This window comes from Centropristis striata, chromosome 7 (genome assembly GCF_030273125.1).
Source record: "Centropristis striata isolate RG_2023a ecotype Rhode Island chromosome 7, C.striata_1.0, whole genome shotgun sequence".
NCBI lineage: Eukaryota > Metazoa > Chordata > Actinopteri > Perciformes > Serranidae > Centropristis > Centropristis striata.
The window spans coordinates 12,045,180-12,167,075 of NC_081523.1; the positions used below are offsets into that span (position 1 = coordinate 12,045,180).

Genomic DNA, 121,896 nt, shown 5'->3' on the forward strand with positions numbered 1-121,896 from the left:
AGTTAGAGACAGTTTGTGTTCATTATTATCAAACAGGATTATAACAGCTGAATGCGCCTGTTTTAGTGTTGATGGGCAAATCGGTCAACAAATGCAAAGCAATAGCTAGAGTCACGATTTTGTGAGTACTCCAACCATGAGAAGTGCTTGAACCATGAGCTGTTGAAGGCTCCCTTTCTATCCCCTGTACAGTTTGTAGATAGACCCTCAGGAAAGGCTGAGTTGGTCCATCTGCTGGACACCGGGATATGTCTTGGGAAGAAGGGGAACAAGAAATACATTTTAGACTATGCATAAAACATGAATTTTATAATAAACAATGTAGAATTCAGTGTTACTTAATTCAAAAACAATCATGTGAACAAAAGCTGGCTCTCCTGTTTGACTAATGCACTAGACTTGATCATCATTGATAAATTATTTGTAGAGGCTTTGTGAAATCTTAAAGCAAAAGGGAACAAATACCCAGTTGATGGAAAGGTGTGGGGCATGAAGCATGGGGGGTCTCTTCAGTGTCACTGCAGCTTCCACTATGAGACTCCTGTTGGCATGTGTTGTCGTGATCCAACTTTTTATTTTATTTTATTTTATTTTTTTGTCGTCATCCAACTGATCACTAGGGGAAGTGTCTGATCAAAGAATTATTCAATTATTGCATCAAGAAGATATGTAAACACATGTTTTTATTTAATTGCTTAGGGTTATCCATTATGACTTTGATATGATATTTAGCCCACCTGCAGAATGCTGAAATGCAGATGGGCCCGCAACCTCAGCAATATGCAAAGTTCCTGGGAAAAGTTTTAACAGTTACTCAAAATGTCAATACAAGAATAACATAAACTGAACATATTCAAATGTGATCAATTGTAAAGTAATCCTGCTGCTTTTCCTGACATTGTGGGCATATCCTGTTCATTTAATTTAAACTTCTATAAATACATATAGCTATAGACTACTAGCCTATTCCTTTCTTTTTGATGGCTAGATATTCAACTGTCCATAAGCTTTATAGTCCATTAGTCTAGCTTGGGGTTGCTGTAACGTTTGTTTTTTTCCTCCTTCACCGGCACAGGCTAATGTTTCCATAGACTTCAATTGATTATGCTAAGCTAGCGCACTGTGCTAACTCTAGATACGACTTAATTATCAACTTGTTTGAAACATTTGCAAATCATTTAACACTATACATTGTGAGTGACTGTTTACTTACCCTCTTTTTCTTCTTTTAAGGTGATCAAGTTCAAGCTAAGTGCAAATCTGAATGAGAGTTTTAGTGCGACCGGAGCAGAGTACTTCTTCTTCTTTGGTGCATCCTGCATATTGTTGAAAATCGACTGGGACAAACTGATTGGCAGCTCTGGTGGGGGTAGCCGGTGCCACTCCCAGCCACCCCGGTGGCAACGTCTCTGATTGAGGAAAATCAGGTTGTAGCTTGCAGTCACAAAAAGTTTTATTTATTCTCGACATTTCGACTCTATTCTCGAAGTGCATAATTCATTTTTTAATTGAAGCCTTCTCAGCAATCTTCAACATGAATGGTAGGTTTCTGACGATTTAACAACTTTGAATTATGTGCAATGGCAACCATTAGACAATGTTCAGTTTCCTTTTTGTTTTTGTCTTGACAGGGCTGACCCTCTCTCTACTGCTGTATGCAGCTGGAGTTACCCTATGCTCTCCACTCACAGAAAGTCAACGTACGTCTTCTCTTGTTCACACCGCTCACATGATTAGAAAAACAGTTTGTGTGTGATAAATCATAGATACACTGTACGTGTGATGTTACAGGTGGAAACAGATCTACAAGGCAGTATTTCTGCAGCATTCCAGGGTGTGCAGCGAATGTGACTACTGCATATTGCAATGACAAGCTGATCTTGAGTAACCGCCACATCGAAGACTGTAAAGGCCCTCCACAACCCAATAACGTTTGTCAGCATGCTGCTCGGGCCTTTGTTGCAACCGATGACAACGCTCCATGTGAATTTGAAGGGATAAACGGATATATTACGACTGAATTATGCACAGGTATTTACATTAACTTTATAAAGTCCTTAGTAGACATTAGGATTTCACAGATATAGCGTGTGTTTACATGCACATTAGTATCCCTGCTTTTGGAGTGGTGTTAATTTTGTTTATTATTTAGTCTTAGTCCTGTGTCATCCTGATCCTGTTTGTTTTAAGTGTTGGCTAGTCCTGGCATTTTAGTCCTATATAAGTCAAAGAAAAATCATATCTATTTTTCATGTAGTTTCAATGACAACTGTTGACATTTTGGTGTTTTTTAGTCTTCAGATTATATCGAACATTACAGATGATTTGATCTAGTCATTATGTGCAATAAAACACAGGTTGAACTTAACGCACCCATGGCACATGGGTTCCAACTTGCATTGTTATTTTAAACCGGTTTAGTTATTGATAAAACAAACACAAAACTGTGTGAGGTGTGTGACTGTATTGTTCCACAGTAGACATTAAGTCATAACAGAAGCTCAAGATACAGACAGGGGGGATTCCAATGATATAAATAACTAGGAATGCGCAGAGTACTGAACGGGCCCTCGCAGTACATGCGTGTTTGCAGCGAGCCTCAGGGGCTCATGGGGAAGTAGTAACCTGAGTTTAATGTCATTCAGACACACCAATGTGGAGATATGCAACACTTTGTGTTTTGTGTTGATAATAGCGCCACCTGCAGGAAGTTGTTATTTAATAACTGGAGTATTCTTTGGGTAATCAAAATTCTTTTAATAACTTTTTGTCATGAGGGTCCATAGATACTGTGTGCAAAGTTTGGTGCAAAATGATGAAATTGGCTGGGAGGAGTTCGAAAAAGTAGGTTTGCGACATTTCGCGAATTTGTGGAAAAAAAAAAACGGTAGGCGAAAAAGGGCGTGGCTTATATCACGAGATTCAGCACAACTCAGTGAACGCGTGGCTATAAGTTTTTTGAATGTGCGATAAAGTATGTGGGAGCTATTAGCCAAAATGCACTTTCCTTTATTATAGCGCCACCTAGTGGTGAAAATTCAGGATGACAATAGATTAGAACATTTTTCACCATGTGTGACTTATATTTAAATATATGTTCAGGCAGTGAAAAATGCGATCATTTGGGAAGAAGAAAAAAAATAAAAATAAAATAAAAATAAATAATCATTCGAAATCCAATAGGGACCTCACAGGTCGTTGCCTGCTCGGGCCCTAATAAAAAACATAAGACATATATACATACATAATATGCATAAATTATATACACCTTATATACACAAATACTTACATGGCTGGTATTTGGCATTTATCATATTGCACATTGTTGTTGTTTTTCTTTTTCCCTAAGAGTATTTTGTATTTGAAAGATATTGTAGAAAATAGATTATCACTGAATCCATAATGAATATGTATATGCAGAGGATATACTCAGTATAGTATAAGGGGTATAAAAACAGATATATAATATAGAAAAATATACAGAAGATATTTATATATAAGGTATGATGTACAGCAAATATATAAAAGTATAACGTGTGCTATTAAGTATGATCAGTACAATAATATACATATGATAGTATTACAATATAAATATAAGTATAATAATTACACAGTATAAAGAAATACTGTATAATATATAATAGTATAATATACTTTCTATGGTTGGATGTAAACAGAGATATAACCTGGTTAAAGCAAATTTTTCTCCTGTTGTACTACTCTCACCAGTGGTCGACTCAGGCTGTCTGAGAGGCACGGCCCCATTTCCAGCATGTAAGCCAGCCTATATGGCACTACATCATGTAGATGCACCACTAGAGGGCACATGTTTTATCTACCATCAGCTAGCCGTGTTTCCATTAGGGTGAAGAGTGGCGGCTGGGAAAGTCTCAGGCCACGCCCATTCAAATGTCCACTCACTCAGTGTGTCTCCATTACCAAAAAAAGGCCCCAGAGGGATTAACGAGACTTCGGAGGTGATGTATGTTTTTCAATCGTCGTGTAACCACTTAGCGACAGTTTAGACTGTGACGTCACATATGCGATGGATTTAACACGGGAGACCATAGACATATATACATATATATATGTCTATGTGAGAGACATGCCAAACGTAAACAATAAGGAAGGAGACGCTGAGATGGAAGGAGCAGAGTTTGCTTTAACAGCATGCACAACAACTGCGGCCGCCGTCGCTAACTGTACACAGCGTCCGCCACTTATTGTAAAAAAAACTGGCATGCTAACTGTACATAAAGTGTCCGCCGCTGATCATAAATGAACAAGCTTGTTGTAAACAGAGGTTGCTAAGCAAACACATACTTCTGCAGCATATACACTTACTGCTACAGAGCTAACTGTGTAGCCTATTAGCACTGTGCTAGTTGCACCTTGTTCCGCAACGCCGGACTGCACTATGAAAGGGCAGAATATCACTTTGCCTTCGCAGGATCACTATGAATGCCCTAAGGCGAAAAGCCGGCACAGATCTTTCTTATAGCGGGACATTTGCTGTACTGCACTATGAAAGGGGCTTATGTTTCTTGTTGCTTGTGACTACCTGCTATTTCAGCGGCTTTTAGAAATGGTGTGTGCTTTTGTGGCGTCAAGTACTATGTCACATCCCGCTTAGCATTCTGTCCAATCAGCAACCAGGCTTTTTTCAGGGGAGAAAAATGGCCCTGCGCCGACCGGTCAAACGGCCACTCCGGACAGCTCATATTCAAATTAGGGGCGTTACAGTAAGTGAGACCCGCCTCATTCCGGGTATTCGACTATAGTGGAAACACGGCTATAGAAGTCACTTTTGTTGTGTTTTTCTTTTCTTTTCTTTTCTTAATTCTTTTCACCTGGGTCCACCAATGATTGTGACTGAGATGGGGATACTTTATCATGTAATCTCTTTATCCAGTTTTTTCACAAATGTCTGTTATGTGAAGTTGATAAAAAATGTAATGATGATCAATGTGCTCCTGGTAAAATGGAGAATAATTAAATGCTTTAAATGCAGCAGAGTCCAGAAACAATTTCCCTGTTTCACTGGAAGTGATGCAAAATTGTCATGATGCTCAAATTTTGATTTACTTTTATTGTTATTTAAATGTGATCATTAAATAAGTGGATTTATTGAACGTATTCTATAAATCTCACTGCTCGTTTATGCTGCTTGACCTTCTGCTCGTCAGCATACTCCAGCAGAGGGCGCTGTTTATTACTGATTTTGTGTTGGAGGAATCACTGCATACTGCTAAATTTCCACATCCATATTTTAGCTGATTAATCTCTCCACTGCCCCTTTTGCCGATTTCTAATCTCTGCACTCCCCACAACAATCAGCACAGAAACACACATTCTGGATTTGCTTTTATTATCACTGAAATGTTTTTGTTCAATATGTACTGTTGACTGACTGTTCATACTGATCATTTTGAATTTAAAACCCACAATCCTAATTAAAACATGGATAGTAGTCACATTGTAAATGTAAAATATATTTTCTGATCTGTCGAATAACAATTAATAACACACTCTTATCTTCTTAACTAGACGGCAGCAGCATATGTTCTTCTCTCAATGGTAAGTTTTTCCTGCAGATCGCTTTGTACCATGTTGCTCACTGTTTCAACTGACCATTGAGTGGAGTTTTTCTTCTTTTCATATCATCTCAAGACATTCCAGAGGATACGTGGAGGGACAATGCAATACGTGGATACATTCTGTGTGGAGTTTGTAAGTCCTGAACCCAAGTAAACCTTTCACTTTTTCTGCTCGCTGTGTCTCCTTTTATTCTCCTGCTTCTCGAAAAGCAGCGGTTGAAAGCAGCCAGAAGTAGATTTGTTTTCATGTGAAGTTATTTACTGAAATAGCGCTTTTTGCTAGTAACCAACTTGCTTTTACTCTCCCATCCTCTGTCTTCTTGCTTTCGCTGAAGGCTGAAATGTCTGTCTTTCAAATGCGGAAAACCAGGTGGGATCAAAATGTTATAATGTGTTTATTTATTATTTATACAATTATCTTAACTATCCATCTTTTGATTCCACAGGTTCAGTGCTACTAGTCGTCTGTTTATGTCTGATTGCACATTTCTGTAGAAAAAGACGAAACAGACAACAGCCAAATCCACAGGCAGAAAGTAATTCAAATATTCTATTGTTTACCAAGTTCCTTTATTCACATGTTTCTATATTGTGATATCCTGTTACAAAAATGTACTCATGTTTGAAATTAATTTGCCTCAGTGACTCTGGTGAGACTGAACTCCTAAGTGACATACAAAGCCATGGAGAAACCAGTGAGAGGTGAGTGAACATCGTTTGAATTTATTGAAGTGGGGTGGTAGTACAGGCCTGAGTGGTAGAACAGGAGTGTCAGGATCTGTGCCTGGCAGCTCCCCCTTCCCCTTTTGTTTGTTGTTGTCTTACCCTGGCTGTATCCCAATGTCAAGGAAGGATCCTCAGACGGCCGAATTTGAAGGATACTACGTCATCGACATCCGCCGAAGGACTGCCCCAATGTCCAGGATCCACAGCAGGACAGAGTCCTTCTTTTGAAATTAAAAACGGCGAGCGAAGAAATGTGATGGCGGTTTCACTATATAAGTAATTTAGTTTACAGTGAATATTTGTGATCACATAACTTACAAAACTTGTGTTCAAAGTCAAGCAAAAACATATGCACAAACAAATGCTAGTATATTTAGCTAAAAGATAATAAAATCGTCTATCATCTTGATACATTCCCAATTAAGTTAATTGATGCTGTCTTTGGTTATTAATTGTTAAGTCATACATACACGTCTGTCTGTTGTGCTATGTGTAAAGTATAGGCAGCTATGCTATTCAGAAGGTTTTACATTTGTTTATTGTGTTAACAGGGACATATAGTCCTCTGATATCTGTTATTAGGGCCTCGGGGCAATCGCACCGAGCACTACTGTTATACTGTGGATTTCTTCTTATTCCTCTTCCGGACGCAATTTCGTTCCGCTACTAGTCCTGCAACTCAAAGAGTTGCAGGACTAGTAGCGGAACGATCAAACCGCACGTTTTGATATATAATTTGTCCTGCAACTCAAAGAGTTGCAGGACAAATTATATATCAAAACGTGCGGTTTGATCGGGATCGGTGTGCTATTACTTTTCTCTACGGAATATGAATTTTTCGCGACGTCAGTCGCAAAAAACAGCCCAAAATTTTGCATTGAAATGAATGGGACGGCCGAAAGAAAATGAGCAAAAAAGAACATTAATTGAAGATTTTCAGACGTCTACTTCTCCGGCATAATTTCACCTAGAGACTCCATTTAAACTTTAAACAGACACAAGTCTTGTGTATTGGTGTATTACTTTACGTTTCGATAGGTCATATAGTTTTTTATCAATCCCTGTTCAATGACCATGATCATTTTTGGAGAAATTCTGAGATTATAATGGGTGTGTATTGCACGGAATGTTCGTGTCAGAGTGTGTGATGTCATCGCTCAGAGTGTAGAGGGAGAGGTAAAACTGGCAAAAAATAAATTTGAAAACTGCACTCCAGGCCGCAAATTCCACTCTACAGAAATAATTTATACATAGAAATGTAGGAAAATTTGTCTTCTCACTCACAATCCTCTGGTAAAGCTGTCAGAGTTATAATTTGGGCGTACGACGCAAAGATGCGCCACCAAAAACACCAACAGCCTCATTGGGTCCCATATTAAAAACGCAGGAAGATTTCGGAAAAAGTGAGATTTAACAGTTTTTTTAGATCGCTCTAACAAAGCTATTTTTTTCATTTTTTGATGTGATTACAGTTACAGATACACGCACGCACACACACACACACACACACACTGGTCATTTAATGTAATAACAGTTAAAGATACACGCATGCACACACACACTGGTCATTTAATGTAATATCAGTTAAAGATACACGCACGCACACACACACACTGGTCATTTAATGTAATAACAGTTAAAGATACACGCACGCACACACACACTGGTCATTTAATGTAATAACAGTTAAAGATACACGCACGCACACACACACTGGTCATTTAATGTAATATCAGTTAAAGATACACGCACACACACACACTGGTCATTTAATGTAATAACAGTTAAAGATACACGCACGCACACACACACTGGTCATTTAATGTAATAACAGCTAAAGATACACGCACGCACACACACAATGGTCATTTAATGTAATAACAGTTAAAGATACACGCACGCACACACACACACTGGTCATTTAATGTAATAACAGTTAAAGATACACGCACGCACACACACACACACACACACACTGGTCATTTAATGTAATAACAGTTAAAGATACACGCACGCACACACACACACTGGTCATTTAATGTAATAACAGTTAAAAATACATGCACGCACACACACACTGGTCATTTAATGTAATAACAGTTAAAGATACACGCACACACACACACTGGTCATTTAATGTAATAACAGTTAAAGATACACACACACACACACACATGCGCGCGTAAGCGCGCACACTCCTCCAGATACAAATGTTTCACACACACACATTTTGAGGTTAAAGGGCATAGGTTGCTGTATAAATAAATACTTGAAGAGGAATAGTATCATAACATTACTAGTATTAATTGTTTGAAATCTCTGAAGAATCTCATCATAGTGTACACACACCGGCAGTAGCCCCCGTGGCCCTTTCAAAATTTCCCCCAGAGGACATTTTCTAGTTGTTACTGTTATTGTTATAAATACTTGTTATTGTACTGTACTGTAATTTTTTAAAAAGCATCACAGAACACATCTCCATGGTGAGTTATGCCATAGTCATTACTCCAGCTAACCTCAATAAAGGATTGTGTTTGCACTATTTGTACAATGTACTGCTGTAGGGGTACACCAAAGAGGCCCACCAAAAATAACAATATTTAAGTGTAGGATTTATCTAAAGTTTTTCTACTGCCATCAGACAGCCCTTTTTTATTTTGTGTGACTCTGAATCTGAACAAACCCTTTCAACACAAAAGTCACATAACATTAGCACACTAATGGATCGAGGCAGTGGTAGACCAGCAATCCTGTTCCTCTGCAAGACATTTTTTTGTTTTTGATTCGGTTTTTTGGTTGGCCTCTTTTAGGTGGCTAAAATACGTTTTGTGTCCTTGTCGGCATTCCTTGCTACTTCTCCAAACTGTCATGTAGACATTTCAATGTAAACATTTGTCACACCTTCAGTGATACTCGTGTTGATACTGATTTGGATAATGGCAGCTGTCCTCAACATGACCGTGGATCCTTTATTTTTTGCTTTCATTGTTTGTAAATGCATGTAAAGGCTTTTGTACATTTAGTGACAAAACACAATAAAAAAGTAAAGAATTTTTTTTTACCGATGGCGTTTTCTTAAATGTTCTAAGCTATTTATTGACATAATATTGTTATCGTGAAAATTATAATCATCTAATGTAAATCTGATATCCTGACAGCCGTATTGTGTGTTATGTCCCACTCAATATTACATGACTGAAACTCTCATTTCAAGCAAAATGTAAAGGTTTTTTTAACCTACAAATACATCATGGAGAGATAATCGGTATATTTGTGCCATACTAAGTGTATGGAAAGCTGTTTGAGCATTTATTCCATATGCTTGATATCAGACATCAGTTTACCCCACTAGTGAACTAGTGTAAGCCAAAATGCTCACTAGGTACTAGTCAGAGTGGCTTTACTATTTACATATTGTCTTTAACTAGTGAAGGAAAAAGAGTCATTAGTTAACTCAAACTCAAATGTCATGAGACAATTTGACTTAACTATTCAACTAGTGAGGGAAGGTGTGTTTAACTCATTAACAAGTAATGTCAAGAAGGCTTTAACTAGTTGAGTAGTAAACAATTTGCCTTCAGTAGTTGACTAGTTGAAAAAAGTAGTTAACTAGCAAATTCAAAATACACTGACTAGTTAACTAGTAAGGTCAAAAAGTCTAACTAGTTGACTAGTGAAAATTTTCCTTCAATAGTTAAAGAAACGTGTTTAAGTAGTTAACTAGTAAAGTCAAGAGACACTGACTAGTTAACATGTCATCTCAAAAAGGCTTTAACTAGTTGACTAGTAAACATTTTTGCCTTCACTGGGTAACTAGTTACGCACATTTTCGTAAACTAGTTACCGAGCTAAGTCAAAAGACACTGACTAGTTAACTAGTAAGTTCAAAAGGCTTTAACTAGTTGACTAGTGAACATTTTCCTTCACTAGTTAAGTAGTTGAAAAAAGTGTGTAACTAGTTAACCAGTAAAGTCAAGAGACACTGGTGAGTTAACTGGTAATGTCAAAAAGGCTTAACTAGTTGACTAGTGAACATTTTGCCTTCACTGGTTATCTAGTTGAAAAAACGTGTAACTAGTAAAGCCAAAAAACACTCACGAGTTAACTAGCAAGGTTAAAAAAAAATAATTTGTGAACATTTAGGCAGTGGAGGAAACTGATATTAACTTTCTGGAGTCTCAAAAAGCGCCAAAGCATGACTTCTTCATTACATCCAGACATAAAAACAAAGCAGCGTGGAGCCCTACTGTAAATTTACCTCTAAAGTTCTGGCTGTAAACTCCATGAGGCCAGTTTCAGTTTGATGATGATATACCAAGTAAAACTGGAGACAAGGTCAAATATATTTTGTATAAAAATTATATAACTGGATGTAACCCTCTTATATGTTATATTTGAAACCTTTGCAACATTTCAAATTCTTTATTGAGCATGATAGTGTTTTGAAAGTAAAAAAGATTCAAAATCGCATTTTATGTTGGACTAAAGTACTAAAAAAGACACAAAATGACCAAAAAAAGACACAAAATGACTAAAAAAGACACATAAAGATACAAAATGACTAATAACAGACACAAAATGACCAAAAAAATACACTTATAAAGAGACAAAATGACTTACAAAGACACAAGATGACCAAAATAGACACAAAAATAAAATAGAGTCACTCTAGAATAAAAACCAGAGTTGAATGACAGGATCACACACTCTTTGTTTCTTTTTGGTTCAAAATGTTGATCCAGTAAGTCAGAATAAAAAAAAATCAATTATTATTATGTCATATAGGTGAGGTTGTGCTGGAAAAAAAAACCCAGCATGGCATTTAAACATTTTTTAAGTGGTGTATACAGGCAGGATGAAAAGGACTCAAAAATGGACAAAATAGCCCAAGAGTCCATAGAGTTAAGGATATGGAATAAGGGCTCAAGGGGCTTTCCATAGTGTAGGTCAGTGATTCCCAACAGGGGGGGCGCCACCCCCCCCCCCCCCCCCCCCCCCCCCAGGGGGCACGCCAAAGATCCAAGAGGGGTCGCGAAGCCCTCTTGATTTTAAGGGGTGTAATAAATCTAATGTGGTAAATATAGATGAGTCAGCATTTAATTCATTAGTGGGACAACAACAACTAAATAAGGGCTACATTAAACATTAATTCATTTATTTAAATAGAAAAATCACTATAGACAAGTTTAAAAATAAAAGCTATATCGCGAGAATAAGGACATGTGTAACATCCCTCCTGTTATATACACAGGTAACCTCACCTAGCGGCAACCTCACCTAGCGGTAACCTCACCTAGCGGTAACCTCACCTAACAACAGAAACAGAGCTAATGGAAAAATGGCAAAGCGTCAGGCAGTGGCGGTTCTAGACCAATTTTACTGTAGGGGCCAAGGAGGGGCCAGTGTTTAATCAGAGGGGCACATTAGCACATGAAAAAATAGCAAAGATGATATTTAAGCATTCAAAATCGTTATTTTAGCTTATTTAAACATTTCATTTAAGTATATTTGGAAGATACAAATACATTGATTTAAATAATGAGACTCACCAACAATAACAGTTTTTTTTGTATGACAATGACATTTCTCATTTTTGTGCAAAATCACTTTTTTTATTTTGAAAGTGTCTATCTATCTATCTATAGATAGATAGATCTATCTATCTATCTATCTATCTATCTATCTATCTATCTATCTATCTATAGATAGATAGATAGATAGATAGATAGATAGATAGATAGATAGATAGATTTTATTGCACAATTAAACTATTATACAATGTACACTATACAATATTATTGTATTATTACATTGTATTATTATACAATGTGTTCCTTTTGTGTACAATGAGATATTGTTTGAACAAAAAAAGGTTAGAATTGCTCCATTGTTCATTGTTATAAATTGATCATTTTATTATTAATTTGACACAGGGGCCACAGCAGGGGCCAAAGGCTTCTACACAGGGGCAGTGGCCCCCGTAGGCCCCTGCCCCTGTGTAGGGGTCCCTGGGGGGGTCGCCAAAGTTTCAAAGGTAAAAATGTGGGTCCCTCAAGAAGAAGGTTGGGAACCGCTGGTGTAGGTAATGGGATGAAATAAATGAGGCCTGCAGAGGGCGCTCGTGTCGCTGCTCATGTTAGTATCCAGTGGTGCACTGAATGGCCGGTTGTATGTAAAGAGGCAGGGCAGGGACATAGAGACACGCAGGGCTTCTTGCTGCTCTCAGTGGAGGAGTGACTTCTCAGTTGTGCACTCTCAGCTTGTGGTGGAAACACATCACACAACTAGCGTATATATTTTCTCAGTCGCATTTATTTATCTGCTGGGGCTCGACTGCTTGAGGACAGGGCTTTTTTGTGAGGACTGCAGCAGCCGCTCGGAGGAAAATAATATTTCTACACCACTACGCAGAAGAAGACGATTGGCTGGTAAGGTCTCTGAGTTTGATATCGAGTGCGAAACACGGAGTACCTTGTTAAGATCTGAGGTTAACTACACTGACACAAGGCATTATCTTACTTACAGTGTGTATTCTGTTACAAAGTGTCAGTCAGCAGCTGTTGCGACAGGTGAAAAACTGCAGGTGCGTTTAAACTGATTCTGGTCGGAAATAAAGATGTTATTCTCTCAAAAAACACTTGACATGTAGGCTGAACATCTCACAACATGTGAGTCAAATTCTTTGTATGTCTACACATACAAGGAATGTGAAATCAGATTTTTCTTACACGGAATATGTTGTGTATTATTGTCTGGAGGTCAGGAGGTGAGAGTGGTTATAAGGTTATGTTTTCTTTTTTAACCATCATTTAATCAACAAAATGTAAGCAAAGGCGTGGAGTTAAATGTGGTGGTGGTGGATGAGGTTTATTTTTTATTTAATTCTTACATAAATGAAATTCTCCTTGTTATTGTTGTGGTAAAGCCTGTAGCCCACAGGCAGTGAATCCACTGACAGTCACTGGTGTTTGCTGTATCATCATTTACCTTTTGCTGCCTTTTCTTCAAATAATGAGGAAGTTTTTTCTCTGTCTTGCACTTTTTTGTGAGAAACTGGAAGTCTGGCCAGTTTCATGGGAAATGAGGCAAGCATGTGGAAGGTTGTGCAACACAGCAGAGGGAAAGCCATGAGCTCAAAATACCACAAACATAAAAAAAAAAATAGATATAAGATCAGTTTGTGACTGATAAACTACTGCGGGCCCACAGCTGCTATATTTTCCGTGTAGGTTATTAGATGTTGTACTGGACGAGCCTCTCATTTACTGGCCTGAACCTCAGTACCCATCACATTATCACTGCTCTTTACAGTGACATGCTACATTTCTTCCCCTGGTAGTTGGCAGCCAGGCTGTAACTGTGAAATAGCTTCACCAGTCCAAAGAGAGCAGGAGATAACTGGTTATCTTGTATATATGCTATACTTGGAGATTCAGAGCTGCCCAGTGAGCAGGGAAGCTGCCTTGGTCAGCAGTGTCAAGTGAATGATCTGGAATTACTGGTAATCATTCAACTGTGTTATATATAGAATTATATGATCCGACAAAATACTGACTTTTAATAGACAAAACTATGGCTGCGTGTCTGAACGAGGGTTGTGCTTTGTCTTAATGGAGGATGAAATGCTATGTAGGTTTCTCTGTTGTGAGAAGCAGACAGTGGCAATTTAATTTTTTGTTTCCTTCTTCCCACAACAACAGTAATGAGAAGTGTTTCCCTTTGGAAATGACTCAGGATTTTCATTACTATTCATGCAGTAGAATGTTTTTTTGATGGAGCTTTTTCTTTGCTTAAACCTCAAGACCATCACAGCTTTAAACATATGGTCTCGGGGCATTCTGGTGGTTCAGTGGGTTCAAAAGTGAAGTGTGGCTGCTATGTCCTGGGTCTGATTTTGACCTTTGGCCCTTTTCATGTTATAGCACATATAGCATAGCACACTTTGGAAAATGGCAAAAAAAAAGCAATCTTTTAGTGCTTTTGTGATCATTTTTTGATCTTTTTGTGTGCTTTTTTGGTCCTTTTGTTTGTTTGTTTGTCATTTTAGTCATTTTATGTGTCTTTGTAGTCAGCTGTGTCTTCCTGAAGTAATTTTGTGCCTTTTCTTGATAGTTTTTTGTATTTTTTGTAGTTTCTAACTTTCTTAAAGTCACCTGCTGCTACGACAACACAATTTCCCCTCGGGGATTAGTAAAGCACTCCTTCTGTCTGTCTGTCTGTCTGTCTGTCTGTCTTTTTTTGGTCATTTTGTGACGTTTCTAGTTGTTTTTTGGTCCTTTTAGTTGTCTTTGTAGTCATTTATGTCTCTTTGTTGTTGTTTTATAACTTTGTAGTCATCTGTACTTTTTTTCATAGTTTTTATGGATGTCTTATGTCTCCTTGTAGACATCTGTATCATTTTGTTATAATTTTGTGACTTTTTTTTTGGTCTTTTTGTGACTCTTAATAGTTATCGGTGTCTCTTTGTAGCAATTTTCTCTCAGTTTGGTCATTTTGCATTTCTTTGTTGTTGGTACGTGCGTTTTCAAGTGTCATTTTGCAGGTGAAGGCCAGGGGACACTTTGGGCCCCTCGGCCTGTGCGGCATCTGACTAGTTTGGAGTGAAACTGGGCTGGGTAGGCCTGTTCTGTAATCCATCCATGGTTACACAGAATTATGGTGTGTGTGTAAGAGTGTGTGGTTTCCATCATGAACTTCCTGTTTCTTCCTAATTTGACTGGGAGGCAGTGGAATCGGTCAAACGCTGGGCAGGTTGGTCAGCTGGCTGCAGAGGATGTTTGAAAGGGAAAACAGCTCATGCAAATCGCCTGCTCTCTCCTTGGGACTCACACCTGAGCTCCTGTGCTGCCTGCTGCCTGCTGCCCTGGCACTGATATGTCGCTTGTCAGACTGAACAGCATCTGTGCATTATGTAATATTTTCCGTCTGAGTAGCAGCAGAAGTGCCACAGCCATGTAGAGCCAAAACCTTGTCAACACAAATCATATTTATTCTGTGACTCTCAGCTTTTCTTGGGCTTTTACTGCAATGGATCAGATTCTCTCTTAAATTGGTGATTAAACTGTGACAGTGGCTGTAACTGAAAGCATTAATCGATCACACTGGTTAAAAAATTACACCTTTTTAAGCAAACGGTGTGTCTTTTTCCTGCTGTAGGAGCTTGCTGTGAAGCGGTAGCATGGCAATTAACAGCTGTAAAGTTGAGTCTTGTGATTTTGGGTCAAAGAGTACTCAGTATAGGACCATAATATCAGGCGTATGAGGCTCATTAAGACAGTTACATAAGTCAGTGCCCTGAACAGTAGTTCTCAGCCCTCTCTCCCATAACTGACCGATGTGCCTTGTGTCCGCACACACGGGTGTGGCTCCACGCCGGGTCTTGTTACGTTCATAATGTTCTGATAAAAAATGCCTCACTGTGTTGTGATAATGAAATCCGGCACCTCATAATGTTTGTGTGTGTTTGGTGTGACCTCTCCTCCTCCTACACCCACTCTAATTCTTCCCTCAGAGGATCCTCTCTCGCTCCTCGTCTCCAGTGTTGATTTCTGGGTCGAAGTGCTAATGTGCTACGTTCCAGTTACAATGCAATGAAAGCGTGACAAGAGTGTTTGTTTTCTTTCCAGAGCTCGTCATGTCAGGTTGTTCATCAGCACCGTGTCATTCTTTTGTTGTTGCTTTCCTCAGCCCACTTGCGCAGCAACCTTTAATCTCTTTAGAGTGACATTGTAAAATTAGATTTGAGATTGTTTGCATGTGGTTTCCGTACATATTGAAGATAATATAGAAAAACAAAGTGTGACATTCGTCTTGGTGAGTCTGAGCAGTTTGAGGGCTTTGTTTTTGCAGTTTCTGAAGGGTTAATGTGTGTTATGCCGCTTTACTATTTCACCAGGCCAGGCCTTCAGGAGTTAATCTGCTACTGTTTTGATTTATCAATAACTAGTCATTACGCCTTTAAAATATCAGAATTTAAATGATACTAATGAAACGAGGAAGTAAGCAACTTTTTATGAGGAATCTACTGGTTTCATTTGAGAATCCAAAGAAATTGTATCTTTCTATTTTTTTTAAACGTATAGGTATCACAATGAAACTTCCCAAGCTTGTTAGCTTTGTTTTTTTGCATTACAAAGTTTCAAAGTTTTTATTTTATTTTGTTGATGTATTAGATTCAAAGTTTTTTGCTTTTTGCCTGAGGTGTCTCGCCTTCACAGGAATATTTTTGATTAAAGAATTGAGTTCAAGATATGTACCGAGACATTTTATAAGTCAAAAATAAACTTGCCTACAGTGGTAAAACTAATGGGGACACTGTTTCTTACTTACAGTAAATTATATTTTTCTAATTAATCATATCTCTGTAATGCAATTCTGTTACTTTATTGCCGACACATACAGTTATACTGATTAATCTGCTAATGTGGCTCGATTAATATTGGCCATCTCAAATTGCGGACCAGGATCGACATTTGTGAAGCATCAATTAGCATTTTTGTTGTTTTTATACCTTTTTTTAAATAAACATCATTCAAAGTAAAAAATCAACAATCAAATAATCTTAAATAAGGTTATCACAAATCATAATGTCCCCCCTATTACAATTGTCAGAAAAAATATTTACGAAATTCACCCTGATAAACTCATTGTATATCATAAATCATCCCAACCATAACTGTAACTGCAAATGATAATGTTCTAATGTTTCAAACACTTTTCTGACCGCTGTTCAGGAACGGTAGGGGACATTGAGACCATATTTCAAATTTGGTTGGATACTGAAATGATGAGCGCTTTCCTTGAAACTGTGGTGATTGTACGGATCTTCTGTACTGCTGGGTTGAAGATGTGCGCGAAGCATCCACGTTTTAGAATTTGATGTTTCCACATTCGAAGTTTACTGTCATGGCTACATATGAGTCTGGACAGACATTGATGTAAACTGCAACTTGACTGGTTGGCAGAGGCATACAATTCAAATTACTAGATAAATCAAATGATTCATTGCTCACCGGAATTGTAATTTATTGTCAAGCAGTGCTGAGTAAGTAAGTTCATTAGGCACTTTGACACAGATACTCTATTGATCTGATGAGGTTTAGCCTCCACACCTCTTTTTAGTTGTGTTGCAGCTCTAACTTAGCACAGCGTGGGCTGCTCTCTCTCTGTTATCTGTTTTATTGTCCTCTTTCATCGTCCAGGCTGCACTCATGTCAGCACATACCGCTATACTGATAGCCACCAGGACTCAGTCAGGATTTTATAATCAACTGTCGTTTATCACAGCACTGTGATCGATGTTCATCCCAGACAACCGCAAATCTAGTAACTGAAAGTTACCACACGTCATTTTTCCCACAGCAATGGAAAAAAACATAGAAAAATAACTTCCTTAAAGGGACAGTTCAACCTAAAAACAAAAATACATATTTTTCTTGCTATTTTATAAATCTAGATTGTTTCAGTGTGCCAAACATTAGAAATGTTACTGTGCTTTGGGGTGAACTGTCCCTTTAACTCAAAGTCACCTCTTTGTGGTCTGTTTAAATGATTCAGAAGTTTAAGTAGTATGTAAGGCAGTTATAGTCAAGTCAAGTTCATGTTACTCTTCTTGAAAATTGGTAATTCCTGTAAAAGCTTTAAAAATGCATGTATAACAATAAATAGGAATACAAAAGGTTTGAAGCAAATAAAAAATAACCACTTACTGTCATTTCTTTTTTTTTTCAGTGCAAGAACAGCAGACCAACATTAATTGCAAGAAGTAATTTTGTGCATTTTTACACTGCACTTTTAAGATTTCATGCTCAAATGCATGTAGTTTCACTGGGGGCCACTTCAAGTGAGGGTTAGGGCCGTATGCGGCCCCCGGGCCTCCAGTTGCCCATCCCTGGTGTAGATCAAACAAAGTTTTAGTGTTTTTTTAATGTGTAATCCTTGAAACAGGAAGACTTAATATAAGCTCAGCTTATCTAGAGTCAGTGGTCCTTCCTGCAAATAGGCATTACATTGCCATTATAATTGTCAGTGTTTTCGTTTTTACTCCTGCTGAAAGTAAAAACAGTCAACTGAATAATTAAAGGGGCACTCCACTGATTTTACTCATGAAGATCAGTCATGAATAGTCATGAATTGTAACTGAAAACATTCTTCCATGGCTCTGGAGGATCTTAACGACAAAATCTTAGCCTGAGCTCTGAGAATTTATAAATCTATAACTATACCCGCGTTACAAATTAACCCACCGGTGGTAAGTTTAAAAGACATTTACCTGGCAGATGTATCTATAAGGATTGGATGTTAAACCCATTCTGGGGACTAAAAGCAAGGATATATCTCACAGTTTTTGACTATTCTGTTTGAAATCAGTCCCTCAAAAGTCCCCAAATTGTACAAAATCACTGGCAGAGTGAAGATACTAACTGTCACGACAATCTTTACTCACAGCACTTTATGAAAGTCTCGAGGATGTGACCTGAAGTATTCAGTCAAAGCCGTGTTTCTGCTACACTGGCCTCCCCTTGTACAGAGATATGTCACCAAATGGCAGCATAGATTCTGTTAAAATGCACTTTATTTATTTTGCAGCAGGTGAATCTGGATGTAAAGTTTCCCAGCATTATCACTTTGATCTTAATGACACTCCAAAGGGGAGTTGCCCCCTTCCTGGCCCCGACAGCTCATTGGCACCAGCTTTTGAAAGGAGGAAAGAAATCTCCCAAAGGAGGCCTTCAGCAGTCATTGGCTGATAATTGTGCTCCTCTGTGTAACAGTTGGTTGGCTGGAGGGTTGCAGGCAGAGCGAGAGGTTGGCAGCCCTGCAGGAATTCAGATTATTCAGAGGTTGTGGTGTTTGTTGTTGTTGTTGTTTTGGCCCTGCTTAGCCCCCCGTGCTTCTTCTCCTACTCTACTGCCCTTGTAATGACGAAGCTTACAGAGGCCCACTCAGGGGACCTATAGGGTGCTGGAGTGAGAGAGAGTGGGGAGGAGAATAGACCAAATGAAAGGTTCAGACAACAAGAGGCAGAGGGCTGGGTGAAAGGAGAATTTTTCTTTTTCCTTGGCAGCCTTGGACCTCGAATCAATCCGAGCCGAGAGATCTTATCCCCTCGTACTTCCTTGATTGATCACTTGTGAGAATAATAAACACAGTCAGTTGCTCCCACAGCGATACGCACAGGTAATAAACCTGTCTGTCACCCTTGTGGCTTAAAGAAGAGTAAGAGGACCTTTGGACTCTAGGGCAGGGCTGAGTAAAAGTAAGCTGGGCTCGGCTACCATAGGCACTCGTCTTCTCTTCGTGTGATCATGTGATCAGGTTTTCCATGGGCCGTGACGTTCGGAGCCAGCTTGCGTAGATATCACTGCTGGTTGAATATAATAAGCCTGCTGTAATAAGTCCTTGTCTCAGGGAGTGTGGAGCTGCAGTGTATCGCTCCATCAGGGCTGCCTCTCTCTGCCTCTGCAGCTTTAAAGAACATCGTCTGTGTTTTCCCTCCATATACTCATCTCTATGTTTCCCTCACCCCCCTGTTCATTCCCTCAGTCGAATCATGTGACTCTCTGGACACAGTGGGTGACCTCCTCACTGCTTTTCATGCAGAGTGGAACGAGAGTGAGACGCTCTCTGAATTACAAATACACAGGCCGAGTCCTCTCCCTGGGTTTCTTGTATTCATGTTGCCTCAGGATACAAAATATAATAATTCTCTTGCTCTATATCATTCATATGTGCTTGCATTTACATTGTGTAGTGTGCTTTTTTTTTTCATTTTTGTCCTGCCCGCTGGGAAAAATTGCTTCAAATAAAACTTGACGCGGTCTTGTTGCACATTGTTGTTACATCAGCACCCAAATAAATATTTAAAATGATCCCACCTTTTGTTCTCTATCTCTGTTTCTTTCTCCTATTGTCTTCCTCCTCTGTCTTTTTCATTCCCTCCCTCTGTTGGGCTCATTTTTTTCTTTTCATGTCACATCTGAAAGGTCATAGTGCCCTGCAGGTGCAGTCCCTCCCTCCCTCCCTACCTCCATCCTTCTCCCCCTCCCACCTTTTGTTTCTCTGTATTTGCAGTAGCCAAAAGGTCAAATACTGTCAATAGTTAAAACGTACATTTTGCTGGTAGTTGCCTGGCAGGTGCTATATCTCACACATGCACACCGTTGAGCGCACTTAAACAGGTATTCAGATTTATGTTGTGCTCAGCACACACTGTACACTCTGCACTGTGAGATGATGCGTCAGGGGCAGCAGCTGTCGTCATTGTAAAGAGCTCCCGTTCTTATGTTATGCTTCTCCTTGCAGCATCATGTTGTTATAGATCAGTGTATTTTTAGCCACTTCAGCTCTGTTTGTACAACACTGTGCAACTACTGCATGGATGTTACATTCATGACAAGATGCAGCCCAAACTTATGACCAAAGTGCCAAATTCTGCAGCACACTAACAGGAGAACGACACACTGGATGTTACATGCTAATTATTAGGATAAACCCTGTTGATTTAGGCAACAACAGAGTCTTTTCATTTGTTGCTGCCTTTTGGCCAAACTTTCATTTTTGCCCATCTAGTTGTAGGAATAGAAGTTGTCTCCACAATGTTAACCATTTCAAACCAGATGACCTAAGGCATCTATTGGTACTAGAATTGTCATGATAATAGAATTTCAAACTTGATACAGATACCAAGGAAGATGCTCGTCAATACTCGATACCATTTTCAACACCATGGGGGGAAAAAATGACCAAAAAAATGAAAGAAGCATAATAAAAAAAAGAACAGAAAAACATTTGTTTTCTAATTGTAAAAACAGCTTACGTTAACGTGTGCCACCGGGTAGGTTAACGTTTATGATAACTGTCTAATACTTCTATGTTGTTGAAACAGGAATGACCTTTAATGACCTCAAATCATTCCCTCATTCCCCATAAAGACGAGGGTGTCGACCACACAAGGTTGTTGTGCTACTTGACTTGGCTGCCACCGCTTTGTAGCATTCCTTACAAATAGACTTATCACCATCTTTCATCTTCCCCTGGTCGTCTGCCTCATAAGTGAGATAATTCCACATGGCGCTTCTACTTTTTAAAAATTTTCCACCAAAAGTGGTCGGGAAGGCTCTCCTTCAGCAGCAACACCTGCCTTGTTGTTTGTTTTGAACGTCAACGAGTGTTCACGTGTTCAGCTGCTGGTGAGGGGAGGGGCTGCGCGTGTCTCCCGCTGCGGTGCTGTTGTGTGTGTGAAGTTGTCTGTCAACTGGAGGAGACGGCACCGTTGGTATCGACACTGTTACAAAAAAAATAGATTTTTTTTGACAACCCTAATTGGTACCAACCATGCCGTGATATCTTATCAGGAAGGGAGCTAAATAACCCTCTCCAAATTTAGGGTAAATTTTAGCAAGGAAAAAACGGACACTGCTGTTTTCAAAGGGGTCCCCTGACCTCTGACCTCAAGATAACTGAATGAAAATGGGTCCTATGTAATTTTGAAATTGACCTCACAGTATAAAATAAATTGTGACTTCTAGGATTATCAGAGCCTCATGAATCTTTGCAACCACAAACCAGAGAGCTATTAGTCAGAGGATGGATGGCTTTCCTAGGTATATTGAGTTTCCGAAACAGAAGTGCTTGCCATCCAATCACCGGATAATACAATTCTTGAAGAAATCTCCACAATGTCAAAAGGTTTTTCTCAAGATCTCAAGCAGTATATATACCGCTTCTATGACCTTCGTTGACCTGCTATCTCCCCCCTAAAAAGACAAAACTGGTTCTATGATGGGCCTCTTAGGGTAAATCTAGCCAATCAAACATCCCCATGGGCTGCTAGTGTGGCTACAAATTGTTTGTCTTGTTTGTGTATGTATAGATATCATCTCCACACAGCGCTGCAGTGCTGCATCAAGCCTGGTGAATGCAGACAGACAGTACTCTGCAGCACAGCTTGTCCCTCAGAAGGATGATGAAAACAAACACTCCTCCAGAGGATGCAGTGAAATATGAAACAGAACGCACCAAAAAAACAATCCAAAATAATACCTGCGTGCTGTTTTAGTGCTCCGTCTGTTGTGGGGACTCACCGGGGAGAGAAAACAGAGAGGGTGTGTGTATTGTAAAAGATATGTGGCCACAAAACCTGTTTGTTTGCACATATATTTTATGTTCTGTTTGCTTTGTGTGTGTTTGTGTTTTTGTTTGGGCGGTCTGTTTGATTTGGGTGGAACCAGAGGCGAGCTCCTGTGTTAGGTGTGTTTCTGTCTCTTTTGACATTGATGAGCACCTTTTCTGTCGGACTGAACATTTCACAAAGACGTTGTTCGTCTCTTCTCTTCTCCCCTCACTGTCTGTCCCCAACAAGCATTTTCTACTCCTCCTCTCTCTATTTCTCTGCGAGCAAAACACAGTAATTGTTGAAACGTCCAGGGGATAAATCAGAATGTTTTTGAGGTGGTGGAAGACTACATACTGTTTGTTTATTGTTGTCATTTAAACGACTGATCATTTCTGCCTGGCCAGTGAAGGGGAACCCGCACACTGGTTATTTGTTTCCTAGCCGCATGATCCGTAAGAGAACATGACACATTTCACAGAAGCGACTATTTTACATGGTTGGGGTAACTAAGCCAATTATGTAATCACACTGTCACACTAAATAGAGAAGTGTTTACACAAGACGTCAGAAAGATAATGACTACTGCCCCACAACATTTAGCTCCATGATATGCTGTACTTTGGGGAAATCTTGTATTTATTTGTAAACATTTTACTTCAAATCGTTCAAAATATTTAGTATTAGATATATATGCATGTATTTGATATACTTTTCTGAGGTAAATGCTGCTTGTGGGGAGTTTCTGTGAGCCGTATTCAAGGATCAGAGCAGCTAAGTTGATGAAGCCGATCCCCTGCAGGCCGAGCTAAGCTGACTCCGCATGCATCTTCTTGATTGTATCCAACCAAATCCAGATATCTGTGCTTATCTAACGTCTCACAGTCGGGGATTGTGAAGGTCATGAAAGCCCAGCAGTCCAGTCCTCAGCGCTCTGCACTGCTGGTCTGCTATCGATTCTCCATTATGTCTCCAATCTGCTGCAGTAATCCAATAGTATCTGGGGACTGAAGCAAAGCAGAGCAAAAAGGAACCTATATGTAGTATCTGTGTCCTGGTGATGGAAACTGTGGGAGCCTCGCAGCTCTGATGTCATGATCACATGGTTTGAAAACTGTTGTGCTCCACTGTGGAAATTGCTCTTCTAATTTTGTGCTTTATTGCAAAGAACCAGGCCTCCTTATAAGCAAATATAAATTAGGTTGAGGAGACTGGTTTGTTGTCTTTGCCTACAGAGGCCAGCGAGGGGATATTACCACAGCTACTTGGACATTTTGACAGTTCAGATGCATTGGATCTGCATTTTCTTCATACCAGACGGACCCATGTCTGCTCTCACTAACGTGTTTTCCTTGCCAGCACTGCTTGGCTACAGAGCGGCTATTTGACTTCCACAGGGGCTGACTGGCAACCTTGGCAATATCCCTGAAACCACGGAGGAGATATGGCATGAGAGCCAGTGTTTGATCTGCACTCAAGTGTGTTTGTTTGAAGGGTGGTAGAATTTCTGACAAGGGCGTGCGGACGAGCGGGAAGAGAGTTGTTCAGGAACAGAGAGACGGACAGAGAGAAGAGCCAAGTTTATTTATATAGCACATTTTAAAGGTATAATATGCAACTTTTCTGCATTGAAATGTCTGAAAATGACTAGATTTCTGTCATAAATTGACTTTTTTTTTCTTTTCTTATCCTGTTTTAAGCTAGATATTGGTCTTTTTCTAACATATTTTTTAACTGAATGAAGGATTTTATCAGACGTCTGGGTCTTAAGTAGAGCCAGAAAGATTTTCTGACCGGCCGATGTTATAGACCGATATTGGTCTATTCCAAAAATTATTGGTATCTGTTGGTATTGGCGCATATGTTGGCGGATATGAAGCTGACTGCAGGTGCTACAGGCTGCAGCTGAACCATATTAAAACTTTAAATCTTTTGTTATTGTTTTTATTGAGAGACCCTGAGCAGCAGCACATTCAATATTGTGTGTTTAAGAGCAGAATTCACAAAGAACTTTACAAGTAGGGGGAAAACATAAATGAAAAGTACATTGTTGGCATAGTCTGGGTTTTGACAAAGACGCAGTGACAGGAAGAGCTGTGGTGAGTCTGCCCAGAAACTTTGAATTTACAACATCCTTCTTTTACATTTGTGTTCTGTGTACAGTCTACAGTATGCGTGTTTGTGCAGTAATTCCAAGCTTGACAACAATGTGAAATGGAAATTGACCCAGGCTGTATTTATCCTCATTCCACTGAAATGTTTCTGGTCAACATTGCAGAGTGCAGACACAGTTTTACCATGACGTATGAAGCCTTTATGATCTTGCTTGACTTGCACAAAGGCACATAAACAACCCACAACTCACCCCCCTCTACACAGGCCAGTTCTAAGAGGTTTCTATTCAGATTTAGACTTTCAAGAGTTTCCTTTTTATTGATCAGTTGTATAATTTTACCCATTTGGTCCTCATCCAGACCACAGAGTGCCCACAATCTCCCAGAGGCATTGATTTAACAAAGATGCATTTTTGTATTTGTAGCTCACATAATGTAATTGTGACTCACAGCGAGGTTTCGTTTTACACATGTGTTTTTACAGTGCACATGTGCCCTTTTTTCCCCTGCTCTATGCTGGTGGTGTTTGCAATGTAAGTGTATGACAGATACAGCTGATTAGCATGATCCATCCATCCATTTTCATCCACACGTCCAACCATCTGTCTGACTCCCTTTTGTTGAGAGGTGAACAACAGACCTGCTGTTGTTCGCTGCAGCTGCAGGCCTCTCATGGATTGTTCTAGAAACAGTCTGTTGGAGCACCGGCTGGGTTGTGGGGTCAGGTGAGGGAGAGGGAGAGAGGTCCAAACAATCCCTTTTAACACTGACACTCAGGCCAGGACTGAGCAGAGAGCCAGACAGGCCGACGGGCTCATTAACATTCCTCAGGTTCAGAGCATGCAGCTGGTCATACGGTGTGAAGGCTCAGGTCGATCAACACCTTATTACACGGAGATGTGGTGAAGAGAAGTGGTCGGAATGATTTCTAATCACACAGCTCGTGGTTGATAACTGGATTTTTGTAAAGAGCACACTTTGGCCTCCACTTCCAGTCACACAAGGTCATCAGACGAACATGATCTTTTTAATCAGAATGAGTTAGCAAGTTTTCTGGGACCAAAACTGTGTTTCCATTCACTGAAGAATAGCCTAAACTTAAAATTTGATAAGCTTTCAGTTGTGCAAAATAGGGTTTTTTGTTCGCTTGAAGTGGTTTTTGTCTTGAGTTGTTGTGCTAAATCTAATATAGAAATGCCGAATAAGTTCTGACGTAGCAAATATTTTACTTGCAAGACTCATCATTGTTTTCTGCTGTTGGTGTCTTCTCAGATTATAAAAATATAATTCGTCTTTGTCTCCAGTCATGAAACATGGCTGAAACTAGCTGACATGGAAAAAAAAGTAAATCTTGTCCAATTTAACCAAGGAAATCTCTCTATTTTTCTATCTTAGATGGGTTAGGGATCTTTTATGCTCATCATTACACACATACGGACGAAGCTTCTGTCCATACTCTTTGCTCATTCCATCTGCATTTGTGCAAGTTTTCTAAAAGGAACAAAGACATGGAAGAAACAGACAGGTATCACCGGAAATTGTAGGGACAGTGTAGCAAATACCAAGCAAGGTGTGGCATTTTAAAAATGGCCCTTTTTTCAGTTTGTAACCTTTACTTTTTCCACACTTTTTACTGTCAGATTACAGCCATGTGTAGCCTTTACTGCCAACTTCTGAGGGAAACAACACTGTAGCCTAGTTTATTCACTCCAAACCAGAAATTCCCATTTCTTCTTTGTGACGTGTCAAACAATCGAATGGAAACAGGGCTCACCTTTGCTTGTGTTCTTCTGATAAGGGAAACATAAAACACTGAATATTATTCTAAGGGTGTAGAGAAGATATGAATGATGCATAGACCCAAACAAAAACAAATATCTGGAGTTGGGAGGTGTGCTTGCAGCAAGAATGCATCACCACTGATGTTGTGTCTATGTTTATAGCAACAGAAGAGCTGGTGCACAGATAAGGACCCAGTCTGGAGATAAGAGTTATGTGTCTGCTACATTCTTTTAATATCCGAGTGTGCGTGCCAACATGTATTTATTTAAAGTCACAATTCTCCTTTTGAATAATGCCTACAGCATATTTGGGGCTTTATTGATAAGTATGACACCTTGCAGCATTGTAGTGCTGTAGTTTTGAAACAAACAGTTTTCCATAGAGTGATTATCAGTGTGATAGCTTCTGGTTTGATGGGGATCTGATTGCTGGTCCCGCAGCAGGTGACTGGAGGACGTGGCACCGCAAGCGCTGATGAAGCAGAAAGACATTGTACTCCGGCTCTGAGACCTGCAGGTGCATTTATATGCAGGTGGGGCGGTGACTGCAGGCTTGCCAGACCTTAACAGACAAAGTCCAAATGTTGCTGGTGTTTTTATTAAGCCTCTCCTCCTCGTCTGTGTCTCTGTTTTTCCCCAGAAGACACGCACTGAGTTGTGTCACGGTTGCATTGATTTGTGTCACTCTGCCTTATTTTCTCTGGAGGGTTAATCAGGAGGAAGGCGTACTAGAAAAACAGTCAGCAGGGAAGGAAAGAGGAGTGGTTCAGTAATATTTATGGAGAGTCTATGAGGATGTAAGACAGACTAGAGTTTTTGTGGCTCAGTGGGGACTACAGGGCTACAGCTCCTTCATACACACTCTGCAGCTTTATGAGGTGTTATTTATCCAAAACACACACACACACGGCCGGGACTATGGAAGGAATAACCAAAATAAGGTAGATGGAGATAAAAAAGGAGGAGGAAAGTACCAGTAAATGTTTAAGTATAGTGTTCTTTCACATCTTTTTTTATCTGCACAATAACATTTGTTAAACTACGAGTGAACTGACCATCAGGATTGCGTTGCCCTTCAAAATAAAACTCTAATAAGAACAGTTTGGATGGTTACCACACACACATGGAGTGGTGGAATGTAACTAAGTACATTTACTCAAGTACTGTACTGAATTATGAAGTACTTTATTTGATTATTTCTATTTTATGTAACTTTATACTTCTACTCCACTACATTTTGAGGCAAATATTGTACTTTTTACTCCACTACATTTAGCTGACAGCTTTAGTTACTTTTCAGGTCGAGATTTAGCAAAAAAAACATGATCAATTTTAAGTAATTTGACTTTTTTAAATTATTATTAAACGTCATAACAGTATATTAAGTAATTAAAATGAGCCCTATCTCAACATTAATGCTGCTAACATAAATGAATCAAAACACATAATCTAATAATTTATTTAGAATATGTATATAACAATCTGAGTCCATTCTGCATAGAAAGTTTTGCATTTGATATTTTAAGCACATTTTGATGGTGGTACTTTTGCACGTTAAGTAAGTTTTGAATGCAGGACTTTTCCTTGCAGTGAAGTAATTTTGCAGTGTGGTATTAATACTTTAACTAAAGTAAGGGATCTGAATACTTTTTCCACCACTGCACACATGCATATGGCTCTTGCTGCTTCTGTTATCAGACAGAGATTACCAGGAGAGTAACAGCATTAAAGCGGCCTCACAATTTATCACAGTTAATGAAAGACTTTCGCTGGTGGACATGTTCTGTCCCATCCTCTGTCGCATTTTAACTTGCAGCGTCTTTGCTTAATACTGAGGCTGTAAGCGCTTCTTTGCCCTGTTTTTTTTTTTTATTGTGCACTAATAAGTTACTGTGCGTCTGTTCTCTTGCAGAGGGTCCCCTGACAGATTGGAACCTCCTGATGTTTGCTCAAGCTGACAATCAAGAGATGTCGCCCTGAGTGCTGTTTTGTCGGGCACAGCTTTTCTTAAGGCAAGGTATGTTTATTCTATTGACTTTTTCAGTCAAATAGCAAATTTAACTTGACATTCGTACAAGTCCTTTTACAATTGTAGTTTTATTTCAGTTATTTTTTTGTGTCTTTCAGATGTCAACCACAACAGAAAATGGGATGGGAGGGCCTCGGAGCACAGGCAGAGAGAAAACATACAAAAAGGTAAAGACTATTCAAACAAGACATTCACTGTAGTTGGTTTTATTTGCCTCTTAAGGCGAGTACAACCTGTCTCCACTACATTTAATTTGGAATGCTGCTGTTTAGAGCCAACAAGTCCAAAAGGCCTTTACTTCTGAGCCTGTGAGTCACATGAGTCCTTATAAATGTCCTTCTGCAGCACATAATGTCCTGACCCCTGCCAGGGCCGGCTGCCAGAGATCAGTCAAGTGCTGGTCACACTTGTTTTCTTTACTTTTTTTTCTCTCCCCTTCAGACGTCATTGCTTATGGCAGCAACTCTTAAGATGTCACAATTACAACTCTTTCCACTTTCCATTTGAGACTAAAAAGGTCTAAAGGAGTGTATTTATGTCTTGGGCTTTTAATGTGTTAGTGTTGAATCTATATTTAAAAATTGTGCCATACAGACGTAATGCATTTTAATGTCCATGTGTATGGTCTGCTTTCTTCATTTTGATGCCACCTGCTTTGCCATAGTTTGGATTGTGGTTTTGAGTCTTTAAGCAGGAATTTGGCTTGATTTCCTTAAACTTGTTGAATGGGTGTAACATGGGCCAAGAAAGAACCAAATTAATGTCTTATGTATATCAGGGGGAGGATAATTTAAGGTAATTTTCACTTTTGTTAGCGTTGTAAGATTTTTGCTGCATTCATGTGGTGTCGAATAATCAGAAAAAACAGTTTCCGGATCATATTTAATGGCTCACCTGATCTGTTTTCATTCCTCTCGTTGTCACGCAAATACAGGAAATGCTATCAAAGTTTTTAAAACAATCTGAGTTAAAACATAATGATGTATGCATGTGTTCTTCGGATGGTCCTATTTCCCAAATTGGATAGTCGTTCTTCCGAATTTGATGTGTTCATTAGCTTTAGATTTGTAAGGCACTGACATGATGTCTGTGGCTGAAAACTGAGCTTCACAGTGGGTCTTCAGAAAGCTGTTGGTGACATCACAGAAACTATATGTCCATATTTTTGACAGTTTAGACAGTTTGACAGTTTAGTGTTTTTAAACGATAAATACAACATGTCTTCTTTGTCACATCTGTGTTGTTTCCACATTATGGCTTAAACCTCATGAACACACCAAAGTCAGGAGAACGACTTCCCAACTTGCCTTAGTTTGAATAAAAAGTCTTATAATTCATTTTTTAATTGCTCACATTTATATCCAGTAGTGTATGTAATGTGGGTAGCAGTGACAGTGTGATATAACAGCCTGACTAATGGGATGTTTTCTCTTCTATGTTCCCATCTAGACCACATCATCAGCCTTGAAGGGGGCCATTCAGCTCGGTATTGGCTATACAGTGGGCAACCTCACGTCCAAGCCTGACAGAGACGTGCTTATGCAAGACTTCTATGTGGTGGAGAGCGTCTTTCTGCCCAGGTCAGTGCTACGTTTTGTCAACCCACACAGACATACGTTCATACAGCTTGTATACAAAGGAAGACATATTCTATAATGTGTACATTTTCTGACACAATCCTTCAACTTATGAGTTTCAAGGTCTGCCCATTGTCATCAGAATAACAGCCAGACTCCTGCATAAGCTCGAGGTTATTGGTTCTGCAAGAGCCAGTGAATAAGAGGGCTGCCTCATGAAAACAGATTATGTGTAGGTGGTAACAGGCTGCACTTTGGCTACAACAGTTTCCTGACTCTGCACAGGGAATGAATGGAAAGGCTAAGCTTTGCCTGTCTGCCCACATAATATTATACGTCTGGGTCTTTTATTAAAGGCATTTAAAACTATTATTAATCATGCTCGGGAGAAACTGCCAGTGCTGGACGTCCAATCCAGAGGAATCACGCTGATACCACAAACTGCTACCACAAACTGCTACCATCATCATTTATCAACAAAGTGAATTTTGGTAGTCTAAGTCATGATGCAGGGATAAAACTATTCTACTGGATTATCCTTCCAAGAACTGTGAAATCAGCTTACTGTGTGCCTCTTACTGCCACAGTGCAAAACATATGTCAGTGTGTGGCGGCTCGGTCATCTACGGCTGTCTCTTCACAATCACATCATCAGCTTAAAGAGACATCTGACATAATCCAAAACAGACCCGGGAATTCTTTGAAAGTGTGACTCATGTATTCAAACATGCATTAATGCACAGTTGGTGCACCGACACATACTTGGCGAGGTCAGCCCTGTAAACGGGGGAGTCTGTCACTGAGTGAGTCACTATATGTGTGAGTGAGTGGAGAAGTTAGAGCATTGGTCAAAATGAGTTATGACGACAGAATTGATGCGTCATCCTCTGTGTCCAAGATCACCAATCAATCAGCTGATCCACCTCATCAATACGTAGCTGTTGTTGCTGCCACCATCGTTTTAATACACAATCCACGACGTGAGATGGCCCACAAGGCTTGGGGGGGGGGGAATGAAAAATAGAAATGCTTGACTTTGTGTGGTACTTACAACCCTTGTGCGTTTATTTAGTTAAAAGTCATACAAGATAAGCTACTCAAATAAGAGAAAGGAATATTCATTATACACTAGAGCTGGGGGAAAAAATATATACAGCATAGTATCGCAATATTTTGCGTGTCAATATTATATTGATTTATGTCTACCAAGTATCGATATTTCACGATCCAACCGTCTGTATCGAGCTCACTTTTAGGAATGTACTGGAGATACGGGTTCATATGAAACTAGAAGATCTAAGGACTAGGTTGTTGAAATAACGCTGCAAAGTTGGGCTTTTTTATGTTTCATTCAAAGAAATTCAGAGCAGTGAAGCTTAAAGTTTTTGAAAGTTTGAGAAAATGCTGCAATTGTTGTCGTCCATACATGTTTGATATCAGTTCAGTTCAGTTTGACTGAATACTTTGTTGGTCAGTCTGTGGGTTTGACTCTCATTGTGGAGAAATAAAAAGACTGAACTGAGATGAACAGACTGATTTTTTTTTCTTATTGACCAAACAATTCTGTTAATTTAATTTTGTGGACACAAAATGCAGTTAAACAGGTAAATCGCAATAATAATAATTATAATGATATTGTATTGTGACTCAAGTATCGGGCTAAAATTGTATCATGCTGATTCACATCTCTATTAAACACACTCTGTTTGTGTCTCCTCCAAGCACAAACTGCTAAATTACAACAAATTGTTGAATTAACAAGCATGAATTTCTAATAGCTGACCAACAGACAAAGTGAGCTATAGAGCTGCTAGTCAAGGCTAATAAAAATGAAAGATTGATTCCAACATTCTTTTATGATAAAAATATGCTTTGTACGTCCTATCCTGAAAAAAATGCAAAGATTTCTGCAATAGGAAACAGGTGAGAATCAAACAAACTCTGTCTACAAGTCGTTTTTCTGTCTGTGGCCAAACACAATGATCATCAAAGAGTCTACATCCAAACTAGCTTCAGGAAGAGAATTGGAGTCCTACTAGGAAAACAACTTTGTGGTTTACCTTTGAGATGCTGCACCAGGATATGCAAACTCATTGTGGTTCATGCAAACCGGGGTTGGCACGCACATCAACCTATTTACTGCTCAGCAACACCCAGACGTTACTCTTAGTATCAGCCCTGAGGCGATGGCTTGTTTAAAAAAACCTGCTGTTGCCTTGCTGAGTATAAAATATCAATAGTTTTAAAGCAAGCTTCTTATATCATCTGCAGTTTGCACCCTGTGTCAGGCCTTTTCACATAATGGTGAAATGAAATGTCTTCGGGGCCGGCTTTTAAAAGAGAAAGTCGTCTGAAATAAAAAAGATCAAGGATTCATGCTTAGTAAGAAAAATTACTGAAGACGCAGCAAACAAAATGTAATCAGTGGGGGGAGAAAATGGTCTTACATCTGGCATGTGACACAACCGTTTCCATCTTTATTCTCCTTACTTTCTCCAAGCGTTTGTGTTTCTGTGCTATTACAGAACAGAACACAAACACTTTTCTTTCTCTTCCCTGACAGAGTATCCTGAGAGAGCGGCTGAGAGCATACAGACGGCTCTCAGATGCTTTTATTGCTTCTCTCCCTCTCACCACTTCTCTCCCTCTCTTCTTCCTCTTGTTGTTGCTCCTCTCTGGAGATTTTCCCCACTGTTGTTTGTCCTGTCAGTCTAGTTTTGGATGGCTGGAGATGTCGCAGATCACTTTGACTACAACACACAAACACACACACTTTTTTGTTTCTCCGTGCATGTGTCTCAGCCAACCAGCACACATCTTCTCACAAAGCATGCAAACACACACGTGCACATACATACACACACACACACACACACACACACACACACACACAGATCTCCCTGATTAGACTGAATGAAACATTTCCAGGTGCTGCGTGTTGTTAAATGGTTTCCATGCCAGGCGTATGTAACCATCATGGACTGTCAGTCACTGATGAGAGATAATTGTTGTTGCCCTCGCACACAAAACAGAGCAGTCAGATTTCATTGTGGAGTAATCACAGGTCTTGTGTTACACAGCAGGGACCGACTGTTGCCTGTATCATTACAACAACAACACAGTAGCCTTTTTACCCAGAAAACCATCCAACACCTCAGAATATTAATCTGATTTGGAGGCGCCCTGGAAAATAAACCCCTTTATTAACCTACTTATTGTAGAATTTGGGTCAGTGTGATTGATTTCAATGAGTTTGTGTGATGAAAGAGTCGACGGCTGACTCATGCTTACCTTATCTAACGTGTTTACTCTTACTTTACTGTTTTGGTGTTCTCCTGAGACACAGGTTACAAAACAGGTCAGTCTTTGTAAAAGCCCGTCTGAGAATGTCAGGTTTCACAGTCCAGTGAAGAAAAAAAAAAGTAGGTTATTTTGTGAGCTGAGGCTCATGTGTTGAGTAGTATTGTTTAGATTCAGTAATCAGAGACACCTTCGGTCTCCAGGCGAAGAATTCAATACGGGTCAGTTTATCGCCACAATGCTGGTGAATCTGGGTTCCCAGAGATGACTTTTCTAAAGCCTGTTCATGCATGGGTGGAGGACAGTGATACACTTACTGGGAGTCAATAGCCCAGGCACAAAGATGAGGTGTTAGGGTTCACTTTCCCTCTGGTGCTTCCTGTATGAGATCCTTGGATTGAGAATGACTGTGTTAACGCTCTGACCCCCAAGCAAGCAATTTGTTGCTCCTGTCACATATTACTCAATGTGGCCTCTTTTTTTTACTGCAATAAATAAGTCCTGCAGCTCTAAGGAAGCAGCACAATCATTACTAGAAGTGGGGAGAACTTTAAAATGTCTTTTGTGCAGTATACCACAGTTGGAAAGCCATAATCATAAAAAAAGGAAAATATGCAAGTTGACTCACCAATATTGGCAAAAAAGTTGGGGCTCAACATGCTTAATGTATTAAACTATTTACATTTTTACAACCTCTACATACAACTTGTCCCTCTACTCTCCACTCTGTGTAAACAGCCTGCAGTTCTGCCATGCAAATTCAAAGTTTTTTAAATATTGGTCTTAGCTGAGTCATTGAGGACTTTACATTTGCACCAAACTGCAGAATTTAATTCTTTTTGCAGGATCTGGCGCAAACTGTTTATTTCTTTGCTATAAATGAAACTTATATAACAAAGTGAATAAATTGATTTTGATGACATGTCACTATTTTTAAGTTTACATTTGGGTTTCTTCTGGTTATATTAAATGTTGCACTTTTAGCATATACTTTAATAAAACATGCCTTTCAAACCTTCTGACCAGTTGTGGGGCTCAGAGGCTTAATGGCACTGACATGTTATACTTACATCCTGTTAAAGGATTTCTTTGTCCCTCTGTACTTGAGTAAGTGTTGGAATAATGTATCTAATCTACCTTGATATGTTTTTGTTTCTTGGCATGTTTGACTGTTCATCGCACATCCCAGTGAGGGAAGCAACTTGACCCCAGCACATCACTATCCAGACTTTCGATTCAAGACCTACGCCCCGCTTGCCTTCCGCTACTTCAGGGATCTGTTCGGCATCAAACCAGATGACTACCTGGTAAGAATAAAAACCTGTCTGAGACGTAACTGCTTTTTATTTATAATAAAATAATAATCCATCTTCTACCACACTGCAAAAAAGGCAACTTGTATTTTTTGGCTTAAAACAGTGATTTAAGGTAGTAAAACTTGGAAATATAAATTACTGACATTTAGGGCAATAATGTAAGTTAGCACAACAAAGGAAGCCAGTTGTATGCTCAAAAACAAGTTAGTGAGTTGTTGTTACTTATATCTTTAAGTTGGGGTTCAAAACAAGGGACTTCTGCTAACTCTTATTTCTTTGTTGTGAAATGCGGGAAAGCGCGGTGAAATTCGGTCATTAGCGAAAGCTAGCGGCTAACTGATGCTAGTGGCTAACTGATGCTAGCGGCGCTGCTTGTTACAGCTACAAGAGTAGCCATTAGCGTATCAATGCTAACTCAAAATTGTGGTCGCAACATTAGCTGACATTTCATAGCAGCGTTACAATCGTGCCAATTCAGCACATTGCAGAAGTTAGCAGAAGTAACCTTACTTCTGCTAACTTCTGCAATTCAGAGTTGAGCAAACTCAAAAACAAAACTTAAAATATTTAGTTTAATTGTCCAACTTAAAATTTTATCGAAGTTTGTTGCCTTGAAATTTTGAGTTCACCCAGCTTTTCTTTTTTTGCAGTGCAGTGTGTCTCAAACAACTCATTTAAGATGGCTGAAAACCCTTATTGTTAAGCATATTAAGTTAAATCTGATTTTGTTCCATAGCTTCTATGTATGCGAGTCAAGAATACAAATAAAAAAATTACCCTTGCTCCCATGAATGAGAGACAATAACCTGCAGGTTGTCTTTCTCCCGAATTATTTCCCATTGACTGAACGCTAATCTTCCACCTCAGTGTGCACTTAATTTTTACCCTATTCATACAGTATTTTATTGAGCAGTGGGCGGGTAACACCACGCACCATCTGTGCAGTGGAGAGACAGGATGGGAGGATGAAGCAAAACATTGGGGCGGTGGAGATATTGGAGGTAATAACTGAGCTAACGGAGCGTTTCCCTCATTACAACAGCTTTAACCAGCTCCCAGTGCTGAATGAAATCAGCAGATGATTCTGTGATTTCCCAGCTCAATCAAAGATGCAAACACAGACTGAGAAACAGAGAGAGAGAACGACGGAGTAATGCTGATGGAGTTCTTCAACAGAAGCATTTTGCTTATTCATATTTCCTGCTTGTTTTTGCCTATTATTGCCTAAAATTCTCTGACTGAAGATGTCTAATATCACTCAGGATGCATGTTCAAACACCCCTGCAACGCCTTGATTTCTGTGCTCTACATGCCATTCTGTATGTTAATTTAATTTGCAGCTCATCAAAGGCTATACCTTGTTGCCAACTTACCATATTCATCCCGAAATATGATTCTTTCTCAGAAGAAAATTACATTTTGTGTAATCTTATTTGGGTTTCATCACGTTATGTACCCATTTTCCCTTTTTTCTGTCTCCAAACCTTTCGAAACCCCCCCCCCGGCGGCATTCTTGTTTTGAATGCCAAATTTGTTTCTGCATAAGTGAAAGACAAAGAGCTGTTGGAAGAGTGACAGAGACTAAATGTGACTTCAAGGCAGTAAAGGGAGGATGGCATAAGGCTCTGCAGCTTAAAGAATGTACTCATAATTGATGTCCTTGAGGTGATGATGAATTCATTCAGACAGAGGCCACACAGCACAGTCTAATTAAAAGAGAGAACACACACACACACACACACACAGTATCCTGAATGCAAATGCAATAAACTGCGGATGTGTTTGTGCTCGTAACTCAACGTGACTGCGGACGGTCATCACTGGAAGAGTCTCTGGAGAGGCAGAGCGGATGGCTCCAGTGTTGCTCCTCTCCTCTGAACATGTTGCTCTCATAACGCACTGATTAACATCTAACATTGCTCTTCACTTGGCTGCTCTCACAGTCTCAACCTCACACGTTGAGTACCACGTTGGGATGAAGGCTCTCGATCTCATCTGTTGTTGTTTTTTTTATGGGATGCAGCACAAGCAGTAATTGGTCCTTATTACACTCGGCTGAAGAGCTTGTGTTTCTGTCCATGTAAGTGGACAGTTTGTCAGCAGGAAGCGTCTGTAGATTTGGGCTCATGTGATCCAGATCTGGTACATCTGCAGTCAAGTTATTAGTGTGTTTAAACAATGAAAATGATGATGAAGTATTTGAATAGAAACGTGGTGCTCCTGTATCACAAGACTTCCTGTAAATACCCCACGGCGAGTACTAGACTTTATTCTAGCACTAAATAAACAAAAGATACCTGTGGTGTAGCATCTTTATTTAATGTATTTCCCAAATAAACTTTAAGGTAATTTTCACTTTTGTTAGCGTTGTAAGATTTTTGTTGCATTCACGTGGTGTCGAATAATCAGAAAAAACAGTTTCCGGATCATATTTAATGGCTCACCTGTGCAGTAGTTTGTGTTTAACGCCTTCTGGATATGTTCCAACTGGAGCTATTTTCTAGAAATTCGAAGTCTGTTTCATATAAAATGTTGTTAAACTGGTTTGTTTATGTTTTTTCCATCCTCAGTATTCCCTCGTAAATGAGCCTCTGATCGAGCTGACCAACCCGGGGGCCAGCGGCTCTCTCTTCTACCTAACCAGCGATGACGAGTTCATCATTAAAACCGTCCAGCACAAAGAGGCCAAGTTTCTCCAGAGATTACTACCTGGATACTATATGGTGAGACACTTGCTCTTGCTTCATGAGGTCTCCATCACCTGGGCAGGTCTGAAAACCCTCTTAGTGTGGTGAATTTGAACAGATCACTCATCAGATGCTTAAGTGGCAGAAATGAGGTGCAGTGAATGTCCTCATTAGCTCCAGCTGCAGGGCACCATCAGACTGAAAAGCATCTCAGTGAAGGTGGGAGGACACATTGGATGCATACACAGAAGTCAAACATTTGATCATTTTTCTCACTTATACCCAAATTAATTTTAAGGAACCTCCTGCAGCTATAATTCTGTGACCTACATAAGCAAAGGAGAAGATCGACTATTTCTATAAAGTTATACCTAATGCCTGTCCCTGGCTCTGATTACCATGCTCCAAATATGTTTCTTTTAACTTATTTATTGACTCAATTTATTGGCTGTCTGTTGAATAAAGAATAAAAAGTGATAAAGCATGGACAAAAAGTTGACATTGGTCGGCCATTCAACAGATAGATAGAATTGTGGGATTCAGTAGGCCTATATGAAATACATCAAGACGTGATTTTACATCAAAACATGACTTTACATTGTTGAGAGATTCGACTATCGCTATAAATCCTGCAGCTATGTTTAAAAAAGGAAAATAATATTGAAAGTAAGTTGCATTTTTCCTTCACTCTTTCAAAACAAATGCATGTCCACAGTGGCCGCCAAAAAGGAACACAGAATGAAAGTTCCTTTCGCTGCTTTAACTTTACAATTCTTCAGACTGTAGAAGAGAAACAAGCCAACAAATGGCAGTAAAACATGATCTAAATAAAAACTGAATGTGACTCTTGACGCTGTATTTCTCTTCACAGAACCTGAACCAGAATCCACGCACGCTGCTGCCCAAGTTCTACGGACTGTACTGCATCCAGTCCGGAGGAATCAACATCCGACTGGTGGTGATGAACAATGTGCTGCCTCGCTCCGTCAAAATGCACTACAAATACGACCTGAAGGGATCCACGTACAAGAGACGAGCGTCCAGGAAAGAGAGAGAGAAGTCCTGCCCGACATACAAGGACCTGGACTTCCAGGACATGCATGAAGAAGGACTTCACTTTGACGCAGAGACGTACAACAACCTAATGAAGACCCTGCAGAGAGACTGTCGGGTAGGTGGTCATTCATGTCTCTCTCTCTATCTTCATTGGACTGGCTTTGGAATTGCCAAGTCATGCCACATCAGGAAAGTCCCTATTATTCCATAAAAGGAAGCAGTGCAACAAACAAGGAAGTCAAGGATCAGATCTTTTTTGTTTTATTATCAGAATACTTTGCCTTCAAAGGGCCATTTCTGTCGAATTCTCATGCTTTCATTCCTTCACTCAACATTTTGACCTGTGTGCCGCAAAGCCCCAAATGGACATTTTGTCTTGTGCCATATCAGAGCTCAGAGAGCAGATTGCTTTTAACCTGGGAATTCACTGGAGAGAAGCAACATAGCTGTTGAAGGGAAGTCATTGACCTCTCATGCTTGTAACCGATTGTGGAAGCTGAAAGACATGCAGTAAAATGACATTGCGTTCTAGTCCAGGACAGTGTGTCTGCATCTTTGATGGGACAAAATGTTTTGAAAATTTGAATTTTCCATGTGTTTGTCAGTCAGCCTGCAGTGTGTTTCCACTGTGTGTTCAGTCTAAGCTCTCAGTTTGCCCTGGGCTCTGTTCTCCCGTCTCTGCGCTGCAATGTTTCAGTACATGACAGCTCTCCAAACACTGTATGTGATTAAGACATGATCCTGGTAGCGTGAGAGACTCGGAGCTCTATCCAAAGATAGTCCTCCAATCTAAAGGCTCACATTCTTCTCTATTTTAACGCAGAGGCCAGGAGACTGTCTGCTGGAGGAGGATAGATGGAGTTCAATAGGAAACATGATTTACCAGCCTGTATTTAAAGGTGTGAAAATAGACTTCAGAATTTCATATCCTTTTTGTCTATCTCGTTGCATCAGTGTCAGAGACATTTTTATAAACGCAGCCTAGCGGTGGAGAAGGAGGACCATGAAAACTAAATTTATTAGATTTTGCTGACGTGTTTGTGCACCAAAATTGTAGGCAAGGAACACGCTTGCAGGTTTTAAACAGCCATAGAATCACAACAGATACTGGGTAGTATGTGTAAAACATGGTGATTAATCGATTTAATTGATTGATCATTAACGTTATAGATAATCGAGTGGGCAGGTTTCTTCCAAACACCCATCCCTAGGTGTTATAATTATTTTGGGTTGATTTGTCAGCAAACTATATATATATCTTCTGTACCAAACGGAAACCTCCGAGGTTGGAAAAAAGAAGCCAATGCAGAAAACTGCAGTTTCTCAAATGACCACTTGAGGCTGGCTAAAAGTCCCAATAGACCCCCATGTTAAATTGCTCAACTTTATAGCAGAAATAAACACATATACGGTCTAATTTTCTCATTCTTGACAGCTGTAAGGGGATGCATTTTGATATAACTAACCCATGTAGATTATATGAAGGCTTATATTAAGGTGTGGCTGATGTTTGAGCAGCCCGTCTCACTTCATCTAACCTGCTCCACCTCTTTCTCGATTGGCTGGGAGATAGGAGGACTCGGGCACTGCCAAGATGGCGATGGCTGGAGCCGAGCGTCTTTTTGGCTCCTCAAAAACCTAAGGCGTGACGTCATGAAAACCACTTCCGTATTTTATACAGTTTATAGTTTGTGCAGTGACATTCCATTCTGTTGTTTCTCATGTGGAAAAGGTGGATGACCTCTTGGTATGGCTTTATGGGTGATGACAATGTGACTTCCAGGCACTGATTTAATGTGTTTTACCCTCATAGCGGCTGGTTAATGATGGGGTTTAAAGCCCCCTGTGTTGTAATCCTATTTGTTCTGCTTGACATACAGTGATTGCACACACACACACACACACACACACACACACACACACACAGCTTCTCTACGGAGTCCATGCTCTGCTATTTAACCTGGAGTCTTACCAAGCTCTTACTGTAAGTGTGGATCAGTGTATCAGAAGAGGCCCAGAGACTTCCCGCCGTGCCCGGCCAACCTGACAGACCTGGCAACCCTGCGTGGCACCATTCAGCTAACAACTTAATTACTTCCATTACACGAGCCTCGGCTTGAATGTTTCAAGTTTTAGTGTGTGGGAATAAAAGATCCTTGATGGTTTTATCGCTAAACAGTGATTGATGGCACACAGAACGGAGTTAGCCGTAATGAGCAGCGTGATGCTGTGGGTATACTTAGTTTAGCCTGTCCAACAACAGTGCACTCTCCTCTCCTCTCCTCTCCTCTCCTCTCCTCTCCTCTCCTCTCCTCTCCTCTGCTCTCCTCTCCTCTCCTCTCCTCTCCTCTCCTCTCCTCTCCTCTCCTCTCCTCTCCTCTCCTCTCCTCTCCTCTCCTCTCCTCTCCTCTCCTCTCCTCTCCTCTTCTCTCCTCTTCTCTCCTTGAATCTTCATACATATCTATCTTGATATTTCAAGCTTTGAGAAGTGCTTGAAATTTAAGTTATATAGGATCCCAAGTCGACTTACAAATAGGTCAACATGAAACTTTGCTGTGTTGCCCCCCTTCTGAGGAATGCTGCCATAAAAACATAATTTGGGTTGTTTATAGCACAATAACATATAATTTCTGTGATGAAGAAGTAAAATAATTGGTACGATGTATATAAATAATTCACCACAGCTGTAAGGTGCTGAAAAAGCTTGAAAAAGTGCCTTGAAAATGCTTAAAAAGAGCTTGAATTGGATTTTTGAAAAGTTGTAGGAACCTTGACTTTCACCTGTCAGTAAATGTTCTGATCCTGCTGCACTTGTTTGTGTTTCTGGTTTTGGTAAGGGAAGAATCCTTCCAGGAAACATGAGCAAACAGGTGTGACAGCTGTGGCTTTCCCAGCCTTAAACTCAAACAGTATGTTGATTATAAGCTTTGCACAAACCTGACTCGTGTCATATGGGGTAAGAGAAAGATTACCAGAAATGCAGAGGAATTTTAAGTAATCTCGTCAGGTTATGGCCCTTCTAGTCATCATCAATAACCAGTGTGCTGACTTGGCGATGTCCTTTCGTTTTAATGTTTTCGAAAGCAGATTGCAGCTAGAATCACATCCTCCTCTCTTGCTAAGTCAGTGCTTCCTTAACCTAGCAGCACACTCACATTTACAACCTTGCCCGGGACAGGCACTGCTCGCTATCTGTGTATGTGCAGCCCTCTGTGTGCCACATATCGCATGGTTTAAAGTAAATGATGGCTGCAGGGCTGCAAGTAATGATTATTGTCATTAAAGATTAATCTGCTGATAATTTTCTCGATTAATTGTGTGGTCACAGAGTGAAAAATGTCCATCCCAGTTTCCCAAAGTCCAGGGTGATGTCTTTAAATGTCTCGTTTTGTCGGTCTCCATATTTGAGAGGCTGAAAACAGTTTTTTCTGCCATTTTGTGTGAAAAAAACATGTTTTTTTTCCTGTCGATCGACTAATCGATTTGTTGACTAATTGCTGCAGCTCTCGTGGTGTGTATTTCTGTATGCATGTAAGTGAGACTGTTGAGCAGCAGCTGTTATAGACTCTGTGCCGTTCAGTTTGTTATTGTCATGGCTTCCTGCGCTCGCCTCCTGAGCGGGAAGCAAAGTGCCCTCTAAGCAGAATCGCTGTCCATTTCCATGAGTAAGCAGCTAACCCCGTCACCCCAGGAGAGGCTGCGGACCAAAACACAGAGGAGGGGGTCGGCAGGAGTGGACAACAGGGGGTGAGGGGCATGGGGGTGGGGGGTGGGGGGGTGAGGAAGTGAAACGGGATTGTTGTCCGATGTGGTGAGGCCTCTGAAAAATATATTTTTGCTATCTTTCCAGCGCTTGAGAGTGTTGGGATTTCAGTTTCATGAGCAATGTGGGAGGTCAGAGTTGAGCTGACGCAGAAAGCAGTGAGACAAGGACGAGGATGAGCAATGTGTTTGAGGGAATCACATATTTCTGCTATACTGCTAGGGAAACACAGCGTACGCTTTTTTCCTTTTAAGTCCACTTTCTCCATTACTCTGCAGCTCCCCTGATACTCTCCGAATGCCAAAACAACACAAGGCATTAATTATTCATGTTGGATTCTACTGTACAGAGAGAGTGAGACAGAGAGGGTTTATTGTAGAATGAGTGTGTGTTTGCACCGCTCTGGTGTTGGCTGTGATTTGACGAGACAGACATAAGGAGGATAGTGATGCTGTTGAGACAGTGTTGTTCACATTTGACAGTTGAGACATTGTCATGTCGGGGACCACGTAGGACAAATACCATCTATGTACCGTCTTAATTCTGTTTGAGAATTTGTGAAACCAGAGTCCTTTAATTACATACACGCAAACAAGTGCAGGAATAATGATTCAGACAATGAAGGCATGCATTCTTGGGCAATAATAGGTTGCATAGCAGCCATTGTATCCAATCATAAACAACCATTTACTGTATGGCTCTCGCTCTCCTCAGCCATGGCATCCTGTGACAACAATGGCTTCTCTCAGCCTCAGCAGCAGCAAACTAAAGCCCTGACTCTGCAGCCAGACGACAGTAAGGCTTCAAAAAGATCCTTAAGCACATTCATACTCGCAGCTTAAACCTATGGAGGCTCTTTTCCACCAATGTGATGCAAAACTGTGAGTCATTGTAATAAAAAACGTTAATGAAGTTTTGAGTTTCTCAAAATAATGACTTATTATTTCAAAACAATGACTTAGCATTGCAACATAACGACTCAGTGTCTAAAAAGTGTCATTAAAATAATGAAAATACTGAGAAACTTTCTCAAGATTGTATCTTAGTATCTCAAAATAAAAAGAAAACTTTCTCAGAATAAGGACTTATCTCGAAATAATGACTTGGTAGATAGTATTTCAAAATAAAATAACAACAAAGCTATGATAGCATTCGGAGATGCCAGACGTCTGCTCCTTGGATTGTCCCATTTCTCAAGTCGGGGAGTCTTTCTTCTGACTTTGATGTGTTCATGAGCTTTAATTTTCATGATGTTGAATCAACATGGACGCTACAACAGATAAGATGTGTTGTGTTTAATTTAAACAACATGTCGACTGTGGTTTCCAGTATTTGTATGACAACGGAGATTAAAAGGAAATGGATCAAGTGAGCCATGAAATACGATCGGTAAACACATTTTTCCCTGGCCCATGTCCCCCTTCCAAATGACTTGAATGATAAAATAAAACATATTAAATATCAAATATTTGATTAAGTATTGAAGCTCAACATGGATCTTCATAGTAATGATGTCTTTTGTCAGAGATCCAAATAGGAGATTGGTGTTTTGTAATCAGGCTTCAAGTTTATTAGGTACTTATGTAATCCAATCTAATCTAATACAATACAATAGTTACTACAATAAACTTAATTCATAATCTAATTTTATGTTCACAGTGTCAGAGAAGATGAACAGAGACAGAAATAAGTGGTTAAAATTCCATTATTGTATCAAGATGAGAGGTTTTATTTTTGGAGAAAGTTTTATCAGGAACAGAAGGTGAAATTTAAGGTAAAGACAGTTATTAATTAAGTCTATAAAAAAACTAAATTAGAAGCCACGTGTCCCTGATCTAACATGTGTCATGGGTAACAGGTTGTGCTCATTAATTATAGATGCACACATTAGCCTGTACATTCCTGTGACTGTAACTGGACTCAGATTCGGAGTACAGCCATGGTGAGCGATACAAAACGCTCTGTATTCTGCCTTTTTTTAGCAGACACACTCAGATTTAAGAAAGCTTACTGTGTATTAGTGTCACTGTAAAGTGGGACACGCCAGCGAACACTATGGGGAGCTCCACAGCCCTACTGGCACAGAGATGGATGGGTGGAGGCGTGCTTCAGGGTGGAATATACTGAGAAACATCAGAGATTTGTTGAAGATCCGAGGATGCTGTGACAAAGCTCGCTCCCTACAGGAGTGTAAGGATTAGCCTTTTCCATTCTCTGAGAGAAAACTGAGCTGTGTTTGAAATGAGAGCAGAGGGCAGGTTGCTCAGGGGAGAGACTCAAACACGCTGCTGAGCCTCAGTCAGATTCCACTTCACTCTTATTATTATTGACTATTTGTCTGTGCATGAAGGTTGTCACAATAACAGACATTTAAACTTTAGTACAATGCTAGTTTAAATAACAACACTTGGTTCCTTTTTCAACAGCACGGCAAAAAGACAAATAGTCCTCGGCACACAAAATAGGATCATTTTTTCTTTCCTTCTGCATCCACTTCAAGGACAAAATTTTGCCAACATCACACCTACTATTTTCTAATTAACTCCGTCTACTAATTAGGGCTGGCCGATATGGACCAAAAGTCATATCCTGATGTATTTAGGCTGAATATCGATATATATTATATATATCCCAATATTTTTATTGCCAAGTGAGAGCAAATGTTCAAAGTCAAATATGACATTGACAAATAGTTATATTGAAACTTTTTATTTAAGTGAACATAAATACCGTATAACAGGAGTACCTTTTTTTTTCAAATCAAAGTGCACATTTAAATAAAAAAAATCTTAAATGAAAATAGCCTATGAAATAAAATAGGCCAATCTTTTTCCGAAATAAATATATTTATATGAGAAAAGAATAACAAACATTACAAAAGAACTACATATGACAAACCCTAGTAAGGGCAGGAAGAAAGAACATTTTTTTAACTATATCAATACATGCATGTATACATGGTCTAATTCCATATCACATTTAAAAATATATCAATATATCTTTTATATCGCCCAGCCCAACATAACTTCTGCGCTTCGTTTTAAGATGAAGTGCATTTTGAATAGCCTGCATTTATTAATTAATTAATATTACAGTTTTTGATTTTATATTTTACAAAGGAAATGTTTATTTACACATCTTTATTGTGTGTGTGTGGGGGAAAAAAAAATGTAGTTGTGTAATTATCAGACCGCCATTACATTTTTCATCTCGCGCACCCCCTAACGGCAGCCCGTGCACCCCTGGGGGTCCACACACCACACTTTGGGAACCCCTGCTCTAGTTATTAGTGTTGGTTTCGTTGCTGGAGAGAATGCCGTCCTTTGAACCATACAACCACATTGATCATTATCCTCCCGTCAAATATAACCCACAGGAGCGTTTTCAAAATAAGCGCTCCTAGCGATAGCTACTCATACCTGAACTAAACATTCACTGTTTTGAACATGTAGTTAACATTGTGAAACTGGTAGAGAGCACACCATTAAAGCTTAGTCCTTGTGAGCAGGTGGCCCAGGTTTGAATCTGGCTTTGAGCCCTTAACTGCATGTTTGACTCAGTTACTCAGAAGTAAACTGTTTCATCCATGGGTGTATTATGAAACCAATGGGCCCCTGGGCACAGACATGCAAAAGGCCCCGACATCTGACCTACATAGGACAAAGACTTTGTAGTTAATGGCTTTTTTGTTGTTGTTGTTATTGTTTTGTGTGCCTTTGTAGTCATATCTCTCTGTGGTTTTGTGTCTTTGTGGTCATTTTATGTCTCTTTGTAGTTGCTTTCCTCCTTTTGTTTGTGGTTGTGAGTCTCTTTGCATCTCTTTGTAGTTTCTTTTGGTCTGTTTGTGTGTCTTTGTAGCCATTTTAAGTTTTTGTAGTGTTTTTTTTGTTGTTCCTTTTTCATAGTTAACCTTTGTTTTCACACAGGACACTGGTCTCTGGAGTCACAGTCCTGTTTGACCCATCCACCAACCCAAAGTGGATCATGCCATTCTTTATACTAAGTTTTTTACTTTTGATTTTAAGTTTTTTAGAACTGTTTCCACTTCTGCCGTGTTCTTCATAAAAACTACAGCAATTTTGAGGACCAGTTGATTTGCTTCCCAGTGTTTCACCTGTTCAGCTTTATCTGATTGTGGATATGTTTTCATATGTGGCTTCTGTACTTTTGATGCCATCAAATGTATAATTAATGAAGATTGTCTTGTTTTAAACCAATTTGTATAAAAAAAAAAAGTATGAAGTATCGATACTTATGACAACCTTACAGTGCATGCACATATAAACAGTATTTTTCAGAATCCAAAGAAAATCTTTTGCACAAACAACCACAAAAATGCAGCTGTTTTCTTTCTGCTGTGATGGTTTGATTGTTTGCTGGGAAAGCTGGGGCCAGGGCGCACAGTAATGGCCTTCTGTAGGCAGCCTGGTTTGCGTGGCTCTATTCAAAATGTCTGCAGTTTGAATAGGCTGGGGGAGTTTGTGTGAAGGGATGCAAATCATTGATATGGAAAAGGCAAAGCTCAGACAAAAGCCCCAGTGTTTGCTCGAGTCGGTCATTAAGTCTATTTTGTGTTTGGGTATGAATGTGTGACTATGACTTGATACATCAGCAGATTCTGCTATAGAGGCAAACTGGTTTTATGACTATTAATATCTTCATTGCCAATGCATTGGATCTGGTTTATCTAGGGAGAGATAGGAGGAAGTTGTAGGTCAACTTCAAAACACTATTGGTCTCACATTCTTCACAAAAATAGGCCAGATTTCTGTGAATTCTGGGTCACAACTCTCTTTGATTATATCAGACGTTTTTTTTTTATTCTACCAATCCTATTAGACTTAGGAACGTGTTATTTGTGGAGTGTAAGTGAGAATGCCCAAATCATTAATGATGAACCTTTAATGAGGCTTGTTTCTGACGGTTTCTTTTCAACTCTATCTCTTTCTTTGCCACTTCAGGGTGCACACGTAATTATTGTGTCAGGAATCATAAATCGTTAAGATACAGTAACTTTTTTTTTCTTCCCAGTCTGAGTCATAAGATAAGCTTGACCACCTGGCAGCGACCCTGATCCCATTCCCAGATCAAGCTCTTGCCTCTGTCTCTACCCTCGTCTTGCCATGACTGCTTTAGTTGAGCAGAAAGAGACATGAAGTCTCAGAGTCTCTGGGAAAACCGGGTGAAAGGCTCCTGAAGGTCAATGTGTAACACTTGGCTCACTGTGCAGAAACACCTTGTTTATTTAGCTCAAAACTGGTTTAAACAGGAGATTTCCTCCTGCTAACTCCGGGCCTTTGAGGTGTTGAAGCGTGATGGGAAGAAAACATTTCATATTGACACTATTAGGTTTATAACAGCATAAGCTTTTTATGCAGATAACATCTCGCAGATATGTCAGTATTATATGTTGTCATGTACGAGCCAATATGAAAAGTTTTTTAGTGAACATATAATGCAGAAAACAACACTTGGGTGATGGTGAAATGGTATCATGACTATTTGTTTTAGTTTTATTTATTCTTTATTTGATCAGTTTCCCTTCTCGAATGGCTGAGACTGCAATTTATTGTATGCATAATGTATAATAGATAATTTGTTTAAGAAAGCAGCTTTCTGAGTACATTTGCATGGCCATACATGTGTAAAATTGTTATATAGAATCCACATAGAAAAGGTCTATAATCATTGTAGTTCAAATCGGTAATCTCCGAAATTTCAAAATCGGTTGCAAAACATTACAATGACTCGTAAAGGCATGGAAACAGAAATTGTGGGTTTTTTGGGGGATTTGTTGAACAAATGCTTTATTATAGAAATGAAATGTTAAACCATTTTTAAATGGAAGTTTGTGTAAAAAGTCTCCTTTTTTATAAATAAAGAAAATGTATTTTTTAATATTGTGGATGAGCAAAAATACATGGTATGATCAATTTTCATACCATAGTATACTGTGAAACCTGTGTACAGCTGCAGCCTTCGTTGCTATATTTACTGTCTTTGAGCTGAAATTGCAGCCTCCAGTCCAGGAGAGTGATTAGTCCAGCTAGTACCACTCATTACCAAAGGACTGCTCTTGTGACAGCTGCATGTCTTGTAACTCACTATAGGTGCTGGAGAGTTTTAAGATCATGGACTACAGCCTGCTGCTGGGTGTGCACGTCCTGGACCAGAGCCAGAGAGAGGGGGGTGAGCCGGGCCAGGCAGGGGGCGACGCGAGGAGACCTGTGGGTCAGAGGGTGCTTTACTCCACCGCGTTGGAGTCCATCCAGGGCGACGGCAAGGCTGCAGAAGCCCTCACCACAGACGACACGTGAGTCGGCTCAGCTGGAGGAAAACGCACACATTATGCACACATATTTGGGCATACACACACTGCCTCTGTCCATCTCTTAATCTCAACCTTTTCTCTCACAGACACAGTTATACAACCGTGCTCATACCTCGCACAGGACACTCAGACAGTGCACACACAGGCAGGCTCTCATATAACCATAGCTACCCAAATACAAACACAGCCACTGTTCCGCGTATTTACAACAATACACATGAATATAAATACTGTAAGTGGCTCTTCTGCAAACATTTGTGCAGTGTTTTTATTGCAGAAGAAGAACAGTAGCTATTCCCTCACTGCTTGTGTGTTTTACTCTGTTTTAGGATGGGTGGTATCCCTGCCAAAACACACAAAGAAGAAAAGCTGCTCATCTTCCTGGGTATCATTGATATTCTGCAGTCATACAGGTACTGATCTTTATGAGATTATATAAACCTGCTGGCATTTTCCCCCCAATATTGTTGCTTTCTTATTATTCCTGATTGCATCTGTTGACTTCTGGGGCCATGAAACCCATTTAAATGTGAATGTGAGAGCTGCAGAAATGTTTGACTCAGTTGCTCAGAAGTAAACTGTTTCATCTATGGTTGTATTATGAAACCAATGGGCCCCTGGGCACAGACATGCAAAAGGCCCCGACATCTGACCTACATAGGACAAAGACACACAGACTTTGTAGTTGATGGCTTTTTTTGTTGTTGTTGTTGTTTTGTTTGTCTTTGTAGTCGTATCTGTCTGTGGTTTTGTGTCATTTTGAGGTTGTTTTATGTCTCTTTGTTGTCATTTTAAGTCTCTTTGTAGTTGTTTTGTGTCTTTGTGGTCATTTTTTTTTATCTTTGTAGTTTCTTTTCCCCTTTTGTTTGTGGTTGTGAGTCTCTTTAGAGCTGCTTTGCATCTCTTTGTAGTTCTTTTGGGCTGTTTGTGTGTCTTTGTAGCCATTTTAAGTTTTTGTAGTTTTTTCCTTTTTCGTAGTCATTGTGAATCTCTTTGTAGTTGTTTTATGTCTTTTTGTGGTCATTGTAAGTCTCTTTGTAGTTGTTTTGTGTCTTTGTGGTCATTTTGTGTCTCTTTGTAGTTGCTTTTCCCCTTTTTTAGTGTGAGTTGCTTTGTAACTGCTTTGTATCTTCTTTTGGGCTGTTTGCGTGTCTTTTGTTTTCATAGTCACAGTGATTGTCTTTGTAGTCATTTTATGTTTCTTTGTTTCCTGGTTGGTATGTGTCCCTTTGAGTGACATTTTGCTGGTGATAATCCCAGAGTTCCCTGACACTTTGAGCCCCTGAGCTTGCGCCCGGTAGACCTGTTCAATAATCTATCCATGGCCTCATCAATAGCCAATAAAGATGTGACAGTTAAGAGGCAATGTGCATGAATAGTTAAAGGTCTAAGGAGTATGACAGCACAGTCTGACTCTCAGAGTAACCGCTTCCATTAATGCTTGCCCTTCAACAAGACCTCTTAATGTTGAATTATCACCCTGCATTGATGGAAAGCCACTTTACCTCACTCCTAAAAGGACTTTTTCTCCATCCAACATGATTTAAATGGACACAGAGGTCTATAAGTCTTCTTTATTTACACATTGATTTTTTTTTCCCTCCCTGAGAGCAAACGGGTCAGGTGACAGAGTAGGAAGCCTTTTGGCTTATGGGCTTTTCAAACTAGTGGAAATTTAAAAGCATGACATAAGTCTTTGTCAGCCTGTTTGGTCAAGGCAATGAATGCAGACAGAGTGGGCGAGGTGAGATCAGGTCAGGGAGGAAGAATGAATAGGCCCAATTTGTCTCCACTTATCCTGCCTTATCTTTCTGCTAGCTTGCTTCCCTCAAAGACAACGTTACCTAACCTTAAACTTTGATATATTTTCTGCTTAAATGCTAAAAAATGACCTGAGCTTGTGATGCGCCATGGGGGGAAGTGTCTCCAGTTTGATCAAGCATAAAGGGGAAGTTGTTGGGTAAGCGGATACATTCGTTACAAAGCTTCTTCTTGTTTTTTCACCACAGGTTCATTAAAAAGTTGGAACACTCGTGGAAGGCCCTGGTGTACGATGGCGTAAGTTGATAGCTCCAATCTGACTCTCCTGCTTTCATGAATGAGCCTTTTATTTGGGCACATACTTTTACGTCTACTAGTGGCTGTCTGATGAAAGCTTTCTCCCTGTCCTCAGGACTCTGTCTCGGTGCACCGTCCCGGGTTCTATGCCAGCCGCTTCCTCAAGTTCATGAGCACACGGGTCTTCAGGAAGACTCAGCGTAAGTCTGCAGTTTGATCGTCTTCACACATGGGAGGGAAAGCAGCTAAAAAAAAACCCAATGGGAAGTAGGAAATCCTGGAGTCAATCTGTAGGCAGCTTTTATTGTGTAATGCTGGCCATGTGTGTGTCACTGGAACATAATTAGTTTTGTGGTAATTCACTTAAATTAACTGATACGTTTCCTATTGTCCTCCCGATCACCCAGAACATTTTCTGTCTGTGCGTGTTATTTTTTTGCTACAGTTAGCTGTTATATAAAAGCATTTGTGGCACATGATCCATGACGTGCAGAAATGTGAGCTGTGATTCAATTTTAAGACAAATTATTTCAAATTAAAGATCATGTTTGTTATTTTTGCGCAGTCATGTGACTCAAGTCATCCGAAAATCATTGTTGTTTGGCAACCCAGAAACAAAATTTAACACTTACAAAACTACTGAGGTGGATAAAAAAGGCGGATAAACTCTTGTAGTCCAGAAAGTAAAGAAAAGGTTGATTCCCCGGCTGCCTAACCACGTTGAAATCCGGCATGCAGAGCTGATCAATTTATGACAGATTGATTGATCTTCTGTCATATTTACCAAGAAACATTTGTACTGATTCATCCACAGTCTGTTAACAGTCCTACCAACATATTTAACATACAAGGACCCCAAGAATAAACTACTGTAACAAAACAGCAAGACTTGTTTTCTCTTGTGAGAGCAGAAACGTAAAGAAGGGTCAAATCAGCTAGACTCTCCTCTACTGCACTTTTCTTTAATACAGATTGCATTTTTTCCCAAGCACAATCCACATCAGCACTGAAAGACATATTTACCATCCTTTAATTCTGGTATAATTCATTTTTCAGTAATTTCAAGCAAACATGATTATTTCTGTTTGTTAAAACTGCATCAGGGGAAGTGGATGCTCTTGACTAGGGGCTCCCAGGACTCCAAACATTGTTATTTTTAAAAAAGCAGCTTAAAAAGAGTTAATAATAAAAGGTAATTAGAAACATATTGATTGACAAAATCATGACAAATTGGAATGAAAGTATAAAGGGGTGCCAGTTGGCGGTATGAGGGTTAAATGTAAAGCCAGGAAGTAGTTTTTGAACTTTACATTAACATCAAATATAGTAACAATGTTATGCAACCATGCGGGACCCCCTGTGGAAATGAACATGGCTGAGGCAAAGATTTGGGGATTTAGTCGTGCTATTAACCATCGCCAAGTCCCGTCAGAGGGAGATGACGGGGACGGATTTAATTTCATGCCCTGCTTGGGAGGCAGAGAAAGGATAGCTTAGGGAACACTTGTGTAATCGTCATTGTGCATTTTAACAGTTTAAAGACTTTACGGCTAATTTCGGAGGCAGAGCATTGGCGTTTCATTGTGTGTGAACATTACTTCAATCAGGGAAATCTCTTTCTACTATCTCCTCCAATTATATTCTCCTCTTCCTCTTTCTCTTTCTGCCTTCCTTTCTTTTTTCTTCCTCTCACTCGCTCCTTTTTTTGCTCTGCAGCACTTCGATTCTCGCCTTCAAAGCGGACTCGCACGTCCATCCCGGCTCTGAAGTCGTCCTCACAGGAGATCCTTTCATCGCAGGCAGATGAGAGGAACGAGGAGGACAGGAGGGACAGGCTGGGAGGAGCTTGCAGCCTGGCCAGCCTGGACGGACAAGGTACACAAAACAAAAGCTTTTCCAACCCCTGACTGTGACAGCTTATGGTTCATATCTTGGATGTCATATCAGGGATGTTCATAGAAGTGCCTGAATTATTAACCCTTTATCAGGCAAAGAACTATATTTGGTAACTTCAGGTAATATTTTGAGAAAAAAGTTGCAAATTTACTAGATTAAAGTGGCAAATCTACAAGAAAAAAAGTCGCAGATTTAAGAGATTTAAAGTGGCAAATCTGCACAAAAAAAGTCACAGATTTACGAGAAAAAAGTGGGAAAAAAAACAACTTTTTTCTGCCAGATTCACCACTTTAAACCTTAATAAGGCACTCATTGAAATACTTGCAAATTCCAAATTTTAACCCTAGAGAATATTGGAGGATAATACATACAGCCAGAATCTGTAAAAAAAAACATACGAAAATAATATTTTGAGAAAAAAGTTTACGAGATTAAAGTGGCAAATCTACAAGAAAAAAATGTGCAGATTTAAGAGATTTAAAATAGTGAATCTGGGAGAAAAAAAGTTGCTTTTTTCCCACTTTTTTCTCATAAATCTGCGACTTTTTTCGTGCAGATTTGCCACTTTAAATCTCTTAAATCTGCGACTTTTTTTCTTGTGGGTTTGCCACTTTAATCTAGTAAATATGCAACTTTTTTCTCTAAATATTACCTGACTCTAACTACCAAATATAGTTCTTTGCCTGATAAAGGGTTCAGGAGATTGTTTGAAACTCAAAACCTGAACGATTGAATCATAAAAGCACTTGCCATTTAGCATTATCCTCATGTCTCTCTCTCTCTAAACTGCTTCCTGATCTGCTGTTTCAACCTTTGTCTTTTTCTAGTTTTTATAGCTAATTGGAGCTTCTTATAAACACTTGAGGCTCATAAACAGCTACTTGAATTTGGCTATAAAAATGTTGTCCTCTCAGCACTCTCCCGGGGAGCAGCTGTCACCGGTTGATACAGTATTTGGCCTTAATGGAAAGAAAACCGAGGTTATTATTGTTATTAGCAGCACATCAGATACAGAATTTGGGCACGTGTTTCCATAAGGCACATGTAAACAGAATAATTGAGTAGTTTTAGCTGTTTTATCCTCACCTCCCCTCCCCTCTCGCTCCATCTCTCTCATGATCTTAATGTGAATCAGCTGTTTGAGACAGGGTGAAAGTGTTTGCGGTGATGCACACGTTCAGCAGCAGCGTCTGACCTTTGTGTTTGATATGACGGAGTGCTCGCCAACGCCACACCGGAAGAAACAAGGGCGTAGAGGGGAAAGAGAAGTCACAGGGTCATGTGTCCTCTTTCTCTTTACAACCGAGCACTCTCCCACCAGCTGTGACGCAACATACTATAAAGCAATTTGGATCGTCACACTTCCTGACTCTCTCTTTACGGTTACTAAATCAGTCCCAAACAGTACAGGGAAAATCAGTTTTACTCCGAAGCGTGAGGTTGATTCTCGGAAATATGTCTGTTTTTATTGGAACCATTCAATCAGTTAACTTAAATCAAATTCTCAAGGCCTGTCTTGAACAAAAATAACTTTCTCTTTTCCTCCGGTGGACGAGCCACAGCTATATAAAGACGTATTGATCGTATTGATCTACTAATGGGGTGTTTTTGGTCTTCCAAGAAATCATGGCTGTTAATGTCAGTGTCACTGTCGATACGTGTCTTCTCAATTAAGGTAGAAACACACCGATTTAACAAAAAAAACTAAAAACAGTTTACTCAAAAGGTTTTATGTGGATCTAGAGGAACTCATCTTATTATTATTTCAACTACATGAAGAACCTTTTACTACTCAAACACTACTGATAACGTTGTTGTAAAGCTTTGTTTTTGTATCATTTTGTGAAGAAAAAAGTTTAAGGAATGTAATCATAAGATCTCTTGGGCTTGGAGGCTACAAATTAGGAAGAAAACCCTGTGATTAGGAATGTCCCCGGCTAAGAATTTACAAAGTCTAATCTGATTGGTCGAGCCTTGTCTGTAGTCGAATTAAGCACATTTTCCGCCACTTCGACGATTCGACTGTGTATCAGGCTCCTTAGATTAAATAGTCGACTACCCATGTTACAAAATAGAGGCTTTAGGGGTCAAAAGAAAAGAAAGGAAATGATAAATGTAGAAAAAATGTCACATGCATGTGTATGTTTTCTCCTCAGCTGTGTTCGGCTCGTACCTGCGCCCCGATCTGGTCCCTGCCAACCCGTCCTTCTACGAGGGCTCCTCCATGGGAACCATCTCCACCTCTTCCATCTTTGTCAATGTGGACAACCAAACAGAGGAGAGGTAAAAAAAAAATTTCTGCTATCTACTTCCATCATATCCTCACACTCTGTGCTTATTAAGTGTTGGAACATGTAGTGGTAACGCTTTATATTAAGGTCCTTGTAATAACCATTAATTAACAAGTAATAAGGCCCTTGTAAGTCCTTACAAGATGCTTATTAAAATTATTGTGTGTTTGTAAGCTTATATAAGTGTTAATAATGGCATTACAAACACCCATGACCCACCCATTATGTCTTTGCCATGCCTTTATTAATCTTATTTTGTTTGCTTATTGATATTAAAATATACTTTATTGTCCATTTATTATAAGTAAACAATAAGTTAACTATGCTTTTTGCAACTACCGGATCTAAAGCGAGAACAATGCCTTATTACTTGTTAATTAATAGTTATTAAGGACCTTATTATAAAGCGTTACTCATGTAGTTTATTACCATATGATGCAAGGTTACCGTGCACAACGCGGCCTCTGGGATGAGAGGGGAGTTATGCGAATTCGCCACGCCCAACACACACTCACACACTCCCACGTTATTGTCACCTGTGCTCTTACATCACATGGGCCCATTGGTGACATGCGTCATGGAGCAGGTGACTCAGCTGGCTTGTCAATATGCATCCAGTACACATACACGCACATCCTACACAACACACGGACACGGCAGTCAGAGGATGAGTGCTGTGATGTGATGGTGGTACTGTTATTTCTGGATATCTGATTTTCTTTGGAGCCTTGGCTGCCTGCTTCCGAATTTTTAATTTGTTTTAATGGTACAGTGTTGCCTTATAATGGAAAACTTTTATAAGATGTTTATTGCGTCATATTGTGAAACACAATCTGATTAAACTGTTGCTGTGCGTTATTGACTAATCAACAAACTACATAGACAGCTTTTATGACACCTCCACTAGACTACTTTTACGACACCGTGTATGGCTTTGGAGGACAGCTTCCCTGTCTCAAGAGTGTTTCCAACACTTTGTCCTCTGTGCTTTACATGTCTTCCATCTTTCACCTGTCCCTGTGTCCGGCAGTGTCAGGTTCATCTCGCTCTCTGAGCCTCCATTGTGTGACTTGCCTGGTCCTGTCCCTTCATCACTCACCTGCTGCTGCGCTGACATTGTTCTGTCAACTGTTTTTATAAATATTTAAACTGCGGCTTTGACGCGGCCTTACTCCGTGCCATTATGCTGCAGAAAGACTTTGACAAAAGAGGACAAGCGGTGCAGCGGCGACTGTATACGCACCAACAATAATCCCTGTCTGACAGCTGGTTACAGTGCAAACACCTTGTGTTGTGATGTGTCAGCGTAGGATTGTTTTAAAAATTAAGCTACAAGTATCTCTCTATCCATCCTTCTTTTTACCTCTATAACTTCACTCCTCTGCTACGCTTTCAACCTGACTTTCATTTTGACTTTGAACACAGAATGTAGTCAATCACATGTCATAATCGGGTAAAAACACATTCCTGAATTTATCAGGGAGTCACCTGATGTATATACTGTACAAGGAAAACAGTGCTTGCGTTGCCCCCTGGTGGATGAAATGTAAAAGAAATGGAGGATAAACAACAGTCACTCTCCTGATGGTCGAGCTTCATTTAAAGATATACATGTGATTCATGTATTAATGCGGTCTCACAGCACACTCTTTCATTAGTAGAACTTGTATTTGTATGTTGCAAGTTAAATGTCTTTTATTCAGTCTAATTGACGTTCTTTTCCATTCACCAACACCAGTGTTTTGATGGCTTGCAACTTCACTTGACAGAAAATAAATAACTTAAAACACGACTTGGACTAGAAAGTCGAGAGACTTAACTTCAGACATGATGACTCGAATGACAAGTATTCATTTTATAGTTTCAGTTTAAACATAAGATATAAAAAATGTTTAACGTCATCCATGTTAACAAGTGTCTCGTTTACAAGCTGTGTCAAGACTTCAATTTTAAATCGCAATTTAATCCAGTGATCATTAGGAATTAGGATTTAATAGTCTAATAAGGTTCACTCCCGTTTTGAAATGAGCTTTGTTAGCTAGACTTTTCGACTTGCTATATTTGCTTTTTTTGGGGAAATTTGTCCACTGTTTGTGTAGCTTTTGTAGCTGTAAAGAGAAATGTCACAAATACAGCAAAATAAAAAATAAAACAAGCAGATGTCAGGGTCTCAGGAAATATAGACAAATACCAAAAAAATCTACTTTTGTACGAGTCTATATGTTACATTTTTTTCAGGAAAATCCTGCATAGCATACCTTTAAGTATCTCTTCTGCTATGTGTCCACTTGTGGCACATAATCCCTCAGCGAGGGTCTCATTTTGACTGAGTCATTGTGGTCAGATCTCGATGAGATTTTGTTCATTTCCTGTGAGATCTCTGAGACTGAGCCTCTCAGCTGAGGCCTCCACTGGCTCAGCACCAGACAGGTTTCCCATCCTGCTCGCAGTCGGTTCACCTCGTGTCCCTTTGATGTCACAGTCTCTGCAATAGTGTGTGATTAGTTTCTGGAGAGTGTGTTTTTCATCAGTTTCCAAGCACTGTTTAGACAGCTGCTTTACTTCAGCTGCGTTTCACCCAGACAATAAACTCACAGGACTTTCTTCTACGCAGGTCAATAAAAAAAAATGTTTTTCTGTTTCAGGGCTGACGTTGCATCCAGCTCCACATTTACCCTGGAGGACAGCGCTATCTGCCTCACCTCAGAGCAGAGCACCATGGACGTGGACATAGACCGCGATGACGGATCTGTTCTCGATGTCTACTTGGTGAGTCCAGTTGGTATTCAGTTCAGGTCCATGTCACATGAGGTTCATTCGGTAACGCTTTATATTAAGGTCCTTGTAGTAACCATTAATTAACAAGTAATAAGGCCCTTGTAAGTCCTTACAAGATGCTAATTAACATTATTGTGTGTTTATAAGCTTATATAAGTGTTAATAATGGCATTACAAACACCCATGACCCACCCATTATGTCTTTGCCATGCCTTTATTAATCTTATTTTGTTTGCTTCTTGATATTAAAATATACTTTATTGCTCATCTATTATAAGTTAACTATAAGTTAACTATGCTTTTTGCAACTACCGGATCTAAAGCGAGAACAATGCCTTATTACTTGTTAATTAATGGTTATTAAGGACCTTATTATAAAGCGTTACCGTTCATTCTTGTTCTGACCTCGTTTGTGTTCACATGTTTAGCTTGTTCACATTTAAGCCTAAACCACACTGACAATCGATCTTTCCCTTCCATTGCAGTGAAAAGAGCAGCTTTACAACCTTCATTTCCTCCTGCCAATCATAAGACAATCGCCGCACTCCATTGGACCGGCCAGGCTGGCCTTTGACTCCACTTCCAGTGCTGCTAGATCCATGTTGCCACTCGTATTGCCAACACATAAAAAGACTGAGATTCTCCACCGGTTGATGGACTAAAAGAAGACACAAACAGAGACACAGCGATGGACACCTGCAGGAAACGTGTGACATATCATGTAATGTGATGAGGCTGAACTGAGTGTCGCTTTTTTAGAGCATGCGTCAACGCAGTGCCATTAAGTTTTTTTATATGTATACTGTTTTCATGGCCCATACAAAGATCTAAATATTTACTATATACACATATGGAGAGGGTAGATACATTTCTTTTTTTTCTGATGAAGAAATTAAAGAGCCTTTCAAGGTTTGCAGCTGCATAAGTTGCTGATCAGAAGAGAAATGTTTACAGTGAATTTATGGCAGCATCTTCGTTGCAGATGAACTGGGATGTGGTGGACACAAGCCAGCTTGTAGCCACAGCCGACACGGATTAGAAAAGACACATGAACAGACATGATGGATTCTGAAGCTCCAGAGGCTAAACACAGACTGTGACGTGGTTAAAGAGGCCACTTTATCCTCACGGGGCTGTTATTACCTGAAGTCCTGACAAGGGCTGCTGTACAGTGAAGCGAGACAGTTACTGGATCTTGGATGAAGCACAGAGCGGAGGGACGATGCGCTCGCTCTTGATCAAAAGGCACTTTTGACATTGGTTATGATTACTGTAAGAAACATTTTTCTCTGAAGATGTTGCTTAGGTGGGTGGGCTGCCTGACATAAGCACAGATTTGGATATGTGAATATGCACTTTTTATTTTTTTCCTTTTTCTTTTTACTCTACAAATGCACACCTCTGTAAGTCCTCGATACTCCGTGTACAGAGACAGTGAAGGAACATTGTAGATCATTTCTGATGTGGAGCTAATAGTTTTGTGACTGAAGATGCTTTTACTCAGGATATCCTTTGATACTGAATAAGTGTGTCCTCTTCGAGAAGTTATGAGACATGCATCCTTCACTTAGAAGCTGTCCGATACCTCTTCATCAAGACCATATCCAACTATAAATGTTGAATTTCACCATCACGCGTTGGTTGAGACCATAATTTATTATGTAAATCTCAATATTTTACCATTTGCTGAAAAATACTTTAATCGCTGAATGTAAAGACAATGCATATTTATATTTAGAGAGACTATAAATAAACTGCTAAAATTTCACTGTCTACTTTTAAACTGTTTTCAAGAGTTTCATCTTTCTGCATATTACAGCTGTGCACATACAGCCATGGAAAAAAATTATTAGACCACTCGTTTTCTTCAATTTCTTGTTCATTTTAATGTCTGGGACTACTAAAGGTAGGTTTGTTTGGACAGAGTTTAATTTAAGAGCTGATATCTAGCCATTTTCCATGGTTTTCTTGATGATGATTTTGGTTATTATCGAGAACCATGTAAATTTGTAGTTTCTTTTTTTAAATATAATACAGGGTTTGTACAGTACTCAAGCACTTTCAAGGCACCTAAACAAAAATTTCCAGACTCTCGAAGCTTTCATGATCACATCTTAATTTTTTCTGTAAATGCAGTCACAAAAAAATCCTTTATACCCACAGCAACTAATGTACATTGAGACTGAATTTGTTTTTATATGAACTTTGACTGTTTTGATCATAATTGTTTAATGGTGGCTCATTTCAAGAGTAAATGGATGAGGGATCTGGTGTGAGATACCAGGAGGCAACAAGCTAAATATTTAACTTCAAATACAAAAAAAAAAATTCCATTCCAGTTTTCCATGAGTGATTCTGTTTTTGAAGGATCACATTTGAATTCCTAACCTGAAAACATACAAAAAAAGCATTTTCCAAATTTTTAAGACTTTACGTACCCTACATAATAACACTTTTTTTATTAGCAGCTATGATCCTCACCTTTACAACAATCTCACGAAAAAAAAAAAAATCACACTGCACTTGCTTCTGTTGTGTAACAATTTTAATTTACAGAACATTGTCAAATTGCATTACATTTAGTGCAAATAATAACACTTCTGATGTACAACTTAGAAATATACAAAGTGTGTAGATTACTGACAAAATATCAAAATTAAAAACACTAAATGCATTCTTCAGCTGACATTGCTCGAAGATCTAGCTCTTGTAATAATCAGCGAAACAATTATCCAGACAGATCCTTCCTAACCTCTGACCCCTTAGACCCCAGAATCTGATGGTGAATTGTCAACCATGCAGATCAACCGATTGCAAAACTCCCAACTTTAGATGGCATCAAACACAATCTAGAGTAAATTTAATTCTTGAGGTAAGATGATGTGAAATGCTGACCCTTCCCCCCCACCCACCCCCCCGGCTTCATTTCAGTGTTGATAAATGCACATCTGGTGGCTGTACAGTAAAGATAACCAGGATTATTTTAGGGTTCATCCTGGTGTCTAAGGCATTCTGGGGGTAGTTTATCAGTCAAAGGGCAGGAGGCCACTGCACTGTAGTGTGGCGAGTGAAATGTAATATTAGAGTTTGACTTAAGAGTCTAGGGTGTAGATGATTTCCTACTCAAGGTTTTACAACTTTCCTGCATAATAGCAGCGGGACTAATTTACAAACCTGACACTCATGAATGCACAGACAGTTTTTCTTTCTGCCTCATCAGGGGCTGAAAATGGTGAAAAAACAACTTTGGGTGTACAAAATATTTCCACTCGTCTCTCAATGAAAGAGAGGAATCTGTACATCAGACACTATGGCTGGCCGTTTGCAAATATCTGTCAGAAACAGTGTGTTACATGAAGGTTAAAGACAGATACACACCGACAACAGGCCGCAGCTTAGCATCTATAAACCACAGTCAACTACATCATTAATATCCAATTATTGACTATAACTTCAACCGTGTCAAAAATATTATCCAACGTGACTTTAGACTTAGCAAATGCTCTTTATCTCCCACTTCAGGTTTCCTTGGCCCATCAAATTCAAGCATTTAACAGTCAATTCACATTTCTCACATTGGTAAACTGTTTTTTTTTCTCTGTACAATACATTGTGTCCCTGGAGCTCTCTGAAAGCTACTTTATAACAATCTAGAAATATAAAGATTTCAAAGCTTTAGGCTCTGGCCCCCCCATCAAACTGCAAAGAGAGTCATCACCAGAGGGACAGGAGAAGGCAAGAAAGAGGAGATACTGTACCACACCTCATCAATGCATTTCCTGTCAAAATCTACTTTCCTCTCTCGTGGTAGTTACTTTAGCAGCAGCAAAACAAGTAGCTGTAATACTAGTGATTGAAGCGAACCCCCCCCCTCCCCAAAAAAAAAAAAAAAATTCAAGAAGAAGATTGTAATCATAAGAAATGTACAAAACAATTTACAAAAAAAAGCAAATAATCGGTAACAAGAAGTCAAAAACCACTTAGGAAACTCTTGAGTTTACATACAAATGTACCCATGACCAACAGATGGTGTGTACGCCATGACAGCGTGGCTGGGATGACAACTACTGATGGATTAAAGCCGTAAAACCAGTCTCTTCTACAAGCAGGTGCCCCCATGGCATGTCCCGGATGATATAGAGTGTCCTGCACGTAGTAGTTTGAAAACACATTCAAATTGACAGGTGAATGGGCCATGTAGTCTTTGAAAGCCGGTTCAACGCTGAGCAATGTAGTCTCTCCTGTGGGCGACCTGGGCCCTCTGCCAGCCTGAAACAAAAAGGAGGACAAAACTGAAATAATGACATATTCGGTACTTGTGCTGTTCTTTTTTTCCATGGCTCATAATTACAGATAAACCACCAGTCAAGAGGCATATAATCCATCAACTCTTAGAGATCCACATAGACTAATTTCTGTTTTTTTAAGGGGGGGGATAGGGTTTTTTAAGGAGGAGGTAGCAGGTCAACAGTAGATGCTACATAGAGGTGGTGTACATAACCTGAAAGCTGGGATTAATTTGAGATGCAGCTCACCACTGTGTCCTACAAATGTTAAAAGTTCAGAGTGTAGGGCTGGTCGATATGGACCAAAAGTCATATCCCGATATATTTAGGTTGAATATCGATATACGATATATATCCAGATATTTTTATCGCAAAGTGAGAGCAAGTGTTCAGTCAAAGCCAAATATGACATGTTACAAGTTAAAACTTTTTATTAACTTTTTTTTTATTTAAGTGAACATAAATACTGTATAACAGGAGTACCTTTTTTAAAATCAAAGCTCCATAAAGTGCACATTTAAATAACATAGCCTACGAAATAAAATAGGCCAATCTTTTTCTGAAATAAATATATTTATGAGAAAAGAAAAACGAACATTACAAAAGAACTACATATGACAAACCCTAGTAAGGGCAGCATTTATATATAAAGAAAGAAAAAAATTGAACTATATCGATATATGCGATATGGTCCAATTCCATATCACATTTAAAAATACATCGATATATCGCCCAGCCCTAGAATGTATAAGATGTGAGTAAGCTATGATATGAGGACCATTCACTTGCTCATTTATGCCTCATTAAGTTATGCAGCAGTTTTTGGATTGATGCCATTTGATGTTACAGAGCATCTCAGTTTTTTTGGAACAGGGGTTGTACCTGTCAGTTTAGTTTCTCTCTCAGTTGTAAAACAAGATGCATCTAGGTTCCGTTTACCTCTTTGTGCTCAGAACAGGATAGGTTTTCCAGCAGTTTTCTCCTGGACGTAGGAAGTGAAGCGTTTGAGGAACTTGGGATACTCTCTCTTGGCCACGGCTCTGAGAACTGACGCAGGAGCCCAGCCTCCTGGGTTTACTGCAGCCACATAGAGGGAAATGATGAGGAAACTGTGCACATGCTTACAGTAAAAACATTAGTCATAATTAGTCAGAAACCCACAGTGTAACAGTGGAGGTATGCTGAGCACAAACAGAAGTCTAGGGTGCCCTCTAGTGGGGTTTTATTTCCTCAAATGAACTCCCATGACCTGCCTGGCTTCTCTAACAATAAACTGACTGTGGATTCCTTCTGCAGCCTGTTTCATGTCACAATAAACTCGTCTACAGGAAGTAAGGGGAGGGGGAGAAGCTGTGCTCGTCTGGACGGACATTTCAAAGACAGTCTGACTCTCGTGTTAGCTAAAAGCTGTACAAAGACCAATTAGCAGAAATGTGGGCTGATATCAGGCCGTTCTGAATTATTAAAAGAAAAAAAAAGATGTGATAAAAACAAAGCAACTCAATAGCATCACGGTGTGTCACTTCGAGTAATAATTGTCTTTAAACCCCCCCCCCCAAAAAACAAAACAAGCCAGCTAGAGGCAGTTTTCTGACAGCACTTGTTTGCTTTCAGGGCCTTACATGACCTGAAGCTGTTTCTTGATGGTTAAAAGAGCTGCTCACATCTCAGTAAGTCAACAAAGTCGTCCACCCCTTATCTTTAAACAAGCCACCTCAGGTAAACATCCAAAACATATTTATTTAGGCTGATGTGACAGTTAAGTTCCTGAGGACTTTTCTACTGGCCTTAGGCTATTAGGCTTCACAAACACAATATATTTTTTAAGAAAGTTCCAGTACATTAACCTGAATATAAGATATAATAATGTTTTATTCAAGTTCCATGTTAGAAAAAGTGAGATTTTTATGGGGTTTTTTTATTATAAAACTTGTCTATGTGCTGTATAAATACTGTGAAAGCAATACAATGCTAAATCCAGGTTAAAAGGGCCACTACTGTGCCGTTACAGTCATTCCAAATGCTAAAACTGAGCATCTCAGACACAGGTATGAATACAGGTATGTTCCCACACATTCACATGGAAGCAATTTGAAAACTTTTCCATGACTTTTCAATGACCCCTAATAGGGTTACCATTACAAGTGGATACAAGTCATATCAAAACAACAACAGCAAATTAAGTACTGTTCAATGAGGACTTAAAATCTTAATGTATTCTTAATGCAAAAAGGAGAGAGGCAAAACAAAACGTGATGGATTAAGAAACGTATTGGACCTAAAACTTGCAATGATGCATATAATGGCTATGTTATTTCAGCAGCTACAGAAAATAGATTTGTTGTTATATTACTTTGAAGGTTATCCACTGGATATTACTGTAAAAAATGTTTTTTATTTTTTATTTTGCACTTGCACACAACAAAATCCTATGACTTTTGCAAAACATTCAAGAATCCAACTAATTCAATGAGGTTCCCAGGCCTAGAAAATGAGATTTCGAAATTTCTTGACTTTTTCAGGTTTTATGGCCATGAGAACCCTGATATTAAGACAGATGGTATAAAAAGTGTTTTTCAGCATTAAAACATCTTTTATTAAAAACCCAATATAAGTATGAACCTGACAATAAGCAGAATATATTTACATTAATCTTTCCTCTGCTGTTATATAATTCAGTGCATTTACATGCATTAGTATGGGCTGTGTCTCGACAAGAAATAACAGATTGATTAGGGGTTAGGCCTCAGCTTAACACCTTCCTCTGGCATTTACAGTTGATTGAATGTTAATATGGAGGAGCTTGCAGGTAGATTATAGTCAAACTCACGATGATTGAGAGGCTTAGTTCTGTTGGCTGCTGATCTTGTCCGAGATCAAACCCTTATTAGTCTGGAGAGGCACTTACCATTGGCAACGTAGGTGATCTTACAAAGGATGTTGTCTCTGCTGATCTCTTTATCACCTTCTGGTGGGCTGACCAGCGTTTGGCAGATCATAGCAACATTGATTTTGGCACGAACGCACCGGTTTGTAGGCTGAAAGGAACAAACAAAAATGTGAATGCAAAGAATCTCCAGGCTGCCACAAATCAAACTGCAGCTAATCTGAAAAGAATAACTGGGGTTAAAGGTTCACAAACGATTCTTTCTTCTTTTTAGCCATGAAAAGGGCCCTAAAAAAAGAGATATTCTAATAAATCACACTTGCTCTACTGCATGATAGAAACAGGTTTAATGTAGTAATCTTACAAGGGCATTGTCGTGGTCCACAGAGAAGTTGCAGACCAGCCATGTGTCGGGATCATTTTCATTTGTTGCCAAGATCTTCCTGATGGCTGACAGATAGAGCACGTCTCTCTGAGAGGCCGGCCACACTCTCTGAAACACAACCGCAGGCATTCAGCTGGCAATCAAACAGGCTGCAGAATGTCGAGAAAATGTGCAACATGTTTCAGCAAAAAAAAAAAAACACCAAGAAAGTCAATTTACCTTGTGCGTCTGGTAAACAATGACGGCGTTATCAGAGAGCGTTTCCACAACGTTGAAGTTTTCAATGGTGGCTGAGGGAGGAAGAGTTCAGTCAGGTCAGGACAGAGAGGAGCAAACAGTGTTCATGTGACGGTGACTTCTGAGATAGTGAACTTACTCTCCCAGTCCATTCGGACAGCCGTGTCCCAGAAGTAGTGGCAGACCTCGTGTCCGGTCACCCCCTTCACAGCATGTGTAGCTTTGAGAGGATCCAGCACAATACCGTTCTCCTCTACTTCTCTCCTGTATACCTGTTAGTCAGAATGCAGGCAGAACAGGGAGAAGGTCATATCATCACTATACACACTAGCAGCCACACTGCAAAACACATAGTCAAGGAGCCTTTCAATTCTCTGGATTGACTGAGCAATTATAAAAAAGAGTATTTGTCATATTTGCAAAAACGGTCAAACATGTTCCTCTGGCTCCTCCTTGTGCTTCCAATCAACCATGCCTAAATGAAAACAACCAATCAGAGCCAACAACAGCATACATATTTATTGTTATTTTTATTGACGTTCGTCTCTATCTTGCTATCCACTTTGCTGCTGTGATACTGGAAATTTCCCAGTTGTGGGACTAATAAAGGAAAATCTTATCTTATCTCATGTCAAAGGCAGCACTTTCCACTTCAGAAAACTGCTCCGATGCTCTTTTTTATAATCTCTGGCTCGGTTTAACACTCTCTTTTTAGCTTTCTTTTCATCATCTGTTTTCTGTTTTTGGGTATGCTGTTGTTGGCACAGGAGTTACTCCACTGCTAGTGGTTGTTTCTTAAGCCACATGCTCAAGATTTTGAGCTTGAGAGCATTTGAGGGGGAGCATGGCTGCAGTGTGCACAGGCAGTGATTGACACTTCGTCGGAGACTTCTCCTGTCTCTGTTGTTTTAATTTAGGCACTATGGATTCCTGTTAATGCCATTACGAGCACTAGGAGGAGCCAGAGGAATAAGATTTTTTCACAGATTATCCATCTCATGTATTATGTCGGGATAGAGTTACGGTTTCAGCAAATATGGCAAAAAAAACCCCTCATAAAAGTTACCTTTAATGGATTATTTTTTTGCCATGAATACTTTTACTTTAAATATTTGAGACGGTCTTCCACCTCCAATTGCTGATAGATTTACTATCAGTGTTTTTATGCAAACAAAGTAGCCTTTAAAAGGTCAATGAGAATAATTCAGACCCAGGAATCAAGATAAATGACTCAGAAGCTCCTTCTCTCCTCACCTTCATCTCTCCTTCTTCTATTACCAGCTGCCAGTTTGCATCTCCGCCCACATCCTGAAGAGAGTAAGTCATATGATTCTGCACCATCTCCTCCACCTAAGAGACGGACGGGTATCGATTAAATTCATATGTCTGAAAGAAACCTTTACTGACCTTTACCTGCCTATTTGAGGACATGCTTTGAAACAAGACACAGTGTTGGGGGGGAAAGAGGAATAAATTATATCAGCTACTTTCAACACTTTATGGTCTTGCGCAATCAACACACCCAGCACCTGTGCTGGTATTTTATTACAGAGGTTTTGATAACATCATTGAAGGCAAACAGTAAAACTATTTCCCCTCTCAGAATCTCAGGAATTCTTTAAGCAAATATATTAGTCACTGAGCTGTAACCATATACATATAAAACACATAATCCTGCTTGGGGGATGTTATTCACCGCCCCGACAATGCATTAAGAACACAGTGTATAGTCAGTCTGGACTCATGCCTGCTCATGCTGTGGACGACAGAGGGATTTGAGGAGAGGAGGAGGTAGAAAAGGAGAGCTTTCACTAGATTCCAGTCATGCAGCATTAAATATTTCGCTCATCGGTGGCATGATGACAACCATTATGTGATGAAAACAACCCGTCAGTCACTCCAGGTGTTTAACTTTTGTCCAGTCAGGTTGTTTTTGTCTTTGCTCCTCACATAAAACTACAAAGACTTTGGTGTTAAAACCTACTAATAACATGCAATTCAAAGCACAGGAAACATTTTGTGAAATCCTGGAGAGACTGGTTAGTAGACATTCTCATGCTTTTTTTCTGCTCATGCTGTCTTTGACTGCGGAGGAAAGCAGTAGGCGTTTGCATCCCCCCCGCAGATACAGGTTCTCGCTGTTGACCAAATACAGTACCTGAGCGCTGAATCTGTGAATGTCATCTGACGCACTGACTAGCTCAACGGAGGACAGGGAAGAAGAATGGCTATGGGGCTGTACAGCAGAAAGGAAGATTGAAACAGAAAGCCGTAAGGAACAAAAAACAGAAAGAGGCGCCCCGCAGCAGTCCAATCACAACCTGCTCAAAAAGCATTTCATATGAAGAAGTTATGAAGCTCCCAAATTATTGCAAAAAGCAAAAACTGATTCTCTGTGTGAAGCATGGACGCATTATGAGAAGCGAAACAAGCTGCAGAAGCAGAGTGTTACAGACAGGTCGCACTGGTTGTAAGCTGACAGGAATTATGAGACGCTGTAAACAGTAGCAACCTTCACCCCGACGCCTCACTCGAAGCATTTTTGACTTTTTCCTTCTTTCACCCTTCTTGGCTGTGTCAGTGTTTTATTTTGTATTTAATTTAAGTTCAACCTTAGCTCCTATAAGGTATCTATAACAAACTGTGTAGCCAAAACACAGACACTTTGAGAAAAAAATGTCCTTACTATTTTCCACCAGATTTTCTCATGTTTAGCATCATTATCATTCTGAAAATGAATGAGTATTTGGTAGTTATGGTTATTTCTCAGCACTGAATTTGCATCAAATTAAAATTGTAATTGGAAAATTGAAAGTGGAAAATATTATTATTACATAGTCTTTTTATAGCAGTCTCAGAAAGAGGAAATTTTTGTCCTCTGAGGCTAAAAGAAGATGTTTGTTTTGACCAAATAATGCATCAAAATCCATATTGTTGCTAATCATGGAAACTGACATTTAAATGGTTATGAAAATGAAATCATATTCTGTAGTTATATCAGGACACATGCACAGGGGTTACTTTAGAACACAGCAGGATGGAAATAAGATGAATATTAAAGAGAAAGTATGAAATGTGTTAAGCACCTTGGTTGCAAATCGGTGTGTACCGATGGTGGAGTAGGCGTCGCCTGGAGGAACTGGAGTGAGTCGCGGTATCCTGACCTTCTCTGACTGGCACTGAGGGGCAAAGATGTAGGAGTTTAGTGAGAGAGGGACGAAGATACAACAGAAAAAGGCAACATTTTGGTGTATAATGTGTGCAACTGTGCTTTACTTCATTTTACATCGTTTAAATGTGTTTCAACAATCGAAAGATAAGGAAGAGAGGGGCAGGTGAGATTTAACGTGCCTTCTAGACTAAATGTACAACACATCTCATGTTTTATGCATCTAAACTGACGAGGACATTATGATTGAGCAAGTTAGGATCTTCATCGCACCTGCTCCTCGATCTTGTCCTGTCTGTCCAGTGCAGCTTCCACCGCATCGAAGAACTCATCCTCATTGATCAGACTGTTAGGCCCCTCCTGTGGAAAACAAATGTTGTCAGCAATATAAGAATCTCGTGAGAAAAGCCCTGACCAAGACTGACTAAGGTGCAACATTGGGAAACGAGTCCAGACAAGAAATCATTCTGGTGGGGCTCATCCTGCTGTTTCTAATCCATTTATCTGATTTCATCTTGCCTCATAGTCCGGGCCTCCGTAGTGTGACTTTTTCTTCAGTTCATTCACAGCAGACTTGTAGGCATCTTCTACCCTCCGCCTCTTCTCTAGCTCCTAAACACAGACAGAGAGAGACAGCAGTGTTGGGTTGTTAGTGCAACCGTATTAAAACAACAAATAACATTGATAGCGTGTAAACAGAAACGCCCATTGAAGCATCTGGGCTGCATTATAAAGAGATCTGCTGATGCAGCACATTTAGACAACAAACAACAGGAATTCAGTGTAACAGAGTAAGAAAACATCTCCACCCCAGTGACAATGCTCCTTTCATCAGATTACTGTCAATAAAGACTCACAATAAAAAAAGGGAAGAAAAGACAGGTCTGCATGTCACAAACAATTGAGCAAACCCACCACATCAGTCAGCTGCACGCTCAAACAGGTTTTTCTTAAAACTGGATACAGTGTTGGAGGCAGGGCGCCTGTTATTCCTATGAAGGTTGCTCAGTGGCACATGAAGCCAAAAAAGTTTGACTTGTATATAAAATTACTCAGATCTATTGCATCTATTGGGCCCAGAAAGCTAGCACAGTAGAATTTCCTTTAGCTCCGCCTCCCAGCTGCTTGGTCTCGAGATTATTCACATAAACAGAGGAAGGATAAAAACTCTTGACTTGGTAATTAGTGAACTTTACAACTTTTACAACTCAATAACAGCTCAATGAAAATGATCTGATGATTTACAGATGTCTCTTTCACAATGTAAGTATATAGGAAAATCTGTTTTTTTTCCGGCTCAATGGCGTCAAATGACGGACCCGGACGTTGTTGTAATTACAGGGTTAAGCCACTATGTCGAACTGGCTTCAAAGCAGTGCACTGTTCCTGAGGGCTTTGTTTAACCTAATGTGACATCCTTTAGCCAATACACAAACTTGGTGGAGTAGAAGCTACTGCTCTATGACGATAAAGAGACTGTACTATCTATTTTTCTCAGTATCTTACACTTAAAAGCACTGAATTGGAAAGAAGAGTATGTGTTTTGTCTTGATGCGCAAGCAAATTAATAAAAATACAATAGATTTACTATGTAGACTGACTCAACTCTGCCCACATATCAGACACTACAAGGAGTGAAAAAACAAGCAAACTAAAGCAACTGAAAGCTAAAAGTATGACACAATAGCGTTCTCTCTAACAACCTAATTGAAGGGAACCAGACAGAAGGAGAATGAGACCAAACAAAGTGTTCAGGAAGGTGTGGACATTCAACACTTGGCACAAAATAAACAGGAGCTGATCCTGCTGTCACCTACTAGACAGACAGACAGACGGAGACCTACTTTAAAGAAGTTGCTACAAGTCTGTAGAGGTATCCATCTCTGTGTCTGGTATTTGAGCTGCTCTGTCCTCCTCTGTAGCGAAGGCCTCCACAAACTGCACCACGAAGACTTAGCAGACATTTTTGAATTCTCCATACTAGTCTGAGCAGGTGTGTCCTTTTCCTTTGAAAGTGTATTCTGAACTCGTTTCATATCCCTACTTATTCCACATCAGCGGCTGAACACCCGACACATAACCAAACACAGATAAGATTGAGGTAGTTTCACTCGAGCAGGCTAACTAACTGAAGGCACTTCCCGGCTTTTGTAGGTTTTAGGGTTGGGCAGCATGCCTTTTCACACACAGAAAGAACTGGTTTGACAACATGAGCCGAGCACATCAGGATGTGGGCATGGAGAGTGTTCCTTAACAGACACAGACCACTCTCAGTGAATGGAGAAGTTTTATGGGAACTCCAACCACTTTGATAAAAATAATCAAATACCGAAACAATCAAATAGCAACAGTGTTAAACCTTATTATAGAGAAAACAGGTGCTTTTGTGCTTCTGGTAAGCAACCCTGACTATTTTTAAATTGATCTGTTCTTTGAGCAATAGCCATTAATGTTACATTCATTACAGCAACCACCTGTTAATCAGCTACATATGATGAAAATGACTCTTTTTCAGTAATCTGACTGGGAAATTCAAGGACACTTAAACAATTAGCTTTCTTTCTTTTTTTAACACTATGCTGCTTTACAGTTCCAACTTGGCAGTTGAACGTTGAATGTTGTGAAATATCTTGCTGAAGGCACTTTTGAGAGAGCACCTAACCAAAAGCAGAGTAACACATTGCTTTCCATGCTTCAGTTTAAGGTACCAAATAAACAGAAGATAAACACACAGATATCAGGAACAGATAAACATATTTTAGAACTCAGGGAAGATTAAGCATGAGGATAAATAAAAGCAGGTTTGAACTACCTCCTAAGTCAGTAGTTCTCAACCTTTTTGAGTCGCGACCCCCAATTTAACATGCATGTTGTCCGCGACCCCCACTCACTGAACACAATCTCACATGCACAGTTCAGATCACCCAAAAAAGACAGAAAATGATCAAAAAAAGACAGAAAATGACCAAAAAAGACAGAAAATGACCAACAAAAGACACAAAATGACCATAAAAGACACAAAATGACCAAAAAAAACACAAACTGACCACAAAATGATCAAAAAAAGACACAGAATGATCAAAAAAGACACAAAGACACAAAATGACAAACAAAAAACCCCACAAAATGACCAAAAAAAGACATTAAGTGACCAAAAACACATTAACACATGAACACTTTAACACAGTGGAGACAGAGCTGACTTCCAAAATGATTTGGCGACCCCCAGAAATCATCTCACGACCCCAATTGGGGTCCCGACCCCAAGGTTGAGAATAGCTGTCCTAAGTAGTGGAAGCTAGTTGGCCAGCTGGTATGTTTTACATCACATCACCTTCTAGCCTTTCTAAAACAGCCACAGTAGATTTTTAATAGTATCTTTCCCATCAAATTCACTCTCAACAGGGCAAGCTGACAGTTTCATCATCACAGTGTTGAACCACAACTTTACCATTAGCTCCTCAGAGTAACACACACACACACACACACACACACACACACACACACACACACAGGAAACTGTACATTATTCACATAACATTCTGCGCACTGTAGGGGTGTAACAGTATACAGAAGTTAAGGTTACGTTTATACCTCATTTTAGGTGTCACTGACTGTAGTAATTCTTTTTTTTTCTCCAAAACGACAAGTATAAAATAGGGAAATCTCTCTGTAATCTTTTTGGACATGTTGCTTTCTCGAGGGAATTTCACTCTCCTTTAAAAATGTGCTCCAGCGTTTGTTCCTTTGGTGGAGCCTCTGTCTGAGGAACCTGAATAAACTGTATTCCTCTGGGTGTTTATTTTCATCTGTAGCCTACATCTTTTGCACCGAATCCATTAATAAATCACTCGTATCTGCTTTTTTGCTTGAGGGGGCTTTTGTCTGAGTGACTGTCTGAGTCTCTATCTGCATCAGATGAAACACGGTGAAACACCAAACAGCGTAGATAACAGTAAAATGCAGTATATCAGATCGGGGACATCCCTAGTATGAATACACTACCCGTTAGAGAGAAAGTTTTTTGTATGATAAAGTGCTGAGTGTGAGACCCTACCTTGTCCATTCTCTTCTGCCAGCTGTCCTCTCGTTTGACCATCAGTTCGATGCAGTGGGACAAGGTGGACAGGATGCCTGCTGTGGTGGCTTTAAAGGTGATGGCTTCACCCTTAAAGTCTATTCCATTCATAGCTTTGGGACTGGCAGGAGAAAACACTGACACAGACAGAAACAAAGAAATAGCTTGGTATGACAGCTGACAAAATTAAAACATTTGATACATATTTTTAAATAAAAATAAAGAATGGCCTGTATCTGCAGGTAAACTCACATTTCTCTTTGCTGCCATTGTTGTTGTGATTGAATTCACCATCCGGTCTTGTAGTGGTCAGAAAGTCCTCTTCGTCCTCCTCTACTTCTGATTTGAAAAAAAGGCAACAGCAACTTTAAACGTCCATTTGCATCTGATGAATTAATAAATACTGCACCACAACACATCATTTCTCGCAAAAGCATTATTCAGATTAAACTGCATGTTTAGCATACATAGGAGAGCAGCAGATTTTGAAGACTGCAGAAAGGTTCTGCCTCGGAGATTAAACAGCCCGCAAAGTGCCCTGTAAGTGGATATTGATTTTTGTTTCCTTTCTCATGAGTCAACCACTCTCCTTCAACTCTGAAACTGCATGAACAAAATACAAAACAAAAATATCTAAAAACTATTTTTTTGGCTGGCAAAAGTCAAAACCAATTCCTCTTTGCCATGTCTACACTGCTCTAAATATCAGATTTCTTTTTGTAAAGCTGGATTTAAAACAAAATGAAACCCATTTAATATTCAATCTCTGACACTACACAAGCTCCGCGATAGTGTATTATGCTACCTCTGTCTCTCTGAAATTCATCTTTAGAGACGACGTCAGCACAGGAGTCAAAGTATTTCTGCAGGGTGTCCACTTGTCTGCACAGGATGTCCCGGAAGGTTTCCATTTCTGCTAACTTCTCACGCAACCTGTGCCCCTTCTGAAGCAGAGAGAAAGTAAAGAGATACAGTCATGATCTGTAAGGGAAAGGATTAATCACAGTTCTCTTGTTTTAACCACAAAGCAAGGTTATCATAAAAAAGGTAGACAACACTTGACAATATTAAATGTGATAAAAGTAGCAACAGAATTAGCCTTTAGCTGGTATTTTCAGGAGTTGCTTTTGTACATGTGGCAAAAGTGTGTTGATGGAAATACCTCAGAGAGGGCAGCCAGGGACAGAGAATTTGATACGATACTGCCAAACATCTTTAAACTCTCTGATGATGGTGTTTTTACCTTGAAGGAAGATGTGGATGTGGCGGACAAGGCACTGGCTGCTGAGGTGAGAGACAACATGGAACCATGACGCCGGAGACTGGTTTCTGAACCATAACCAGACTCGGCCTGCGAATCCAGAGGGACGGATCGAAGGAAAAGAGAGAGAATGAGAGAAGGGGAGGGGAGGGAACAAAAAGTCAGTATGTGCACATAACACATTAAACAATCTGCAATATAATAAGAAAGTCTGCAGCTCAGAAAAACAAGACAGTGACAGAGAGAGGGGGAGGTCAGATCTAGCAGTCAGCAGCACTGAGTAATGCTGCGCTCGACCAGAGCTGAGCTTCTACACCTACACAGACAAACAGTCGGCTAAAGGGACCGGGGCTGATAAACAGACACATGCGTCAACTAAGCCAGCAGACCTGAAACTTGGTGCTGGTTGAGGAACAGTGGAAATAAATGACGCTGTATGCCAGAGGAGAGGACAGATCCAAGCTTGATTATGACTTTCTGGAGGGAAATATTGTGGTACCTATTAGGAAATACAGTGTACTGTCTCTAATGGCATTATAAAACATATCAAGTGCATGACCTGGCATTACTGAGTAAGGGAGTGGCAGTGACTGCATTTGTTCCAATAAATAACCAGCTTATGACTGGGACTGCCTACTCAGCAAAGTGACAGTATTTTAGCTTACGTGCATACACACCCAGCCAGCTCAACCAAGGCAAAATATTCTTCTTTGTCCCACATGCAGCTGTTAACTGTTATCCACGACATTAGAGAGAGAAAGTAAATTCATGTTTAGGGCGCAAAGACGACACCAGAGAGGTTTGGAAAGTTCTATGAACACTTTGGGCTTAACCTAACATACACAATCAAAGATTGATTTCCATCATGATGGTTTAGTGTATGCAATATGTTCCTGGCTGGCAGGAGCTACCTGGCATTGTAACAAATCAAAGCACATTAATACTGAAATATCATATTACATCTCTGGTGCATTGCTGTGAAGCAACATGGCACGCAAGTAATAAAAAAAAGACACTGTTTTATCAATAGTGAGTACAATTCTGTGACTTTTTAGGATTTATACCCACTCTAGGGACACAAGTGTCATTAACTATTTGAAATGTTTTTTTTGTATTTTGTTTCACATTTTAAAAACATAATTTGAGAACGCAAATGATACAATTCAATGTAAATATAGTAGAAATAAATGCACATTGTCCAAAAAAGAAATGTAAGTTTAAAAAAAATCCCCATAGCCTACTTATTATAAAATGACCCAAAATGTGCCGATGACTTGCTGTGGGTGTGATGCATATAGATGACTTGATGTTACTTGAGTGGACGAATTTTTATGCCAAGTAGTTTTGTATTGTTGATTGAGTGTTTTTCTCGCAAGCCCTAATTAATTTAATTTCCCTCCATTACACTACCTAAAATCGCATCTCTTGATACACGCTTAAAAAAGTGTTTTTTTTCCCATCTATGCCCTTAAGTCTCAACCACTTTGCAACACAATATGATGCCTTTACCTTGTGTTAGTGTAACCATTTTTATTTTAGTAACGAAAACATCACAACTCATTTATGCTATATCTAAACTAAGTTTGAACTTACACAAAACTGATGCAACCAGCTGCTGTACTTACATTAATATCTTTACTCAACCAGTAGAAACAGTAATGAGGAGCTTGTGCGACAGGATAAATTCTTTTACGTAAAAATCAGGATCCCAGAGATCTTGTGGTGGGTTTTAGGAGTTCAAATTTACATGCTGAGGTTAACACCGGACCTTTGCATGTACTCTCCTCTTCCATTATTAAATTAACAAGGGACTGGAAGCTATTCCTGATTACTAATTGGCATGCAGAGGTATCTCTTGAGAACAGTGTGCAAACTGAGGAGGAAGTCAGGTGACAAACACATGAGCCTAAACTCTCCAGAGAGAGCACACATTAGCTGCTTTTCACACATGTATTGCAACACGACACTCAGATTGACATTACCTGGAGGAGCAGGTGTGTGAGAACACAACAGTACGAATCAGTTGAACCAGACATTTAATGGACTTTACTGTGCCAGCTCCCGACTACCAAGTCCTTGTAATGTCCAACCGAGTCTACGCGTAAAGCTAGTCATCGTCCAGAGAATTCACAGCTTCAGATTCACACATTTTATTTTAAATAGGAAATTTTTCCAGCTGCAAATAGTGGCAGAGCTGCATGCCAGGCATGCTTTTTATTTAAAATGAAAGTCAATCATTGCTGACACTTTGACTTGTGGGCTGCAAAGCTTCAACCCTGATGGCTCAAAAAATATTAATTGTCGACAGTGAAACAGGGATATTATTTTGTAATATTCTTGTGCATTAGTCTGATATTAACTATATCATATCAGTATTTCTTTAATCTGTTTCCTGCTTAAACAACCACAGCCTACATTTCAACAGCTGAAAATGACAGTTGCGTAGTTACAGAGATAAATTAACATTTGCAAAATTAGCTAAAAACTAAAACTGTCACTAAAGAATCTGATTTGCTTTAGTGTATTTCTAGGTCAGACTGATATCGCACAGGTTAAAGAAACCATTTGAATTATATAGTTTGGGCATTGACCGAGAGCTAATGCAATGCACTGATAAAACATAAAGACCACTCTGTGACAAGTGCAGAGACTGCCATCTTTATGCACCTGCTCAGCTGCATGACACAGCCATGCAAATGAAACACCCACTCATACACAACACATGAAATGGCATCCTGTGCCCACAGCTTTGTCATGGTAATGTGATGAGTGTGAAGAAGTGACCATAGCAACCATGGAGCACTTCTACACATCTCAGCAAATTGCTGTTTGGGAAATTAGCTGTTATTAAAAATGCTGGTAGTCCATGCAGCATAAGTTTAATTTCTAAAAAAAAACAGATTTGTGACTGATTTTCCTTCAATGACTGACATGCAGTTGAGATCGATTCTCAAGCTAGCACATCAGTGCTACTAATGTGAAAAACTGCATGCATGCAAATAAATAATAATCTGTGCAATACATGGAGGAAGGCAAAGATGGGCCATGTTTATAATTACTATCACAACACCTGCATACCAATTAAAGACTTCAGTGATGAGTGACAGTAAGCAAGCAGCATGCCAACATGCTATAAGCCCACCATTCGGCCATTCCAACACCCAAAGCAGAGCAGGACACTGCTGCAGTCTCGACGGTTTGCTGGCCCCAACATGGCCCAGACGCTCCCTCAACACTCCCACTGTTCTGACAATTCAGGGGCTTAAATCCAGTATTCCCGTTTCTCTGGACACACCTCGCTGAGGAACAAAAGGGAAGAGGAGGAGGTGGGGGAGAAAAGCCATACAGCTTCAGCTTAGCTTGAGTAAGAGGAAGCAGCAAGAGAGGGAAAGAGGGAGGAGGATAAAGTCATTTTCTCCGTAGCAGTCAGGAGGAGTAGCAGACACTGGCTGCTCCATGAGCCAAAAGGACGCGTCTTGAAATTCCTCGGCTGAGCGAAGCAAGTCTGCTCTCAGTCAGATCTTCCGCAGCCACACACATGGACTCACAGACACACACGAACATGCACTCCACTGTTGCTGTGGACATACATCAACAGACCACACACCCTGATATGTGAAACCTTTTCATCATGTCCATCTTTATGTCCAGCATCCATCACTGAGCAAGTAACTGGGACTCTGTGTGTTTGCATGTAAGAGACGGAGCGAGAGAGGGATAAAAATGAAAGGGTGCATGCATATATGCATTAGAGAAAGGGAGAGAGAGGGAGAGAGAGAGGGAGAGAGAGAGAGAGAGAGAGAGACGAGGGCTGTCCGGAGCTGTTTGTGTAATAAACCACTAAAGTACCAAATGGGTGGGTGAGTGAAGCAGTGTACTCTACATCATGACAGAGAGAGAGAGAGAGAGAGGGAGAGAGAGAGAGAGAGAGAGAGAGAGGGAGAGAGAGAGAGAGAGTGGGAGGCAGGGAACATTTGTGTGGATCTTCGGCTTTACTTCTATCTACCTGACTTTCCTTTTATCCTTTCTTATTCTGATTTGCTGATGGAACCATTGTGAAGCCTGATCTGGGCCAATAGTGTTCGGACTGTGCCAACAAGCAGCCTGAAGAAGCAGTGGAAAAACTACAAATAAATACAGGGGGATTTCCCCATTCCCTCCCATATCACCCCTCTGAATCCAACAGAATGGAACAGTCTTCTCAGTATGATCAAGAGTTTTATGTGTCCCTCTTGATTTATGTTGCTGTGAGAACGGGTGATTAAAAAAAAGCATTATTCATCAAGTGCTGCACTTAACATCCCTACACTTAGCACAACTTTTCCACCACCAACACAAACACACTCACACATAAAAAACACAAATGGACTTGTTCAAAATCAGTTTTTTCCCCTGTAAAATAGCCTAATTTGGTTATATGGATATGCAAATTGAGATTGTTTGCCTTATGGGTAATTAGAGACATTTAAAAGTAGTAATCACGTCCTGTTCGACCAGTATTAAAGCACAATTATATTGGAGTTGGAGAGTACAAAATTGGCACAAAAATGTAACCCTCAAAAGGTAGTTTTAAAAAGTTAATTGTGACACAATTTGTAAAGTAACTCTCTAGAGCTTTACGAGTAGACGCCAAAATTAACCCTCTGAAGCCCAAATCCTGCCATGGGTTTCACCATTTATCATGGAGATTAACTAATTAAAACAGAAATGATGGCCATTTTTTCCAACGTTCCTTGAACAGAACATGTGTGAAGAAGGCTTCCGTCAGTAAAAACAAACAAATCGAAGCTTAAAATTGTGATATTTCATCAAAATCACTTAATTCTCCATCACATTTAAATTTTTGCCAGAAACAAATGTGTAAACGTGTAAAAAAACATTAAATTCTGTGCTCCTCAGCGCAACTGGGAAGGCATTGACTGACTCTGCTGAGACAACCAGTCACATGACAAAAATTCTGTGAAAATCCGAGAGAAACTGCAGGCTGTTTACACAGTGCAGAGACGAGAGAACAAGAAAGGTTGTAAGAGGTTGTAAAAATGTAAATAATTAAATATGTATAGTATTTGGAGCTCCTATTTTTTCCCAATATTGGTGAGACTTATGGGCATTTGGACAATGTTGCATAATTGATTACATTATTTTCTAATAGTAATTGTAAACTTAAGTATCACAGCAATACATTTTCCTTTCCTATGTTTTATAGCATTCTAACTGTGTTTTACTGCACAATACAATTTCACAGAACTGCAGGATTTACACCTACATACATCTTTGGGAAAAACAAGGCCACAGTGAGTAACATGTGACACACATGCGCAAAAATGAAACGCCTGAAACTGCTCAGTGTTCAGAGGGCTAAGGTAGGCTAAGGGTCTTTAGGTAGGAAATTTTAGATTGAATTACTCGAAACAAACATGGATTAGAATTTGATAATATTACATTTTAGTTACATGCATCAAATGGATGTGTTTGTATGCGTCTGTCTTCTACTTTTACCAGCTTTTTTTAAATTTTATTTGTCATTTTCAGCCTTGAGAATGGAGAACACTCGTCACTCCTTGGAACACTATCCAAGGTAGCCAATATTGTTTTGTGCTTTCTTTCCAGAAAGCTAGAATGCAAGTCCTTCTCTGTCCAGCTGGGAGCAGTGCATTCATGCTCACCTATAAAAATGCTGCAGGTAGTGCTGCATTAAGTGCACTGAGGTTACTGTAGGTCACAAGCCAGGCGTAACCCTGAAATACTCACACACAGTCGGTAATGGACTGGAGACCTTCGGTCAGTCACACTCAGTTGCCAACACCCAGTAGCAACAGCAAAAACATCCACAGCAACAGTTTAGTGGACAAGAAGGCGTGATGAGATTTCACAGGACAGTGATTATTTTTTCAAAGGTGGAACATTTACGGCGGTCCCTCAACTACAGAGTTAAATTATGTAATGACACAATTCATACTAATTGTGCACCGGGAATATTTGTCTCTTAGTCACACAGACATTTCACCTGCAGAATGCACAATAAAGGACTGCAGTAATTCATCAAATGTCATGGTAAAAACCCACTGATTCTTATTACCAGAGTTTATGTAGAGACAGTAGAACACTGTAGAACTAAATTAAACAAATGGACAATGCCAGACTAACAAACTAAACAAGTTAATCACCTAGTTTTGGTTAGATTTTGGTATTATATGTTGTACAGCACTTTGCTCATAAGTCATGACGACATATCTAATGTGCTTCACACACTTCACGTATTAATGTTAACTTGATGTCACGGCAGAGTGTGCAGCTGCCTGGTATCAGATAACAGGGGATACCCCCGCCTCAGCACCTCACTCCACAGATTCCTCACATTCCCGGGGTGAAGGGATATGTGTGTGTGTGTGTATGTCTGAATCCCTGTCCTGCCACACCCAGCTCACTGAACAAAACAGATAACTCCCTGTCTGTTCTGACCCAAAATTGAACCTAAATACCTGAAAAATGTGAGCAATGCAGCAGAAAAATGTTTTCAGCGGGTGATCCGTCAAGCCAAAAAATAATCCAAAATTTATTATAGCCTAAGGAACTTAAACACAATGTGGCATAAGAAAATGTGTTTTGGTTCTTGACAAACGCAGTGAAAATGAATAAATCCTGAAGCACAACAGGGACTGGATTTAGGCACTCTGTGCATATAAAGTATTAATTAGGATAATGCAGCTGACTTGCTTGCAGGAAGTTAAACTTCTCATGAAAAACTTTATCACAATACACTCTGTATGACAATCAAAGAAGAAAGATCCAGAAAACATATGAAGAAAGAGACCCTTCCCACTCACCTTGTGCAGCTCTATCGACTCAATCCACTGGAGTCTGTGCTCGGGATCTTCAGCTCTGAGGTACCAAACACTGTCGTTCACACTGATGTCAAAACGACACTCGTCAAACTCATGCGGCTGCAAAGAGAGAGGAGAGAGCTCATGAATAGTTATTAGGCAGAGCACATGAGTCATGTCAGGAAACCAATTATCTGTATACCAGAATACAAAAAGTCAACATAATATTTTCCACTATTCTAATAAAACTACTTAAGAAATCCCACTATAAAACCTCTACAGTCTGTTTATGACACCGGCTGAGTAGCGATGACACATCCTGGACACACATGGATTCCATCAGTCACAGAAAAGCCTCTGCCACACAATAAACAGGAATTTTAATTAGAAACTGATGTTTTATGTCTACAGGCGCAACCCTAAACGACCGCAGCAGAGCTGTGCAAAAAAAACAGATCTTCTTCCAGCCTGCCTTCGCCTCAACCCGGGTCATCATAACTTTTCCTTTTGCTATTAGGCCAAATCTTTCAAGTATTTCACTCCCCCGTCTTACAATGCACCCCACCCAGATCCAACTACTGACCGCCTTAGGCGCCCAGACACGTGCACCAAAGAATTCCTGTTTCCTCTGAGATTGGAATTTGACCACTGCACTCAGCTGAGGAGAGATCTGTCCTGTGAAGGTTCCTAATAAGAAATAAGACAAAGTGAGACTCTTTCCCGTTTTTCTCCTTCGTAGAAGCAACTACAGCTGCTCTGTCAGCTGACATAACCTCACGGTGGCCGAGTTTATTAGATTTGCTGAATGATGCTCATGTGCTGTTTTTTTTTCCCGCTGCCACTGACAACAGAAACATACACTCACTCTGAACACAGCCTGCATAACTTTATGCAACACTGTCTTTACACTTTCGCACTACATTTTCTAAGTTGCATATCTGGGATGCAGACAGGGGTGAGTGGTTTTCTGACCCTGAAATGCTTTCTATTACAATCACAGTCAACCTTACCGCAAGCGCTTCCCCTTAGAGACAGGTGTAACATCAAAAATGCCCACCAGTTTCTAAAGTTCAGGAGGGGCATGCAATGGTAAGCTCAAGAGCATTCAGCCATGAGGCCATTACTGGTTAGAGAGATCCAGTCTATCTTACTGTGCTGTATCAGACACGGCCCATAAACCTCTGCTTTACAACCCAGTTTATACCTCTTTCACTCTGCCTGGAACAATCTCCTTCTCCTTGCGTAAGCACTACTGAAAATCCTTGCTGCCCTGGCTTTTTGCTGTGTATAGGACTGTGGCATCTTCAGTGTGAGGTAACAGCAGGTTATCAGTCAAACACTGATAACTTCCTCACAAAAGAGATATCTCAGACTCCATTTCTTTTCTTCTATGAGCTGCCTTTTAAATAGTTTTTGTGCAAAAACGTTACAATTTTTATTGACATTTAACACAACATACATATTTAAGATAAGTTATTCCTTAATTTAAACAATTAATAATAACAATAATTTAACATATTTAAGATCATTTGTTTAAGTTTGCTCTGAGGTACATATAGATTACTCACAAGAAAACACCAATACACTGATAAGAGTTTGATCTGATGTAAGCTTCAGAAAATAGACCTTGGCCTATGACAGGAATTTTCAGACAGTAAGATTTCCTGCTTCCGTATGAGGACTAGGGTTGCAAAGGGGTGGAAAATGTCCAGTAAAATACCAGTAAAATTCAAGAAACGTTCCATGGGAAGTTAAGCTAGGGAATTTTGGAAATATTAAAAAAACTTTTCAACATTAGTAAAAAAAAAAAAAAAAAAAAAGTAAAATGACCCCCTCTCCTCCAAAGATCCCAAAAAAGTTCCATTTAAAATGTTAAATGGAAGGAGGCGTGGTCTCAGTCGCCCTGTAGTAAGCAGTGTGCTATGTGCTTTTGATTGAGGAATAGCATAGATATTCAGGTGTACTTGTATGAAATCTGGTTGTTTTAGTCAAGATTATAGTAAAATATATTACCCCCAACTATATATATATATAAGTTTCCTGTTAAGGGCCAACCTTCAATTTTATAAATTCTCTGTTTATTCTCATTAATTCCCATGGAAAGTTTCCAACTTTCCCAGAATTTTACAACCCTAATGGAGACAGTGTGGTACGTCTAGAGCTACACAGTGTGGAACAGACTGATATTAGGCAAGAAGAGAAGCAGAGGCTTGTTTCTGCATTCCTGAGCCCTCATACCACAGTCCCCGTAGACAGCACTGGCTTTATTTAGGAAGGAGGGAGAGGCATGCAGAAGGGACTGTGTGGGTCATACTACTCTAATTATTAGTCAGCATGTGTAATTTAACTGTGTAAACTCTTAGTTAGTCTACTGTAACACAATTACAAAATACTCTGAATGTCTTGTGGAGTTCCATTCAGGTCTGCACAAACATAGGAATCTGCATAATGCTCAAAACTAACTGTTACCTTACATGTTGTGGTTTTAATCCCATTTTGAGTCACATAATCCTATTGCACAAATCACAGTAAAACCATTTGTTTGGCCTCTGTACTGGGTGGCGGTATGCTCAGAGAGAACAGTGAATATTTAACCAGGGTGTGGGGGATTTCAACTTTATCTCATTGGAAGAAAACAGGTTTGATCTAGGCAGAATGTGGTCGAAGATTATATCTTTACCGAAAGCAACACCAATTTAATTTTCGATGCTGTGGAGGAAGAGACATGAGTGTTCTTAAATGACTGCTGGAGCTAGAATGCCTTGGTCTGCTAAAATACAGGTCTCTACCCTACCTGTGATCTTAATAACAGCCTCATTACTAGTTAATGTTTACCTTTCTCGAGAAACCTGGATTGAAGGAATTAAAGTTCAACTCCAGGCAAATGACAGGGAAAGCCAGGATCAAAACACTGAGACCTGCTGGAGAGGTAACCCTACTCCAAGAGCACTGATGCAGAAAATGAGGCCTTTCATGCCCGCCCATCTTCCCAGCCCTTATTCCTTGAAATGTTGGACAGGTGCTAAGATCATCCTGCTTTCAGTTTGTGCAAAAGACAGCAGCAGGAGTGATGGTCATTCCTCATGCCATGGTGAATACTTACTGTGATAACAGCCTTGCTGAGGCACAGGGACCCCCTGCAGCCGTATTCCCGTTCATCTTCGGACTTGTAGTAGCTCAAGGTATTGTTTTTCAACACGACCCAGCGATCCTGCCATCCGTGTATGTAATTTGTCCACTGTAAACACACAAGAAGTACAAGACAAACAGTTAGCGGAGCTATGCAGTCAACATACCCTGTGCCTGGGTGATGTGTATGCAACTCAACGTTGCAGCTCATTAGTACTGTTCACCGGGCTTTCAAACCTGTAGTGCGTGATCAAGACACCTAAACTATAAGTTATTATTAACATTAGTTATTTATGGACACATTTGCAACATTTAAATCTCACGTTACCTTGCTTAAAACGCCTCCAAGCTCCACAGGCTGCCCGGATTCCGGGTCCACATCCTCATCCGAACCGGACGATGAACTCTTTTCGGACATTTAAATCCAAGATTTAAAGAAAACTTGAGCCTGGTTTTGCAGAACCACGTAGCTCAACGCTAGCTGCTGGATTAGTTTATAAGTTCAAACGCGTCACAGCAAAACCAGCTGACAGCTCCTATAACTTAGCCTTCACGTCAGGGAAATACCGTTAATTAGGCATTAACTGAGTGTATCAAACATTATCTGAACTGCGCGATTTATCTTCGGTCAGTTGACAGACTTGAACCCAGCTAGCTTGTTTTGTAGCAGGCTACTCTGGAGGTGACAGCTGAGTCTCAACTTCTCGGTTGTGCGGGCTTTGTTTTGAAACTGACGTCGAATACCAATTAGATTAGCTAGTTAGCCTTAGCTGTCAAACGACGCAACTAGCTAACATTAACTTAACAAGCAACTTGTGATTGTTCTCGTTTGCAATCTGCGCTGCAGTCGATAAGCGACTCCAAAGAGTGATCGATAAGGAAGGCCTTCGGGTTTCACGCTGCACCTCAACTTCAAGCTACAAATGACGAACAACGGGTCTGTGTCGCTGGTGTAGTTCCGCAGTTTGGTTAGCAATAGCGGAGAGGGACTGACTAGCTTGTCTTCATTCAGGTCGGGGGAGGAGCTGCAGCCACGCTTTACTGTGTACCTTATACAGAGCGGAGTCAAGTTACACACAACTACATTCATACCGGAAGCCCCAGACTTTGGCCTTCAAATTAAAATCCTAACATTTTTCATTTCGTCCCCCTGTTAAAATAATCGCCTAACTTATTTTTTCAAGTTTTGCAGGAAACACAAAAAACTTCATCAAAGGTGTAACATATGACATTTATTGATCATTTCACTCAAAAAGGATGTAACAAAGGATGGCTATTGGCATAGTAATAACACTGTGTGTAAATTACGTAACTTAATAGAATAAATGACGTGGGCAATTTTTTGAACATGCCTTTGTGACTTAAGCAAGATGTGGTAACACTTTATTTTGAAGGTGTCTACATAGTCACACAAGCCTGTCAGAAACATGACATGACAAGTATCATGAGCATTAATGTTACTTCAAAGTGTCATTAATGTTCATGACACATCCAATGTCATGTTTATGACACGCTCATGTCACTCTTATGTACACACCTTCAAAATAAAGTGTTACCATATCTTGCTTAAGTCACAAAGGCATGTCCAAAAAATGTCCTAAGTCACATAATATTTTGACTTAGGCATAATAAATCCACTTAAGTCACAGACTTGACATAGGCCATTAGGGGGCCTTAAAGGGGTATAATCACATGATCTGATCAACTGAGGATGTAGGCGATTTACCATAGGTGGCCGGCATCATGAGGAGATGATTGAGGCAAAAAACAAAAAAAACAAAAAAATCTATTTTAACAAAAAAAATTACTCAGGCGATTATTTTTACAGTGACAGTGTGACGATTTAGGGATAGTGTGACGAAAAGTACCAAAATCAAAAAGGAAAGGAACGGTTATATCATTTTCAGTGCTGTCTGATTCTTCCAGAAATATACAATGACATAAAACGTGTAGCTGCATCCTCAAGTGTACTTACTGTAAAAACAAAAACGGAAACGTGGCTTATTATTTTGGCTAACTTGGAATTTGAGGACTAAAACAAAAATATAATAATAGAAGTTTTGTAGTTACAAAAAGTACTATTCATTTTTTGATTTAATTTTACGGTTGACTACTTTTCCTCTCAGATTTTCTGTAGTGTTATCTGACTTTGTGGCTACAAACTGTGCCAAAGGTTACATGGTCATCAGTCCACAGAGCCAGAAAAATTCCCTCTGCAATAACACCACTATACAACCAAGCAGCAACTTTACCAGTAAATTATATATTTAATAGTTTTATTATATGTTGATGATATAAATCTAAGCATCACTGAATGTATGTACTGTCCTACCTACTGTACCATACCTCATATATATATAGTACACGATATTTAGACTATAAGGACACTAATTATATATTTTTGCAGGTTTAAAGTAAACCCATGATGGTACCTGTAGTTTTTCTTTCATATAACCACTGTGATATAACAAGAATATGCTGTGAGTCTTTATAACCACGTGACGCCGCTGTAGGACAGCTCAGCCCGACAGTTTCTGAATATTAACTGCTGTCAAAATGATCTCAAGACACTTTAAATTAACTTACAAACATTTTCCAATTGGGTTGAATTATTTTGTGTCTTTGAATTGGGTGAAATCGGATGTCTCATAATTGTGCAGTGTAAGCTCTTTTATTGAATTTTAATTTATTCAAAAAGGTAAACAGGGCAAGCCCCGCCCATTTCCGGTGATGACGCAAGTACGCGGAAGTGCCGCCAAAACCGTCATCGTCGCAGTTTTCAAAACATGTACGGGCAAAAAACTGACAGACATGAACCTTAAACAGCTGAGCCGATCTGATTCAGTGCGATTGATCCTTTTCAGAGTGAAAAGCTAAATATATGAGGAAATTGTTGTTGTAGAAACGTCATGGGATACATAGCTACCATGTCTTACATGTTTATCAACTAACTTTAGAGCAGAGTTGAGCTGTTTTCCCATCAAGGATCTCTTCTTCAGGATGGAGAATGGAGTTGCACCCACTAAAGGAGAGGGCTTTCTCTCCAGGATGGCCCTCAATGACAACAAGGCTGGTATGGAGGGTCTTGACAGGGACAAGATCAACAAAATCATCATGGAGTCATCCAAGGTAGACACTATCTATTCAAATAGTCATACTTCTAGTCTTGTGTCAAGAATCTTAACAAAGATTAGTGATGTGTAAGAAAAGACAAGCCTTATCCACAGAGTGCTGTGGATAATATGAAATGTGAGGTCCAGTTTTATTGGCTGTGTTCAGCCTTGTGCGAAAGTGCCATATCCCCAGTGTGATGACATACAGCCCTAAAAGTAGATGCGCTACTGTAGCTTTTTATTATAGGTATGCTTCAAAATCTGTAACTCTTTATTTTCCTTGTCGTTTTCCTGCAGGGTTCGAGGTTTTATGAGAATGAGCTGAAGAGAGAGCAGCAGGTGAACCAGCGCATTGAGAAAATGATGCTCCAGAAGGCACAGATTACAGAACAGCATTTAAAGAAAGCACACGCTCAGGTAAGACATGTCATGGATTGGACATTAGTATATTGTTAGAGGTCAAGCAGGTTCTGAATAACAAAAGCTATATTATAAATATAACAGTGTTTTTTACATTTCTCTTCATAGATAGAGAGGATGGCCACGGAGTTGGAGAGGAGACGTGATCTCAACCGTGTGATTGTCCATGTGGACATGGATGCTTTCTACGCTGCTGTGGAGATGAGAGACTGTCCTGAGCTGAAGGACAAACCCATGGCTGTAGGATCCATGAGCATGCTGGTGGGTTTAAAAAAGTTCTGGGAAATGGTCACAATTATGGCAGTAATTTCTCAGAAAATTAAATTAAATAGTGGACGCTATGAACACACAACACTTTGACACAAGAAAGGGAAGACATAAGTGAAAAGTATGAGGAAAAACTCTGCACATTCTATCAACTTTCTGTGATACAATTCATTACAAACTCTTTAATCACAGCTTGTACAGTATGTTTAGAATACATTTCTCACATACTGGGGCACATCATTATAAATCTTCTAACCAGGATTCTCACAGAATCATATAATACAGCGATGCTACTTTTTCTCATATTACAGTGTAGGAATTAGTTCATATGTATCTTTTATATATTACTCAATTCTTAAAATTATTGGAGAAATGCATTGCACTGAACATAAGTGCAATATTAGAAATAATGGATATAATGTCAGTGTTATATGAATGGAATCAAGACAACTTTTAAAGTGTTGTACTTACAGGTCTCCGACAGGACTTGAATTTTAATGTGATGCTTTTTATGGTTTGAAAAGTGCTTGAATTTTGAATAAAGTGCTTAAAGTTTAAAATTATATTAATTATAAATTTAGATAAAAGGATGCCAAGTTGTGTTTTATTTTGTGAGCCTTCTGTAGAATGCTGTCAAGAAACATCATTCTGGTCATTTTTTTGGTCACTTATAGCACAAAATTATCAAATTGAATGTGATGAAGAAGTGAAATTATCTGTGTACGGTGTGCGCTGTATATAAATATGTAATTTACCAAAGCTGTAAGGTGCTGGAAATGCTTAAAAATGCTTATAAAGTTTTTGAATTTGACTTTCAGTCAACATCGAACTACCATGCCAGGAAGTTCGGGGTCCGTGCCGCCATGCCTGGCTTCATTGCAAAAAAACTCTGCCCCAACTTAGTTATTGTTCCAACCAACTTTGATAAATACAGAGCTGTGAGTGATGAGGTAAGTGTGATAACAAAACACACACACACACACACACACACACACACACACACACACAGAAAAAAACATTTAGAAACGTGCATGAAAACAAATGCTATGCAGCTGTTTTGTGGTTTCCTGCTAAAACGGCTCATGACATTGTATGTCTGTCAGATCCGACAGATTTTTGCAGACTATGACCCTCACTTCCAGCCATTGAGTCTGGATGAAGCCTATCTGGATTTTACAGACCACCTGGAACAGAGGCAGGGCTGGCCAGAATCCTCACGAACACATCGTTTCCGCGCCAGCAGCGCCGCTACAGGCAGGACTTAATTATACAGAAATGTAGAATGATGATATGGTGTGGTGTGTTGTTTATTTGCAACTGTATATTTTGCCACATTTACTGCAGACATGACAGTATGACAGGAATCATTTCTGTTATATGATTAAAGATTCTAGATACTAGAAGTGCATCAGATTATCATGTGAAGGAAATTATTTTTTCTGTGCAGGTGAGGAGCAGATTGAGGAGGCGGTGCCAGAGGATAAAGACCTCTCTCCGGTTTTGTTTGATGACAGCCCGACCTCCTCTCCCAGCTTCTCGGGCTCTGACGGTGCTGCAGGTGGTGCGTCTGAGGTGTTTGGGACGTCTGTTGAGGAAGCTGTGAGAGAGATGCGCTTCCGCATTGAGCAGAAGACCACGCTAACTGCCAGTGCAGGTGAGCTGAAAACCACTCTGGCGTGATTAATAAAACACTATACAGTTTTTCTCAGTGTCTTCAGGGTTCCTATGGGTGTTAGAAATCCTTGGAAACATCACATTAAAATGCAAGTATTTGAAAAGTGCTTTGATTTTGGAATTTGGGTTGTACAGGATCTATTTACAACCAGTTGACACTTTCATTTATCAAAAAACATTTCATTAATGTGATGAAGAAGTGTAATAAGCATTATACTGTTTAAAATGAATGTGCTGTATATGAATATGTTATTTACTACAGTTGTTAGGTGCTGGAAAAGCTTGAAAATGCACCTGGAAAATGCTTGAAAAATGCTGAAATTCTTTTTTGAAAAAGTTGTAGGAACCCTGTGTCTTTCCATTGTTAATTATATTGCTTTTGAAATTGAGTTTCACAGAAAAATTATATAACACAAACCCAACAAAAACAAAAAACAGGACACAACTATACTATATATATATATATATATATATATATATATATATGTATATTTTATTCTTTGCCATAACAAACTGCTCAGCAATAATAATAAAAGTCTTTCCTGCACATTTTGTTTAGAGTTATAATAAAGATTATGTTTTACCAGCCGTACATTGACAAACACACTAAACAATTACCCTTTTCACTCTTCTAGGAATTGCTCCAAACATGATGCTTGCCAAGGTGTGCAGTGACAAGAACAAGCCCAACGGTCAATACAGACTCCCCTCCACCAGAGAGGCAGTCATGGACTTCATCCAGGATCTCCCAGTCCGCAAAGTACAGTCCACATTGCTCAGACTAAAACATAAACAGAGCCTTTAGGTGTAGCTGGTGAATAATTATGGAAGGATGTTAGAATGTAATCATGTGTATTATTAAAGTCGGAACAGATGGGGTGTGAAGTGACTAATAAGGTGATACAGAGAGGGGAAATGTGGCTGAAAGAAAATCTCCATCAATATTTAAAGAGAGTAAAAATGTTTTCCTTTCAGGTTTCTGGCATAGGGAAGGTGACTGAGAAGATGCTGAATGCTCTGGACATCACCTGCTGTTCTCATCTTGGCCAGCAGATGGCGTTGCTGTCGTTGTTGTTCTCGGAGACGGCCTGGCATCACCTCATGGAGGTTTCTCTGGGTCTGAGCTCTACACACATACCTAGGTACTATGACTCCCTTCGAGATGTAAAGATGAGCTTAACGCGAAAACTACATTCAAACACAAAAAGCACAAATAAATACAAACAATTACAGCAGGGGTTCCAAAAGTGTGGTGCATGCACCCCTGGGGGTGCGCGAGATGAAAAATGTAATGGCGGTCTGATAATTACACAATTAAATTTTTTCCCCCACACAATAAAGAAGTGTAAATAAACATTTCCTTTGTAAAATGTAAAATCAAAAACTGTAATATTAATTAATAAATAAAAACAGGCTATTCAAAATGCACTTCATCTTAAAATGAAGCGTAGAAGAATCTTCTTCCATTTTTCCAACCTGTGTTATGATGACGGGTTGTTTAGCTCCACGCTCATTTAAACTTGCTGCAATTTTGGTTCAACGCTGCTCAAAATATTATAACATTTTCCCCAACTTATGTGCTTTCTGCCTCTGATCCTGAGCCTGTCATCATCCTCTTTGCTCTTAAAAGTGGAAGCTTGTGCATAACTTTGTTGCATTATATTGAAACTGTGTTCAGGTTAATTCAAATGCGAGACCGCATTGTTGTGATGGTGATTATTTAATTATATGTGTGTTCTCATTTGAGCATGACTAAACATGCCGCCTTTAATATGGCTATAAAAAACCTTATTGTATTTTGGGTTTTTTGAAGGTATGGGGGATTTGGGGTGCGTCAACACGGTTGGGACATAGAAGGGAGTGCGCGGCTAAAAAACTTTAGGAACCGCTGGATTACAGTAATACGTACATGATACATAAATTAAATGCCTGTAGCTTAAGTATGTAAAATATATGCTACAATGGCAAGCATGCACCTATCACGTGAACATAATTAAAAAAAACAGTAATAACAACATTATACAACAAAGAAAATAAAACACTTTACCTCATGCTTGAAAGTAACATTGAGCGTTGGGCTTGTTCTTGTCACTGCACACCTTGGCAAGCATCATGTTTGGAACGATTCCTAGAAGAGTGAAAAGCGTAATTGATTAGTGTGTTTGTCAATGAACGGCTGGTAAAACATAATCTTTATTATAGCTCTAAACAAAATGTGCAGGAAAGACTTTTATTATTATTGCTGAGTAGTTTGTTATGGCAAAGAATTAAATTGTTGTGTCCTCTTTTTTTGTTTTTGTTGAGTTTGTGTTCAAATCAATGGAAAGACACAGGGTTCCTACACCTATTTCAAAGAACAATTTAAGCACTTTTTCAAGTATTTTCAAGGTGCATTTTCAAGCTTTTCGATCACCTTACAGCTGTAGTAAATTACATATTCATATACAGCGCATGCAGTTTAAATAGTATAATGATTATTTCACTTCTTTGTCTCATTAATCAAATGTTTTTGTGCTAAAAAATAAACCAAAAACATGTTTCTTGATAGCATTTTACAAAAGGGTGATAAATTAAAGTGTCAACTGGTTGTAAAAAGATCCTATACAACCTAAATATATAGGTTGAGTAGGATCGAGAGGATCAAAATAAACCTTCATGGAAACTCTGTACCATCAGGAAACAACCAACCAAAATAACTTGCAAAACATAGAAAAACTCATTAGGCCTGTCATGATAATTGCTATATCAACATATCGTTCGATATATATAAAAACGGACACGATAGTTTTTTTTCTGGACTCAATATATTGTCGTTCACATGCGTGACTTTTTGTGCTTTTTTGGGTTTAAAGTGAAGCTGCAATTATTTGACAGGCAGCACGAATTGCCAAAAAAAACCCCAATGTTTCCAAAGCAGCCACTCCTGCTGTAGTTTATTTATTCATGTTTTATTTATCTAGGATGTTTTAATATTTCTTTTCCACATTTCAATTCCAATGTTTAATATTGTCGAGATATAAAAATGAATTGCTGTGGAAAAGGATATACTTATTATGCTCTAATATCGTTAGAAAACTAAAACAATACTATTGTTTATCACGATAGTTTCTGGGGAAATATATTGCCCTTAATAATGTTTTATCGTGACAGTGCCTAAAACTCATTCTTTCTCTGTCATTCTGGCTCTTAGCATGTGCGTACAGCAACAAAACAACCCTCCTACAAGCGGCAAACAATTGTTCCGCTATTACCATAACTTTAATATTAATTCTACAAATATGAACTTAACTATTTATTTATTTCCTTAAATTCATTAACGTATGTATTACTAAGTTATTAAATGAACAAAAATTGTTTATTGTTTATTAAAACTGCTCCTGCTGGCAGTTAGAGGTATTTCTGTTTAATAAGTCTCACGACTCCTACTCAGAAAGCGGAGATTTTACTCACTGTCTTTGCTTTTTTACAGGCACGAAGAGCGAAAAAGCATGAGCACAGAAAGGTATGTTTTTAACGAGGGATACATCGTCACTGATGCAACTGAGTTAAAAGTTTTTGTTTCTTAACTCTCCCTCGTGTCCTCTCTGTCCCACTCTGTTCTGCCTCTTAACCTCTACAGGACATTTAAAGAAATGAGTAAAGCTGAGGAGCAGTTGTCTTTATGCAGGGAGCTCTGTGAAGACTTGGCAAGAGACATGGAGAAAGAAGATCTAAAGGTAGTGAATGATGGTTTATTTATTTTCCAACTTTAAAGTACATTTGTGGATATCTTATGAAAATAAGTTGTCTTAAACACATGTTACTCCACCTTCCTGAATCCCGTACAGCAGGATGTGGGGTTGGTTGGGTAACTTCAAGTTGAACCCTGGGTCTTCACTGCTATGACAGTGGTTCACATCATGCTGGTGTTTACCCTCCCCACACTCCTTGATTTCTCATATGAGAGATATAGACTGATTAACGCCTGGTAGTTGTTTAGTAAGTCTACTTACTGCTTTAAATTATGTTTTTATATATATTTTTTTTATTATTTTGCTCCAAAGTCAGATCTATTTGCACTGTAAAAAAGATAAACAATAGCTACTCAACAAAATTGAGGCAACAATTTGCATGCAATATTATTAATTAAATCTAACTAGGTTACAAGTTGAGTTAATAACAACTTAACAGGAAGTGCCTGTCACATAAAAACAGAGTAATTCTATTGTGTTGGATTCATTCAAAACTATCTTGATTTAGAATTACATACACATAAAGATTATATTTAATGTGATCAAAATAAGTAGATTCTATCTCAAACATTTTTATATTAAAGTTACTTATACAACTGCCTCAAAATCAAGGACACATTTATATTTAATACATTTTATCAAATATATTAAGTAAAATGAAATGACTACAGAATCATTTATTACAGTGTGTGCCCTAGATAAACAGTGATATTTACACATTTACACCCAACACTGTATATACTTTTTGACTGTATAAGGACCGACTATAATTACAGTCGTGTATTCCATTTAATCAATGTGTTGCTTAGATGTATTTTTGTAGTGAATTTTAGCCTAATTCTGCTGCAGCAACTGTAGTATGGAACAGACTGTGGAAGAAATAAATAAAAATACATAAATGCAATAAATAGAGTTGCATATCTTAAGTTACATAACAACACATATATACAGTCTATGATTTACACATGTTTTTTTGTTGTTGCTTTTATCCTGACTTTGTTTAACTTCTTTCTTTTTTCTAATATAAGAATTTGCTCTTTGTAAAATATGCCGCCCTGCTGCCTATTATCTGACTATAGGATGTTTGCAATTGGTCATATGCTGCAAACACAGCCTGTTTTATGTGAGCATGCTCATAACTAAATTGGGAAAACCTGAGGTGACAAAACCAAGTTAAGTGAAGCCAGATAACGGTAAGTTACACAGGGTATGTGTTGAACTTCGTAGTACAGGGCCCCGGTTACTTCAACCATGCATTATCTATACACAAGGTTATACTGTATCTTCATAATTTTCATTTCACAACTGCTGAGACATTATTTGGATTAATCTTGCCTGAACACTCATTGTGGTTGTCTCAGACTGAGCAAAGAGAAGCAAAATAAAGCAGCACTGGGGATATTTGAACAAAAATGGAAACCACAAAATTGGGTTGAGAGAATAGAGTTATATTGGTTAAAAAAAAAAAAAAGCAGTCATGGCTTGGCACGACCATCACCCCCCTGCCTGGGCCCTGATGTGGCCTCGATAGCTGGAGGAAATGGAGGGCCATTAAGGAGACAGCAGGGGCTACTATCAGCCTTGGAAATGTCTCCCTGGGAGATGATCACATTACTATGAAAGCACTTTGTGGCGTGTTACTCACAAACTGCATTCTGACGAATCAATCAGTAATATGACAGATTATGCAGATTTCCATCTCTTGTCTATTTATGGCGCTTTCACACTGAATCATTGATTCTGCTTATAATTAAGAGATTTTTTACACAGCAGACAGAAATGACCTTAACTGTTAACCCTTATGTTCTGTTTTTTTCTTCATTATCCTGAAGGGTAAAACTGTAACACTGAAGCTGAAGAACGTGAACTTTGAGGTGAAAAACAGGGCAATGTCACTGCCGTATGCTGTTGCTACAGTGGATGAGATCTTTACTGTTGCTAAGGACCTACTGAAAACAGAAATCGGCAATGAAAGCCCCCAGCCACTCAGATTGAGGCTCATGGGTAATTAAATATAGCTCACTTACTTATCAATTAATACAACTATCTTGAAATTAATCTAAATGATGTGTGATACACTACATATGAAAATAATAACACAGTTGTCATTCATTTTGCCAAGTTTTCTCCAGATAATTTGTTTTTGTGCTCATAGGTGTTAGAATCTCAGCTTTCGTCAGTTCTGATGATAAAAAGCCACAGCAGAGGAGCATCGTCGGGTTTCTTCAGGCAGGCAAGACCGACTCCAGAAGTTCAGCCCAGGGAATGAATGAAAAGCTTGAAAAAAAGCATTCCTCTAATCACTCCCTCCAAGCCAGGCCCCTTGCTTGTCCTCCCCCGGTGCAGAAGTGCCAAAGACAAGAAGGAGTTCCCTGGGGGAGTAAGCAGAGGGGGTTAGAGGGGGGCCAGACTAGCGAGGAACCAAAACAGTCTTTCTTCCAAAGGGCTCAAGCCAGAAGACTACAACTCCAGGCAGCGAATGCAAGCACAAAAGAGGAAGAATATGGGGAGAACGCTTCTCTGATCACTTCCACAGGCACTTCTGCTGAAGAGGGGGTAGAGTCACCAACAAAAGCACAAAATAGTAAATCTACAGCCTTAGATAACTCAGAAAATGACTTTGTCTCCCCCTTAGAGGCCCATGCATCCACATCAGGCTGTGGCAGCTCGGCGCCAGAGAGCCTCACCTGTCCAGTGTGTTTCATGCAGGTGAAAACAGCTGATTTGAATGTCTTTAACAGACATATAGACCAGTGTCTCAGTGACTCATCTAGAAAGCCAAAGCAATGCACTATTTCTGACTCAGAGTCAGATGTGGAGCTGGAGAGTGACCAGCATGAATGTGAAGTGGTGGACAAATGGAGGAAAGAGTGTGAGGTTAAAGAGTTGGAGTTCAACAACAGTAAAGAGTGGAGCAGAGGTGAACCTCAGAGAGACCAACACAGGCTGGGAAACGACTCGCTGCAAACAGTCTTCTTAAGCAATGGTGACAACAAAACTGTGACCTCGCAACAGCCTCAGTCATGCAGCAATAAAGGCCCCGTCCTCATCTGCCCAGTATGTCAGCTGACCCAGGACAGTGATGACCTCACTGTCTTCAATCACCATGTTGACCTCTGTCTGAACCGGGAAGTCCTCCATGAGCTGGGCGGGCAGACATCCTCTCCCAGAGATCCACCTTCAGTTACAAATAGCAAGGCAGTAGGTGAGTGCGTGTACTAAAGGGATGGTTCATATTTTTTAAAGTGGGGCTGTATTCAGGGAGTAACCTAGCCTGGCTAACACCAGACTTATCATAAATGAGATTAGTCTGGAAACCAGCCGTTCATTTCTCCGTAGAGGAGGCGAGGTTTATGATCCTCCGGAGCCATTTATAAGGCGATACTAATGTCTATCAAAAGCGTCTGTAGGTAGCTCTTAGCCAATCGTATCAGTTATACCAGATGACGTATGTAGAGTGACAGAAATTGATGCTTACATCTATGGTTTACATAGCCAGACTAGCCTATCTCTACTTTGAGGCTAAAATGCTCAATTCTGCTTCTGCAATGTTTTTCTGCAGCATGTTCACATTCAGCCACACACATCCACTGATTTTATGGGCAATAAACAAGCTGCTACGGGTTTCTCGGCGGCTCCGCCATTACGGTAGCGGCGCTAGTAGCGGGGCTAGTAGCGGCGCTAGTTGGTAGATTAGACTTTTCCCAAGACTTTGCCAGACTGCCTGGAGGTTCGAAATGAAATTCGAGCGCGCAAGGCAGTATGGGTATACCCAGGCTAGGAGTAACCTACAGTTGATGGCCAATTACACGCTTTCCAGTTCGGAGAAGCAGGCAGGAGTACCGAGACAGAAGCTAGGAATTAAGCTAAACCATTTTTTAAAAAAAATCAATATCAGTTTTAGTGTACACTATATTTAGAATACTTTACATATTTTCATCACTTTACATTGATGTCAGATAGCCCTGTTTAGCTACTTAGTTTTCAAGGTCCTTTTTTTTTTGAGAATTGGTGGTCGTGGGCAGTGGATGTTTAGGGGGAGATAGCAGGTCAACAATAAATGCCACATAGAAGTGATAAACATCATCTAAAAGCTGTGAACCTGAAGATTAATTTGAGATGCAGCCCAGCAAAGTTTTTCTGGTCAAAAATATCTAATTACAATGACTTAATTAATTATTTATGGTATTATGGTGTATAATGGGTCATAACATTAATAGGTTGCTATCTGAAGTCCATTTCTATGTTCAACTATGTCCCATAAGCTGTTGCAGCAATTCTTGGGTTGATTTGCTACACAAATTTGGTGCTGAATAATGCAATTTATTCGTACCGAGAATGGATAACAATGGTCAGAAAACCATCCAGAATATAACATCAATGTATCAAGACCTTTGGAACAACATAGAAGAATCCATGCTGTGTTTTTGGTTCAAAAACTTTGATCATTTTGGAGATTTCTGTATTTTCAACAAACAAAGCAATTCAAACTGGTGAGAAACCCTCTTACTGTCAATAAACCTAAGAAAGGAACTTCCCCACATGATATCCTGACATGCTTGGGGTCTATAGATTCCTTCGATCTTCTAGTTTCATATATTAGTATATTCAGTATATTCCTAAAATTGAGGGGGGGAAAACAGCGGGAACTGAAGCTGCCCTATTTTTTTTATTTAAAGTCACCAGACTCCATTGACAAAAACAGTAATTTATGCTACATGATATCAAATGTAATTTTGATTTGGATAATTTAAATTAAAAGCTAATTTTGCTTGATTTTCCTTTTTAGAAGTGAAATCATGATACCCCTAGTTCCTTGTGTACTCTGGGGTTCCAGGTATGTTGTTTCCTGTATGGATCTAAAGTCTGAGAGTGTATCTATCTGTGCTGATGACAGATACCATCCTGTTAGTATCATCTATAAACTGTGGCTGTATGAGATCTTTGGAGTTAACAGCAGGAATGTCTATTTGGGAGGATATCCGTGGCCTCTTGACCTTGTTATTTACTGACAGTGACATTGTGTGAGAAGTTTGTATCGATTCCTACAGAGAAAAGACATCTCATTTCAGCCCATGGGGCTTCCTTTGCCCTGGTCTTGGAAATGGCTAAATCACTTTCTCACCTATTCATTTCCTACAATGAACTGCACCCTGGCTTCCTCTTAAACAAGCCTGCCTCAGAAAATTGCACTCTTTATATCCCTGAAGAGGTGCTGCAATTGTGTTCCTCCTCGGTGGATGTCATTTCTTTGGTCAGAGAAGAGGGGTTTTGTTGTCTATCTACAGGTCCTTCTCAAAAAATTAGCATATTGTGATAAAGTTCATCCTTTTCCATAATGTAATGATAAAAATTAAACTTTCATATATTTTAGATTCATTACACACAACTGAAGTAGTTCAAGCCTTTTATTGTTTTAATATTGATGATTTTGGAAAAAAAAGGAAAGAAAAACTCAAAATCCCTATCTCAAAAAATTAGCATATTTCATCCGACCAATAAAAGAAAAGTGTTTTTAATACAAAAAAAAGTCAACCTTCAAATAATTATGTTCAGTTATGTACTCAATACTTGGTCGGGAATCCTTTTGCAGAAATGACTGCTTCAATGCGGCGTGGCATGGAGGCAATCAGCCTGTGGCACTGCTGAGGTGTTATGGAGGCCCAGGATGCTTCGATAGCGGCCTTAAGCTCATCCAGAGTGTTGGGTCTTGCGTCTCTCAACTTTCTCTTCACAATATCCCACAGATTCTCTATGGGGTTCAGGTCAGGAGAGTTGGCAGGCCAATTGAGCACAGTAATACCATGGTCAGTAAACCATTTACCAGTGGTTTTGGCACTGTGAGCAGGTGCCAGGTCGTGCTGAAAAATGAAATCTTCATCTCCATAAAGCTTTTCAGCAGATGGAAGCATGAAGTGCTCTAAAATCTCCTGATAGCTAGCTGCATTGACCCTGCCCTTGATAAAACACAGTGGACCAACACCAGCAGCTGACATGGCACCCCAGACCATCGCTGACTGTGGGTACTTGACACTGGACTTCAGGCATTTTGGCATTTCCTTCTCCCCAGTCTTCCTCCAGACTCTGGCACCTTGATTTCCGAATGACATGCAAAATTTGCTTTCATCCGAAAAAAGTACTGTGGACCACTGAGCAACAGTCCAGTGCTGCTTCTCTGTAGCCCAGGTCAGGCGCTTCTGCCGCTGTTTCTGGTTTAAAAGTGGCTTGACCTGGGGAATGCGGCACCTGTAGCCCATTTCCTGCACACGCCTGTGCACGGTGGCTCTGGATGTTTCTACTCCAGACTCAGTCCACTGCTTCCGCAGGTCCCCCAAGGTCTGGAATCGGCCCTTCTCCACAATCTTCCTCAGGGTCCGGTCACCTCTTCTCGTTGTGCAGCGTTTTCTGCCACACTTTTTCCTTCCCACAGACTTCCCACTGAGGTGCCTTGATACAGCACTCTGGGAACAGCCTATTCGTTCAGAAATTTCTTTCTGTGTCTTGCTTGAGGGTGTCAATGATGGCCTTCTGGACAGCAGTCAGGTCGGCAGTCTTACCCATGATTGCGGTTTTGAATAATGAATCAGGCTGGGAGTTTTTAAAAGCCTCAGGAATCTTTTGCAGGTGTTTAGAGTTAATTCGTTGATTCAGATGATTAGGTTAATAGCTCGTTTAGAGAACCTTTTCATGATATGCTAATTTTTTGAGATAGGGATTTTGAGTTTTTCTTTACTTTTTTTCCCAAAATCATCAATATTAAAACAATAAAAGGCTTGAACTACTTCAGTTGTGTGTAATGAATCTAAAATATATGAAAGTTAAATTTTTATCATTACATTATGGAAAAGGATGAACTTTATCACAATATGCTAATTTTTTGAGAAGGACCTGTATGTTCATGACTGTCTGTTTCTGTTCGCAGACAGAAGCCGTCTCCTGCCAGCACAAGCAAGTAAAGGCAAAACCAAAAGGTGGGACTGATTGATTACAGATGTGGTCTCTTCGTATTTCATACACTGTAGGTAAAGTAGTAACAAGGGATGTTTTCTAATGAATTCTAGACGGGACTCGCCTTCCTCTCCTCCTTCCAAAAAGCTTAAAGGCCTTGGTCCTCGCAACACCATCGACAGGTTCTTCAGGTGACACGAATAAGGTCGATCGTCGCCTGGAGGAACTGAGAACATTTTCTTTGGGAAATGAAAACGTCTCCCCCCGGTCCTGTTCCACTGAGCAGGTTTTCATTACACATAAAGCCATATTAAATTTTCTCTGCTAAAATCTGTAGTTTAGATCACTGATATAAGAAGCTTAGTATTTGCACTAATATGCATTATTTGTTGTTTATAAGCCATAACATATACAAAGAAGTAAAAGATGACAAAAGACAAATTCTGTTTTCATTCTGACAAATGAGTAGAAATAGAAATTTCATTGCATATTTATTTTACTGTATGCAAAGTGGATCACAGGGATATTTATTACATTTTGTGTCTTCCTATTTGTGTGTGTGTTTTCGTTAAGGTATTTTATTTAGATATTTTCTGTAATTTTCAGTTGTATTTATTATCTTTTCCATAGATAATTCTGTAATAATGAAGATAAGAGAATCCTTCTATCGTGTGAATTGAAGTAAATTAAAGTAAAGTAAGTTGAAATAAATTAAATATTCTGCTGAAATTTCACTTTGGATAATGACATTTTTTAATATGTTATTGTTTTACTATAAATACAATTAATTCTCTCCTAATCTGACTTTTAATGAAGAAGGGTTGGCTTCACTGGTTTATTTATGGAGGGGCAACAAAAGTCGAAGTAGATAAAACATGAATAAAGTGCCCTTTAGGATTCCTTTCCAGTGAAGAAGACGTGATAAAGTACCTTTTTTAGAGTGTCTTTCCAGTGAATAAACTCTGATTAAATTTACTAATCAGTGCCATTAAATAAAGAAAACTTGATTAAGTGCCTTCTAGGGTGCCCTTCCATTGGAGAAAATGCAATCAAAAGCACTAATGGAGAAATGTAATTTCTCCTTAATTGGAGAGAATGTTATGCAGTGGCCTTAATATTGAGAAAACAAGATACAGTGCTATATAGGAAGCCCTACGTGCTAAAAAAAAAAAAAAAAACCTTGTTCCCCACTGCATGCAGCTGGTAGTGCAGCAGACAGCCTGAGTCCTCCACTGGTCTGTGTAAGAAAGCACATAAAAAAAAAAACAGTAACTAGCAGTAAAATACTGCATTGCCTCAGGTTGTGTGAACAGGAAACTTGGCTCCTAAAGACCATGTATAACTAGTCAAACTTCCTGGACAAACAAGTTAAACAGCTATTAGAGCCTCATGTTAATCTTGTGTAAACATTCCACTGTGTTCACTGAAATTAAAGTAAAAAAAACATATGGTATAAAGTACTAAAAGCACTAAGCCATCGTCATGTCATGCACTAGTAATACAACACAGGTAGAGTGTGACATGTTAAATATTCTCTGGTACTATCAGCAGTCTCTCCAGGGTGTGAGCAGGTAAAACAAACACAGGTCTGCCCTGCAGCATTAAGAAAATAGCAGGAGTGCACTTCGACTTCAAGGCTTGCCGTTGTCTATTTGAAGACAGGAACTATATGAAACTGGGCAGAACAGGGTCCTCTCATTTCAGTGGGATCTGTTTCCTCAGGTATTAGCTTTGGTTTGTTGTCAGGGCACACGTTGGACTGTTTTATTAACGAAGCCCGCCTTGCTCACACAGAGAGGTAACTTAAAGTACTTCCAAATGGAGAGAAAAGCTTTGGCTTTCAAGACGATGATCAATAAGCATCGTCCCAAGACGGAGAATATAGACCCTCGGAAGTGGATGAGACAGGAGACTGTAAAGGGGTTTACTGACTTCATACTGAACAAGCCAGAGAAAGATACAGACACCAGCTTTGACAACAAGGAGATGTGTGAGTATGCAAGCATAAAATGAGAAAAGGTGGAAAATATATAAATAGACTGTGGTTTTACAGGAAAAATGATTAAGACTATGAAGCAAAATTTTACAGAAAGTTTCTTCTGTTAAAGACTGAGCCCTCGAGTTTATACTGTTGTAGCTGGAGTTAATCATTAGTTATTCATTGTGGTGGACTGACTGTGTTCCACTATTATTCACAAGAAAAACACACTGTATTTGCACAAGGCTGAAACCAAGACGACCTCCTTCACAGCACATAAACAGACATACTCATCTCAGTAGCCCTTACAGTATGTTCCTGCTGATGTTTTAACTCTATTTTACATTCTGGTTGTGTTTCAAGCTTAGTACATAATATATGAAGAAATAATTTACAATCTGTTCTGATTTATTTTCCTCAGTCATGTTTTTGTGCACCCCAGGGAATATCAATCAAACTGCTGTTGGGTTGTTTTAATATGAGATCTTAAACTTTTAAAAATGGTTTTATATTATGTATTTTTATTGTGCAATTAAGGACAAACCAATCAAAAATAGTGTTTGTTTATTTTTCTTTTGCAAATAAAGCCTTTAGTAAAAAACCTTCCTGTCTGCTGTGTTGTGCAGTGCTCAATGCAGAGAAGCAGTTTATGGAAGCAGCTAAGAGAAATGATGTGGAAGCCATGAAGACTCTTGGAAGAGGGCTGAACGCCAATGCAAAGAATGTGGTGGGTTTAAATAAACACTCTGTCTGCATCCCAGTATACGGCTTCATACAGTATCACACAAACAGGCCTGCAATTTGGCAATTACTAAAAAGGATGATACGTTGTTGTATATTAACCCATTTGTACCCCAAGACTACATGAGGAAAAGCGCCACGATATATACAGTCATGGAAAAATGGAAAGTGTCTATGTCAAAGTTTTAAATTTCTGTATCACATAAAAATCTAACTTTTATCAATTGTCAAAATCTGGGTTTTGGTACAAATTGGAAAATACTTAAAAAAATATTTTATATTGAATGTTTTCCATGATAATCCATTTTACACTGCATAGGTATGCATACCTTCAATCATATTGGATTGTACTCCTTGTAGTTTTTGATATTGAGTTATTTTCTTATTATACTATACCTCATCTTTGGGAACATGGAACTACTGATTTTTCCTAAAATATGATTAAGTATATTTCATAAACGGTAGTAGAGTATCCATGTAGGAAAAACTTACAGGATGCTTTGTGATTGTGATTGTGATTGTGAAAATCTTCCACCAAATGAAATAAAATATTTCAGTTGTGTGCATAAATGGGTTAAGTGGGTATTATACTGATACAGCTGTTTACCTCAGCATAACAGGACTGCCCTTCACTACGCAGTAGCTGGCAAAAACAAGGAAGCTGTGCAGCTTCTTCTGCAGCGGAGGGTCAAGGTGGATCAAAAGGACAAGGTGAGAGGGTTGAAATACCTGCATCTGAACACTGAGCCACTGATAACATCTTATTTAATCTTCTTAAGAAATCACAACTTTCCATTTTGTGTTCTGCATCTGACAGCACGGTGTGGCACCAGTTCATTTGGCTGCCTGGTTTGGCAGCTTGGAGATCCTGAAATTATTAGTGCAGGCCGGGGCTGAACAGAAGGTTGAGAACGAGGTAAAGAAGCAAAAAGATTTTTGTCCTACTGTTTCTCAGTCAATGACAGAAAAAAATCCAAAAATCATGCCATGTTTTTAGAAATGTTGCACAAATTCCTCCTTAGGCATCTGTTCATTTATTTCAATTTATCCTGGATTTTAGAACCTAAAATTTGTATGCTTCTCTCTTTAAGAACATTAGCTCAGCTACCCAGGTTATATAATGTTTAGTTCCCTAATGCAACAACTCAAGTAACAATATTTTTTCTACTGCATAAATCTACTGGGTGATACCGCCAAAATATATCCTAATATAGGTAATTTCATACCTTGGTAACATATATGACAATATAGCATGTTTTCTGCTTATTCACTGAATAAATAGTCTATGTGAATTAACCACAAAACCCTATTTTTGTATACTCCATGCTACATGTTAACACAGTCTATGGATTGCTCCAGATTCAAGGATCACAACGTAAAGTGCCATTCAAATGATGTAAATATTGCCATAATGCACTATGGTTGCAATAGAAATTATATAGAAATATATATATGATAGACATTTTTATATCATGTCCCCCAGCCCTGCTGCACACTCCTTGATTAAACATGATTTTTTTTTTTTCTACCTCAGGAAGGTCTGAACATCATGCACTGTGCTGCTGTCAACAACCACACTGAAATTCTGGATTATATACTTAATGACCTGCAGATGAAAGAACTAGACAAAGTTGACATGGTATTTATTTAACACATTTTTTCCATAAATCATCAAAATAATATCATTATTACATTTCTGAGCAAGTTTTGTACCAAAATACATTCAGTATTTGTGATCGTTTGTACCTTAATTCTTATATTACAGTCAGGACACAGACCATTTGCACTGGCGGCGGAGCATGGCTGCTTTGAAATGATAGATATGTTGATACAGCCGTACAACATGGGCACCATGAAGCCCAACAAGGTGTGTGTAGACTTGTTTATGTGTTTTTTTTGTTTGTGTGCTATGCATGCTCACATGTATCTGAGTTCACATTTGAGTGTCACACCTGCAAGAAAGCCCAACACTCTTTGATGCCAGTTGTTTCTCCTCCCCTCCTTCTGCCAGAGTGGGGACACGCCCCTGCACTTAGCTGCCAGGAACGGCCACTCGGATGCCGTGCGATCACTGCTGCAGAGCTTTGATACTCGGGATGAAGTCAATATGGTAGACAATCAGTGTAAACATGCTCTCTATCATGGTTTACTTTGTGACAGTGTGTACTCAGTGGTTAATCCACTGCTGTATGGTGGTTCAATATTGCATTTAGTTAAAATGTATCAAACATGTACTGGTTACCATTATATAACAAGGTAATTGTGGCTTGAAATTCACCTCTGACTGGTAAATTTTATGTGATAAGATTTATTTGGTGATCAAAGATTATCAAATAATTCAAAATGCTAAAAGGCTACAGCTTAAACATATAAGTATATATATATAAATATATATATATATATATATATATACATATATATATATCCCTCAGTGGAAGAAGGATGTTTGATTTCTGATCTCTAGTTGATTATAGGCCTGAAAACATTTGTAAGTATGGTAACTTATTTTAAAGGAATACTTCATCCTAAAATGACCATTTGTATAAAAAACAACATTTATTACCTTGAATTCTTGTAGAAAACTCTTGTAGTTGTTCTCATGTCTTTCTTGATAAATTTAAGTAAATGGAGGCTGCTTTTAATGACAGCAAAACTATACTCTAATCCAAGTCTCTACTGAGACAGTAGTAGTGGAAGTGCTTTCAATTGTGAGGGTTTTAGTGAAAATGCGTGTTTGGGAAGTACTGAACAAATGACCCGTTTTGTAGACTTTTGTGAGGTTTTTAAATAGATGTTTGGATAGTTTTCTTGTTGTTAAAAGCGGCTCCATTTACTTAGAGTCACCAAGGATTCACTGTATTTTTTTTTTCTTTTCTGGAATTCCCTGGTATAACTAGAACCAGAAAAATGCTTTCTTTAAAAAGTCAAGGCAACACGCCGTAAGTGATAGAAAAACAGTCATTTTAAGGGTTTAATATTCCTTTAAATTGTAACTTAAAAGAATAGTTTGCTTCTGTTATGTTTAACTACCACCACTACCACATGATTTGATGGTTTTCTGTATTGCAGGATGGTGAGACAGCCCTGTATCAGGCTGCAGACAACGGCCAAGAAGAATGTGTCCTGGCCCTGCTGGAGGCTGGCTGTGACCCCAACATCCTCACAAATGTACAATAGACCTCTATGCTGACTATAACTGTGAAATCATTGATGTGGTTGTTTATACTGCATTCCTATAAAATATTCTCATACGGTTAATGCTTTAGGCAGCATCCAACTTTATGTGGTAATTAATATGTTGTTTTTGTACTTGTAATGCTTCCAGCTACAGTAACGCTCCCTCTCCTGCCTCTCTTGTAGGCAGACTGCAGTGCTCTCCATCCAGTTTCAGAAAAAGGAGACACGTCTCTTGTCCAACTCCTCTTAGATTACAAAGCCAATACAGACTTCCAGAATCAGGCAAGTAAACACAAGCTAGGTGGCAGTAGTACACTCTCTGTGTGAAGATTTTGGTAACACACAGCTGTGCTGCTGACGCTTGGCCTGGACGCACATCATAATGATTTTACATATTTTCAGTGCAAGTGGTTAAACAGGGTTGGGTTTTTTTGCTCAGCACCTAGAAGCTCCTATCCACCTGGCAGTGAAGAACAGCCACATTCCTGTCATCCATCTTCTACTGAAGGCTGGCTGCAACATTAATGCCACCGATAAGGTACGATCTCCCTAGTATCACAGTAAAATAGGAAATCAGCCAAACTGTATATAAGAAAAATAAATAAACATTATAAATATATTTGCTGCATTATGTTGTCCTGTCCTGAACTGTTAGAGGTCCCAGACTGCTATGCATCTTGCTGCAGAACTGGCCAGAATAGAAGTCGTGGAAATGCTTCTTAAAACCGGGCAGGATCTGACACTCCAGGATAGGGTAAGAATTTTCACAAATACATTTCTAGAACTGAAATATAGTAGTCGCCATATGTGTTAATTTATGCCTTTGTACTTGTACATGTGCACACTTTTTTCTGGACCTAATCTTGGCCAAAATCTAAGTTAGGCCATCCAAAGTGTGAAAGACCTATATGATACATTGAAATTGTAAAAAAACAAAAACATGAATCTGATACATTACAATTAAGATGTGTGTATTTTGTTGTACATGTGTGACTTGGAGTAGCAGGGTAAGACGGCTCTGGGTGTGGCAGTCCGAGCAGACGAGGTGATTATTGTGGACATGATCATCAAAGCAGAAAGATACTACGCCTGGAGGAAGGTGAGAGTCCGACCAATATTATCGGCTGATAGTGGCCTTGTCACAGACATATCGGTGTCTATCTGTATCGGTGTATGTGTTTTCTATATGCATCTATATGAAAACTTTTTATGGAACACATAAAGCAGAAACCTATGCCTGGGGTGATTTAGAAATATTGTCATGTAGCTATGAATTTTATTAGGGCCCGAGCAGGCAACGACCTGCAATGTCCCTATTGTATTTTGAATGATTATTATTATTTTTTTAAAATTATTCTCGTACCCAAATGATCGCATTTTTCACTGCCTGAACATACCCAAAAATTCATGAAACTTTAAATATAAGTCACACATGGCGAAAAATGTTATTATCTATTGTCATCCTGAATTTCCACCACTAGGTGGCGCATTAATAAAGGAAAGTGCATTTTGGCTAATAATTCCGACATACTTTATCGCACATTCAAAAATCTTATATCCACGCGTTCACTGAGTTGTGCTGAATAAAGGCCACGCCCATTTTCGCCTAGATTACATGAGTAAATGTACATAGTTACTTTCCACCATTGCTACCTGCCTCTTCTAACTTATACATATCAGTAAAGAGTCCTCCTTCAGACACTGTATGAGGATTAAAGGGATAGTTTGTGCATTATTATACAAAACTTGGTACAATTATTGTCAATGCCCTCCTGAGGATAACCCTTTAACGTTTTATTGATCGGCCCCTAGGTGGCACTGTGGTGGCAGTCTAATTTCATATTTGGTACCGTGGCCACACTATAACACTTAATGCAATGAAATTCATAGGGGTGGTATAGACTGGCCCCTGTAATGCACACAACCCGACGGCAGCATGCCCCGACACGCGTGTACTGCGAGGGCCCGTTCAGTACTGCTTGCAGTCCTAGTTTTTATTTATTCCTTGATAAAATGGTTAGCCATTGGCTGATACTGAGCATAGAATACTGATGTTCATTTCTAGAATTGGTTGATGATGTATAATAATGTTGAATATTCTTAAAAAAAATGTTTGAGGACATTTGCATAGTTGTATCATTGCAAAAAAGGGCATAAATTCACCATACCAGCTGCTGTTTTTGTAATCTGTAAATTTTGTCCTCTAATATCGGCATCAATCTCAATAATCCCACATCTGTCTGGCTTTAGAAATTATACTTGTAACTTCTGTGTTCATGTGTGTTATAATCCATTCTTGAGGCCTTGAAATCAATAATTACATTCATCACAAATGATTTATTTTGTAATGTCAAAATCTAGATTAGTTAAATCTTCTCTAATGCTATTGAAGCCTCCATGGTAAAAAATGACTCAGAGCCCCGAAGCATTTGGCAGCCAATTTACCATCAATTTAATTAAAGGGTATGCTGGATTCCTTTCCCATCTTGATTTAAAAAATGTTTAACTCTGGCATTCATATTGCTAATCATGTGTGTGTGTGTCTTTCCAATAATCTCTCCCCATGCCCCTGTGCTCTTTGTGTGCTTTTGGCCTTTATCAATCTGCTGACATAATTTAATTGCCCTTTCAGGCCAACCCAGAACTTAATGAGAGTGTTCACAACGACTATCCGCTAACGTTTAAACTCGACCACCGTTATGAGACCAAGCAGCTCCGTTCGGTGGCGTGGCGCCTGGCGTACGAGCTCCTGAAACCAGGAGATTGGAAGAGTCTCGCAGAGCACTGGGGCTTCACTAAGGAGCAGGTGTCGGCCATCGAGGAGCAGTGGACAGGTGCCATAACTCACACTGATAGGACAGACTTCTGACTGTGCATTTGGCAATGATCTGAAATACTTTAATATAAGCTTGTAGCTAAATTTTTTTACAGAAAACAACATAATATAGGCACATTTTCTTAATCAGCCAGGCTAATTTGATCTTCCAATGCACAGAGGAAATCTTAAGCTTATTTGTACCACTTGAATTGTTTTCCTCGCTCTACAGTGCTGTGTGTTTGTCCACAGGTCAGCACAGCTATCAAGAGCACGGGAACAGGATGCTGCTGATCTGGTTCCACGGGGAGGAGCTGGCTCAGAAGAGTCCCGCTAAAGAACTCTACCAGAGCCTCATCCTCACAGGGAACAGGAAAGCTGCAGGTACATTCTGTTAACTTTCCCCCCCAAAATATATACTGAGGAATCTATAAACATATTGCTGTGCTGCCTGGGGATATGCGCCAAATTTTATTGCAGAAAATATACATTTCTCTTACAGATAAGATTCGGATGGAGGCAGAGAGTTCTAGCAGTAAGAGCTGCAGCATTTCATGAGGATGAACACCACAACATACGGACTGACAAAAACTCCATGTTTACATCTTTTTGAACCACAGATCTGTGCAGGAAATTTGCACTAAAATAATTTATTTGAGGAATACAGTTGTCCATCCGATCATTAACATATGGCTTTGGTTTAGTTAGTTAACAACCTGTGGTGTGGGACGGTCAGTCTCGATAGAAAACATCAATAAAATAAATACTTAAAATATGCAATTTTACACATTACAATACAGTCTCACCTGTGCATAATTTAAAAGGAAACATTCCTAGACAAAAATGTCCATTTTGCAATTCAAAACTCTCTCCAGCTAGTAATAATTAAAAACATTTACATATGAAGTTCTGAACACCTGTCTGTGTTATACATTCCTGAGGAAAAAAATCCTATTGCTCAAGAGACTGATCTAGATTTACAAACAATCTAATGTTCACATATTCAATCCAGTATATCAAAATAAAATGGACTTTAAACTATTGCCACAGTAGCTATATCTAGGATTGTTGCATAAGATGTGTTACATTCTATATCTAGACTAGATGAGCAACACTTTCTGTGTGATGTGTGTGGTCAGTCAACTACTTTGATGGAGTGTACATGGCACGTGCTGGTGTGTGTTCTTGAGGAGCTTCTGCCACCGGTGGAGCTTTGGCCGTGTTGGGAGGAGCGGGGAAACTTAGAAGCTGTGGCCTGACCGATAGTGAGCTGAAAGAATGAAAAGTGAACAGAAGAAAATGTTAATGTCAATAAAATGATTATTTCTTCAGCTTTACATAACACAGAGATTGTATTACAGTAGTATTGCACGCTGTCCTGTACCTGTGTGACAGGATGATGCCGTTCAACTATCACAGAGCTCATGGGCGGAGCCACACCCATCACCTGGAGGTTGGTGCGTGCAGCCTTAGCAACGTCAGTACGTGCAGTGATCCTCGCTGTGACAGTCTTTGACGGTTTTTGTTGACTCGCTGTGACGACACGACCGCTAACCTGAAACATCAAATTGTGGATCATGTATCAATGTGATGAGACTTTTTTTTGGACTGAATTTGAGTCATTTTGTGTTGTCGGTCATCATTTTGATAACCATTTCTTTGATGCGTGACAGTTACACATAGCTGCTGTGAAGGTGGGCATTGGCATTACTTGTAGGCCTCTTGTGCCAGAGTCAACAGATCAGTATGTGTAATACTAACCTGTTTGTGGGCACTTACAGTGCCTCCAGGTGGGAGTGAGCTGTGCACCACTGTGGTGGGAGGGATCACTTCTGCCCTGGACATGGGGGCACCAGACCCCATCTGAGGAAAAGGGAATCAAGGGGAACAGGAACAGGAGTGGGAGTTAGATAAAGTGAATCATAGTGCTGCCAATAAAAATAGACAAAAGGAATTACAGAAGCAAATTAAGAACACGTCTGTTTTAGTTGTATCTACATGAACTAGCTTAGAATGAAGCAAACAGCTATCTGAGTCTGAAAAATGAAGCCAACGCAAAAGTGCTTTAAAGCTGCATTCTTTCGAGTAATTTCAAAATTTTAAAAGTTCCTTTTAAAAAAATATATACATATGGACTGATGATGATTGAGATGTTATTGAATTATGGCATAGAAGAACTATGGTGTGTAAATAAATGTGTGGTTTCATTAGTAATTGTCACTCACCATTTCCTCTACTTCGATGTGGGAAGGGTCTGGGCAGTCAAAGTGGACCGGACTGAAGCGTGTGGAAGAAACGGGATATGGATGAAGTTGAGCCAGTGTAGCAGAGCCAGGCTCATCCTGAGGAGGCAGATTATCTACAGAAAGAACACAATTATTGAGTCAGACTCAATACACTCCTGACATGAGTTAACAAAAGTCACTCATTTTAGAGAACATGATGTCCAATATCCTGTGAATGAAAAGCCTACCCTTTCCTTTTGGTTGAACAACTTTGTAGCTATCAGAACTAAGGGTTAAAACTGGTTATTTGGGGCTTTGAGCTGGAATGTGAATTATCTTCTCTTACTAGTTTGAGGTAAGATTAGGAGTACAATTTTGAAACTAAACATGTAACAGAGGAGCCAATACCAGCTACAAACCCCTGCATTTGCAAATTAGAAATGTGGCTGATCATCAATTATGCATAACTCATAAGTGTGTGTACTCAAAAGGCTTAATGGCACTTCATATCAATTTATTTTGTATTAGTCTGGTTGGCAAAAATGATTATGAGTAAGAGTAAGAAAAGGGTATTCAATTAACAGCCCAGTTTGACAGTCGCATAATGAAACACATTTCAAGTTGCAAGACTCATTAAACCTGAAAGCAGATGGATGAACAGAAGACAATGCTCGAGTTCATTTTCACGAGCTAAAAACAGCGAGATCCAGCTACAGCAGACATGTGCTCACCCAAAATAGCACGCACAAGAGCAGAATAGAACTGTTACAGAACAGGATCCTTTTGGTGCAACATGCTGATGGCAGTTTTTGAATTTGGTGTCAACTAAGTCTGTACAGAGTGTCATGGGTTTTTTTTTTTTTTTTTTACATGTGATGTTTATATTGTGGTATTATCCAAAATAAATACACTTAAAAAAAGCTGCACAGCATTCAAATCTTATTGTGATGAATGAAGCATCGAAGCTTCAAACTATTTGACAGCTCCAGTGTTAACCACAGATCCATCCTTGATATGGGAATGTGTGCAGGTAACGCTTTAATGATACGAGTTGTTTTTGTCTTTGTGAACCTTGGCATCGTTCACCTGTTGCGCCTCTTGCTGGCTACATCTACAAATATGTCCAAGGTTTATGATAATTATGTTTGCTCAGATATCCTGTATTGTTTCAAGCCATTAACCCAGTTTTCACAGAGCTAACAAATGACTGACTAACAGTAATTACATGATTTAATAAATGTTGCAAATGGCTATTGAACTTTTCTAGCCAACCTTTTAGTGCCACAGCCAGGTTATAACCTCTCAGTTAGCACTCTGCACATCCACTGAATCATCACTCCATTAGAAGAGCAAGTGAATGACTTCAAGAAAACAACAAAGACCACCCTCCAACTCATTCATAAATCTACACAACTGTCAATAGCACACGGCTGCAAGGTATTGGAGAAATGGTGTTTCTTTCCTTTCTGTTTCTGTCTCGATAGCTGCCCTGAATCAATACAGCAAAGAGGCAAGGCAAGCAATGCCTTTATGCTTTGTTGTATAGCTCATGGATGTAGTTACTGGTCTGGTGATGAGGATAACAGTGCAGGTTTTAATGTGCTAGCTGTTTAACCCATAAGAACCCAGATCCAGTAATCCATAAAGGAAAATTATGGGGGATATACTACCGACCAAGTGAACCACATAGAACACATTTTTGATGTTTTAAAAAAACTCTACCCTTAAATGTGAAAGATCTGTGATGTGACATAAACGCATTTATGGTATTTAAGTTTATGATACGTCTTACTTTAAAATAAAAAAAACTAGACATTTTCTGCTTACAGCAACACAAATTTGCCTTTTCTTTGCATCTCCGCAACATTTATCAAAATTGTGGAAAATAATAGTGCTGTTAAACAATAAATTATTTTTCAGATTTGTTTTTAAGTAACAAAATAAGAATAAATCAATAATACAAACAAATAACCATGTGCCTTTTTGTTTGCATCACAATTTTGATATCCATAGCATATATCAAAATTGTGACTTTAATTTGTTCAGGAAATATGGTCAGAACAAGTTAAATATAATACAGGACATAAACGTATTAGAGTTGTTAAATGGGTTTAAACTCAGCCTCGTAACAAAAAATACGCTTTTTGAAATAGCTACTTTTTCTGTTTCCAATCACAGCCACATTTTGGAGAAGTCACTTCTTGTCACAGTCACATGACTGTCACATGACCACCACACCAAGGTGTTGAGTATGTGTCGCTTAGGGATTTAATAAGTTAAGGTGAAGCATAAAGCTGAATATGGGAGATTCTAGAAGATTTAAAGTGTTTGTTACACCGGTGTCACCATGGGTTCTTATGGGTTAAAATGATGGATATTCTCTAAAAAATAGGTTTGTGTGGCCATCTATTACAAACCATGTTGATTATGAGATGGAGGCTGCTCCGGCCGTCCCTCTGTAGTTTGAAACATGCCGAGAGCCTCCATGTTGAGAGCACACACTCCTCTCATGAAGGCTTTCTTCATAGATTCCTCATAGCGCTCTCGCTCTAGTCGCAGTCTCTGAATCTCTGCCTGGGCTCTCTCTAAAGCCTCACAGTGCTGCAGAGACAAGTAGCAGAAGTTAGAAAGAATTAGTCATTCATTAGACTATATAATACTGACCAAACAAACTGATGATCATTTTCTTGCATTCATTGTTATGCTTTTTACTTTTGATATACACCTGTAACACCACCAATAACATGGTTTCCTTAAATAACTTTTGGTTTCTTAATCTATTAATCAAGCTTAGTGTTGCTGTGAATCACTGACACGTCAATTAACCGTCACCTTTGAATCATACATTTACCTTTGTAGGAAAATAATAAATGCTGGTAACCAGTGGTGCTTTGGATCTGCTTGACATGACTCAGCTCTGCAAATGTACGGCGTACTGTATCATACTGACAACAGAACGCTGTGATTTTGTGGTTAAACGCCTCAATGAGTTAAGTATAAATTCAACTATGCAGCATCACCATACACACAGCGTTTCATATGCAGGTCCTTCACTCCTTTATTTACCTCCGCCAGCTTGGCCTCATACTCTGCAGACAGGCGGGTGCAGACCTCTTCAGCCCTTGCTCGGCAGGCTTGCTCCACCTTGACCTTCCAGTGTTTCTGGATCAGAGACTGCCAGCCGAAAAACACCTTCTTCTTCAGCTGCAAGTTGTAGTGCTGCCGTGCTAACTGAGCAGCATGAGCCTGGCAGGGAACCACAAGACCATGAAAATATTCACATGGAAATAATTACACCCATAATTCATTCTTGTGCAGGTGCAGTACATTTTCTCTTGTGGTGCACTTTCTGTGTCATGGTTTAGACAAGAATGTGAGTCATCCACTACATTTCGCATTTTAAACAAATGGCATAAACAGCTACTTTATAAATATAAAAAAAAAGCACTTGCTAGTTTGAATTTGGTATGAAAGAGAACAGATTGTTCATCAGTGCACTGACAAATTCTCACATATGTTAATTTTTTAAGAGGAGACATTTGTGCAAAAATGTGGCATATGCATGTTCAGTGTGCAGTGACACAGTGATGTATGGGTCGGCAACTCATGCAGAGACTGTTCATTTGCATAAACCATGAAACAGCAATGACAGTAATCTAGCAATGTTAAGATACATTCACTAGTAATATTACATCCTTAAAACAATACATATATGAACATTTAGAAGCTAAAAAACATAAATTATGTTATGTGATTAAACCCTCCAAACAGATATTAGGATATTACAAGTTATGCTTATGTGATTTTCATCTCAAAGACACACACACACACACACACACACACACACACACACACACACAACTACATAATAGTGTCTGTACAAAAAAGGGTTTTCATCAGTTCCATTATCATATGCAGAAAGCGTTTCCCATACAGCGAATTTATTTGGGCAGCTTACCCAAATAGATTAGCACCACCCAAACAAATATTTCATCCTGCCTTTACCTTTTGTATCATGTTCATGCAGAGCAGCAGCAGGTTTCTCTTTTCTCTAATCTTTCAGGTTATTTTTCACAGCTCATAAAAAATTACATTTTAAAACTATTTATAAAACTTTTTAATTATTTGACTAAACTACTACTAGTTGTGTAGAAGTGTGTCATCAGCCTACCTCTTCTTTTGCTTCAGTGTGCTGGAGTCTCCAGCGGGTGAAGGCCTTCATTTTTTCAAGCTTTTCTTTTTGTCTGTCCAGCACCTGGCTCAGGTTAACAATCACCTGAGGGAGGACACGTCACACAATAACCTTGTCAGTCTATAAAACAGACAAAGGTGTTCCTCAACTTTTTCTTTCAAGTTCTAAATGCACACAACAAAGAGACACAGGATATGTGAGTATAAGATAGAGATATGGGGCTGAAAGCTTATACGTGGATTAAGCCAACCTCATCTTACACTAACCTTTTGGGACATTAAATCTCAGTGTGGTACTTAATTTATGTCCAAATAACCAGCACATTATGAACTGGAGAAAGCAAATAAAAACACATGTAGTCACCTCATCTTTTCTCTGGTTGGAGGTCTCGTATGTTTGTAGCAGCCCCTTCAGGCTGTCTAGCTCTGACCTCAGGCCAGCTGTCTGGGCTGCATACCTCTCCCTCTCTTTCTTCTTCTCCAGCTTGTGTTGCTCCATGAAGGCCAGCTTCCACTTCCTGAGCTCGGTCAGCACATTTGTCTAATTAGGGAATAGAGGGTGGGACAGTCAGTGTGTTCATTACAGCACTTTAGTAAATATGGACATATGTACACAATTATTCAGTAGATTTTAAATTAGATGAGCAGCTGTGCCGAAGGATTTTAGAGGATTTTCAGATTTCAGAACAGGCTACCACATGCAGCCTACACAACACCCTAATGCAGGAGTAAGTTTTGCCAAGGTACATAAACGGTTTAATTGTGACTTCAGCTAAATCTCAACAGGATCTAGCCAACACCGACAAAAGTGACTATGTTAGTCTTTTTTGAAGTATAAACAACAGATTTTTATCCTGCAACAACGGAGACTTACAAGCATCCAAATCTATCAGTCAAGTCTGAAAGAGTCTCAACTTCCTACAGTCCAAGGTTCTGTCTTTTTCGAGGTCAAACTCTTATCAGCCCTGCTTCGCAGTCGATTGGTTGTCATCTGCCCTCCATGAATGAGCTGTACAACATTAGAAGAAAAGGGCAGGAAGGACACCCACGTCCAGACACTCACCTCCTCCAAAATCATTTCACTGGGAGACACAATTAAAAGGTCACTGGTTTCATGAAGAGAGGAGCTGTCATCCTTTTCAGTAAGCATTTCTGAGACTTTTCATTCCCTTTATAATCTCTGATCTCTTCCTCACCATCGCTTATTTACCATGTCCTGTAATCCATCTCAGGCTAAGCGTAAATGTCAATATAAACCCACTATGCAGGTTTCAGTTGTTCATACTTATATATAGACATAGACTAAAAGGTATGTTTAACCATTTTAGCATTTTTCTCCACTCAATACTTTAGGTGTTGTAAATGGAGAGCAGTAATACTATCATCTCTAGGCCAGAAACAGCATGATCCGCCTGCTAGATTGCTCTTCAGAAGTTCAATTTATGCTCTGTTGATACTGTACCACAGATTTTGCTTCTTATAAAAATCGTTTTTGTCAATCTCATTTCCAATTATCAAGTAAAAACCTTCCAGTGTGCACCTATTTAGCTGTGAACTGCTGAAATACACTGCTTCTTTTCTTATCGTTCAGCTAAGTCAGAGCCCTATATATAGCCATACACCATTATCTATGGTCAGCTCTCAAGCAGGCAGCAAATAAGAGCCATTAGATTGATTGATTGTGGAAGGACAGCTCTACAGTGTGAGGAAGCAGACTAACCTTCAGGTTGTTGCTCCACGTGTCCAGAATGTTTTCCATCTTGCTTATGTTTTCCTCTGAGATAAACATCTCTGTCACAGCAGACTCAGGGTGTGGGCTGTTTGGCCTAGACCTCTCAAAAGGTGTCTGTAACCCGTCTGAGAGCACCGACACCCTGTCAGATGACCGACCTGCCAACTCCTGAGCTGAAAGGCAAAGAAAAAAGAAACACAGACGGACGGAATATCATTAGAAAATGACACAACAAATTGTGTGGTATCTTTATTTCTACACTTACTTGACATAAAGACATGTAAATATGAAAATAAAAATCAGACCTAACCATCACCATTTGTTTCTTTGCATTTGAATTGAATTGAATTATAGGTAACGCTTTATAATAAGGTCCTTAATAACCATTAATTAACAAGTAATAAGGCATTGTTCTCGCTTTAGATCCGGTAGTTGCAAAAAGCATAGTTAACTTATAGTTAACTTATAATAGATGAGCAATAAAGTATATTTTAATATCAATAAACAAACAAAATAACATTAATAAAGGCATGGCAAAGACATAATGGGTGGGTCATGGGTGTTTGTAATGCCATTATTAACACTTATATAAGCTTATAAACACACAATAATGTTAATAAGCATCTTGTAAGGACTTACAAGGGCCTAATTACTTGTTAATTAATGGTTATTACAAGGACCTTAATATAAAGCGTTACCGAATTATATTTACCATGACAGGCTCTTGGATGTGTGGAGGGCTCAACAATGAAGGGGGAGACCTGTGTTGATCTCACACTCCTGCTAGAATGCCTCCCATCTTGAGCTTCAGTAGCAGTTTCTGACAGAAGACAAGGACATCAGAAAAAGGCACAATGGTTCAGAGATAAAAAGAGAATGTTATGCAAATACATTTTGACCTGAGATAATTTGAATGGTTTTATTAATAAATGATCAGATACAGAAACACAAATCTAAAGGATAACAAGTGAAAACACTTCTTACCAACATGGACCGGAGATGTTAGAAGACAAAGAAAACACAAAGAAGCACAAGACATTCAACATAAAAACTATACAAACACAAACCTCATATCCAAATACACATCACTACCGTTTAAGAAATTAAAAAATAACTCCCACATTAAAATATCAAGGACAACTAAAATAATAATGTAATTATAAGTCTGTAACTCGTTACTTATTTAAGTAATGACCTCTGAGGGCTGGGTAATATGGTCAAAATCGTCTATCTCAATAGAGGTCATTTCATATCTCAATAACTATATATCACAATATAGAATGTTTTCAGGTCATTCAATAAATGGTCTAGATGAAGAATTCCCCATGGTGAAGCCTTTTAGTGTACTTTATGCAAGTAAAAAAACACCTCTATGGTTCACTCTGTGCAAAAACCAGATCATAAAGTCCTCCAAATTATACAAATATTGCAATAACACAGTTCAGCCACTGGGTTTTTGACACTACTATAAAAACGATATAGAAAAATATATATGATAGACATTTTACATTGTTTTGATGATATATATCGCAATATCGCCCAGCCATACTCTTTCACATTTAAAAAATTGATGCATAGCGAGAGGCGATTATAATTTCAAAAAGAACATCTGGCTACATTATTCACTTGAGGCCCTTTACATAAACACACTATGTCCCTGGTATTAAGGTAAAAAAAAACAAAAGAAGGTTTAAGAACAGAAAAGGTAATGGCGAGAATGCTGAATAAGAAGAGCACGGCTCCTCGTCCAGGAATGCATTTATGTCAATATCTTAATTAAATCCTGCAGGGGGAAGAGAAAGCCTGCACTCTAAAGAGCAGTACGGGCAGGGAGCCAGGAGATCATTACCAATCGGCCGTCTGCTTTCTACATCCCTGTGCACTACTCCATGACAGTTAAAGCACTAAACCTCCACTGAGAGCTGCAGCTGGAGGTTGGGGGATTGATGGACTGTTTAAGATGTGGGTATCGTAAGGGAAAGAGATAGGGGGTACGATCTGACACACTGATATCATATGCATCTTGACTAGACTGGTTTACAAGCTGAAAATATGAGGCTGATAAAAACATACTACATTTTTCCCTGTTGTGATGCCAAATCCTTTTTGACAGCTGATCATTAGATGGGGGCAGTGTCTGGAAGGGCTCAAGTTGTGTTTCTGTCAGAAAGGCTTAGTGAAATGTGTGTGTATGAATGTGTCCTGCATACACCCAAGATACCTGCTGCGCTCTTTGATTTTGTGTCATCTTTTCTCTGGGAAGTCCGACCCTCTGCAGACAGATGCAAGACGCTCAGCTGCTGCAAGTGAGCACTGGTGTGTCTGTCAAGCTTAGGGGTGACCACTGCATAGCGGAGGAGCTCTTCATACTCATCCTGTTGATCCATAAATGGTGAAAAAGAAACAGCCAAGTCAGTCAAGTGTCTATTGATATCTCTGTCTATCTATAAATTCAGTTGTTTAACATTCTGTATCTGATTTTCATAATCATCATTCCTATTGGATAACCTAACATTTTAGTCATAATTGTCAATTTTGGGACTCAGGGACACAAAGACCCTGTAATATACAGCTTTACTGGGCTGCCTGTCCATCATTCCATTAGGGCAACAACACAAATAAGTTATTTCAACAAGTTCCCTGTTTAACAATGCAATCTAAATCACTTACAGGGAGGTAAAATCTATGGTGAATGATGTCAGTTGCACTTTAATCGTTAAAACTAATGGGTTTTAGTGGTAAAACGAGTGGGCAATTCTAATATAGGGGTGTGTTAACATTTGATTTCACATCCAAATAAGTGGTGTGGATTATTGATACACTGTGTCTATGTTTAAAACTTGTGTGATGGCATGTATTGCTTGCCCTAACAAACTTTACTGTGTAGCTGCGCTACAAAATGTTGCTCTGCTCCAAGATTTGAGTGATGTGACAAGTGCAAAAAGGCACATAAACTGTGAAGGTTTTTTTTTTTCTTCTTTTGTTCAGTCACCTGAAGATCGGAGGAGACAGAGCTGCCCCGATCAGAGTCCTTGGGCAGAACAGGACTGGTTGGTTCCTCTTCGTCTGAGGACATCTAGACAGAAATATATATATATATATGAAATGGGGTTAGTTTAAGGACACACTACTAGCTGCACAAGCTAGCAATGTCTGGCCACATTTATGACTCACATGTATAGCCATATGTTGTTAAACCAAGTTTACATTAAATACTAACCTATATTAACATGAAATCCTTGTGCCTTTTTTAAATCATCGAGACAAATGATAATATTGTTCATCAAGATTTCATACAACAAACTAGCACTTTTGCACACCTTTACACTGTTAAAATAATTGCCTAAGTATTTTTTTGTCAAAATTGGTTGTTTTTTTGCCTAAATCATCTCCTCATGACGCCGGCCACCTATGGTAAAATTGATCAACATCCTCAGTTGATCAGATCATGGGATTTTACCCTTTTAAGATAATGGCCTATGTCAAGTGTGTGACTTAAGCAGATTTATTATGCCTAAGTCAAAATAAAATGTGACTTAGGCAATTTTTTGAACATGCCTTTGTGATTTAAGCAAGATATGGTAACACTTTATTTTGAAGGTGTCTACATAAGAATGACATGAGTGTGTCATAAACATGACATGGGATGTGTCATGAACATTAATGACACTTTGAAGTAACATTAATTACAAAGGCATGTTCAAAAAATTGCTTAAGTCATTTATTTATCTTAAGTTACATACTTTACACACAGTGTTATTACTATGCCAGTAGCCATCCTTTGTTACATCCTTTCTGAGTGAAATGATCAATAAATGTCATATGTTAAACTTTTGGTGAAGTTTTTTGTGTTTCCTGCAAAACTTGAAAAAATGAGTGAGGCGATTATTTTAACAGGGTGACGATATGGTAGTTTAGTATCCACTGCTGTAGAATATATGGTGTACACAGGGCATGTGGAGCTAAAGTGGTTATAAAACATAGGACATAATGGTGAAACCGTTTGAAAATGGTGATAATCATGTACAAAAAACACAAAAACATATATTTTCACATAACATCACAAAACATGCAAACTAGCTAGCTTTACACGTTACAACAAGACAACAGTTAATAGTGCAGCTTTCTCAGTTACGCTGTTTCTGGCAAACTGATACATAGATGAATATCTAGCTCACGTATATGTTAGCTAGATATAAGTATAAATTAAGTTACTCTACTTGTATTGAAGCTTAAACCAGAGACACGCTTCCCTTTCAGCTGCAAAGCTGAGAAACACACACCTCATAGGATCAAGTAGTGTAGCGCTATTTTACAGTCCCTATGAGTACGAGGTAACGTATCTACACAGACAATAGATGTGTATTAACGCTGCTTTCGGGAAAATATTTACCTGTTTTATATTTATTTGCAGCTGACCACACTTCTCAGTTTCCCCAAGTTATTCCGTCAGTTAGAAAACGCTTGCTTTGCCGTTTCAAACAGATTGACTCTTAAACAACAGACTCTGTGATTGGCTACTGTTTCAACGGCACCTCTCTAGCACGTCTCTGATTGGGTGTGATGTTGCCATGGTAGCGATAAGCGGAACAACGCGGAGCTCAGCGGTGGTGAGCACAAACAAAAAGATTCGCTTCAGTTTTTTACTGTGATTTTTACAAAGCCGCTCATTGGTTTTACAATTATTGTGACGGACAGTTGTTGTAGCTGCCGTAGCGAGTATCAAGGTACTTTTCAGGCTCTAGGAGACATTTAGGAGTCAATCGTTGTATATAAATAGAACAATAACAGATACAGAGCTAGGGGGTTTATCAGACTATACAAAGACTTTGAGAACCATACATTGAGCGTCTTGATAGCCTTCTTGTTAGCTGAATTTGAAATAAAAAACATATACTACTGTGTGACATCCTTCAGGAAAACGACATTATTTTTTGTGTGCTAAGTTTACATTGTGAATGAAGAATTTTGCCAAATTCATGATGAAGTTTTTTTGAGGTTTTAATGCAACCAAACACCACATTTTCCCATATCAAATTCGAATCTTTAAAGATCTGATAAATGAAAAAAGACAAATATTTTTGGTGTTGGAGCAATGCCAAGGCTCTAGGAGTCATATTAGGAGGACTTTAGAAGAGAGGCCTGACCACATACAATAACTAGTACTGTCCCCAATGTGGATTATGTTATATATAGGTCAAATATTTTAAGGTT

General features: G+C 39.3%; 5 protein-coding genes across 9 annotated transcripts; 3 read left to right on the top strand and 2 right to left on the bottom strand.

Moving 5' to 3' along the window:
• Positions 1–12,543: 12,543 nt before the first annotated feature.
• On the top strand, positions 12,544–59,179 carry pip5k1bb (phosphatidylinositol-4-phosphate 5-kinase, type I, beta b). Its single transcript, XM_059338035.1, has 15 exons — positions 12,544–12,751; positions 28,245–28,349; positions 28,460–28,528; positions 29,811–29,941; positions 34,428–34,545; positions 37,125–37,277; positions 38,113–38,412; positions 48,171–48,373; positions 48,721–48,804; positions 50,401–50,449; positions 50,565–50,649; positions 52,166–52,324; positions 54,502–54,628; positions 57,282–57,405; positions 57,900–59,179. Exons 3-15 carry the CDS (start codon positions 28,460–28,462, stop codon positions 57,900–57,902), a joined length of 1,605 nt encoding a protein of 534 aa, XP_059194018.1. The 5' UTR covers positions 12,544–12,751; positions 28,245–28,349; the 3' UTR covers positions 57,903–59,179.
• Positions 59,180–60,431: 1,252 nt separating this feature from the next.
• On the bottom strand, positions 60,432–84,673 carry LOC131974622 (ceramide transfer protein-like). 5 transcript variants are annotated; one of them, XM_059337015.1, is made up of 18 exons: positions 83,999–84,673; positions 83,645–83,779; positions 80,545–80,661; positions 73,700–73,807; positions 73,262–73,400; positions 72,709–72,795; positions 72,436–72,593; positions 68,898–68,990; positions 68,652–68,738; positions 68,296–68,388; positions 67,368–67,445; positions 66,464–66,559; positions 65,349–65,481; positions 65,192–65,262; positions 64,952–65,080; positions 64,609–64,738; positions 62,640–62,777; positions 60,432–61,683 (listed from the first exon to the last, which is right to left on the bottom strand). In XM_059337015.1, the coding sequence occupies exons 1-17, from the start codon at positions 84,086–84,088 to the stop codon at positions 62,650–62,652; spliced, it is 1,872 nt and encodes a 623-aa protein (XP_059192998.1). In that variant the 5' UTR covers positions 84,089–84,673; the 3' UTR covers positions 60,432–61,683; positions 62,640–62,649. The 5 variants fall into 5 exon arrangements, with proteins under 5 accessions (XP_059192998.1, XP_059192994.1, XP_059192995.1 ...); XM_059337011.1 differs by lacking the exon at positions 67,368–67,445 and having other exon boundaries at positions 83,999–84,672; XM_059337012.1 differs by lacking the exons at positions 67,368–67,445; positions 80,545–80,661; positions 83,645–83,779; positions 83,999–84,673 and adding an exon at positions 77,325–77,463.
• Positions 84,674–86,418: 1,745 nt separating this feature from the next.
• Positions 86,419–100,552, top strand: polk (polymerase (DNA directed) kappa). The gene is made up of 14 exons (XM_059336195.1): positions 86,419–86,799; positions 87,081–87,200; positions 87,312–87,464; positions 88,289–88,420; positions 88,574–88,724; positions 88,918–89,124; positions 89,780–89,904; positions 90,120–90,286; positions 92,614–92,646; positions 92,764–92,860; positions 94,708–94,879; positions 95,031–96,080; positions 99,798–99,846; positions 99,937–100,552. Exons 1-14 carry the CDS (start codon positions 86,671–86,673, stop codon positions 100,016–100,018), a joined length of 2,667 nt encoding a protein of 888 aa, XP_059192178.1. The 5' UTR covers positions 86,419–86,670; the 3' UTR covers positions 100,019–100,552.
• A 1,089-nt stretch (positions 100,553–101,641) lies between these two features.
• ankdd1b (ankyrin repeat and death domain containing 1B) lies at positions 101,642–109,092 on the top strand. Its single transcript, XM_059336564.1, has 15 exons — positions 101,642–101,813; positions 102,428–102,528; positions 103,155–103,253; positions 103,360–103,458; positions 104,077–104,181; positions 104,308–104,411; positions 104,556–104,652; positions 105,612–105,710; positions 105,903–106,001; positions 106,159–106,257; positions 106,375–106,473; positions 106,723–106,818; positions 108,352–108,553; positions 108,787–108,918; positions 109,037–109,092. The coding sequence occupies exons 1-15, from the start codon at positions 101,642–101,644 to the stop codon at positions 109,090–109,092; spliced, it is 1,659 nt and encodes a 552-aa protein (XP_059192547.1).
• A 48-nt stretch (positions 109,093–109,140) lies between these two features.
• poc5 (POC5 centriolar protein homolog (Chlamydomonas)) lies at positions 109,141–121,138 on the bottom strand. The gene is made up of 13 exons (XM_059336563.1): positions 121,076–121,138; positions 119,675–119,758; positions 118,904–119,057; positions 117,395–117,502; positions 116,671–116,855; positions 115,315–115,491; positions 114,931–115,035; positions 113,826–114,005; positions 113,177–113,360; positions 110,760–110,893; positions 110,296–110,397; positions 109,919–110,089; positions 109,141–109,804 (listed from the first exon to the last, which is right to left on the bottom strand). Exons 2-13 carry the CDS (start codon positions 119,756–119,758, stop codon positions 109,670–109,672), a joined length of 1,719 nt encoding a protein of 572 aa, XP_059192546.1. The 5' UTR covers positions 121,076–121,138; the 3' UTR covers positions 109,141–109,669.
• Between the last annotated feature and the right edge of the window lie 758 nt (positions 121,139–121,896).

Coding starts and splice junctions, on each gene's coding strand:
- pip5k1bb (XM_059338035.1), top strand. CDS start 28,460: ATGTCAACCACAACAGAAAATGGGATGGGAGGGCCTCGGAGCACAGGC. Junction 38,413..48,170: donor CCCTGCAGAGAGACTGTCGG/GTAGGTGGTCAT, acceptor AACTCACTATAG/GTGCTGGAGAGTTTTAAGAT. Junction 52,325..54,501: donor GGCCAGCCTGGACGGACAAG/GTACACAAAACA, acceptor TTTTCTCCTCAG/CTGTGTTCGGCTCGTACCTG.
- LOC131974622 (XM_059337015.1), bottom strand. CDS start 84,088: ATGTCCGAAAAGAGTTCATCGTCCGGTTCGGATGAGGATGTGGACCCG. Junction 67,446..68,295: donor CACACCGATTTGCAACCAAG/GTGCTTAACACA, acceptor TCTGCTGTACAG/CCCCATAGCCATTCTTCTTC. Junction 66,560..67,367: donor TTCACAGATTCAGCGCTCAG/GTACTGTATTTG, acceptor TCCGTCTCTTAG/GTGGAGGAGATGGTGCAGAA.
- polk (XM_059336195.1), top strand. CDS start 86,671: ATGGAGAATGGAGTTGCACCCACTAAAGGAGAGGGCTTTCTCTCCAGG. Junction 89,125..89,779: donor CACGCTAACTGCCAGTGCAG/GTGAGCTGAAAA, acceptor TCACTCTTCTAG/GAATTGCTCCAAACATGATG. Junction 94,880..95,030: donor ACTCAGATTGAGGCTCATGG/GTAATTAAATAT, acceptor TTGTGCTCATAG/GTGTTAGAATCTCAGCTTTC.
- ankdd1b (XM_059336564.1), top strand. CDS start 101,642: ATGGAGAGAAAAGCTTTGGCTTTCAAGACGATGATCAATAAGCATCGT. Junction 106,819..108,351: donor GATACTACGCCTGGAGGAAG/GTGAGAGTCCGA, acceptor TTGCCCTTTCAG/GCCAACCCAGAACTTAATGA. Junction 108,919..109,036: donor AGGGAACAGGAAAGCTGCAG/GTACATTCTGTT, acceptor TTTCTCTTACAG/ATAAGATTCGGATGGAGGCA.
- poc5 (XM_059336563.1), bottom strand. CDS start 119,758: ATGTCCTCAGACGAAGAGGAACCAACCAGTCCTGTTCTGCCCAAGGAC. Junction 115,492..116,670: donor CGTGGAGCAACAACCTGAAG/GTTAGTCTGCTT, acceptor TTCCCTAATTAG/ACAAATGTGCTGACCGAGCT. Junction 115,036..115,314: donor CCAACCAGAGAAAAGATGAG/GTGACTACATGT, acceptor GTCCTCCCTCAG/GTGATTGTTAACCTGAGCCA.